The following is a 144,179-nucleotide window of genomic DNA, read 5'->3' as shown; positions in this document are numbered from 1 at the left end:
GGATGAACCATTTTCAAAGCACCTAGCACTCCCCGTGTGTAACTCCATTGTGTGTCCCCCACCTGCTGCCACTGCTGAGACATCCAGCCCTGGTTCCTTCTCCCATCTCCAGTGACATGAGGTCATTTACAACCTACATTTACAATTTATAGTGTTTACAGGTATTAAATTCCCATCCACTAAAAAAGGTAAAAATTAGAACATTCTGTACTGAAATTATGATTTTGAAAATAAATTATCTTGGACTCTGAAAATTACCTGAGGTATTTGTTTCCTAATATTTTTCCTGACAGTCCCAATTTAAAGCAGAGTCCCTTCTTCCTCAAACTGAGCTAATTTTAATCAGACTACTATTTCTCCATTTGCTATTCTCATAAGGCTTCACCAGTTTTGAGTGACTGCAGATGACTTGAGTAATGGAAAGTGTTTTAGAGGGTCACGCACAAAAATAACAAATGCTAATTCAGGCAGAAAACAATGGAGTTTTCACATTTACGCATACAGAGAAAATTTATATTTTACTAGAATGCAAAAAAAGGCATGAAACCCCCATTTAGGCTAATATTTTTTTGCCAATTATATTTTATTTTTTACCTATTATTTAAATTAATCATCTCATATTTCCCCAATATCAAAATTGAAATATAACTCATTCATTTCCCGGTAAAATATTACTCATAGAAACACATAAATATAAATCTGTTTTGGCTTTACTCAACTTTAGGGTTCCCAGATAAAATACAGAGTGCTTGGTTAAATTTGAGTTTCAGATAAACAACAAATTTTTGTTGGTATAATTATGTCCCAAATATTGCAGGGGACACACTTATACTAAGAAATAATTCATTTTTATTAGAAATTCAGATTCAACTAGGCATGTTGTACTTTTATTTGCTAAATCTGGCAACTTACTTAACTCCTTTGTCGTTGTTACTTCTACAAGTCACAGGAAACTCCACGAACAAACACTCTTTTTTTTGATATAATAATACAGATACAGAAAAACCAGTTATACATACAGACTATGCTTAAGGAAACATACTGATTGCATATACTGGGGTCTGAAACTGCGGGATTCTTTAGCCATTTGTAATTGGGTCATGAAAGATAGAATTCTTGAAAACAAAGGCATTGCTTAGGATGTAGTAATTGATAAAAGTTTAGCAGCTTCATTCTAATTTAAATTAGAGTGCCTGAGAAAACTAGCACATCATTTGGCAAGATCTAAGGCAATTACTTAAAAAGAGGAGCAGGTGTAATTGAGCATGCAGCCTTGTCATCTTGTCATTCCAAGAGCAGGTAGATTCGCCATTGAGGAAGTGTGGCTATGCCAAAATCATGTGTAGAAACCTTATTTTATGTGTGTGCTCTGTGGAGGAAGAAGATTGTCAGAGGGAGGGTCGGGGTTACAAACATAGGAATGTGGTCCCCTAGGCAAATGCATATGAAAAAGGACGCCAGCCAGTGGCGAAAAGTAACACTTTTCGTGATGAAACTGTCTAAAGTAAACGAATATCACGACCAAGAGTTAAAAGGCAGAAGAAACATTACCTGTTTAGAGAAATGATCAAGATTTTTAAAACTAGATGTAATATACTCGGCAATTTAATTGTAACTGCTTGTCAGGTGTTCCTGTTAAGTCTACAATTTCTACCTTTTGTTTTTCATGGCTTTTAATCTTAATTTTCTCTAACTACACACGATTCACAAAATTAAGCTGTTTGGTAGGACTGCAGTATTTATTTTGCCTGATTTCCTTTTTTGATCATTTCTTTACGCGAACAGCACATCTCTTCAGCACCACCTGAAAAGATTTACCTACACTTCACAATAAAAGACTTTCGGTTAACTTCTGAGGTTTAAAAAAACAATGAACTGTATTAGAATAGCGAAGTCTGAACCTCAAGCAAACTGAAGAGAAAGCTAGCACATCTGCCTCCTTCTAACAGAGTTAAAAACACTTTCCTTGAATTAATATATTCATTATATATTTCCAAGGAGAGTCAAATGACAGGTTCTACAAAGGTTGCCTTAACTGGAGTACTTTTAAAAGTTACTTCACAAGAATATAGCTAGCTCTACACATGCATGTCATATAAAACTGATGATTTCATTGGACGGCTTCTACCCAGAAATTCACACATTAGCGTCAGTTTGGGTCAACACTTTGCTTACCCCTGAATAACCTGAGTCCTTCAACAATTTATAGTTCCTTACATGGGATCTTTGTTGGGGCCTCTGCTATTCCTTTTTCCTTCAAATGTATTCTAATTCAAATCCCTTCTTCACTGAAATAGCATGAAACAAACCTCCAGGCAATAGAGTTTTTTTTTTTTTTCCTTTCAAAAACAACAGACATTTGCTAAATTTCAGAGAAGCACCTGTATTAATTGTATTTCCTGCTCATGTGTTGCTTTTGTTTACAATAAAAGAATTCATCTCAGGTTAGTTAACCTTGCTTTTTAGAGAGGGCACCTGCAGTTATCTTGGTGAGTATTGTAAATCAAAACATGTTGAACCTTTAAAGAGGGAAATAAAGAGGTGCTGACAAGAGGGGATGCCTGTCGGATTAAGCGACTTTCTCACCACTTGTATTATCAGGACAGAGAACAACTGAGTCACATTAAATTACAGGGGGGAGAAAGATTCCCAGAAATACCACAGATGAGATGACTGTCTTACCTAAGACGGCAGTCAATGGGAGGTTGACTGGCATCTTAGGTAAGCCCGGGAAGAGGAGGGGTCTGTGAGGAGGTATGAAAAGACAACTCCCTCCTTAGCCTCAGGCTTCGATAATTGACCAAGATTTTTTCAGCTTGTGATTTGATCCAGCCAAACCCTGTTAGAGGCACTTGCCCCCAACTGAGACCAAGGCTGAAATGAATAAGAATTAGGTGACTCACTGGTATGTACAATACATGCATTCACATCTATTAGGATAAATGACACGTCGCTCACTTTAAGCACAGGCAGCTGGAGATTGTCATACTCTGAAAATGACAACTGTTATTTATTTATTGAGAATATTTATACAGGTTCTTCCTGGGCACAGAGAATGCATTTTTCAGCAGCACCATGACACCAGCTGTCACGTGTCTCCAACGGAACACAGAAACCCATTAGCACAAGCAGAGACAAAGCACACGTATTCGGGGCAGCAATCTGCAGGAGCAGAGATTTAGAAGGTTGAAGGTGGCAGGTTTTTAAGTACGGCCTAAGTCATTATCTTAACAGGGTTTCAAGCTCCTCTAAGGAGAAAAGGATTGTTTTTCCACACAGCATGATTTCAGTAACTGCCAGAGGACCAGTTTTGAGGCATTGATTAATTTGGTCGAAGGTTTCCCATTATACAACTCAGGGGGCATGTTTGTCAGCTGGTGAAGAAGGGATGGAGAAAGTTTAGGACCAAAAGCAACTCTTCTTGTCTCTTTTCCACATATCACCATCCTTGAAGCTCTAGAGAAGGCTCTTCCCTGCTCTCTGCTGTAATTCTCCCCATATTTAAAAAAAAAAAAACAAAAAAAAAAAACAAAAAAAAAAAACAGGCACACTTTCTTAAAACGTCGTTTCTCCAAGTAGGGGCCCCCATTCAAACTGTCCATTCCTAGGCCACATCATAGATTTACTGAACCTGAATATCTGTGAGAGACCTTGGAATATGCATTTTAAGAAGTTTCCTCAATGTTTCTTTTGCATTTTCTTCCAAGGATACAGTAAGGTTACGTAAAAGAGCGCATTCTGAGCTTCCCAGATTCTAAGTGCTGGTTGATATTGCATTCACAGCAACCAGTATTGCTTGATGGCAACTCAAATCACTGCAGAATATCTAAACATATCTCACATTTCTTAGAGGGTACTATATTTTCTTAACTATACATATAAGTGTGAATGACTAAATATAATGTTTTCCAGAGAATACTTTACATATACATACCTCCTAGAAAAATTCAATTAAACGTAAAACATTTCTCTTACAGCCACCTGGAACTAATTTTTTGGTATGTTGGCCTATTCCCCAATCAGATGAAATTTGCAGAACTCAGTGTGCCATATGTGAGACTGACCTCCCTCCTCTTGCTATAGTAAATGCTGGAGAGTAATTCTTCTTAGAAATAGATTAAGACCTCTTGAAAATGGGGCTTTAACATGAATATCAAACTGCATATATAAATTTAAATTTCAGATTATTATTTTATTGGCAAAGACTAAAGAAATCCAATATCAAAGGGACATTTTCCTCTTTTTGCATTAAAAATATTTTACCATGACCAAAATAAAAGATGGTCATTAGGAAAAAGAATGACTGATATTAATAAGCATTTTTTTTTTTAAAGAGAAGTTTCAAATTTTACAATTCTACTTGCCCAGAGACAACTACTCTCAACACTTTGGTACTTATAACATCTATGTCTACTATGTAGATAAATAGTTGGGTTTTTTTTAAAATAAGCTAAACTATAATTTTTACCCTTCATATTGCTTTGTATTCATTTTGTTTCTTGAAAAATATATTATTAACAATTTCCAAATCAATAGATATACTATTAGGGAACATTTTAAGACGTTGCATGCATCTATTATGTGGATATGTAATAAGTCATGTAACCAACACTTGGCTTTTTAATATTTAAGTTATTTCTAATTTTGCTGTTCTAATTAGTGAGATAATGTCAGCCCCCCCAAAATGTGCTGAATATTCTGCCTCCTGTGAGAAGCAGATTTATGCAGTTGCAACAACCAAATGCCTGCCATTAGAAGCAGAGTGTAAATAAGCTTGTAGGTCCTGACACTAGGCTGAAAAGTAGACAGTGTCCAAGAGCCATTTCTTATTTTTCTGCCACCCACCTCCCACACCAAGAGCTCCTTCCCACTCTATTCCCCATCCCACATCCTTTGAGGATTCTAGGAATATGAAAACCCCCCACCATTAAAAAAAAATTAGCTTGAAGCTCCTGTTCCCAAATTTAAATTGAATGACTATGTCTTTGGCAATAGACTGTATGGAGCAAGGATGCGTAGGTGAGTCCTGTCTATCAGCTTATCTCTTAAAGGCCCAAAAGAAGATTGTTTTTATAACACTAATGAAGCTGAAGCTTCATGGTCTCTCGTTTGCATGGGCACCTTCCAATTATTAAGTGTTTTTTGTTAATTGGCCAAATTTTTCTAACATTGAGAAACAAATTTGGTAAGATGTTTTGAAATGCTTTAATAAAAGAAGTGAGAATTTCTTTTCAGTATTCTCCTGATTTGAATGGTGTTGAAGGGTACCATTTTTATCATCTATTAATGTATTACAAAAACTAAAAGAAAATTCAGAAAAAAAATAATGGAATATGAAAGTAAAAACACTAAAAATGAGTGATGAAATCAATAGAAATTACTGTGATACAGAGCAGCAACATAAACAAAAGAATTTTCAGATGAAAACAAAAGTAGTTCATTAAGAAAGATACATTTCACTGATGTCATCTATAAAAATGAATATATTTCAATTCAAAGTGTACTTAAGATTAGTTACTGCAAAATAAAACTTAAAATGCCCTGAAATATTATAGCTCATGTATAAAAAATTTAATAAACATTTCCCCAAATTTAACAGAATTCTAAAAATTTTTAGAATTTACATGAAGCTTCTATATCATGAAGCTGAAAGGAACTTTTCTTAAACTAGGTAATAATTTTTTTTTAATCAATGCTGCTAAATAAAGTCTGAATTATCTTTCTTTTCTCTCTATAAAAATAGTTAGGCCGAGCACAGAGGCTCATGCCTGTAATCCCAGCACTTTGGTAGGCCAAAGCGGAAGGATCACTTGAGTCCAGGCATTTGAGACCAGTGTGGGCAACATGGTAAAACCCCATCTCTACAAAAAATTTAAAAACTGTCCGGCATGGTGGTGTGCACCTGTAGTCCCAGCTAATTAGGAGGCTGAGGTGGGAGGATCACTTGAGCCCAGGAGGTCAAGGCTGTGGTAAGCCATGACTGCGTCACTGCACTCCAGACAGAGTCAGACCCTGTCTCGCAAAAACGCAAAACAAACAAACAAACCATTGTCATATGAAAAGGCAATCAAAGACTCTGTTGTCCTCAAAGTAAGAACAACAAAATTATAGGAGAGTCGGGAAGTTAATTTCTAAAAGTAACGTTATTCTTTTTTGTTTTGTTTTTAGATTTTTAGATTTTATTTTTTAGGACCAGATATTTATAGATTTTCAGCTTTAAAAAAAAGTTTCTTATTCCAAATATTCATTTCTGTGCCTAATTTTATATTCATAAGTGTTCTATTATTTTTGTTAAAGAAGACATTCCCCCCAACTTGTATGAGCTTCAGACTCATCATAACCTGAAGTCAACGCTGAGGTTGTCCAAACTCATAAAAGTCAGTTGCATCCATGTTCATTTACACCAAGAAGGTGCTTGTGGCCAACAAAGAGGGGTGTAGCCCTGTTACACACCTCTTTGATCAAAGAATAGAGCAAGCTATGCAGCCTTTGCAGGCATGGGGTGGAGGGGAGGGATTTGGGAAGGATTCATGCAGAAGCTGTTCATAGGATGCAGTGGACTTTGTAAATTCTTTGCAAACAGGTAAAGTACGTTTCCTAAGCGGTATGTCAGGTCTCTAAGTGGTGCTTAAACATATCACAAAGGTAGAGATGAAGGACCAGATTGTTAGGGAACAACTTGCTTGCAAAACCCAAAGAGCAGTGGTTGATCTGATAACTGGCGGATTCTTAATAGCTCAACACAAATAAACCACTTGTAAATGCCCCTGGGCTGGCCTGCCTTACAACCCTTTTCACATGGCAGTAATATATGGCCAGTAATTACCATAATGAGCCACCAGAAGGCATCTATTTGTTAGCCCTGGAAGAGCTTGCATCTGGCTTTTAGGTGTGAAGCAAGGAGAGGCAAATGACAAGAAGTATTTGAATATACATTTCCTCCGGGCAGCTACTTATTTGAACAGCTGCTTATGAGGCACACAGCACCATTAAGTCAGTCCAATTCAGGAGGCCGTGTGCATCTTGATTTCTATTTTTTTTCTTTGAAGTACAGGAGCAGCTTATTTTCTCCCCGGGTAATAATTTCTCCAAATTAAAAGTGGTTACCCGACTTAAAACCTGTGACAAGTCTATTGTGTTGACCTCTACAGCTGGGAGAGTGTGGAGGTTGCCAGGGAAATGGGCTCTAGAAACACATGGAACACACTCAGAAGTCACGTGCCAAATTGTTTGGTTTTAGATTAAGTTTCACTGGAAAAATGATCCAGAGCTTTCTTTCTCTCTCTTTTTTGTCTTTGTCAAAACAAAGACTGTATAACAAAGGCAACATTTTTTAGCCATCTGCTAAAAATACAAAAATATTTTCATCAAAGTAACAAATTGGTGGTTTGTTGTGTCAGCTTGTACATTTAATAATTCCAATGATGAGCATTCCGCAGATATCAGAGGCAAATTTGCCATCTGAGAAAAGAAAGAGATCTAGGTACATAAGAAATGAGCTATAAAATGACACTGAAGCTGGTATTGTAACAGGAGAATGGGGAGTGTTTTGGGCGAAAACTAATATGGAAATGGACAGGAGGCGAAAGGCTTTGAATCTTTGTAGTGCTATGGCTGGGAATCAAACTAAAGTGGTTTCTCCTTTACCACTGAGCATACTCTCACAGTCAGGGCCGGATTATTCAACACCTTAACATCTCTGCTTATGAAAAGGTATTAGAAATGCTGAATATTTCTTCAACTATTAGGAGTATATGTGAAATAATGCATCTAAAACACTCAGGAGCATAAAACAAAGGTCCCTGGTATTTCTCACTGACCCAAAGTTTACCTTAGATAAAGAGATTTATATGGAACTTTGAAAAGGTATATCAGAAGTTTGCCTTGACATTCGTGGATCACTGAGATTAAGAAGATTATCAGGTGGTTGTGTTTTCTGAAGTTTCCTGATCTCTCCTTTTACCTAGGGGTCAAACTGTAGGCATTTGGTAGCTTACCCTTGAGATATTAGCAAGACACAAAATGACAGGGTCTGCAATTAAAATGCAGGTCAGTATTATATACTCTTCCCATAGATTCATCAGCTTGTAATTTTTTTGGACTTCTGCACTTATTTTTTGGTTTAGTGAAGAACTTTACAATTATATATAAATGTCTCATATAGTATATATATGTACATACATACACATACACATGCACACACAAGTAGTCACATGGTTAAAGGATCTAAAACTGTATACAGTAAAATGTCTCCTCACTTTTGTACCCAATTCACCTAGTTATTTTCTGCCCATTCTTCATGCCCTAAATATTGTTATTGGTTTCTTGTGTGTTTTTCTTATATTTCTTTTTGTATATCCAAGTAAACAGACACATATATAGAGTTCTCGCTTATTTTAATGCAAAAGTCAATATACTCTGCATACTCTTCTGCATCTTACTTTGTCACAAAACATATCTTCAACTTAAATTTATCTCAGTACATGGTTTCCTCTGTCATTTTCATAGCTGCATAATTTCTTGTTGTTTGAATGAATTACAATTTATTTAATCCAAATTGCAACATTTTTAAGTCCTGGTCACTCTTAGAAACACCATACAAAATATGCTGAGCCAACTATAAATACTTTCATTTGAATTAAACTTTAAATTTGTATCTACCTGCAGCCTGAATTTTAAAACTGAAAAAAATATAAGGAACCAGTAGAGTCAGGGATTATTAGAAAGAAAAACCTAATTTATGAGTTTGAGCTGGATAGAATGCATAGCATTAGAACACAGAAGAGGGAAAAGTCAACTGAGAACTAAATATTGTATGGGATGTTTGTCAAGGCTACCTTATTTTTTTAAAAAATATTGTACAAACATTCAGACTTGGATTTTTTTTTTTCCCCAGATAGAGGAACAGCTGCCTTCCATGGCTTTGTCTCTAAGACCACAGAACTAATGTTTCTTTAAGGTCTTCCAACCTCTCTGATCCTACTTTTACATTTAATTAAGGTAATCCTTCAATCTACATCCTCTTGCAGACCCCATTCTCTTTTCTTTCTAAGTTGTTATCCATGTTCCACCTGAAGCAGGAGATCATATTGCAGTTTTGGGCCTAAGCTCATTAAAGAAGAATGCATCTGGCATTTCTCTGGGAGGAAAATGGGCTTTCAAGTTCTAATTGGAAAGATCTGAAGAGTGTAGAACTACCATGTCTTTTTGACCACAGGCCCCAGACCACTGAGTTTATATGCTCACTTTGTGGAAAACGTTGGGTCTGTATCTTGACTGAAGTTGTTGTTTGCCTATTAAATAAAATTAGATTAAAATTTTTTAAAAACTTCCATCCTGATGTGAGCAAAATTGTGTAGGTACGTGCAGTGCCTCCATAATCTCTCTTGTTGAGAAAATTGCATGAGGTTTGTGGATAAAAATAAAGTATTAGAAAAGTTCAAGCAAAGAGAGACACAACCAAGAGGGAAGCTGTGCCAGCAGAAAGAGAGAAAAACAGAAAAGAAATGAGAGAACTAGAGGGGCAGACGGAGGGAGGAAGGAAGGAAGAAGGAAAGGAAGGAAAAAGGAAAGGAAGGGACTCTCTTAGAGCTGGGATCACTTGCCTTTCTCTTTGTGGCCTGTCAAAATGGAAGGTTTAGGACTTTATCAGGTGTGGAGCGCTAAAGCATAGCACTTGGTTTTGCCTGAAGAAAAAAGCTAATGAAAAATTATTTTTTGCCTTTCTCTCTCTCTCTCTCTCTCTCTCTCTCTCTCTCTCTCTCTCTCTCTTTCTGCAAAGGTATTAGTGACTGATAGCCTTTTCTTGCAGAAACTGAAGGGACAGAGAACTAGCAAAAACCAAACCAAAACAACAAACAGCAAAACAAAACCCAGAGCCATAATAAATAGTTCCCTGCCAACATATTTATCTAAATGGGTCACTCCAACACTCCTCTATGTGTCCATCTGCCTGTCGGCTGCTTGCCTCATTCCCAAGGATACCTAACAAATATTTGCTGATGAGACTGATATCAGGTTGTATTATGTCCCCACTTGCTTCTACACACAACATGATAATATCTCATATTTATACGTATTGTAAGTACAAAGTTATCTTTCTGACAATGCTTCCTTTCTCAAGCCCTCTTTTAAAAATGACATGAATTTAGCTCTTACAAGACTTTAAAAGAGAACAAGAGGACTAGCAGATTCCCTTCCTGCCCTTCTGACCCACACCCATCCTGGGGTCAGCGCCCTGGCCTGTCTTTATATAGTCACTAGAAAATAGGTGCCAGATTCTCTTCTTTTGACTTAAACCCTGGCTCTGCATGTATTTATTTTCACCTGTTGGAGAATGCAGTTCCCCTAAAGTATTGAGCCAAACATACAGATCCATTCTGAAATAATCATAAAAGGATTTATTTCCCTAAGAACATGTTAGCTTATCTAAACATCTGCTACTCAAAAGTGATTACTTGGGAATTTCCAGGTCACACAGGAACACGTGAGTCTGTTGCTACTGGATTAATTTAGACAAAAACCAGCAACCAAACCTTTTGGGGTGGGACAGAGAGTGCTTTAAAAATTAGTCTGGAACTTTAAAAATGTGAATTTACATACTTTTAAATGCCATTTCTGATTTGGCTTTATTTTAATCAGTCTATATATTTGGTCTTTGTGCTGAAGTCTTAGGTAGCAAATATACAGAAGCCATGAAAGTCTCTGAAAAGGTTAACTCTTATGTAGCAACAGCAATGTTTTTAAGTGAGGGAGAGAAACAGAATTTTAGAGTGTTTTGGAGAGAAATGTTTGAGAATAGACTCCAGAATTTAGGAAATATATATGATATGGGCAGTAGATTCAAAGAAAGCTATAATTTTGCTGAAAGTGATTTAGCAGAAGGGGAGGAACCAAACTCTCCAGAATGAGTTAGCAAACATTTGGTTTGGTGGAAAGAAAAGAAAATATCACCCATCTACTATATGCCAAGCATTTGGCATTTATTATCCCATTTAATCCTCATCCATGATGACTCCTGTCAAACAGACGAGGAATCTACAACTCAGTGAGTGTGAGTAAGGTGTCCATGGTGATTGGCAGAGGCAGAATTTCAACTGGGTCTGTTTGCTCTGGAATTCACCATGCCATGTCACCTCGGTTTTCAACATTGAAGGTGAAACATGATTTAAAGTAACTGTAATGACATCCTGACAGGTGAGTGCTCTGGCTACTGATGCTCAGTTCTAGCCTGAACAACAGAGGAGCTAGGTAGGCAAGTATTACAGTGGGCACACTGCATTCTTCATGGATTTCTCCCTCAGCCCTGTCTCCAGGATAGAGTCTGCAATGTTGTTTTCTGGATGGAGCAAGTTTGGAGAGAGCAGTGGAAGAAATAGGAGGCAGAGAGGAAGTCAAGGATATGTCTAGATCCAACACTCCACACACACTAATTTTGTATACTATTTGCTTTTGAAATCTGAAATAGAAGAAGAGATGCTTGTACATATTGGGTAGACCAGGTATATTGGAGGAGGAAGGATGAAGGGGCTGCTCTGCTACTCATAACTAGAGATCACCAGTAGGTTGTCCATAGGCTTGACCTGTGGGTTCTTTTGTTTGGCCCACACACTTTTGTATTTGTTTATTTAAATAATTCCCAAGTTTTAAAAATCCATTCAACAATTATTTATTGGGCATGTGCCAGGTACTGACTGTTTCAGGAACTTGGAATTCGTTAAGGAACCAGACAAAGCTGCATTCATGGAACTTATATTCTAGCAGGGAGAGAAAAACAATAAATAACAGACATACTAAATGATTAAGACATAGTATCTGAGGAAGTGAGTGCTAAGAAACAAAGTCAACTGGGGTTACAGGGGTTTAGAAGGAGGATGGGGTGGGCTATGGGATGCCTTGTTGAGGAGGAAGAATTTGAACAAACTCTTGCAGGAGGTGAGGGTGTCAGTTGTATAAACATGAGCAGTGAGGATGTTCCAGGCTGAGGGAATGGCCAGTGCCCAGTTTCTAAGGTGGGAGTACGGGTGCTTGTTTGGGAAATAACGAGGAGACCGTGGAGCTGGAGTGGTGTAAGCAACTGAAAAGGTAGTAAAAAGTCAGGTGAGTTAATTGATGAGGGACTGGTTGGTGTAGGGCCTTATGAGCTTTTCTAAGGGCCAACTTTTACTGTTACTGAGATTGGGAACCCTGCAAGGTATATAGCAGATGACCTGATTTAACTTATATTTAAATATAATTACTCTGGTTTCTTTGTTGAAAATAGGCTGTAGGAGAGAGATAAGGATAGACTCAGGCAGACCAGTTAGAAATCTTTTGAAGTACTGCAAAATGGAAAATGATGCTGGTTAGGGAGGTATCTGTGAAGGTTATGAAAAATTGTGGGAGTGGGAGTGTTTCAAAAGGTAAACACAAAAAGGTCTATTACATTGGATGTGGAAAGAAGTGACAAATGACTGCGGAGTTTCTGGAATTTCTGGCCTGAGAATGATACTGCCATCGGGGAGATGTGGAAAGCTGTGGGTAGGGAAGTTTTCAGGAAAGATCAGAGTTCAGTTTCACCCATGTTACATTAGCAGTGTCTGTTGGACATCTCAGTGGAGATGTCAAAGAGGACAGTGGGTATGCAAGTCAGAGTTTAGGAAAGCTTCTTGGCTGAAGATGTAAATTTGGAAGCCATTGGTAAGAAGAGGTGTTTAATGATGTGAGCCTGAATAACATTTCAAAAGAATGAGTGGGGATAACAGAGGACCAGACTTGAATGTTAAGAAATTTGGAAAATAAGAAATGTGTTAGAATATCCAGATTTCTGTCCTCTCTTGAAAATGGGATGGTGTGGAAAATATGACCCCACATTTCTGCATGGCATCAGCAGCTGGGGCTGAATAATTGATTTATATTCTCCTCCCTGTACTCTACCCTCCCTAACCCGATCCGTTTAGACATGCTATGCACTCTCCCGCTCACCAATAGCTTCGCCAGACTGATTTTACTCATTCATATCACCTGCCTATACTCCAAAGGCATTCAAGTTTGCCAGTCCCGGTAGACGCCCATGCATACAGATATTACCAATATTTATGCCTCCCACTGATGGGTAGTAACCTCTGCCTTGAGCAAATCTAGTTTTTCCCCTAACTGTATTTGGGAAATTCAGCCAGCATTTTCATGAGATGATATTGGGTTCATTGTTAAACCTGAATCTGACTTTCTTTTTTTTTTTTTTTTCCTGAATCTGACTTTCTCACCTGGAGAAATAAGGGGACAGATGGTACTGAGAATGACAAAGAAATTTAAAAAATGAATTCGTGAGTATTTCAACATTTTCTTCCATTTAAGAAATTAGTGGAAACTTCCGCAGTCTTGCTCAGCTTTGAAATAGTAGCAAACATTTTACGAATGATCAAATAGAAGGTGACGTACAGCCAGAGAGAAGGCAAATAAATCGAGGGGAGAAGGATAGAGAAAAAATCAGGATAAAGTACTCCGCTAAATCTGGAAGGATTGAGGTCCCAGGCATCAATCATGATTACTGTGCCTTCATAGCAGCATAAAAATGTGTATTAATTGGAACATAAAAAATAGTAAGTTTAGTTTTTAACCTGACAGGTCACTTGGAAGGTAGCTCTATGCGTTGAGTGAATAGAACTTGCAAATGAGCCATAACTTTAAAGCAATGTACTGGGCTGCCTGGCTTTGAGCAAGGCATATTTTTCTCATTTGGGATTTCAAATATACCCTCCTGTACTGAGATTTTGTGCTCATTGGTCTTAAAGGCAATGATAAGGAACTTGTAAGTGGAAGAATGGTTGACCAGTCACCAAACATACTGAGTACCTAGTATGTGGTTCTTTAGGCTAGTTCAAAAGAAAAAAGGAATTGCAGTCAAAGTTTATGATCATTCTCAAGATTGACTCATGGAGTGGCAGTGAGCTATGGAGGAAGATGTGGCTGTCAGTCAGGACCTCCCTCTTGTTTAACACATGACCACCTGCTCATTGAGAGAGAATGGTCACCACATTTTTGGAATCTACCTCCCTACTCTCCACCCAACCTCCTCCCTGAGAAAATATCATCTTCTCAAGTGTATGCACATAAAAAGGTAGTTTTTTTCCTGGTGCCAAATCACCATTGCTTTCTCCATTTGTTGTTTTTATTTTGTTTGCTATTCCTGTCTTTCTTGGGAACTGATATCTTGAGCAATTGGTAAATGGTTCCTATAGCAACAGTCACCAAGTGAAATCTCTCCCAACAGTGCTCCTCCCTCCCTCCAACCCCACCTCAACATTTTTTATCTTTTCAGTAGTTTACATTAATGTGTTTAGGTAAAATCTCCCACAGAGAGATTTCAAAACTCATTCACTAAACTTACATTTCCCACATTTAATGAACATTGCAAGTTACCGGATAGTTTTCCTTAATATAGAGAGGCTTCAGGCCCAGCTACCATAAATTTTGTATTTGTGGCTGCATGTGAAATTGTAAGATAACACTTCATAACAGAATAAAAATATTAAAGAAAAGTTATTTTAAGTTTATTTTCTCATTTTAAATTTTGATTTCAAAATATTCATTAGAGGACAGATGGGGTGTAAAAATCAATACATGAGCAAAGAAGTAATGCAATGGAGACAGTCCAGCATGAATACATGCATGGGAAAGCCAGTGGAACCAGAATCTATTGACCATTCTGCACTTTCTGTCACCAGCAGTAGGAGCCACCAGCTGTGAAGACCTATTAATGATCATTAAAATATTACTTCTGTAACTATTATGACATATGATAGGGACATGAGACTTTTTGTATGGAATGAAGCTGGCTTCCACATGTCTCTGGTTTGTCTGGAACAGGGTCTCTAAAGCAGAGTTTAGGAAGACATTATGGTTGCTCCCTTTCATCAACATCAATAGGTTGATAACCTGTGATGTCCCTAGTGTCATTTCGTGTAATATTATGAATTTAACATTCATGAATTTAGCAGTCTTGCCTATTTATATTTGTAGCCACACCTTCATGTAAAGAGTTTTATATGTTTTGTAAGTATTCCAACTTATAAGATGCTCCAACTTATATTCCAAGCTGAGTTTAATACATTGGGGGCCATCTAGTGTATGGTGAAGATCATGAACTCTGGTGCCAGAATAGCTAGAATCAGCGCCAGGTGCGGTAGTCATGCCTGTAATCCCGGCACTTTTGGAGGCTGAGGTAGGCGAATCACTTGAGGTATGGAGTTCGAGACCAGCCTGGCCAACATGGTGAAACCCCATCTCCACTGAAAATACAAAAATTAGCCAGGCACAGTGGCGCATGTCTCTAATCCTAGCTACTCAGGAGACTGAGGCTGAAGAATCTCTGGAACCTGGGAGGCAGAGGTTGCAGCGAGCCAAGATTGTGCCACTGCACTCCAGCCTGGGTGACAGAGCAAGACTCTGTCTCAAACAAAACAAAACAAAACAAAAACAAAAACAAAAAACAAAAAAATCCAACCAACCAACCAAACAAACAGAAAAAACAGCTAGAATCAAATCCAAGATTCGCTACTGTGAGGCTTAAGCAATGTATTCAACCTCCCTATGTGAAATGGGGATAATAATTGCATTTTTCTTATGGAATTGTTATATGGATTAAATAAGTTAACATAAAAATTACATATAATTCATGAATTCATTCATTTTAACAACCCTTGTAAACTCTTGCTTTTCCATGTTACAATCCTAATTTAAAAGACAATTAACCCAGTGAGGAAGGTCATCAGTTCCTGCAGTCATCCTAGTTGTTCTTCAACCTTTGGCCCTATATTGGCATTTGTGAGGTACAGAGGTCAGAACTAAATCCAACGAAATATGGCGTCTTGATTTTTCCCCCAAAATAAATATTTCCTGGGAAAGCCAACAATGAAAAACAATAGGAAAATCATATAAAAGCATAGATTTTCAGATCATAGTCTAGTGACACAAAAGTAACTCTATTTTTGGCACTGGGTATTAGATAGCAATATTTGGGGAGCTGGCCAGGAGTTACCCTCTGACCTCACTCTGTCTGAGTTGAATTTTAAACAAAGGCTCTCCAGATATAGGCCAAGGTACATTTGGATTGGGACTGCTTCCAACTTTGGGGTATTCATCTGTTTTCAGGATCTGTTTTCAAGTCCTTTTACCAGTTGAATTGATTTGCATCTATTTTTATGCAGGATGGGATGGGGCATTTTTTTTTTTCTCTTGAAATACAGTTCCTACTGATACCTGGGGTTTCTTTGATTGCAATACAGTAGTCCCCCATTATCCGTGCTCTCACTTTTTGCAGTTTTAGTTACCCACGGTCAACCACCATCCAAAAATATTAAATAGAAAATTCCAGAAATAAACAATTCATAAGTTTTAAATTGCATGCTCTTCTGAGTAGTGTGAGGCAATCTCACACTATCCTGTTCCATCCTTCTTGGGATGTGAATAATCTCTTTGTCAAGGGTATCCACATTGTACATGCTACCCTTCCACTAGTCACTTAGTAGCCATCTTGGTGATCAGATCAACTGCTGCGCTATTGCAGTGCTTGTGTTCAAGTCACCCTTATTTTACTTAATAAAGGACCAACAGTGCAAAAGTAGCAATGTTGGCATATTGTTATACTTGTTCTATTTTATTATTAGTTATTGTTGTTAATCTCTTACTATGCCTAATTTACAAATTAAACTTTATTATAGGTATGTATGCATAAGAAAAAACATGGTATACATAGGGTTCAAAACTGTCTGCATTTGCAGGCATCCACTGGGGGTAATGGATAATGGAGGACTACTCTAAATAGAAGCCTACCCAAGCCAACTTTAAGTAAACTAGATTTATACAGAGAACAAGGGCAAAAAATATGGATAGTGAATACTGCTCAGATTCTATTTAGCTATAGCCAGAAGGGCACTGGGTCTGTCTTATTCAGAGCAGCTGAGCCTACCATAGCAAGAGGTGCAGAAGCTCTTCCCACAGAGAGGACACCCTAACTGTGTCACCTAAACTTAGGCTATGCCTACCTTTTTGGCAAGAAGATGGGCCCACATCCATACACAACAGGCTTGAATGGAGGACATAGAACGAGAGGAAACAAAATTGTGACACAACTATTAGAAAAAAATGTATTTAGGCCGGGCGCGGTGGCTCAAGCCTGTAATCCCAGCACTTTGGGAGGCCGAGACGGGCGGATCACGAGGTCAGGAGATCGAGACCATCCTGGCTAACACAGTGAAACCCCGTCTCTACTAAAAAATACAAAACACTAGCCGGGCGAGGTGGTGGGCGCCTGTAGTCCCAGCTGCTTGGGAGGCTGAGGCAGGAGAATGGCGTAAACCTGGGAGGCGGAGCTTGCAGTGAGCTGAGATCCGGCCACTGCACTCCAGCCTGGGTGACAGAGCGAGACTCCGTCTCAAAAAAAAAAAAAAAAAAAAAAAAAAAGAAAGAAAGAAAGAAATGTATTTATTTTTCAGAGATATTTTTCATCCAAGTCCAGAGTTGCATAATTAAAATAATATGGGACTTATATCTTTCACTGCATTGACATTGAAGCATAACTCTTGGGCATAAAGTAGGCTACATTCAACAACTCCTTCAGATTCTCTCCTGGTCCTGATCTGATTGTCAGGAACCATTATCTTGTAGGCACATTTGTACCGTTTTCCCGTAATGTGTTATTATATCATCTTACATCAGTCTGCATGGAGCTTATTTGCTATTTTTCTGCCTACTCACATGTCCATGTTATTTTCTTTTGCAGTTTATTCTTATTGCCTTGCTATGTCACCATACAGAAGAGCTTTGTGGAAAATTTTATTCTAGCAGGCATTTTCTTTGTATCACTTATAACAATGTTAAGTAAGATTTATCTGGCACTAATTTCTGGTGTTTACACATTTTCATACCTCAAAGTTTTCTCTCCCTCCATCTCTCTTTTCTTCTTTCCTTGCCTCTCTTTATCAGCAGGTATTTATTAAGTACCTATTATGTGTCAGAAACTGTTCTAGGTGCTGAGGATACTTTGGTGAAACAAACAGATAAAATTCTCAGCTCTCATGGAGCTTGCATCTTACAGCAATAACAAATAAACAAATAGATGTTTAATACGTCATGTTGCTATCATGATAGGCAGTTTTGTCTTCACTTAGTTTCATGATTTGAGTTAGTTCTTCAATGATAACATATTTTCTCTCAAACCCACAGGATTTATCTCAAATTGGAAGGCAGCCACTCTCCTGTGTTTTACATTTCATTTTAAGAGTTTAGAATATACTGAATCAGCAAAAAGGAAATAGACTGTTCACTCTTTTTGAGGAAGAAATGTTTAGGGTAAAATTATCTCATTTAACAAACATTTTGCAGAGTATCTATGAAACACATAAAAGAAGAAATTCTAGCGCTTACCCTTAAGGACTTTATAATTCAATTGAATAAAGTAGACAAACAACTAGATGATAATAGTAGTCGGCCACCCCCATCTCATATACATTGACTGTGGCATCCCCAGCTGCCCATAATTGGGCCCACTGAACTTCCAGCAGCTGGTCATGGAGACAGCCTCTTCCTTGAGTCACTTTTGCCCATTCCCTACGTAGACCCTGCATTGGGAGGGGACTTCCACACAGCTTTCCTTCCCAATGGGATTTTGATTTTGGACTTAGTTTCTGAGTCCCCTGATCTTAATCTCTAGGTAGTGTTCCAGTCTACTTCTGGGGCACCTTCCCTTTTTATCCATTCAGCAAACATTAATTGAGTGTCTGCCTGGATCAGACATCTTGTCAAGTGCTGGAGATATTAAAACGATAAAGAAATTGCCTCTTCCCTTGAGGGACTCAGAGGCTGATAAGGAGGTATATTTATAAAAGTATTGATGAGCCAGATATAAACACTCTGATGATGGTATGTATGGGGTGCTTTTGGAACTGAAGAAGAGAAAGCCCTTAGCATCATCTGGAAGAGAAGATAGCATAGGAAATAACTCACAAGAAGTGGATACCCGAGATGACTCTCAAAGGAGGAATAAGAAGTTACTTGGTAGGCAAGAAGGAAAGGACATGTTGAGCCCAGGGAAGTATATAAGCAGAGGAATGGAGATTTGTGAAAGAGCTCTTGTGAGTACCCCACCAGGGAGACTGGAGGTTCTAACTCTGAATTTGAGTGTGTTGGTTGGAACCTTACTTCCAAGCATCAGTGCTCTTCCCACCTGTTGGCACAAGGCACTACTTCCATTTTTTTTTATTTTTAAGAATGATCCTTTTGTATTTAAAAAGTCATTTTATTGAGATAACTTACATACCATAATTCACCTGTTCAATGGTTTCTAAAATATTTACAAGGTTGTGTAACCATTTCCATAATCTAATTTTAAAGCCTTTCCATAAACCCATAAAGAAGCCTTGTACCCATTAAGAGACCAGTCTCCATTTTCCTTCCCTCACATACAGCCTTAGGCAACCACTAGTCTACTTTCTGTCTCCAAATATTTGGATATATTAGATAAATAGAATCATACAATATGTAGTCTTTTCTGACTGGCTTTTTTACTTAGCATAATGTTTACAAGGTTCATCCATGTTGTAGCATGTACAATACTTCCTTCCTCTTTATGACAGAATAATATTCCATAGTATGTACATATCGCATTTGTTCATCCCTTCATCAATTGATGGACATTTAGTTGTTTTAGCTATTGTGAATAATGCTATTGTGAACATTTGTGTACACGTTTTTTGTTTTCATTTATCTTGGGTATATACCTAAAAGTGAAATTGCTGGTTCACACGGTAAACAGAAATTGCATAAATACCGAATTGTATTTAACTTTTGGGGTAACTGATGAAGTATTTGCCAAAGTGACTGCACCATTTTTCATTCCTATAAGCAATATATGAGGGTTCCTGCTTTTTCACATCCTTGTCAGCACTTATTATCTTTTTATTATAGCCATCCAAGTGGGTATAAAGAGGTGTCTCATTGTAGTTTCTGTTGACCTTTCCTTAAAGACTCATGATATTGAGCATCTGCCTGTGCCTATTGAGCATTAGTGTGCCATAGATTCTTCGTCCAGTGATGCAAACATTATCTGAGCTATGACATAGATGGTAGTGGTGTTCTGTGGGCCCAGCCTAGCATTAAGGGCAAACATATTTCATCAATGTTCCAGTGTAAGGTCAAAGCCCCTCCTGGTACCATGCACTGAGATATGAAAATACCTTTTTATCTTTATGGTAATTTACAAAGTAATGCATTACTTCACTTGGATGTTAAAATATATATGTGAGGTAGACATTATAATCATTTTATCGAGATTAAAGAGAAAACTGGCCGGGCACGGTGGCTCACGCCCGTAATCCCAACACTTTGGGAGGCCGAGGGGGGCGGATCACTAGGTCAGGAGATCGAGACCATCCTGGCTAACACGGTGTAACACCGTTTCTACTAAAAATACAAAAAAAAAAAAAAAAAAAAAAAAAAATTAGCTGGGCGTAGTGGCGGGCGCCTGTAGTCCCAGCTACCCAGGAGGCTGAGGCAGGAGAATGGCATGAACCCAGGAGGCGGAGCTTGCAGTGAGCTGAGATCGTGCCACTGCACTCCAGCCTGGGCGACTGAGTGAGACTCCGTCTAAAAAAAAAAGAAGAGAAAACTGAGGCCCAGAGAAGTTAGAGAATTTGCAGAGAGTCATACAGCTAGCAAATCTTAGGATAATAACCTGAATGTGAGTCTTCTTAATTTAACTACAATACCATGCATGCCATTATGATACAGCATTTGACCAAAAATGGTAAGGGGAATGTAAATATTCAATATTCTTGTAAGAGAAGCCTTCAATATTCTTGTGAGAGAAGCCTCAAAGCCTTATAAATAAATCAAGAGGGTAGCCTGTGAGGAAAGGGATAGAGACAAAAAGAAGCAAGATGTGTATGGAAATAATGAGGACAGATTTTAATTGGGAATGGTGAAAGATGAGATGTGCAAGTATGATTGACACCTGTTGTTTTGTTTCTCCTCCCATTCCAACCACATGGTTTAGATGGAAGAATCTGTGTTTTAATGTAATCTTACCCTCATTCCTGACTAAAGATGATTGGTCCAGATATGATCACCTGATCCAGGCTGGACCAGTTAGAGAGCTTTCCCAGTAATTGTGAAACTGAGAACGAAAAAAGCATGTCAGTCTCTCCCCATAGATGGAAAGCATAAGTTATAAATTCCAGTAGGTTTTGTTTGTTTGTTTGTTTGTTTGTTTGTTTGTTTTTTGAGACAGAGTTTTGCTCTTGTTGCCCAGGCTGGAGTGCAGTGGTGCGATCTCAGCTCACAGCAACCTCCCCCTCCTGGGTTCAAGCAATTCTTCTGCCTCAGCCTCCCAAGTACCTTGGATTACAGGCACGCACCACCACGCCCAGCTAATTCTATATTTCTAGTAGAGATGGGGTTTCTCCATGTTGGTGAGGTCAGTATCGAACTCCCGACCTCAGGTGATCCACCTGCCTTGGCCTCCCAAAGTGCTGGGATTACAGGCACAAGCCACCATACCCAGCCTCCAGCAGCTTTTGATAATCAGGTTTCCCATCCTGAGGGGGAGAATTATCTGCTATGAAGGTGAATAATGTAGACACCAAAGATATGCTAGGTAAGAGACAAGAGAGGTAGGCAAAGTCCTGCTGTGCTCAAATATCTGGCTTTAATTGTTCTTCAGATTCAGCTACTTGTGTCAGTGACAATGTATCTTAAATATGAAAGATAAAATGAATTTCTAAAATTAATCAATGCCATAGACCTTGCAAAAAAGTAAGACTCATTCTCTTCCAATATAGAATTGGAAGTTTCTACAGTCTTGGTCAATGGCTTAAGTGGTTCAGAAAGATTAGCAGAGTCTACAATCTTTTGCATAAAATACTGAGCCTGGGGGCAGTGGAGATTCAAAAATGTTCACAGCATTGCTGTTGGCCCTAGACTGCTTATCATTGAAGGAGTTCAGGACATGTCATCCTGAAATATGCTGCTTTGGTATATTGATTATTTTGAGCTGAAGGCACTTGAAAAGCAGCAAATGCTGGGAAAGACTTTCTCTAAACATCCCTTATTTGCCTAAAGGTAGGTCCGGGTACTCTAAAAGGAGATCAATTGTCTTAATTTCCCCGATCCCCAGGAGTTTCATCACCCAGGGAAGATTGACTCATCACAGGAGAGGAAATTAGAAGTCGACACAACGCCCAGACAAGCTTTGTTACAAACCATCATATCTCCCATGTATTCTTCTAAGGACTCTCATTTTTTCTGAAAATCATTTACTCTCTCCTGAATGACCTACACGCCTCCCTCCCTTTTCTCCATTAAGATGGTGTAGAAGCTCTCAAATCTCATCACTCTTTCGGAGATTCACGTGTTTTTTCCCATGATGCCCCTGCGCATGTAATGTTAAAAATGAATAAATTTGTGTACCTTTTCTCCTATTGATCTGCCTGTTGAGAGTTTATTGGATAAACCCAGCTATCAAACCTAGGAAGGTAGAGGGAAAGTCTGCCCTCTACTACATCACCTAGGAAGGAAGAGACAAAGTTATTAAAAAGGGCTGGCACTGTAATCCCAGCACTTTGGGAGGCCGAGACGGGCGGATCACGAGGTCAGGAGATCGAGACCATCCTGGCTAACACGGTGAAACCCCGTCTCTACTAAAAAATACAAAAAACTAGCCGGGCGAGGTGGCAGGCGCCTGTAGTCCCAGCTACTCGGGAGGCTGAGGCAAGAGAATGGCGTAAACCCGGGAGGCGGAGCTTGCAGTGAGCTGAGATCCGGCCACTGCACTCCAGTCTGGGCGACAGAGCGAGACTCCGTCTCAAAAAAAAAAAAAAAAAAAAAAAAAAGGGGGCTGGCAAATCCTTCACGACAGTCATACCATGCAATATGAGCAAAAGTTACATCAGTGATACATCAGTGATGAAGACCAGAAGTTTTGCTGCTAGTTAAGAGGAAGAAGAAGCAGTTGTGACTTGTGATGGGCAATAAAAGAAAGATCCATGGAGGAAGAAGGCGAATCGGAAAATGTGTAGGATTCAGATAGCCATAGAGGACGACAATGAAAAGTCATAGAGATGAGTTTGATGAGTACCATGTGTTTTTGAGAATTTCACTTGTTTATTTTCATAGGAACTTTTGGGTCAGCCTAACATACCAAGCAATCACAGAATCCCCTTTAAAGCAAATGGATCCCATTATACTCATGAACAACTCCTAACAGTCTGGAGTTTTCCATCCAGTGCTAGCTGGTCCAACTGTATTTTAATATAAATTTTTATCTTGTTTACATGATTGGGTTCCTAAGCTGATCAGATTTAGTATCTAAAAGTAATTCATGACTCTTAGGTTTGGCTAGGTTTTTTCCAAACATATTTTTATGCTGACAGGAAAGAGCCTCATTTTTTTCCTTACCCCCCATCAAATTAAAAAAAAAAGCATAGTATAATTTCTAGCATATCTCTAATTTGCTATGTATAACTGGTTTGCCAAAATAATGACCAGTACTAATAAGCATTATTGCAACATTTTATCACTGAATAGCACTTCACAGTTTGTAAAGCAGCTCCAAATACATTCTCATAGTAGCCTGTGATGTAGACAGGGCACACATAATGAGGCTCAGAGCAATTAATAGGCCTGCCCAGACATTGCACTGGATGACTGTTATCCTAATTCTGCTCCAGGGAAATGGTAAGTTCATCTATAAAAAATGTCTGGCACCTGATATTTGCATCCTGCCAACCTAGGCATAGAATGGACTGCTGTGCCTTTCTTCCCTGGGTTAAGACTCTAAACCTTTCATTAGCCCTTAGCTAACCTAGGCCTTGATCCCAGCCTTGCCACCAAACTAGGAAACAAGGGCATTTGCTGTGAATCTCAGAGTTGGGAGGAATGTTAGTTACCATCTAGTAAAAGGTTCCCAAACCAGCTGCACGTCAGAATAACCTTGTAATTAAAAAATTACCAACCTTAGACCCATCTCCAAACCTACAGAATCAGAATCTTGAGTTGAGAGGTGGTGAGAATATAGTTGTTTTTAATTTAAAAAGTTAAAACTTTTTTAAATGAAGAAAAGTACACAAGAAAGTATTTTTTAAAGCCATCTGTACCTGCAAACTAAAGCAAGCTAATGTTAAAATTTGATCATGGTCGTAGAGAGAAAAAGTTGCGTTGTCTAGACTCTAGAGGAGACCTCTTGGGGTTATTAAATTCTGATTCTATGGAGATATTTTATGACTCTGTATATTGTAGATAACTGATAGCTATGCAAAATAATTCTTGTCTATAGACATAAAAATTCTGTCTCTTTTATCCCAGAAAAAAGTTTGCACACATTTTAATATTCTTGATCTATAAATGTATCTGTTCATGGATTCTCTTTTGAGCTCAGTGTAACATCTGCCTAGTTTTCTTAATACATTAAAGAAAATTTTTAACACACATTTATTTTGTATGTATTTGAGAGTTAGGAATTCATTTTGTTTTGAAAATTCTCTTAGGTTTTTTTGAAATTTTATTTTTAATTGACGTATAATTGTGTAAACATTGTAAAATAATTAAATCAGGCTAATTGGCGTATCCATCACCTCAAATATTTATCATTTCTTTGTGGTAATACCATTTAAAATCCTTGCTTTTAGCTCTTTTAAAATATACAATACATTATTATTAACTATAGTAACCGTCTTCTGCAGTAAATCACCAGAACAGGAAGACCTGTCCAGCTGAAACTTTGTACCATTTAACCAATCTCTCTCCGTTCTCTGCCTTCTCCACTCCCACCCAGCCTCTGGCAACCACTGTTCTGTTATCTACTTCTTTGAGTTTGACATTTATAGATTTGACATATAAGTGATGTCATACAGTATTTGTCTCACTATGCCTGGCTTATTTCACTTAGCATAATGTCCTCTAGGTTTATCCATGTTGCCACAGATGACAGACTTTCCTGCTTTTTAAAGGATGAGTAATACTCCATTTTGTAGCTATATCACATTTTAAAAATCCATTTGTCCATCAGTGGGCACTTCAGTGGTTTCTATATCTTGGCTATTGTGAATAGAGCTGCAGTGAACATGGGAGTGCAGACATCTATTCAACATACGAATTTCAATTCCTTTGGATATATGTGCACAAGTGGGATTGCTTGGTTTTTTATTCATATCCATCTACTGTATTTTCAAAATTATCTTGCTGGGTAACATTCTTATCTGTATCTACTTGAGGATCTTAAATATTCTTATTTTAAAGTCATATCGAGGTTGTTCCATTGTTTACATTTTGCCATGTGTGAATTTATCTATTTATCTCCCTAGACTTTGTTTTCTTAGTTTCATTCTTAACATTAAATTTTCTAATGTGCTCTTAAATTTCAGTTTGTAGGTTCATCTGGAATAGAAAGTGTTTTTATTGTTTTGTGGTTTTGGTCTTTAGTCTCACTCTGCTCTAAGCAGTTTTCTAGATAAAGTTCCTCAACCCAGAAGTAGAACCAGGTCCTAAATTAGCTCCAGCTTCAAGATGAACTGTGAATGTAAAGATCCATTCACTCAGCCAGCAAGAAGCTCTTTCCAGACCTAACGTTCTGATTGACTTTTGCTGCTGCTTCTTGCTACAGCTTATATTTTATGCAAGCTATAGTCAAAAACAGTAGTATCAGTTTATTCAGTCTTCCTTTCTTGGACAGGGAAACACTCTTTAGCTCCTGGTGTAACGCAATGAGTCCAGTTCCGGTCTCTCACCACGGTGTGGAAAGCTTTGGATTCTCTACAATCTCATAGTTACACTACTGTCTTCATCTCCTTCTGCATGTGATACCCAGTGTATATACTTCAACCCAACTGATAGCTCTGGGTTTCTATTTCCATTTCTGGTCTACAGAAGTGTTCATATTGCCTTTTGCACAAATATATGGCATGTGCACATACATGTGCACACACACACATACACACACAGATAATTGCTTTATTTGAAGAGGAGGAAAGTTTATAGTATAAGGTCATAATTCTTATTGTTTTTTCTTGTGAGTCTCTATCAATAGTCAACAAACTACAGCCCAAGGACAAAATCTGACCTGTTGGCTGTTTTTGTAAGTAAAGCATTGTGGCAACACAGCCACATCCATTTTTGCATATTGCATATGACTACTTCCATGTGACAGAGGCAGAATTGACTTAGTATTAACTAAGAATTTGGACAAATCCTATTGCCTTTCTGAATCTCATAAAAATGAAAAGATTTCAACAGGTGATTTCACAAGGGATTTGATTGCATTTACCGGTTTCCGTCACTTTTCATCATCCTCTTCTGTGGACTGTTGGGTTATTTTTTGAGTCATCTCTTTTCTTTTTTTTTTTGTTTTGTTCTTTTTTTTTTTTTTTCTTTTTTTTTTGGAGACAGAGTCTCTCTCTATCCCCCAGGCTGGCTGGAGTGCAGTGGCACAATCTTGGCTTACCGCAACCTCCACCTCCCAAGTTCAAGCAATTCTCATGCCTCAGTCTCCTGAGTAATCCTGGGATTACAGGCGCCTACCACCACGCCCAGCTAATTTTTGTATTTTTAGTAGAGACAGGGTTTCGCCATGTTGGCCAGGCTGGTCTTGAACTCCTGATGTCAGGTGATCTGCCCGCCTCAGCCTCCCAAAGTGCTGGGATTACAGGCATGAGCCACCATGCCCAGCCCAAGTCATATGACATTTTTTAAGAGTCCATCATCAATTTTTTATTTAAATTTTTGTGTATTTGGGAGGTGCAAGTGCATATATCTTAAATGTGTATATTGCATAGTAGAGAAGCCTTGGCTTTTAATATACCCATAACCCACATAGTAAACATTGTACCCAAGAGGTAATTTTTCAATCCTCAACTCGCTCCCACCTTCCCACCTTTTGTAGTCTCCAGGTGTCTGTTACTCCATGCTGTATGCCTTCGTGTACACATTGTTTAGCTCCCACTTATAAGTGTTAAGTTTCTAAGTTATTTCACTTAGGATAATGGCCTCCAGCCCAAAAAGGTCTTCATTATTTTTTATGGCTGAGTAAGAAATATGAACATTTTCTTCGTATAATCCTCCACTGATGGACACTTAGGTTGATCTCATATCTCTACTATTGAAAATAGTACTGTGATTGACATACAAGTGCAGGTATCTTTTTGATATAATTTCTTTCCCATTGAGTACATACCTAGTAGTGGGACTGGGATCAAATGGTACTTCTATTTTCAGCTCTTTGAGAAACCTCCATACTATTTTCCATAGAGACTGTACTAACTTACATTGCTACCGAGAGTATATAAGCATTCTCTTTTCTTCACATCCTTGCCAACATTTTTTGGTTTTAGACTTTTTAATAATCGCCATTCTAACTGGTATGAGATGGTATCTCATTGTGGTTTTAATTTGCATCTCTTTGATGATTAGTGCTGCTGAACGTTTTTTCATGTTTCTTGGCCACTTGTATGTCTTCTTTTCAAAAATGTCTGTTTATTTCCTTTGCCCACTTTTCAATTTTTTTTTTCAGTGTTTGTTTTTTTGTTGAGTTGTCTGGGTTCCCTGAAGATTCTAGATATTAGCCCTTTGTCAGATTCATAGTTTGCAAAAATTTTTTCCCTGTTCTGTAGATTACCTGTTTGCTATGTTGATTGTTTCTTTTGCTGTGAAGAAGTTTTTTGGTTTAGTTAAGTCCTGTTTGCCTATTTTTGTTTTCGTTGCATTTGCTTTTGAGGACTTAGTCATAAATTCTTTGCCTAGGCAATGTCTAGAATAGTTTTTCCTAGGTTTTCTTTTAGGATTTTTATAGTTTTGGGTCTTATGTTTAGCTATGTAATCCATCTTGACTTAATTTTTGTATGTGGTCAGAGGTATGGGTCCATTTTCATTATTCTACATATGGCTATCCAACTTTCCCAGTACCATTTATTGAATAGCATGTCATATCACCACTACTTATTTTTACTGACTTGTCAAAGATCATTTTGTTGTAGTCATATGTCTTTATTACTGTTCCATTGATCTATGTGTCTATTTTTTTTTTTTTTTTTTTTTTGAGACAGAGTCTGGCTCTGTCGCCCAGGCTGGAGTGCAGTGGCCGGATCTCAGCTCACTGCAAGCTCCGCCTCCTGGGTTCACACCATTCTCCTGCCTCAGCCTCCCAAGTAGCTGGGACTACAGGCACCCGCCACCTCACCCGGCTAGTTTTTTGTATTTTTTAGTAGAGACGGGGTTTCACCGTGTTAGCCAAGATAGTCTCGATCTCCTGACCTTGTGATCCGCCTGTCTCGGCCTCCCAAAGTGCTGGGATTACAGGCGTGAGCCACCGCGCCCGGTCTATGTGTCTATTTTTACACCAGTATTAAGCTGCTTTGGTTACTAAGCCTCCAGCTTAGTTCTTTTTGTTCAGGATTGCTTCGGTTATTCAGGCTCTTTTTTGGTTTCATACAAATTTCAGGATTTTTTTCTAATTCTCTGAAAAATGTCATTGGTAATTTGATAGGAATTGCATAGGATCTGTAGAATGCTTGGGACAGTTAGATATTTTAATGATGGTGATTATTCCAATCCATGAGCATGGCGTGTTTTTTTCATTTGTTCATATCATCTACAACTTCTTTCATCAGTGTTTTATAATTCTTTTTATAGAGCTCTATCACCTCCCTGATTAAATCAATTCCTAGGTATTTCCTCCTTTTTTGTAGCTGTTATAAGTGGATTCACCTTTTAAATTTGGTTCTCAGCTAGATCATTGTTGTATAGAAACACTACTGATTTCTGTACATTAATTTTGGACAGAAACTACTGAATTTATTTATCAAATCTAATAATTTTCTGGTAGGTCTTTAGGGATTTCTAGATATAATAGCACCAAATCTATAAACAGGGATACTTTGACTTCCTTTTTTCCAGTTTGGATGCCTTTTATTTCCTTTTCTTGCCTGATTGCTCTGGTGAGGACTTCCAGTACTGTGCTGGATAAGCGTGGTAAAAGTGGGCATCCTTGTCCTGTTCCAGTTCTTAGAATGCTTTCAACATTTACCATTAAGTATGATGTTGGGTATGGGTTTGTCATATATGGCCTTTATTATGTTGAGGTATGTTTCTTCTATGTCTAGTTTGTTGAGTACTTTTATCATAAAGGAATGCCAGATTTTATCAAATACTTTTTCTCCATGTGGCTATCCAGATGCAGAATATATGATATATGAGATTATCATATATTTTTTGCCCTTAGTTCTGTTTATGTGATGTGTCCCATTAACTAATTTGTATGTGTTGAACCATCCTTGTATCCCTGGGATAAATTCCACCTGATCATGGTGTATTATGCTGTTGGATTCAAATTGCTAGTGTTACTTTGAGGATTTTTGTACCTGTGTTCATCAGGGATATTGGTTTCTTGTTTTATTTTTTCTTGTGTCCTTGTCTGGTTTTGGTATCAGGATGATACTGGCCTCATAGAATGAGTTACAAAGAGTTTCCCCCTCCTCATTTTTTAAAAATAGTTTCAGAAGGATCATTATTAGTTCTTCTTTGTATGTTTGATAGAATTCAGCTGTGAATCCATCTGATCTTGGGTTTTTTTGTTGTTGCTGGGAGATTTTTTTTTTTTTTATTACTGATTCAATCTCGCTATTTATTGTTGATCTGTTCAGAAGTTTCTATTTCTTCCTGCTTCAATCTCAGGAAGTTGCATGTTTCCCAGAATTTATCCATTTCTTTTACAGGTGACTTGATGCTTTTCTCTTAAAATTCTTTTCTTCACTTTGACATTAGATATTCTGAATATAACATGCTGTAGGGAAGTACTTTTTATACTTGCCTGGGGATTGCTGAGCCTCCTGTATCTAGCTGTCTAACTCTCTGACAGGGTTTGGGAAGTTTCATCAATTATTTTTTGAAATAGAGTTTATAAACTTTTTGATCTCTTTTCCCCTTCAGGAAAACCAGTAACTCATAAGTGCAGCAACTTTATGTAGTCCCAGTGTCTCAAAGACTTTGTTCATTCTTTTTTATTAGTTTTTCCTTATTTTTGTCTGAATGGATTATTTTGGAAGACCAGTCTTCAGCTTCTGACATTCTTTCCTCTGCTTGGTCCAGTCTGTTACTGAAGCTTTTACACTTATTTTGTATTTCCTCCAATGAATCTTTTATTTCTAGAATTTCTGCTCAGTTTTTTAAAAGATACCTATTTTAGCTTGGGTGAAACCTATCTCTACAAAAATTTAAAAAATTAGCCAGGTGTGGCTGGCATCCCACTTCACCCTACCCACCCAGGAGGCTGAAGTGGGAGGATTGCTTGAGTCTAGATGTTCAAGGCTGCAGTGAGCCATGATTATACCACTGCACTTTGGCCTGGGCAACACAGAAAGACCGTGTCTTAAAAAAACAAACTATCTATCTTCTTGTAAATTTTTCATTCATATACTGAATTGATTTTCTGATTTCTTTGTATTGGTTTTCAGATTTCTTTTTCATCTAATTGAGCTTCTTTGAAATTAATATTTTGAATTCTTTTTCTGGCATTTCAAGGAATTCTTGATTGGAAACTGTTTCCAGACAATTGTTGTGGTCCGTTAGTCGCATCATATTTCCCTGCTTTTTCATATTTCTTGTGTCTTTCCATTGATATCTGCACATCTAGTGTAGCAGTTGTTTTTTCTATTTTTTTGAAATTGTTTTTGTAGGAAAGAATTTTTTCCTAAGTATGTATGTATGTTGTTAAGATACTTTGGTTTTGGCTTTGGGTGCCGGCAGTAGTGCTGTCTTTGTATAACTTCTTCAGCGGTACACAGGATCAGTGATATCTGTGATTTCCTCAGTGACTTAAGGTATAGCTATTAGCTAAGGTTGTGGTGAAGTTTATCCGGGGAGTTGGATGGCACATGAGTCAGTCTTTGGGCTCTATTGTTGGCAGCAGTGGAGTGAGTGTGCCTGTTTTAGGCCCCAGAGCAGTTGACACTGGCACCATGTTACTGGATTCTAGAGGACTTATTCTTAGCCTCCAGGTAGCTTGCTTAGAAGCTAGTAGTGGGAGCAGTGGGCCAGCTATGTGGGTGGGTTCTCAGACCTCTGGGCAGCTAGTGTGGTGTGGGTGATGAAAGTAACAGTAGAAAAGAAACCACCGGGACCCAAGCAGTCTGTGTTGGTGTTGCTGGAAGCTGCAACAGGCTGAGAAGCCTAGTCCGTAATCCCACAGCCACCCGTAGCAGGGCAGTGGGTATCGTCCTAAATGTGCTCAGGAGAGATTGGTCTCCCATGTTCTTCCTGTAGATGGGTGGCAGGTGCAGCCATGTCAACTCAAACTTTGCCCAAGGGCAGGGGGCAGCCTAGCATTAAACTCTCAAAATGGCACCTTGGTCTTGCAACCAGTGAGGGCAATGAGGACCCTCCCAAGCAGGTAGTGTGGGCAAGAAGCTGTGGGGAGTGTGGTCCACTTGTGTCTCAGCCTTATGCCACCCATTCCAGAACAGTGGTATTATTCTAGATATGCATACGTGAGCCTACTTTCCCTGATCCTCCTTAGCAGCAGCTGCAGTCATGGCAGCCTGAACTTAGCCTGAGGGCAGGACACAACCCAGCATTAGACTCAAATGGTGCTTTGGGCCTGGGTCCAGGGTCCAGGGAGGGTGGCGACCTCCTAGGCAAGCAGTGTGGGCAAGATGCTAGGGGGAGTGCAAGTGTAGTCTACTCACATCTCAGTCTCAACAGCAGCCTGTGGCAGAGCAGTAGGGACCCTCCCAGGGGGTGCATGGGAGTACCCAGCTTCTCCGTCTGTCTCCTAGAATCAGTGCAGCAGCAGCAGCAGCCATGTCTGTAGATCCCTAGTATCTACACTCTCAGAATGGTGCCCAGCTGAGGCTGCTCTTGGCTTGGAGGCATGTGGGGTTCCCTTTCTGGAGCAATGTCTCTGAGCAATCGTTAGGCACCTCTGTGTGTCAGGCCTGAGGCCCTAGTGGGTTGAGGGATTCTCTTGCAGCCAAGATTGTAAAAACCCATTTCAGAGCCTTGAGGGTTTCCCCGCACCCGGGAGCCTCTCCTGGCTCTCAGCCCCCTGCCAGCAAGCTGTACCAAACCCTCTTCTTACTTACTTCTGGTGCTTCCCATGTCTTCCGTGAATTCTCTCCTCGATTATCTGTTTGAAGTGTGAGTATCTGCTTACTATTCTGGTTCCTCTCCATGGAGGGCACATGTACTCCTTGTATCTAGTCAGTCTCCTTGATCCCTCTCCCCTCCCATTATCTATTATGCTCACTCTATGTTATGTTTTTTTAATTTATATTTTTGCATATCTGTTTAGAGGCCTATTTATTTACCTGTTTATATTTGTATGTATCTATTTACATGTTGAGTGATTTTGACAGTTTGGGGCTTTGTGTTTTGGGGCAGTTGGATTTGGTGGTGTCACTCCACGTGTCATCATCTTCCAGGACACCCTCTGAGGTCTGCTCCAGATTTGACCCATCTTACATGAACACACTAAGTATGACCAGTATAAAATTTGTTTTCATTATGTTCCCACCAATGGGAATCTACTGTACATAATTATGTCTTGTTATAATTAAGAAAATATGGAATAGAAGTAGATTGATTGTCCTGGAAGAGCTGTCCAGGAAAACTTGAAAGTTGCTTTCTTTTTCTTTAATGATAATAAGCACCAGCAGCAGTTAAGTAATAAGGAAGTATAAGTAAGCAATATCAAATGCTCTTTAAAAATTAGTCTTTGCAGCATCTACATAATTGATGAGTTGAATTGTGAAGCTTTGGTAGCCTTCACAATTCCAAAATTGGAAGTTTCCATTTTGTTCTGGATGATTCAATACCTTTGTTCAATCTTTCCTCAATGTAAAAGATTGTCTTAAAAGAGATAAAAAAGGATTGTAGGGCAGCCTGGGGTTTGGGGAATGTAGAAGCAAAATGAAAGAGCAGCTGAGCTTTTTCCACTGGTGAGGACAGAAGTGTGTTCAGGCTGCTTGTGTGTTTCCAACTTCAGGGACTTTGTAATATCACTCTCTTTCCTTTTCAGTGCTTCTCCAGTTCGCCCTCCATCCAAGACACCGCTGCAGATGTTAATGAACGAGTGGACAACAAAAAAATGAAGTATAAGTATTCATCAGACATTACCAAATACATACATTATTGAAATAAAAAGCTTGAGAAACTGTATTAGGAAATGGATTTGGAGTCTAGGGACCTCTGATTAGGAGTACAATACATTTGGATTCTCTCTCTTTTAAAACAGATTCACCATGTATTCCTAAGTGTGACCCATCTTCCCTAGCCACTAAACATATTGCTGATGTCTTATTAAAGGGAACTCTGTAGCTTCTTCTTCCCTGTAGCTCAGGTAGACAGGCTCAGGTTTGAAGTTCTGCATAGAGCCAGTATAGCTGTTAGTGGCAAAATGACCCTCAGAGTAAACAAAGAAACATGACCAGTCACCCCCAGAGGGGATTACTTGTCTAAACCAAGTACTGGGAGAAGTAAGCCAGTAAGTGTGAAGTCAGCCTCACCAGGGAGCATGGGATGGAGCCTTTTCCATAACTTAGGCTAGACATTCTGCTATGTGTTATGCCTATTGATGTTTCCTTATCTTTATGAGAAAAGGAAACATGCCAGCCTTCTAGTAAAGGCCTTTGGATTAAATTCTCTGAAGGAAACTGGCCTCACCTAATAAACTCACCAGAACATAAAAGGACATGGAAAAAAATAATAAAACTAATGTGCTAATCAGTTCAATAAATGCTTGAAGCTGGCCTTAAATCAAATAAAAGACAGGAAAGGATGCCTTATTTCAGAGCTTTGAGACACAGAGTGATGAGAAAAATTTCTCTTGTATTTGAATCATTGAGGGGAAAATACTAGTCGACTCAGGAGAAGTCAAGAAACATCAGTGGCAGTTTCTAAATAGTAGTATTACTTTCCTTTCTATCTTCTGCTAAAGTTAATGGAAGCTCTCATATGGCAAGGGGCTTGGCACCTTTGCCTTCTTTCTTATTAGCTGCATGATCAATGTGAAGCCTGACTCCTGAGTATTGGCAATTCTCCCCTCTATTCCTCCAGTTCATTGCATCAGCCTTGGAAAAATTAGAAAGTAGGTGAAGGTTTTCTTTGTTAAACACCTATTAGCCTCAAATCCCCTTTGACCATCTGATCGGTGGAAAAGCCATGTAGATCAAGAAATCAATTAATACCGCTGTGCTAGTCATGTAATGCACCTGTCTAGAAACGTGGCATTTTCAAAGTAAGCAGGGAAAACTTACATAAATACAGACATTTCAAAAGGTGAAATTCCAGCCACAGTGAGCTCTGCATGGAATACGAATGCTTTGGGGTCAGTCCAGTCTTGACATCTGTGATGGTTAATTTTATTTCAATTCATCTGAGTCACAGGGTGCCAGGTATTTGTCTAAACATTATTTCCAGGTATGTCTATGAGGGTGTTTCTGGATAGAATTAGCATTTGAATTGCTGGATTCAGTAAAGCAGACTGACCTCCCCAATGTGAGTAGGCATCATCAATCCACTGAGGGCCTGAACGAACAAAAAGCAAAGGAAGGGAAACATTTTCTCTTCTTTGTCTACCTGCTTGAGTTGGATCATCAGTCTTCCCCTGCCTTGGGACTAGGATTTATACCATCAACTTCTCTGGTTTTCAAGCCTTCAGATTCATCCTGGAACTTTAACATTGACTTTCCTGCTTCTCAGGCTTTCTGATTCAGGCTAAACCACACCACCAGCTTTCATGGGTTTCCAACTGTAGAGAGCAGATTGTAGGACATCACCTTCATAATTGCATGATTGCATGAGCCAATTCCTTATAATAATGAATTGAATCATCTTCTTTTTCTTCTATCTATATATTTAAATTACATTAATTTATATATTAAATATTAAATATATAAATTAATTATAAATAAAATAAATAAAATAAAAATATATTTAAATATATAAATTTATTAAATATATAAATTTGTATAGATACATATAACATATATTTATATGTATATATTGTATATGTTACTTATAAATATATTTATATATAAGTATATACTTGTTTATATAAATATATTATTTTATACAAAATATGTACTTGTTTATAATATATATTTGTATATACTTCTTTATATAAATATATATGAATTCATGTTACTTTTGCTAGATATGATCATTTTATTGTCTATATATAGAAGACTATCCTGATTTTGTTGGTGATGCATACTCAATCATTGAAAGGTTGTACTTGTTCCTAGGGCTGCTGTAATAAATCACTACAAACTTGGTGGCTTAAAAATAACAGAAATTTATTATCTCAAACTTCTAGAAACTAGAATTTTGACTGAAATGATGTTGGCAGGACTGTGCTCCTTCTGATGGCTCTAGGGGAGAATCTATCTTTGCTTTTTCCAGCTTGTGTTAGCTCCTGGCATTCCTTGGCTCACAGCTGCCAAGGAACTTGTATGTCAAATGTCCCTCTGGCTTTCTCTTACAAGGATGCTTATCCCTGGATGTAGGTCTGACTGGGATAAGCCAGGATGATCTCCTCATCTAAAGATTCTTAAGTTAATTACTTTTGCAAAGACCCCTTTTCCAAATAAGGTAATATACCATATTTTAACATATAAGGTAATATTCATAGGTTCTGGAGATTAGGGCATGGCTATACGTTTTTGGAACCACCATTCTATCTACTAAAGCGGTGACATATAAGAAGATCTAAAATTTACTTTTATGTGACTCAGTAAAAATAAATATGGATGAAATAAATAAGACGAAAAGTTAATGGTTGCTAAATCTAGGTGGTAGACATATGGGAGTACATTGTATTAGTCTAAAATTTCTTGCTTAGGGTTTTCATAATAAGCCAAGTTTAAGTTCCCCATTTTGTCAAGAGAGTCTCATTTAGGGAGCTATTTTAGTGTAGTGGGTCAAGTGGGTCAGAGCATGGGCTCTGGGGACAGAATGCCTGAGTTTGCATCCCGCCAGGTTTGACTTTGAATAGCTGTGGGATCTGAGGTCAGTTACTTAGTTTTTTCTTCTACAAAATGGGGATAAAAATAGTAATACTAAATTCAGACAATTGTTATGAGAATGAAATGAAATAATGCTTGTTAAGTGCTTGGCACATTGAAAGGACCTGATAAATATTAGCCACATTAGTAATTATGCTGAGTCTTTCAGGATGTCCCCTTCCAACATTCCACTATTAGCTAGGAGAGACACTCTTAGAAAGGGGGCACAGGGGATTCCCAGTTTATGCATGTGTTTGGGACATGTGTTGGGACTCCCAACACATGCATAAAGGAAGGGATGTAAGGTGTAAGGCATTTACACAGGTCACATGGACACAGGACAAACCTGGGGCTGCAACTGGGGAGATAGGGAGATTCTAAAAGCAAGGAGAAATCCTTGTAGACTTTTAGCCAATCTTCTACTAGCTATTGCTAAGCCCATTTCTTAGCCATAATGCTGACAGAATTAATGCAAATTCTAAAAATACCTATTATATCTAGAAAGCTATTTCAATGCTAAATGACTGACTCAACCTAAATGAAAATATTATTTATCAGGACTCTATGCTTCTTGAAGAACAACTCCCCCTGCTCATGAAGAGGTTGCTGCTTTTGGAGTGTTAGAGGAGGCTCAGGTGTGATTTTGCCATTAGGGAATCCCATTGTTTCAACAGGGAGCTGAGCCAGCCTGCTCAGGTGAGTACTGTGGTTACTGCCTCCTTCTCCTCCCACACCTCAGGGTGTCAGCGCATCTACAAGCAATTCACACTTTATATATAGGGTGTTGTTTCATTTTTAGATTAAGTGCATGAAGGCTTTCACTTGCCTCACATCTCACTTAGCATCATATTTTCCCTCAACCTGTTGCAGTCACCAAACATGTGCAAGACCAGGAACAAAATAAATGAAAGAACTACAACAAAAACGTAAAAATAAAGTTAGCAAGAGCAAAAGGGATGAAATGACATCCCTGCAGGGACATGTGGCTTCCTGAAAAGTCCAGATGCTTTTTTGAAACAAATCTTTGGAATTACTCCCTAGGGTTGTCACTGATCCCCACTATGTGAATTAAAATCGTAAGCAAAATAACAAGTCTCAAAGTTTAGAATCTAAGCTACAAGGCTGAAACCCCTTGCGGAAGCAGTGCTACTAAAACTTTAATGTAACAAAGTCATCTGCATATATGATAAATCTGAGATCAGTTTTTCTCACAAGCTTCCAAGTTATAACAATGCTGCTGAACCACAGACCATACTTTGATTTGCAGGAGTGTAGAACAGCAGTTCTTAAATTTGGCTACCTTTTGGGTTTACATGTGGCGTGCCAAATAAGACTGACGCCACAGAGGTCCTTATTTGCCTTTAAGTGTGACCTGGTCATCATAATTTTTTTAACTTTTAATGGGTATATAATATGTGTATATATTTATGGAGTGCATGAGATGTTTTGATATAGGCAAAAAATGTGTAATAATCACATGATGTAAAATGGAGGACCCATCCCCTCAAGCATTTATCCTTTGTGTTACAGATAATCCAGTTATACACTTTCGGTTATTTTAAAATGTGTGATTAAATTATTTTTGCCTATAGTCACCTTGTTATGGTATCAAATACTAGGTCTTACTCATTCTTTTTTTTAATTGTTTTTGTACACATTAACCATTCCACCACCCCTTCCAACCCCCCATTAACCTTTTCAGCGTCTGGTAACCATCCTTCTACTCTATATGTCCATAAGTGCAATTGCTTTGATTTTTAGATCCCACAAATAGATGAGAATATGAAAAGTTTGTCTTTTTGTGCTTGTTTTATTTCACTTAACATAATGACCTCCAGTTCCATCTATGTTGTTGCAAATGACAGAATCTCATTCTTTTTATGGTTGAGTAGTATTACATTGTATGTGAGTACTACATTTTCTTTATTGATTCATCTGTTAATGAACACTTAATTTGCTTTTGCCATATATGGCTTTTATTATGTTGAGGTATATTCCTTCTGTATCCAGTTTTTTGAATATTTTTATTATGAAGGGATGTTGAAATGATCATATGGGTTTTTAAATCCTTTATTCTGTTGATATGATGTATCACATTGATTGATTTGCATATGTTGAACCATCCTTGAATACTAGGGATAAATTCCACTCAGTCATGATGAATGATCTTTCCAATGTTTTGTTGAATTTGATTTGCTAGTATTTTGTTGAGGGTTTTTGCATCAATATTCATCAGAGATATTGGCCTGTAGTTAGTTTTATTTATTTATTTATTTTTATGATACTTTAAGTTCTAGGGTACATGTGCACAACATGCAGGTTTGTTACATATGTATACTTGTGCCATGTTGGTGTGCTGCACCCACCATCTCGTCAGTACCCATCAACTCATCATTTACATCAGGTATAACTCCCAATGCCATCCCTCCCCACCCCATAATAGGCCCTGGTGTGTGATGTTCCCCTTCCAGAGTCCAAGTGATCTCATTGTTCAATTCCCACCTATGAATGAGAACATGTGGTGTTTGGTTTTCTTTTCTTGCGATAGTTTGCTGAGAATGATGGTTTCCAGCTGCATCCATGTCCCTACAAAGGACATGAACTCATCCTTTTTTATGGCTGCATAGTATTCCATGGTGTATATGTGCCACATTTTCTTAATCCAGTCTGTCACTGATGGACATTTGGGTTGATTCCAAGTCTTTGCTATTGTGAATAGTGCCGCAATAAACATACATGTGCATGTGTCTTTATAGCAGCATGATTTATAATCCTTTGGGTACATACCCAGTAATGAGATGGCTGGGTCATATGGTATTTCTACTTCTAGATCCTTGAGGAATCGCCATACTGTTTTCCACAATGTTTGAACCAGTTTACAATCCCACCAACAGTGCAAAAGTGTTCCTATTTCTCCACATCCTCTCCAGCCCCTGTTGTTTCCTGACTTTTTAATGATTGCCATTCTAACTGGTGTGAGATGCTGTCTCATTGTGGTTTTGATTTGCATTTCTCTGATGGCCAATGATGATGAGCATTTTTTCATGTGCCTGTTGGCTGTATGCATGTCTTCTTTTGAGAAATATCTGTTCATATCCTTTGCCCACTTTTTGATGAAGTTGTTTGTTTTTTTCTCATAAATTTGTTTGAGTTCTTTGTAGGTTCTGGATATTAGCCCTTTGTTAGTTTTCTTTTATTGATGTATCTCTCTGATTTTGGTATCAGAGCAATACTGACCTCATAGAATGAGTTTGGAAGTATTCCCTTCCCTTCTATTTTTCATAATAATTTGAGTAGAATTGGTATTAGTTCTTCTTTAAATGTTTGATAGAATTCAACAGTGAAGCCATTAGATCCTGGGCTTTTCTTTACTGAGAGACTTTTTATTATGCCTTTGAATTCATTACTTGTTATTGGTCTGTTCCAGTTTTGGATTTCTTCATGGTTCAATCTTCGTAAGTTTTATGCATCTAGGAATTTAACCATTTCTTCTAGGTTTTCAACTTTATTGTCCTCTTAAAATGTTATATCCTCTTGCTAAATTGACCCCTTTATCATTATACTGTGACCTTCTTTGTCTCTTCCTATAGTTTTTGTCTTGAAATCTATTTTGTCTGATATAACTATTCTTACTCTTTTTTTTGTTTCCATTTGCATGGAATATCTTTTTTCTTCCCTTTATTTTCAGTCTATGTGTGTCTTTATAGTTGTCTTTATTTGTGTTTCTTGTAGGTGACAGATCAATGAATCTTTTCATTGGGTACATTTAGTCTATTTACATTCGATGTAATTATTGATTAAAAAAAAGTACTTACTCCTGCCATTTTGTTATTTGTTTTCTAGTTGTTTTGTGGTCTTCTCTTCCTTTTTAATTTTCCTCCTGTCTTTCTTTCAGTGAAAGTTTTTTCCTCCGGTGATATAATTTAGTTTCTTGCTTTTTATTTTTTTGTAGCCATCGTATGTTACCATGTATGTTACCATGAGGCTTGCAAATAGTATTTTATAACCCATTATTTTAAACTGATGACAACTTAATACTGATTGCATAAACAAGCAAAGAGAAAACAAATAAAAGCTTTACACTTTAACTTTATCCTCCCACTTTTTAACTGTTTGTTGTTTCTATGTATATCTTATTATACTGCGCATGTCTTAAAAAGTTCTAGTTATTTTTTTCAATTGGTTCATCTTTTCATCTTTCTACTTAAGATATGAGTAGTTTACACACCATAATTACAGTGTTACAATATTCTTTGTTTTTCTTTGTGCTTACTATTACCAGTGAGTTTTGTAGCTTCAGATGATTTTATATTGCTCATTAATGTTCTTTTCTTTCTGACTGAAGTACTCCCTTTAGCATTTATGGTAGGATAGGTCTGGTGTTGATGAAATCGCTACACTTTTGTTTGTCTGGGGAAGTCTTTAGTTTTCCTTCATGTTTGGAGAATATTTTCACCAGATACGCTAATCTAGGTTAATTTTCTTTTTCTTTGAGCACTTAAATATGTCATGCCACTCTCTTCTGGCCTGTAAAGTTTGCATTGAAAAGTCTGCTGCCAGACATATGGGAGCTCCATTGTATGTTGTCTGTTTCTTTTCTCTTGCTGCTGTTAGGGTCCTTTCTTTATCCTTGATCTTTGGGAGTTTTATTATTAAATGCCTTGAGGCAGTCCTTTGGGTTAAATCTGCTTGGTGTTCTATAACCTTCTTATATTTGATATGGGTATCTTTCTCTAGGTTTGGGAAGTTCTCTGTTATTATCCCTTTGAATAAACTTTCTACCCCTATCTTTTTCTCTACCTTCTCTTTAAGACGAACAACTCTTAGATTTGCCCTTTTGCGGCTATTTTCTAGATCCCGTAGGTGTGCTTCATTGCTTTTTTATTCTTTTGTTGTTGTTGTTTCCTCTAACTTTGTATTTTCAAATACCCTGTCTTCAAGCTCACTGATTCTTCTACTTGATCAATTAAAAGACTCTTATGAATTTTTCAGTATGCCAATTGCGTTTTTCAGATCCAGAATTTCTTCTTTATTCTTTTTAGTTGTTTCAATCTCTATTAAATTTGTCTGATAGAATTCTGAATTCGTTCTTTGTGTTATCTTGATTTTTCTTTGAGTCTCCTCAAAACAGCTATTTTGAATTCTCTGTCTGAAAGGTCACATATCCGTTTCTCCAAGATTGGTCCCTGGTGCCTTATTTAGTTCATTTGGTGAGGTCATGCTTTCCTGGATAGTCATGACACCTGTAGATATTTGTCTGTGTTTGGGCATTGAAGTCAGGTATTCATTGTAGTCTTCTCAGTCTGGGCTTGTTTGTACCCATCCTCCTTGGGAAGGCTTTCCATATATTCAGAAGGACTAGGGAGTTGTGATCTAAGCTGTATGTGCTTCAGGGGCCACCCCATGCCCAATAATGCAGTGGTTCCTCCAGACTCATAGAGGTACTGCCTTGATGGTCTTGGATAAGATTTAGAAGAATTCTGTGGATTGCTAGATTGAGACTCTTGTTCTCTTTCCTTACTTTCTCCCAAACAGAGCCTCTCTTTCTGTTCTGAGCCACCTGGAGCTGGCAGTGGAGTGACCCAAGCACCCTTGTGGCCACCACCACTAGCACTGTGCTGGGTCAGACTTGAAGTCAGCACAGCATTGGGTGTTGCCCAAGGCTTACTATAACCACTCCTTGGCTGCAGCTTATGTTCGCTTAAGGCCCTAGGGCTCTACACTTAGCAGGTGGTAAAGCCAGCCAGGCCTGTGTTCTTCCTTTCAGGGTGGTGAGTTCCTCCACTCCCCATGCAGGTCCAGAAGTGCCATCTGGGAGTTAAGAACTAAAAAAAAAACCTTAGAATTCTACATGATATTCTAATGTGCTGCAGCTGAGCTGGCCCTCAAGCCACAAGGCACAGTCCTTCCCACTCTTCCCACTCCTTTCCAAACAGAGAGGAGCCTCACCCTGTGACCACCACTACCATAGGCTCATGAGGAGTACTGCCAGACTACCTCTGATGTTCCTTGAGGGTCTAACAGCTCTTCAGTTAGCTTGTGGTGAATGCTGCCTGGTTTGGGATTCAATTTTCAGGGGAATGGGCTCCCCTCTGGCTGAGGGCAGGTCCAGAAATGCCATCCAAGAGCCAATCCTGGAATTGGGGACCCTGAGAATCCTCTTGGTGCTCTATCCCCTGTAGCCAAGGTGGCACCTAAGGTGCAAGACAAAGTCGCGCTTACTTTTCCCTCCTCTTTTTTTCATGTGGAAGGCATCTTGCCACCTAACCACCAGAGCAGGGAATAGGCTGAGTCTCACCTGAAGGCAGCAAGTCTCAGGCTCACCCAGGGCCTTCACCGATACCTGGGTAGTGCTGCTGGTTATTCAGGGCCCAAGGACTCTTTAGTTAGGACATAACGAATCCTGCCAGGACTAGGTCCTTCCTTTCAAGGCAGTGGGCTCTCTTCTGGTCTCCAGTATGTATAGAAATGTTGTCCAGGAGCTAGAGCTTGGAAAGTGGACCTCATGATTCTGACTGATGTCCTATCCTGCTGTGGCTGAGCTTATCTAGGATGCAAAACAGTTTTCCCCATTATTCCATCTCCTCTCAAGTGGAGGGAAAGGGTCTCTTTTGGAGTCACAAGCTGTGCAGCCTGGGGTTAGGGGAAGGGTGATGCCAGGACTCCCTTAGCTTCCCCTGACTAATGTGTCATTAGTCACGTGCCCTGCTTAGCCCACTGTCACTGTCTTTGGGCCCATTTCAGCACTAGGGCTTGCCTAGGAGTTGTAGTCCTGGTGGCCTAGATTGCCACTGTAGCCCATGGTGGCAAGGCTTGTAGGAACTCAAGTTTAGACTGCTGGGGGTCAATGATTCCCCTCTGTTTAGGGCTGAATTAAATACTCCCTCCATGGGTGAGCACCCGCTAAGTTTCATCTAGTTTTTTTCTTTTATAATAGCACAGCACTGAGCTCAATGCCTCATAATTGCTGCACTCTCCCTCTGCCCAGTGCACAGAAAAGCTCTCTTCACCATGCCACTGCTGCCTCAGGATGAGGGAGGGGTGGTGTTGGTGATTCAAGACTGTTTTACCTACCTCTTCAGTGCCTCTTTCAGTGATATAAAGTTAAAACCAGAACGTAAGACCTAAAACCATAAAAACTCTAGAAGAAAACCTGGGCAATAACTTTCAGGGCATAGGCATGGGCAAAGACTCCATGACTAAAACACCAAAAGCAATGAAACAAAAGCCAAAATTGGCAAACGGGATCTAATTAAACTAAAGAGCTCCTGTACAGCAAAAGAAACTATCAACAGAATGAGCAGGCAACCTACAGAATGGGAGACAATTTTTGCAATGTATTCATCTGACAAAGGGCTAACATCCAGAATCTACAAAGAACTTAAACAAATATACAAGAAAAAACAAACAACTCAATCAAAAGTGGGCAAATGATATGAACAGACACTTCTCAAAAGAAGACATTTATACAGCCAACAAATGTATGAAAGAATGCTCATCATCACTGGTCATTAGAGAAATGCAAATCAAAACCACAAGGAAATACCATCTCACGCCAGTTAAAATGGTGATCATTAAAAAGTCAGGAAACATCAGATGCTGGAGAGGATGTGGATAAATAGGAACGCTTTTACACTGTTGGTGGGAGTGTAAATTAGTTCAACCATTGTGGATGACAGTGTGGCAATTCTTCAAGGATCTATAACCAGAAATACCATTTGACCCAGCAATCCCATTACTGAGTATATTCCCAAAGGATTGCAAATCATTCTACTATAAAGACACATGCACACATATGTTTATTGCAGCACTGTTCTCAATAGCAAAGACTTGGAACCAACACAAATACCCATCAGTGATAGCCTGGATAAAGAAAATGTGGAACATATACACCATGGAATACTATGCAGCCTTAACAAAGAATGAGTTCATGTCCTTTGCAGGGACATGGATGAAGCTGGAAACCATCATTCTCAGCAAACTAACACAAGAACAGACAACCAAACACTGCATGTTCTCACTCATAAGTGGGAGTTGAACAATGAGCACACATGGACACAGAGAGGGGAACATCACACATTGGGGCCTGTCAGGGGTTGGGGGGACTAGAGGAGGGATAGCATTAAGAGAAATACCTAATGTAGATGACAGTTTGATGGGTGCAGCAAACCACCATGGCACGTGTATACCTATGTAAAAAACCTGCACGTTCTGCACATGTATCCCAGAACTTAAAGTATAATAATAATTTTTTAAAAACAGGTACCGTGAGTGATCACCTGATTTTTTGTCGTTATGAAGGTGCTTTTTTTTTGCAGACAGTTGTTAGATTAGTGTGTTTGCAGGGGTTGGGGGACAATCAGTGGGGCCTTCTATTCTGCCATCTTGCTCTGCCCTTTACCAATCCTGTACCTTGAATTTTTAAATGCACCTTGATATTTCTAATTGCCCCTTAATTTCTAAGCAAAGTTTGACAATAGCTGGTGTAGAGATTTTTTATTTTCTTGAATTCTTGGAGGGCCAGACGCAAAGTGCTTGGTTCAACACTGAGTGACTCTACTGGCTGAATGTTGCTTTTCAATAATAAAATTGCCTCGTACCCACTCCTGGTAGTTCAGATTTAATTAGTTTAGGGAAGGATCTAAATATCAGAATATTTCAAACCTCAGCTAATTCTCATATGCATCCAGGTTAGGACTCATTATTTAAGATATTGCAACAAGGAATTGAAAAAAAACTTTAATTGTCATAGGAAAAATAGACATAGCTAACAGGGAGAAAATATGATGGTTCACAGTACATATATGTAGAGTAGCAACTGCTTGCTTTGGTATTTTGTAACAACAAATCTAATGCTTTGGTAGATGATGGTAGGCGGTGAAATAGCATTAAACATGGGGTTGGATTACCACATCCACATTTAAATCTCCTTTTAATCTACTTATTTGCAGAGTATAAAAATAGCACAATGTTTTTAACATATTGGATACACAGTCAACATTTAATGTCCTATCAGATAAAGGCAATATTATAACATTCCTGGATGATTTCCATACTGAAATAATAAAAATATGGCAACAATGAGAATGTATTATAATATAAAGCATTATATATTGTGCAATCAGAAACAACCATATGGCACTTTTAAACTAGGAGAGAAGGCTATGTCATTCTTAATATAGTAATCTATCTAAAACCAGCATTCAACAACATAATTAATAGGGAGACTCGAGGCATTTATATAAAAGTCATTATGAGGCAAGGATACTTATCATTATTGAATATTTTTATGGTACTTCTACTGAATGCAACCAGACTAGGGAGGAAAAGGAGTAAAGGGTTTAACTCTTGGGAAGGGAAAAAAATGATTGTTATTTGCAGATGATATAATAGACTACCTAGAAAAGTAAAGAAAATTAGTTGAAGATCTGCTAAAACCAATGAAAAAGTCCACTATGAAGATTACATAGAAAATAAATATGGACAAGTATTAGTTTTCCTGTATATCAGGAGGTGCAAACTCAAATGTCTTTAAAGGCCCGGTAGGTAACCTAAATGCATGACTTCTCCTTGTGTGGACAATAGGCTGTTCACAATAGCAAGAAAAATATAAACTAGCTGACTTAACAAGAAACACACAGAGTCTTTATGCTGAGCCTATGAAAATTGAACTATACAGTATAAATAGTATGTTTTTATATAAATAAATAAATATATAAATAAAGAAATATATAGTATGTTTTTGGATCACTTGGAGAACAAACAGGCGATACTAGTTAGGAATGTTTAGAATAATGAGTGTAAGAAGGGAGAACTTTGGCTATCCCTATCAAATATTAAAACGTATGTGATAACTATGGCAATTGAGATGGAGTCTTCTATTTCTGTTTTATTTGTTTACTTGTTCGATGAAAGAATAGGTAGATCATTAGAACAGAAAAGAAAAAACAAAAGCATAGGCAAGTGTAAATAAAGTTCTAGCCTATGTCACATTCATTCATTTATTTAAAAATAATGCTCTAAGTACCATTCTAGTCACTGAGGATACAACAGTGAATACGGTAGACAAGAGTCTGTTTCTCTTTGTATTCTGATCGGAGAGGCAGACAATGCTCTTTTTCTCTCTGTCATATACATACATATATATTATACACAAGATACGTACACTATCTATATAATAAATAAAAATAAAGATAATTCAGGTAGGGTGGCATAATTTTGACTTGAGGAGGTGACATTAAATCTGATAAGTGAATGGCTAGAAGAAGTGAGCCATGCAAATGCAGGGGAAAGAATCTTTCAAAGAAAGTATCAGGCTTGGTGTAGTCGAGAAACAGAAAGAAGGCCAATATGGGTGGAGCACAGTAGGAAAGGGGGCAAGCATATGTGAGGTTGACAGAAGTTAGATCTTGCAGGACCTTGTACCCAAGATAAAGAAGTTGGACTTTATTTTTTAAGTATAATAAAGAAATATTGGAAGGTTTTAAAGCAGAAGAGTGACAGTCTGACTTGTCATTCATAAAGATCACTCTGGTTTCTATTTGTAGAATGAACTATAAACAGCCAGTATGGAAATGGCCAACCCAGACAGGAGCCTATCAGAGTAGTCTGGGAAAGATGAAAGTGACCAGGATAAAGTAGGGATAGTGAAGTTGGAAAGAAGTGAATTAATTTGGGATATGTTTTGGAGGAAAAGTCAAAAAGATTGAATTGGGACACTGAAGAAAAGAAAGGAATCAAGGGTAATTCCTGTTATGGTCTAAAAGAACTGAGTGCATGATACTAAGAAGACTGGAGAAAGACCAGGATGGGGGTGGGTGTGGGGAATCAAAAGTTTCAAATATAGTAAGTTTTAGATGTCTATCAGAGGTTTTGAGGAAGTAACAAGCAGGCAGTAACCTACAGAAATCTGGTGTCCTGATAAGTTAGGCTCAAGATATCCAGGTTGGGCAATAATCGATGATTATATTTAAAGCCAAGGCACAAATGAGCATGTTAGGGAAGCAAAAGAGTCCTAAAAAGATGCCCAGACACTGGCATTTGGAGGATACACAGAAGAGGAGCAAGGCAGCAAGGGAAACAGGAAAAAGATAGCTGAGGAGGCTGGAGAAAAACCAGACAGGCATTGAAGCAGACAGAAGGATGTAGTTCAGGGAAGGGGTAGTCAACTGTGCTAAATCCTGTGGAGACTTCAAGCAATATACAAACAAAATAGAGAGCATTGCCTAGCTTGAAAAGAGCAATCTTGGTGAAGCTGGTGGGTATGCGATACCTTTTAGAATGAGAGGCAAGGAGGTGGAGATAACTACTTTTGACAACCTTTTTAGTATCACTGAAGTGACATTTCAACCAATATTGCTATACAAAAACAATTACTTCAATTTGTTAAAATCAGTTCAAATCAGCAGGGAGAATGATCACTTTATAAATGACCTTGGTATAATTTATTATTTGTTGGAAAAATTAAATCATTTGATTAAAATTTTAGGAAAAAATAAAGTAATACTTCAAAAAGAGAGCAAGTCTGTCTCTAACTGGTGGTATAATGGGTGTTTTCATTTTGTAGTTATGCATTTTTCTAATTTTTCCATAATATACTCTTGTTTTATTAAAAGAATCGATGTCTTTTTTAAGAAAACCAAACAATTTTAGCAAGCCTCTGGGTTCAGAACCAAATTAAATCAATTCAGTGCAACAGACTGTTGGCATTGCATCAGGTTCCTACCATCTAGAAAGGTGTGCAATATAAGAATGTCAAGGAGTATATATAACACAAGGTGAAGCAAGGTGAGTGTTGCAATCAGAGCACAAGGCACCTATGAGAAGTCAAAAGAAGGGCTTATAACTCCTGGTTCCTGGTCAGAGTTTCAGAGTAAAACTCTGAAAAAAAAAAAAAAGAAAAGAACTTGACAAAGGGAAAGTCATGGTGACTGGGTCATCATGAGCAACGTTACTAGAGTGGTAAGGCAGAATCTGTACCTTGTTAAGTCACTCTGTGGGAGAAATCCACAGGACATGGTGAGCAACCCACGGTTACCACCAAGAACTCTTCAGTGAAGTTAGAAATGGAGAAAAACCCAAGAAACTCCCTTTCCTTTTCCCTCAGGAAGGCCTACTCATCAATTAGATAAAGAATAGCTAAGTAACATGTATAACCAGGATCTCTAAAGTGTGTGTGTCTGCATGTGTGTGTCTCAATCACCACAGGAAATTATAATCAGCTGTTCACAGCCCTGAATTCTTTCTGGGTCTTGTGTCCAGTGCTCAAGTAACTTGTCTGAGTCCAATTAGGGAAGGGTTAGCTCTGATTAAGTTTAAAGAAATGTGGTTAGTGAAAGAAGCCACAAAATGAAGACTTCAGAACTGGGATTGGGTGGAGACAACACTCCTCTCTGTTTTACATGGTGTCTGTTATTGCTGTGGGTTTTGGAGATTCACTGGATTGGTCTGTTACTCATGGTAAAGTCCACTTGGTATAGCATGTTGCAAAGATGAGAAGGATCTGAATTTCTGCATCTGACTCAGTGGAAGATGGAGATACCGCCTTAAAATTGAGGCAAGTATTCTCTGAGTGGAAGGAGGAACAAAAGGAAAAAGAACGTATGATTCAGAATTCTACTTGTGTCTGACTCAGAAACAGAGAGTTTAAGGCTATTGTTAGCCACTGTCCCTGGTTCCCCACATAGTCCCTAGGCTAGTGGTGCTGAGGAAGTGATCTGTTGTAGAGAGGGTATGTATGACTGTGTTGCTTCTATCAGGAAGCCATGAAGTCGCCAGGGTATACTTAGACCCAGAAAAAGATTTTTAAATGTCAGTGGCATTACTCACACGTCTCTTCTGACTCTCAGTGTGTTCTTCACCCTCACACAGAGATTGACACGTTTCCCATATCCCTGGTCAAAAATAGAATGCGCTTCTCGTTTCAGCTCTGAAGCACTCAAATGGTGTGTTCCAAGCTTTTGCAGTCTTCTTCAATTCATAACCTGAAGCCAATACAAGCAAGGTGTCTGGGTGCTTTTAATATGTGTATGTACTTACAACTTTCATTATATAAATTGTTTTCTCTTGAGATGCTTCTCATTGCTGGAAAGTCATGCTTTTCTGTTTATATTTCTCTTTAAACTTCATTTTTATGCCAACAGATGATGTGCTTGATTCTATTTTCCATTTAATGTTAGGATATTGGACTCTTGGCAAAGTATAATGAGGGGCCCACTTCACTCTCAGTTTAAATGCTAAGATAATGTGCTTCTGCATAAGATGAAAGAGACACCTATCCAATGGCTGCCCTTTAGTCCGATTGTTCTGCTGCCTGTGAATCAGTTGGGTATGGACAGATGGCCTCTGTTTGAACCAAGCACTCCCCTTCACTAGCTGTCATCTTCTTCCCTCTTATCACCCTGGCTAATTCTTATTCTGATTCCTGATATGCACCTTGGGCTGCCTCTGTTTGTTGAACTTACTCAGAATTTTTTCACTGACTCAACAGCCTTCCTCTTCTCTGTCCACCCTCACCTTCCCTGAGCTTCCAAGGAGAATGGCGAGCTCATTTGTGTACTTCTAGAGCAACCCTGTCACAGAGCTAATGGCTACCAATGAACAACAAGTTAGCAGATGCTGCCTGCACTTGATGGCTGGATTTGGTCAAGCCATTGTTTGCTAATTTTAAATAATCTTACATGGTATTGTTTTTAGACTCAGTTATTGATGAGTCTTTCTTCGCGTCGTTCTTCCATTCTACCAGTTTCAAGATGATTTGTGATGAAGACTTTTCTCAGCTCCTTTCAGAGAAGACCAAAGTTAAGAATTCAAACTTAATTGGTACTTTCCTTCATAGCTTCCACACTTGCTCTGCTCTGTCATTTTCATATGGTGCCACAAATTCCCTCCCGCCTTCTGGGGCACAAAACAATCTCTTATTGTTGGAGAAACTCAAAGGATACTCTATGAATGTCTATTTGGGATTTCTAATTCTTACTTTACATTTGATCTACCATATTTTGGGCAATCTTTGCTTTTTAAACAATATGTATTTTTTAAATTACAAAATAAATGCATTTACAATAAACTCAGAAAATACAGAAAAGGTCGAGTGAAGGGACATAGAATCACTTATAATCTCCCCATTTATTATTAACTTTGACATATCTTTCTAATATATTTTCTATATAGTAATTTAATTAAAATATGATTTTATACACTATATCTCCTTTTCACTCAGCAATCCATTATTAATATTTCCCCATAGTAATAAATATTCTTTATAATATTAAGAATTACATAACCTTCTCTCCTAGTGTAAGCACTTTCTTTTTAATTCAGGAGTGGATTCTGAATGTTATCACATCTCTTTTTCATTACTATTGAGATATATGCTCTGGTTTCTTCCAGTAATCTATTGTCATAAAAAACAATATCACTAGTGGTAATAGTGTCTTATCACTAGTGGTAGGAGTGTCACTCTATAGCCAGACTTCCTGGATTCAAGCCTTCCTCTGCCCTTACAAATTGTGTGACTTTGAACAACTTATTTAATCTCCTAACACTTTAACTTTCTCATCTGTAAACGAGGCACAATAATGGGACCCATATAATTTATTCTTGTGAGAATTGAATGAATATATGAGCAGATCTTAGGATACCACCTGACACAAAACCAAAACAATGTGTTTGTAATTGCTTCTCAATCCGGAAAGTAACTTCACTTTGTCACGTGCTCTTAATATACTACTGAGTTTTCTCATCTTTATTTAGAACTGGGAATGATCTCCAGTTTTTTCATTATTCAACTTTGTTCACATTTGGCATCAAAATATACGGTCTTTTAAAAATGAAGTTAAATTTTTCATTTTATTCCCTATGCTTTTGAACAATAAAAAAGAACAAGAGAAGAACAAAGTCAGAGGACAAACACTAGCCAGCTTCAAGACTTCCTGTAAAGATATAGTAATCAAGACAATGTGGTATTGGCAAAAGAAGAGACAAAGAGATCAATGAAACAGAATAGACTACCCAGAAATATGCCTGAATAAATATAGTCACCTGATATTTGACAAAGAAGCAAATGCAAATACAGTGCAGAAAAGATCATCTTTTTAGCACATGATGCTGAAACAACAGGACATCCAAATGCAGTGAACCTAGACACAAACCTTACACCCTTCACAAAACTTGACTTCAATGGATCACAGGCCTAAATGTAAAATGTAAAAGTATAAGTCCCCTAGAAACAACACAGGAGTAACTCTAGATGACTTTGGGTTTGGTAACGACTTTTTAGATACAGCACCAAAGGCATGATCCATGAAAGAAATAACTGATAAGCTGAACTTCATTAAAATAACAAAAAAAAAATTCTGCTCTGCAAAACACTGTCAAGAGGATGCAAAGGCAAGCCACAGACTGGGAGAAAATATTTGCAAAAGACATGTTTGATAAAAGACTGTTATCCTACAAGGCACCTATTCAACAATAAGAAAACAAACAACCTGATTTGAAAATGGGCAAAAGACCTCAACAGACATCTCACCAAAGAAGATATACAGTAGGAAATAAGCATATGAAAAGATATTCCATACATATATCATCAAAGAAATGCAAATTAAAACAGCAGTACAACACTGCTACACACTTATTATAATGGCCAAAATCCAGAACACTGACAATATTAAATGCTGGTGAGGATGTGGAACAACAGGAATTATCATTCACTGCTGTAATGAATACAAATGCAAAATGGAACAGCCACTTTGGAAGGCAGCTTGGTGGATTCTTACAAAACTAAACATACTCTTACCATGGGATCCAGAAATTATATGCCTTGGTATTTACTCAGAGGAAATGAAAACTTATGTCCACACAAAAGCTTGCACACACATGTTTATTGCAGGCCTATTCATAATTTTGCAAATATTTGGAAACAGCTAAGACATCCTTCCGTAGATGAATGAAAAATAAACTCTGGCACATAAAGACAATTGACTATTTTCCAGTGGCAAAAAGAAATGAGCTACCAAGCCATGAAAAGACAAGGAGAAAACTTAGGTGCATATTACCAGGTGAAGGAAGCTAATCTTAAAAGGCCACATACTGTATGATTCCAACTATAAGACATTCTGGAAAGGCCAAAGCTATGGAGACAGTGAAAACATTAGTGGTTGGCAGTGGGTCTGGGGAGGCGGAGATGAATAGGTGGAGAACAGAGGATTTTTAGGGCAGTGAAAATACTCTGTAAGATACTATAATGGCGGACACATGTCATTATACATCTATCCAAACTCGCGGAATGTAGGGCACCAAGAGTGAACCCAAATGGAAACTATGAGCTTTGGGTGATGATGTGTTACTGGAAGTTCATTAGCTGTAACAAATGTACCGCTCTGTGGGGTATGCTACAAATGAGGGAGGCTATGCATGTGTCAGGGGAGGAGGAAGACAAACCCCTACCATGGGGTTTCTCTGTGTGTTCATTTCAATTTTGCTGCTAACCTAAAACTGCTCTAAAAAACACGTTTTTGCTTTTTTTTTTTTTTACAAAAAACTTAGATTCTATCTCACACTTGAAGGTTTGAGAAGACTCACTGAGAACTTCTAAGATCACCATTTCTTAGCAGTAAACTTTTTAAAATATTACTTTTTTTCTATAGTTATCAAGTGTTCTACTTCTTAAGAAGTTATTTTTGATAACATACCTCCTAAAAATGTTTCAATTTTTTCAAGATTTTTAGGTAGTATTTTTTCTTTCCTTAACAATAAATCCACTTTATATCAGACACTATATATCCTTTCCTATTCATAGTTTTAGCTGTATTTATTCTCCTTTTCTTTGAGAAGACTAGCTAGAGATTTATTTATTAGTTTTTTTCTTCAAACCATTTTCAGGCTTATTTTAATCCTACCATATTTCTGTTTTCTGATATAATTATTTTTGCTTTAATATTTGTGTATGCTTTTCTTAGAGTTGCTTTGTTTTACTTAACTTCCTGAGTTTAGTGCTTATTTAAATTATTTTAATTCTCTGTTCTTTAGTAATGAAAGCATGGAAATCTAGGAGTTTTCCCTGAGCACAAGAGTATACCCTTCTTTACATCTGTGTTCTCCAGTTTTTATAGAAGATACATTTTGTTTTAAATTCAACATGTACATATGCAAAAACATTGTATAGTTTTCTTCTTGTCTAGTTAAAATGCAGATTGTCTCTTTAAACAAACAAACAATCAAAGAATTTAGCATGCCTCCTACCCCACTTCTAGCCATACCTGTTTTGGTAACATAATTTGGAGATTTAGGCAGACTATTGTCTTTAATGTTTAAGTTTTACATTACACATTTCCTATTTTCAGTAGTCCCCATCAAGCCTATTATAAGAAAACTTCCCTATTCTTGTGCTTTTAATTTTTTAATGTTTATTAAGGTTTGAACAGATTTTTGAAGATTTTTTTTCCAAACAAAATTAATAGGTGGTATATTTTCTAAGCTCCTGAATACTCAGAAAAGTGCTATTTCCTTCACATGAGAAAGAAAGCCTTGATGGGAATAATAATCTAAGTTACAATAGCTTAACCTCAAAATGCTGAATTTGCACTGTCTAATATGGGTGGTATTAACCACATAGAGCTATTTAAATTTAAATTACTAAAATTAAGTAAAATGAAAATTCAGTCCACTGGTCACATTTCAAGGGTTCCATAGCTCAACATGAGTAGTGGCTACCATATTGTACAGCACACATCTAGAACGTTTTCATCACTGCAGAAAGTTTTATTGAACAGCAGCTCCTAGTCTACACATTGATCCATTGACTTGTAGAGTGCAGAGAAGAAGGTTGAAGACACCTGTTTTAAATTCCTTTATAGAATTACCAGATTTTCTACCTAGAGTTTATAGAATTTTAAATTTTCAGGTTGTAATTATGTAGATTTTAGTTTAGAATATCAGTCTGCATATGGGAAATATTCTGAGCTCAGGAAAACTTACTTCAATTATGTCTTTAAAAATTGCTTTATTTTTCTCCTGGTATGGTAGCTTCTATCTTGGTTCGAGTTTCTGTTTTCTGTTTCCCTCTTTTTTTTTTCTCATAGTTTCACCTTTGTCTCTTTTTTAAAATTCTTCAGGAAAAGTTATCAAATTAGTCCTTTGCATCTTTGAGTTTATTTCTTAAGTACCAAACTATGATTTTTTTTCTGTAATAATAGTAGAGTATTAATCCTACTAAATAATTATTTCTCATCACATTCATCTACTTGTATATCTTGTCCTGCTGTCACTTTTTTCTTTCTCTCTTTTCTCCTTATTACTTTTAACTGTTTTGTAGAAGCCATATTTTGTTTTTATTTTTATTGGAAATTCTAAACAACTTTTTGAATTTTTTCTTCAGGATTCTACAATTGGTCATTTTCAGTTATAAGCAGTCTCCATTCTTCCAAGTCCTCAGCATGACTACTTCTTGTCCCTTATTTTACATTATGTTTCTATGGGCTCTAACTTGGATTTTAAATTTAAATAAACAATTAAAAAAATAAATTTTGTTATCTTTTTTCATTTTTTAAAATTTAACTTTTATTTTAAGTTGAGAGGTACAAGTGCAGGTTTGTTATATAGGTAAACTTGTGTCATAGGAGTTTATTGTACAGATTATTTCATCACCCATGGATTAAGCCTAGTACGCATTAGTTATTTTTCCTGATACTCTCTCCTCCCACCACCTACCCTCCAATAGGCCCCAGTGTGTGTTGTTCCCACATATGTGTCCATGTGTTCTCATCATTTCACTCCAGTTTAATAGTGAGAACATGCAGTATTTGGTTTTCTGTTGCTGCTTTAGTTTGCTAAAGATGATGGCCTCCAGCTCCATCCATGTTCCTGCAAAGGGCATGATCTCATTCTTTTGTATGGCTGCAAGGTATTCCATGGTGTATACGTACCATATTTTCTTTATTTTTACTTTTTAAATTTTTTATTATACTTTAAGTTCTGGAGTATATGTGCAGAACGTGTAGTTTTGATACATAGTTATACACGTGCCATGGCGGTTTGCTACACACATTAACCTGTCACCTACATTAGGTATTTCTCCTAATGCTGTAAAGACACATGCACACGTATGTTTATTGCGGCACTATTCACAACAGCAAAGACTTGGAACCAACCCAAATGTCCATTAATGATAGACTGGCTAAAGAAAATGTGACACATATACACCATGGAATACTATGCAGCCATAAAAAAGGATGAGTTCATATCCTTTTCTGGGACATGAATGAAGCTGGAAACCATCATTCTCAGCAAACTAATACAAGAACAGAAAACTAAACACTGCATGTTCTCACTCATAAGTGGGAGTTGAACAATGAAAACACATGGACACAGGGAGGGGAACATCACTGTGTCCTGTCAAGGGGTGGGGGGCTAGGGGAGGAATAGCATTAAATTTAGTAATTGTTAAGTAAGATAAGAATAATAAAGAGGTTGTATTTGAAAATAAAGGATTTTGTTTTGCCCAATTCCTTCTCCTTATTAACTGCAAATATTTAAATCTCTATCTAGAAGCCTGAGTGGAGCCTGCCCCAAGCCCATTCCCAGCTTTTCACAATCTATGTCCTCACCATCACTTTGTAACCACTTTACCTCCAAGGATGTAACTTGCCATTAGGTGTAACCCTTTACTGGCTTGTTCTGGCTTGTTCTCTGGGGCTTTCTTTTACTGGCTTGTTCTCCGGAGTTTGCTCCTGTAAATGACATGAAAGGATGAAAGGCAGTTTAGACAAGCTCAGAAAGCCTCCAAAAGGAGCAACTGTGTGGTGGAGGTGAGAGATTCCATAATCTTTGGTTGGAGCAATTTCTGGTTCTCTGGGTTATGAGCTGTTTCATGAAGCAAAGTTTGGGAATGCCAACAATCAGAAGTTCGGATTATCCTGACCAAGTTCTATCAGCCTTGTAGATTCCAAAGAGTGCTCCCAGAGTCTGGCAATATATCTTCTGTAAGGTTTGGTTTCCTGTCTTGCTATTTTTATATATTTTTCTATCTTCATAAGCATTAAAGGGGGAAGGCGGAAGAGGCTACCTCATGACAGCCAATTGCAAGAGGTCAGGTCTCCTCCTGCTCAGGATAACTGTAAAATGTGCTGGGAATATAACATCCTGAAATAAAAAGGGACTGTTCAGAACAGCCCGGGCTCTGTTCCTATCTATTCTAGAACAGGATTTTCTGCAAAGCTTTAGCCCAGCACACCCAGTTTTCCACGAGGTATAAAACCCAGGGCAGAATGCTTTCAGGGTCCCTCAGTTGCAGTGTGCCGTGGGGCACGCACAGACAAGACTCTGTTCATCCTGGACAGCTTTCCTGAAAGTTGGGCACCAGTCCACCTTAATGCTAGGTTTCCATTATCCATGCTTCTCATCTGTGTGTAATAGATAAGAAGCTCAATTGACTTGTTTGAGTATTCTGTCTCAACAGACTCATTCAAGTAGAGTGACAGGTGCATGGTGAACCTGCTTCACACCAGTCAGATTCAATTTTTAATTAGATTCCAAGAGTTTTTATATACTATTTATCTTATATTGATGTTTTTATTATAAAATGAGCACATTTATAACATAGAAAATACATTTTAAGAAATGTAATAACTACTATTAAGCCTTTGTGGTACATATTCTTTCTGTTTTTCTTAATGCCATCTTTATACTTTTTATCATACAGATGTTTGACTATACGAGAATTGTCCCTGTGTTTAAAAATAGACAACAGGATTTAGACATTCATTCATTCAATGATCAATAAATTAATATTTAAGCATTTGTTAGTTCGTAAACTGCCAGACTGTGTTAGGTGGCAGAGATTGAGAATGGGAAGATTTTTGCCCTCAGGGAGTTCAAGGTCTGGCAGGGAAGAGGGATGGGTCAATGAGTAAACACTGTATAATGGAATATGGTTGCTACTGTAGAGGTAGGTTTAGGGAACATTAGGAACAGGAAAGCGGGTACAAACTCCAGACAAACTAGGTCAGGAAAGTATTTCCAAGGATGAAAAACTTGGACTTGGTCTTTAACAATGACTAAGTGCTCCTCAGGTAGACAAGTTGGGTGTTGGGGGTAGGATGGGAAGGAATTATGTTCCAATAAAAGAGGACAGATTATATAAAGCATGAAAGAGAGACTGGAGCATGCTCAAAGAACTGCAAATAGTTTTCCACAACTGGCACACAGGGAGTGGGCATACTGTTGAGAGCTTTAGTTTATATACCATACACAGAAGTTTTATTTTCAATCTTGAAGCCACATGGAGCCCTGATGAGCTTAAGAGAGGGAGTACCTTCTCAGCTGTAACTTTACATGACCCGCGCTGGATGGATGGCTGGATTAGAAGCAGGTGAGGAGGAGTGACTAATAGGAGAACTAGGGGTGATGCTTTAGTAGTTCACATGTGAGTTAATGAAGGCCTGGACTCTGGGAATGGAGGGGGGGCATCTTCTCAGTCTTGCAGAATGCCACCTTTTATGGGTAGAGATGATGCTCTCTCTACCTTCCACAAGAAGAAAATATATTCCATGAATATTTAGTCATGTGTAGTTTCTTTCATACATTATAATGTTTCACTGATTCATCATGTCTTTCCCATTCTCCATTGTCCCAGATATATATCCCTTCCTATTCCTTTGAGAGTACCTCTTTCCTAAGATGTACTTATCTATGGTCTATGCCAGGGGTCAGCAAACTACAGCCTGCATGACAAATCCAGCCTGCAGCCTTTCTTTCTTTTTTTTTTTTTTTCCGGAAATAAGGTTTCATTAGAACACAACCCAGTCCATTCACTTACCTAATATGTCTATGGCTGCTTTTTGTTACAATGGTAGAGTTAAGTGTTTCAAAAGAGATAATATATGGCCCACAAAGCCTGAAATATTTACTATCTGGTCATTTACAGAACAACTTTGCTGACCTCTTAACTACTTAGTTTATCCATATCTTGCTTATTCCTTAAAGTCCAGCTCAAAGTTCCTCTTATGTTCTGGGACCACAATGATCTTTCTCTTTCCTCTGAACTGGTAGTTATTACTGTTCAGGTCACATATTATTTTAGTTATCCTATATGTTGTCTTGAGTTTTTTCTCTTCCAAAAGCTTAGATTTTTAAATATACAAATTACACATGTAAGATTTTTTGGAAACAGGGACCAGAGATGCTGGCTGTCTATAATACACAAGGCATAGTTCTCTGGATTCCTCAGTGAAATTGTTTGCCCACTCCCACTACCACCGCCGACTGCCATCCTCTCCCCAGGTGATACGTGCAACACAAGTTTAAGATACTCGCACACAATGTTGGTATATACTTGAGAGATAGCTATGTGAGATTAAAGACACAATTGGATCCCCATGTAAGAGTCACAGAGTTTCTTTCTTTCTTCGTTAATAGCTTCTGAGAGGGTGAGTTAGCAGATATCTATAAAGGGCTAATGCTCACTAGTATCATTACTCTTCAAAACCCAATTGCCTAGGTCAATCCTCCAGCCTTCACTGGCTTTGAAGGAATGTTTGCCCCTTTCAAACTACAGTTAGATATTAAATATATCCACATAGTAAGCATTGAGAAAAGCTGGAGAAGTGTGTAAATACTCTAAGCATATGTGTTTCATGGTGCAAATATTGAGAAGTTTACAAAGCAGTAATATGTTTCTGTCTCTGGTGTGCTCTGCAGCCACCTCCCTAACTCTGTTTCCATGCTCTCTCAGTCAAGTTTACTTATAAACTAAATGGTATTCTACTAGGGAGGTGAGGTATAGCACTGCACACTGTCTTTACGTGAGAGGTGGTATTGCAAATGGTAAAGGACCCAGGGTCTGGAGTCAAATCAAATAGGTGCTAACTCAGAGGGCAGTTGTGAGAATTCTATGAGATCATGCATGTCATATAGTGCTGTGAACATATAAGCAATCAACAAATCTTAGCTATAATTATTATTCTTATCATATTATGAGACAAGAACTTTTCTCTTAGAAAATATATCCAGCAAATAGTTATGTATGGTTTCTTTGAGATATGGCTATAATGGGCTACTTGAAAGGATGCTACCAATCCGGTATCCTAAATTTCTCATCAGTGAGAACATGACCATTTTCTTTTGGATGGTGCCCTAGAAGATAGCAAATAAGAGCTCTTACTCTGAAACCAGTTGAATACAAAAGCCTCTTGCAGGGACTCTTATCACTATTTTCTCTTAAATAATAAAAACATTAAAGACAAGGAAAAATAACCTTCCAGTACTGATATCACATCCCATGAACACATTGTAATTGTATTTCTTTTCTTTTGCATAAAACAACAAGTCTTATGTTAATATAGCCAAAGACAACCTGAAATGTGCAATCTGTGCAGAAACAGAATTGCAAATGTTTGATCAGGAGAGCAGGAAGCACACGTTCTGCTACTCCACTCCCAAAATAGAAAACCTATTTAGCACTTTGTAAAACACGCTAAATGAAGTTTGCTCTCTCCTGCAGATAGAGATTTTACTTCATTTTGTGCCAGTGAAATTTTTGAAAATTGCATGAGGAGAGAGCAATTTTTGGCACTTTGGCTAGGAGTACAAAATGTTAGCAAATGGTGCTGAAAGGATCTTAAGTGTAATGTTGGAATAATATTCACACAACACTGGCTGCATCTTCGTTTTTAACCTATTTACATATTCACAGGGAAAAATGCTTAGCAGTTATTTGTCTAAAGGGGCCTATTTAAGGGGAAAATGGCATTCACAATTTTTGAATACATTACTCAAGAAGGTTGCTGTGAATAACAATTCATAAAGAAAAATATCATTTCAACTGTCATAGGAGGAGTAGCAGGATATAGGTGGAGAAATTTTGGACATCAACGTTAGTTCTGGACATAGAAAGAAAAGGAGGAAAAGAAGGGAGTGAGAAATATAATACATACCAGAAATTTCCACAGTGTAAGTGGACACAGAGAGAGCCACGAAAGAAACCTGAAAAAACTGACAGAATTTCCAGAGTTCTAACATGGCTCTTTTAATTTTTGACCACTTGCCGTGTACAGAAATGAAAGTATCCGTCTTATAAAAGGAATATCCTTTCATTCAAAATGTATTTAACAGCTATCTTCTATATCTGTGGCACAGCCATAGAAACTGTGGCATATAGAAATCGCTGTATGTTTTTTGCCCACAAGGAACTTGCAGTCAAGTTAGAGAGAGAATACTGTAGTCAAGAGACACCGAATAGATATTTAGGAGTTATAGAGCCGAAGCACCAACCTCTGGGTATAAGTTGGCTTCTACAGAAGGAATTTTGTATGGATACTTGTGAAAATAAGTGAAAGAAGAAGGGCTAAGCAGAAGCCAAACTGTAATTTTTTGCAAGTCAGTTGTTTTTGCAGACCATTGCATGTCAAACTGCAGTGCAGGCCTGACAAAGCCTCGGCCACTCACCTAGGGGTTGTGGGGGGCGCGGTGCTGAAGCATATATCAGCTGTCTGAGCTTTCTCACATCGGGCCAAAACGGCTGAGTCTTTTTTCCCCTGCCTGGATCAGTCATTGGATGTGAACCACTCTGAGAAGGTGTGATCTCCAATAAGGTGGCTTTCTGCAACAGAGGTGGAGCCTCCCAGAGCTGAAGACTGGGGACTCTGTTGAAGGTCCCCCTCGCTATTGGGTCCAGCACATCACTGAAGATGCTCTGGGTGGCACAGCTTTGTGTCTACCCTAATTCATTTGTAAAGCTTTTCGAGAACTGCAAATTAAAGCATCCATTAATGAAGGTGAATGGAAATTCAGCAGATAGATCTAGCAATGAACTTTTATTAAACCAATGTGTACAGATGGTTTAAAACAGAGATCATTCATAAACCAATGTGTTTTACTACTGTGTTTTATCAGTATATCCTGTGTGTTTTCTATAGCCCACTAGTTCCATAAAATATTGATAATTTTTCTCCAAAAAAAGATTCTGTGGTCAAAAAATTTGGGGAGGGTAGAAAATTAAGGTACTTTTTCTGAGGTACAACAAAATATCTAGCAAATTAAGATAATTTTTCTGAGGTACAACAAAATATCTAGCCGGGCCCATCCTTTGAACTTTAAGACAGCCAATCTTGACCAACACTGAAGACAGCCAACTTGGTGGTATAGAAGGGCCCGTATCCTTTTCAACTACAGCCAAAGCCATCAATAAGCTGCTATTTTCAACAATGTATAAGGTGATGGAGCACATATGTGCATGTAGAAAGTAACAAGACTTCTGCAGATCACTTTTGTGCCAGTATCCCATTGTCATCTGGTCCCAGTGTTTATTTGTCAAGAAGAGTCTGATTTAACCGAAGTTGAACCAAGCCCTGGTCCCATGTTCTTCCACATTGTGTCCTTTCATTCCCACAAACACCCTGTGTAATAAATATTATTATTTCCCATTTTTAGATGAGGAAACCAAGAGTGAGAGAGGTTTAGAGATCTCCATAACAAAAATGTTGCATTTTTGGTTAACAGCCGATTAGACTTGAACATAGGTCTGTGACTTTAAATCCATTATTCTTCCCACTCTCCATCTGATCCATCATCTTAACACCATCCATCCATATATCCCATGTGTTTTATGTAGCCCACTAGTTCCATGAAATATTAGTAATGTTTCCCAAAAAAGGGTTCTGTGGTCAAACAAATTTGGAAATCACTAAGCTAAACAAAGTTAAACAGAGTTTCTTTTAAACACAGGAAGTCTCAGAACATGTTCATGCTAATATGCCTTAAGAACCTATAAATAGCTCAAAGGCAGAGGTTTCCATAACTGACTTGACCACAAAAATATTTTTTTCCTATGGGCATCTTGAAAAACTAAGGATCAACAGAACAAACTATGGGAAATTCTGCGGCACAAGACTTGAAACAATCCTCCTCCTTCAGCTAAACGTCAGAAAAGTCCTCTTTGTCTTGCGAGTTGATGAGAAGACAGGATTTCATCTCTGAAAGGGAACAGGTTCCAGCCTCCTGGGCATGTTCTCTAGGCAGTAGATAGGCACATCACCCAATGGGTCCTTCATCTGACTTGACGGTACCAAGCCACTGCAGGAGACACAGCCATTTAGGGAGACAGCTCAGGGCTTTTTCTCACAGCTTTAGCATGAAAGGAGAGAAAGATAAAAAATTCTGAAGAAACACAGATTTGTAAATAACACTAACATCACTGTAGGTCCCTAAAAGGCATTACTTAGAATTTAAATGAAAACCTCCAAGTTCCAGATTTAAACACACACACACACAAACACACACACGCACACACACACACGCACACACACACATGCACACACACACTCAGAGCTCCAAAACTCTCCCCATGTAAAAGTGGCCTGATAGCAACAATCCTTTATAAAATACATAAATTTCCTTCTTTTTTTATATCTTTAACAGTGACCTTTTCATGTGTATCAGGTTAATTTCATCTGTGCAATTTGATAGCAATTGCTTCCTAGAGCTAGTCTGGTTTTCAGTTTGTCAATGGTGTTTTCAGGTGTGGAGATCTGTGATTTACATTTCCATCTGACTGTTGTCTTTGGACATCTGTGCCTCTGGGTTACTAGGACTAAGAGGAAAGCAGTTACTCATGGAGAAAAATGAAGGGTGGGTAGGATGAATAACAGCAAAGTCAGTAGTCTAAGACACCACAGACTCCATGTTCTCTAGAAGAACAGCTTTGAACTGCAGGTGGGTGGCAAGTCAAGGATTGGTTCTTATTAGTATTGCCATAAATTCCCTAAACCTTGTAGGAAGTGTCACCTCTTGTGGCCAATGGTAATAAATTAGGGTTCAAGAGAGCTTAAAATTCCATGCTGGAAAAGGTGTTAGGCTCTTCCTTCAAGATTCCAATTAAAAACACTCTTTTTAAACATGATTTTCCTTATCTTATTAAAATTATAGAAGATATTTTTCAAAGATAAACTATTAACACTTAAAATAAATTGGAGACAATATGTGAGGAAGTTTTTCTGGAATATCCACACTATCAAATGCAATTCACGTTAGGTAGACTCGAGAAAAAAAAAAAAATCCAAAGGCAGAGTCAAGAACCAGGTCAGAGTCAAAGGCAGCATCTCTATTCATGGGTAAATGGTATGTGTGATCATCAGGACTAAAGGAGAAGCTTCAACCCACAGGGCTGATAAAGAGCAAGATGGCAAAACAGTTTGTTTGTTTGTTTTGAGACAGTCTTGCTCTGTCGCCCAGGCTGGAGTGCAGTGGCGTGATCTCAGCTTACTGCAACTTCCGCCTCCTGGGTTCAAGCAATTCTCCTGCCTCCACCTCCCATGTAGCTGGGATTACAGGTGTGCATCACCATGCCCAGCTAATTTTTATATTTTTTCATAGAGACGGAGATTCACCATGTTGGCCAGGCTGGTCTTGAACTCCTGACCTCAAGTGATCCTCCCACCTTGGCCTCCCAAAGTGCTGGGATTACAGGCATGAGCCACCACGCCTGGCTCCAAAAGGGTTTTAAGATGCAAAAACATGGGTCAAAAATTACACTAGCCTCAAGTCTGGAAATTACTTTATTCAGAGGCTTTAGAGAAGAGCAGATGACCCTCAGTTTGAATATTTAACATGTTGCCACTTGTCATTTTAATTCATACCTCTTCCCATCTCTTCGAACTTTTATTTTCCATTGCTTTGGATAGCATGTAAAATTGAGGTAATAATGTTGTCTGAAAAGATAAAAATGTCTCTTCGTCTGCAGGATTCATTTAAATGCAATTGAATCATGAAGAATTTTTCTTTTCTTTTTTTTTTTAATTATACTTTAAGTTCTAGGGTACATGTGCACAACGTGCAGGTTTGTTACATATGTATACTTGTGCCATGTTAGTGTGCTGCACCCATCAACTCGTCAGCACCCATCAACTCGTCATTTACATCATGTGTAACTCCCAAGGCCATCCCTCCCCCCTCCCCACTCCCCATAATAGGCCCCGGTGTGTGATGTTCCCCTTCCTGAGTCCAAGTGATCTCAATGTTCAATTCCCACCTGTGAGTGAGAACATGTGGTGTTTGGTTTTCTGTTCTTGTGATAGTTTGCTGAGAATGATGGTTTCCAGCTGCATCCATGTCCCTACAAAGGACACAAACTCATCCTTTTTTATGGCTGCATAGTATTCCATGGTGTAAATGTGCCACATTTTCTTAATCCAGTCTGTCACTGATGGACATTTGGGTTGATTCCAAGTCTTTGCTATTGTGAATAGTGCCGCAATAAACATATGTGTGCATGTGTCTTTATAGCAGCATGATTTATAATCCTTTGGGTATATACCCAGTAATGGGATGGCTGGGTCATATGGTATTTCTACTTCTAGATCCTTGAGGAATCGCCATACTGTTTTCCACAATGTTTGAACCAGTTTACAATCCCACCAACAGTGTAAAAGTGTTCCTATTTCTCCACATCCTCTCCAGCACCTGTTGTTTCCTGACTTTTTAATGATTGCCATTCTAACTGGTGTGAGATGGTATCTCGTTGTGATTTTTATTTGCATAATCATGAAGAATTTAATAAAATTAATGCACACTCAAGTCAAGTGAACTTTTTATATTGAAATAATATTTATTGCTTTATTTTATTGCTTTATTTGTGTTTACTGGCCATTTGTATTTCTTCTGTTGTATATTGCCTGTTCCTGTCTGTTGCCCATTTGTCAAATGAGAATGTGTTTTTCCCATTTATTTTTATTAGCTAATTCTACATTAAAGATGTAAATTATTTGAATTCTATATATATTGTATTTATTTTGGTAAACTAGTTTGGACATATTTAGGATATGATAAAGTATCTTCTCTTCTTTCTAAAAAATTGAGGGAAATCATAGAAAAATAATCACCAACACAAAAAGAATAGAGAAAATTTATTTATCTAGTATCAAGATATATGCTACATAAATGATCCAATCCATTATTTGGATTATTTTAATTTTATGGTCACCAAATACTAATTTTTTAAACTTTGAAGGCATAATAGATTTTATGTATAATACTATTTAAAACACCAAAGAAATCTACGCTACCTTAGAAAACCTTTCCTTTTCATCTCAGTTACGTTTCCCAAAGAATGAAATACAGTTTTTCCCAATTTGTACTCAAATTATTTGAATGTGAAGTGAAAAGCTAATTGTGTGAATTAAACTTAAAACACACACTCATACAGATAATCACTCAAGCATGCATTGAAGAGTCTGTGAACAGAATAAAAACGATCCCCCTTTTCTTTCTGTTTCCACTCTTCATAGTTTTGACAGAACCATTAATGTTGATACACTAGCACAATCTGTTGGATTTTCTAGTAGCTACAGCACCATGGTTTTGGAGATTTCTCAATTCTGATAACAATAATGATGGACATGGTTAATGCGCCAAGCACTAAGCTACATGCTTTTTATGCATGACCTAATGCAACAGTTCTATGCTGGCAGGTACTATGATCTCCATTTTACACATGTGCAAAATGTAGGCACCAGAGATTTAAATAGTCATTTGACCAAAGTCACACAATAGTAAATGGTAAAGCCATGATTCCCACCCAGGCCTCACTGGCTCCAGGAGCCATGTGCAGACAACTGTGGTACACTGCCTGTCAAAACACAGAACAAAACAAACAAAGGCAGATATGAGATTCAGCTTTTTTAAAAATGGAGGTAGATTCCTAATAGAAAAAAATGGAGGAAATCTGACTCTTTTCTAGATCTGACTCATTTAACAAATTGCTCACCTACTTACTGGGATCTACAGAGATAATTGCCTAGCTCTTGAGTTCAGACTCTAACAGGGAAACAGACACATAAACAAATAAACATTATTTATTTTTCCAGGCAGAAGTCAATTAAGGTGATTTCAGCTAAGGGTGGTAAGAGAGGTGGGACAGAAGTAATTGTTGTAGCCAAGACCCAGCAATGGGAACGGCAATGGCATCAGGAGGGCAAATGGACTTATTTTAGAGAAGAGTCATGATAGTTGGTAGCAACCTGTACAGATTAAGTCCATTAAGTCCAATAATCCCACGTACTATGCTAAGCATTCATTTTCTCATTTATTCCTCCCAATAACTTGTGAAATTTACATTATTATTACCTTTGCATTACAGATGAGGAAACTGAGATGAGTTACCTTATCTTCCCGAAGTCAGCTTGCTAGCAAGCATTGGAACAAGGCAGGAATGCAGGCCATCCTCCACCTAACCATTAAACAACACAGTCCCCTCTTTTTCTTCTGAATGAGGATAAAATGAAAGTGTGGCAAACAGCAGAGAAATGTTTGTCTGTTGGGGGCCAGGGAATTATACTTAAGAGTGTCTATTTCTTTATGCAATTGGAAGCTAGGATATCTGCCCCAAATGAGGGAATATGATTGAGGGGGAAACTTACAGAGAGTTGTAAACATTCACATCCAGCTAGGAGCTGACCAGAGAAGAGTATAGTTAAATGGTTTGCAGAGCAATGATGAGAGCACAGTTAAGCAAGGAAGCCCTATATTTGTAATGGAGCCCACATTCACAGTTATTCAATGTTGTGCAAACAATGACATTTGGGCAAGAAGTACTCATACTAGAGTTCACTAGGGAACATTCATGGAGACAGAAGACATAGGTCTCCACCTTTCACTTAATTCTACAGCATAAGAGACCTGTCCAGGCCAGGTTTCAGATTCAAGTAGAAAGAGCTGAACTTTTGGCTGTGGAGTTGTGAAGCTACTCCAATAGAAAGTGTTGTCCCTCTGCTAGTATAATCAAGGACCAGGATATAAACGTCATATACAGATGGTCTCCAACTTACGATGGTTCAGCTTAGGGTTTTCCAGCTTTATGATGGTGTGAAAGCTGTATGCATTCATAGAAACCATACTTTGCATTTTGAATTTTGGTATTTTCTAGAGCTAGCAAGTACTCTCTTACAATGCTGGGCAGCAGCAGTGAGCCACAGCGCCCATCAGCCATGCCATCATGAGGGTGAGCAAATGCTACTCTACCGGTGAGTTGCCAGATAATTTTTGTCCATCTGTAGGCTAACGTAACTGTTCTGTGCACATTTAAGATAGGGTAGGCTAAGCTTTGGTGTTCGGTAGGTAAGGTATATTAAATGCATTTTTTATTTTAGGTATTTTCAGCTTATTATATATTTGTAGGGACATAAGTCAATTGTAAATGAGATCTGTAGTGTGATGGAACCTCGATGCAAGGCTTTCCCGCCAACTCAAGGCTCTTGACTGGGAGTCAGCAACTTCTTCCCTGGTGTGATCTGGATTTGAGGTCCACAATTCGCAGTTACAGGTATATGATGTTGCAAGCTCTCTGCAGTATTCACCACAGTAGTGTTCATGACTGTGAAGCACCGTCCCCTCCCCTGGCAGGATAGGGAGAGGCCAGGCTCCAGGCCAGTAGTTGACCAGAAATTATTGATTGCTTTAAACACTTAGAGCCTAGTCTGTTTCTATGAAGATTTGCAGGAAGCCAACTTCTTTTCAGGGAGGGCAGCCAGCAGGGGGTTAGTTTTGTACAAGTTAACCCTTACCTCTTAATGAAGTTTCTGCCTCAGTGAGAGCAGAAGTACCAGAGATTAAGGGTACCAGCGACTAAAATGTTTAAAACGTTTCATCTCAGCGTCTGGGCCAGGTAGTGAAGGAAGCAGAAGTTAGAGGAGTCTTGACAGAGAAAATAGAAAGGCATCAAGTACCATAGACTTCCATTGCCATTGTTGTGTGGTTGTGCAAACTTTGCAGCTTATTTCCACTTACATTAATCAGCTGTTGGAACCATCAGTTATTTCATTTTTTTGAACAGCTCTGCTAAGTTATGTTTGACATAAAATCAATTGCAAATACTTTTCTTTTCTTTTCTTTTTTTTTTTTTTTAATGTATTTTTAGTAGACAGGTATTCACCATGTTGGCCAGGTCTCGATCTCTTAACCTTGTGATCTGCCTGCCTCAGCCTCCCAAAGTGCTGGCATTACAGGCGTGAGCCACTGCACCCTGCGTTAGTTGCAAATACTTAAATTGTACAGTCTAAAAAGTTTAAACATCTATCTACACCTGTGAACTAACACCACTGTCATAGTAATGAACAAACCCATCGCTCCCAAAAGTGTCCCCATGTCCCTTTCATTACAGCAGGTGTTGAGGGTCCTGATTTGATTTTTCCCACCCTGTTTGTTTTATGACTAGTTGCCTGTGGCTTTGAACAAGTTACTTCTTTTCCATTTTGTCATTTCCATAATGAATATAAAGCTAACTTATAAACTAGAATATTTTGATAATTAGTGATTGTAAAATAAAGGACTAGAGATACAACTTTTATAATAATAGTGAAAAGTGAAAACGGTACTGGCTATGTAGGAAGAAGCCATTAATCTTGATGACAGAAACTTTGGGTCAGATTCCCACAAGATTCTTCACAGCATCTAATAGAATCATGCAGTAAGGAATGGGAAGCATGTCTTTTTGCTCCCATCTCGAGCCTCCACGCATCCATAGGCTCATTCCAGTCTCACCTCAGAAACAGGTTCTTGCCCTGGGCAGGAGGAATGTAAAGACTCCCTCTAACCAAATTCTGAGCTCAGAATTAAATTCCATTTTTTTTCCTGTTGGTGACAGCATCTGCTGCACACACAAGATGTTGCCTGATCTCTCTGGTGTCCGTTTCTGGCTTTTGGTTGGCCAAACCCACAAGTCTCCAAATTCTTAGTTGGAGTCCTCATGCCTACTGCCTGAGCATTCTCTCCTCACTGCTTAGTTTTCTCCTTGAGCTTACTTCCTTGCCTAAACATCACTGCCTCAGCTGGCTTTCCTCTTGCAGCCTCTGATATTTAGAAGAAATTAACTCCTACCCCACCCCAGCCTCCTTGGCAGCCCACCTGGTTTGTCACTGACGGTCGAGAGCCAAGCATGACAATTTAATCCTTATATCCAGTCCTCCCCTGATCTAATTAATTTTGCACTTAAGCAACTTCCATGGTAAGTTATACTTTTTTTCTTTAGTCCCCAGAGTCAGTTTAGGACCTAGTAAAAAATATATATATCAGGCTTCTTCCATCTAAATTCAAAATCAGTGTTTGGAAAACTGTCTTGGTACAGCAAAATTATCTATATTTATTTATTTAGTGATAAAAGATGAAGTGATAAAAATAATCTCTGAATCCCAAAATGTCTGCATATGAGAATGAAGAATGCTACAGGCTAGCAGTTTTAGCATATACACTCTCCAACTATTGGGGCTGATATAGCCCAGTTGAAGAGTGCATGTTAAAAAACATAATGTTAAATACACACACACACACACACACACACACACACACACACACAATGTATATAAAATAAGTTGGGCTTACTTATAAGTTGGGTCAATTTATACATCTACCTGTGGCTGTGACTGTTAAAATATGCAATCTATAGTATAAAATTGGGATTATGTACCCTAAGAAATATTGTCCTTAGCCCTTTAAAATATGCAGCATCTATTATTCATTTCCACAGAGACGAAACAATTTAAATGGCAGTAAGGAAATTTAAGTTAGACACTTTGAAACAGTGAGAACAAAGAAGCCAAGGAATAGGCAAAGGAATCTCCTACCTCATCAATGACAGTTTTTTGTTAGACGATTTTTGAGATGTTATCTGTAGACTTGAGACTAACTCAGGATTATAGAGATGATTCTAAATTAAGGGTGGCTTACACTTGTAGGAGGTGTATTTCAAGTGGCAGCTTCTGTTGTAGACACAGATGCATGTTTAAGGACAAAGTGCTTTCAGGATCAATGAACTTCACAAAATTAAACCTCAGACAGCTTTCCATTTGTGACCCTAAACTTCAGCATCTTTATCCAGTCTTGATATCTCTCTTTCAGATTTGGGTTCAGGCCATTTCCATCATAAGTAAAAGAGGGATTAAAATCAAGGGAAAAGAGAACCACCTCCTCTGACTCCAAAGGTGTTCTCAGCAGAGTGGCCAGTTTCACCTCTCACCGGTGAAAGCCAACAGAAGGAATTGCAAATTCCTTAGGGCCACCTCTAGTGGGTTTTCTCAGTTGGAAAACCTCAAAGGTAAGAGTTTAATTAGGAATTTAACATTGGCTTCGAAAAAGAAGTCACAATATCTAGGTATTTCATGCAGGGAAGTTGAGTCACTCACAAAAGAATTTCCTGCTACAAATTCTTTAGTGGCACGGAGTGTGTCTTGCTAATTGGGGTGATGACCACGACAACGCCAGTGGCCAGCCCTTTGCCCAGGGTGGCTGCCTCCATTAGGAATGCCCATATGCCCTTTTTGTGTACTCTGAAAGGCGCCTGGTGGGGAGGCCCCAGGAGCCACTGGCAACCTTTGTGCAGAGGGCAGGTCTGGGCAGGCCAGGAACCAGCAGGACTGAGAAGCCACCTGCTGACAGGGCCTTTCTTCCTCATGAATAAGTCCGGGGGATTCCATTAGAGAAAGTGCTGTTTTAAGCATGCCGCGGCCACCTTTAATGATTTCCAGGGAAGGAAATGAGTCTCCCAAATCAATTATGACACTCAATTAGGTTATTTAGGCCGATGAATCCCAAGCGAAATTAGAGGATGGGATGCATGATTCAGTGGCCTGCAACTCTCCCGGCTGCAGGGCCCAGAGGCTGCCAGGGTAGTGTTTTGCTAATATTCCTCTTGTACCTTTGAAGTGTAGTGCTTAGTGCCAGCCCAGTCCTGAGCACAGTGTGAGTGCTCAGTGAAAACTAAATCTCAATGCCTCTTTTTTTTCTGGGTTTGATCTATGCACTCACTTGGAAGATCAGAAATGCTTGGAAAATGCATTTTATATCATGAAAAAAGGCTGAACTTCTCTGGTATATGGTCATTTAATTTCTTTACTGATCTGAATTTTTGAAGTCATACGGGTGTTTTTCAATATTAAAAATGACCTATTAATTTGTTTTTCTATAAGCTTCTCTGAGAAAGAGTGCAAGTAGAAGGGAACAAATGTTAAATTCGTGCATAGAAGCCATGTAATTCCTAGAAGACAGTATCCGTAACCTGTCTCAGTGTCAGAAGGTGCCCCTATAATGGGTAGAGTGTCTGTGCACAACTATTGTTGAAGAGACCAGCCTGTAATCAAGAGGTCTTTCCCTAATGCACAATGTGAAGACTTCTGCAATCTTTGGGGCTACCTCCCTATGCCTCTGATCTTAACACAGCGCTGAGTGTCCCACAGCCACCACGGGTTTTATCATTTCAGAGGTGGTGCAAATTGCTGTGCAACTGTGCCCACCAAAAAGGAATCCAGTTAGTGGTGCAACAGGAAAATAAAACTCAACACTGATCCCTGCTCCCTAAGCCATGCTTTCTGCCCACTGAACCACATGTTCCCATCCCTGAAGGGGGTACCTTTTTGCTAACGCACAAAGGTACTATATGATCTAGCAGAGGCCCTGCAGTTGTGGTTAGTTGCATTATTGTGGATGTCTCAGAAAACTTGGCAGATGTCTATACCTGCAGAAGTGTACTGTAGCAAACCTCAGAAGTATGGGAAAGTCAGCATGCAAAATCAAGGTTCAGAATTTTCCAGAATTGAGAAAACATGAACTCACAAACACAAGAAGCCCATTAAAATAAAAAGCAAAACAGAAAAGAAATCCACACCTGGATAGGTTTTAGTGAAACTGTAGAACACCAAAGACAAAGGGAAAATTTTAAAAGCAACAGGAAAGAAAATGATCCACAAATCACAGGTAGACCCTTTATGGCAATAAGGAAAGCTAGAAAACAGTGAAATAATATTGTCAAACTGCTGACAGAAAATCACTGCCAACTTATACTCTCAGCACAACTGTCTTTCAAGAACAAAGGCAATATAAAGACATTTTTGGCAAACAAAAGTTGAGATCACAACCAGAAGATCTTTACTAAATGCACTTCCAGAGGAAATGGAGAAACTTATTTCAGAAGGACAATCTGAGAGACACAAGAAGAAAAGTGAACAAATAAATGTTTAAACTGGGGGTAAATCTAAACAACATTATTTGTATAAAATAGTGATAGTCTCAAACCTGATGTCTTAGAAAAAGACAAAATACTCAAGATGGAAGAAAGAGTGATTAGAATTAAAGCATGTTAAGGGTCTGTGTATTTTCACAGCTATTGGTATTGCTTACTAATTTTGTTAAGCCTACTTGTAAAATTTCAAGGGTGATCACTAAAACAGAAATAAAATGAATAACTTACAAACTAATAGAGGGAAAAATAGAATAAACAAATAAACAAAATATCCCATCAAGTCCCCCAAAAGGCAAGACGATACATAGAAGAATCAGAGAAAATGTGAATCAAATAAAAAAAGAAAGATGGGGAGAAAAAAAAGCCCAAATATGTCGGTAATCATAGTAAGTGGGATTATATTAAACTTGCCAGTTAAAAAATAAGAGTTTCAGACTGGATGAAAAGTAAAACCTACTGTTGATTATAAGCAGTTCCGCTAAAACACATCTAAGGACATGAGATAGTTGAGAATAAAAGGACAGAAAAAAACTAACCATGCAAATACTAATAAAAATAGAGCTGAGATGGCTATAATAACAGCAGATGAGATAGACTTTGAGACAAAATCCATTCTTGTGGCTCGAGTGTGTCCCAACATAATGACAAAGATTTCAACTCCCCAGGAAGATCCAACAATTCTAAAATTGCATATAACTAATAAAATAGCTTCAAATGATATAAATCAAAAGTTGATAGAACTACAGAGATAAATGGACAAATCTTTTCTCATAGTGAGAGATTTCAACACATTTCTCTCAATTCTTGATAGGACAAAGAGACTTTTTAAAAATTAGTACAAAATAGTAGCATTTTATTGTCTAATAATTTCATTTTAAAAATAAAAATGTATATAAGTACCACTCTGAACATAATAACTTAATCCAATCCCAGTAAAAAGCAAAAACCCCTTATGCCTTATTTAAACTGAGAAAACACATTGTTATTGTATATATAATTTCCAATGTGCATTTAGAAATTTTAAAATTGTCTAGAGATTTCTATATTACTATCTCAGTTTCATCCAATGATCTAGTGAAACCCACACACTTTAAATACAGTGCCACAGAAGACCTGAACAACAAAATTCACAAGCTCAATTTAATGAACATCTAAGAAAATCTACATTCAATACCTGAAGAATACACATTATTTAATAGAATTCATGGAATATTTATGAAAATTGACCAAACGGAGCAATTCTCAAGAAATTTCGAACAAATGGAATCTGACCACAACAGAATTAAGTTTAAAACCAATATATAAATATTAGTTAATGTATGTATCAGAAATAGAAAAATGTAATTACAAAAAAAATCTTATTTGAAATAGAACAAGTCAAAGGAAGCTAGGAATAAATAACACTAGCCATAAAAATTTACATGGTTCTTAACTATTTCTCAGACCTCTTTCAAAATATTTCATATGTATTAATTTACTATTTACTATTGACAATAGCCCTTTAAAGTGAGTATATTTATCTCCATTTTAAAGATGAAGAAATTGAGGCACAGAGAGGTTACATAAGTTTACACATCCAGTAAATAGCAGGATTCACACCTAGGTAGTCTGCTGCCAGATTCTGTACTCCTCATCACTATTCTCTGCTACTTCTCAAAAGACATGCAAGATCTCTGGGAAATCCATAAAGGTTTATTAAAAGACATTTGCACCTAATAGATGGCTATATCATATTTAGGATTGGAAAGATTCCAAATCATTCAGATATCAATGTTTTCCCAAGTTGTTCTTAAATTCAGTGCAATTTCAATCAAAATAAATTCAGTGCAACTTCAATCAAAATATTAACAAATTGCTCCCAGGAATTCAACAAATTTAAATTGTATATAAGACAACAAATATTCAATAAAAATAAGATAATACTTGAGAGAAAGAGTAAGGTAAGACTTGCCCTACCAGATGTAAGGACTTGTTGTACACTGTATTGACTTGGGTAGTGCGGTACTGACCAGAAATAAATTAGATGAAAGGAATAAAATAGAGAAGAGAGAAAGTCAAGCATATAATTGACCTATATATGGCAAAAGTGGCATTGTATATCTTGGGAATAGAACTGACTATTCAATGGTGATTATCAAAAAGTCAGGGGGCTGGGCGCAGTGCAGCATGCCTGTAATCCCAGCACTTTGGGAGGCCAAGGCAGGTGGATCACCTGAGGTTGGGAGTTCAAGACTACCCTGACCAACATGGAGAAACCCCATCTCTACTAAAAATACAAAAATTAGCTGGGCATGGTGGGGCATGCCTGTAATCCCAGCTACTTGGGAGGCTGAGGCAGGAGAATGGCTTGAACCCAGGAGGCGGAGGTCACGGTGAGCCAAGATCATGCCATTGAACTCTAGCCTAGGCAATAAGAGCAAAACTCCGTCTCAAAAAAAAAAAAAAAAAGCAAACAACAGATGCTGGAGAGGATGTGGAGAAATAGGAACGCTTTTACACTGTTGCTGGGAGCGTAAATTAGTTCAACCATTGTGGAAGACACTGTGGCAATTCCTCAAGGATCTAGAATCAGAAATGCCATTTGACCCAGCAATCCCATTACTGGGTATATACCCAAAGGATTATAAATCATTTTACTATAAACACACATACATACACATGTTCATTGCAGCACAATGTGCAATAGCAAAGACTTGGAACCAACCCAATGACCATCAGTGACAGACTAGATAAAGTAAATGTGGCACATATACACCACGGAATACTATGTAGCCATGAAAAATGAGTTCATGTCCTTTGTAGGGACATGGATGAAGCTGGAAGCCATCATTATTAGCAAACTAACACAGGAACAGAAAACCAAACACCGCATGCTCTCACTTATAAGTGGGAGCTGAAAAATGAGAACACATGGACCCAGGGAGGGGAACATCACACACTGAGGCCCGTCAGGGGGTGGAAGGCAAGGGGAGGCAGAACATTAGGAGAAATACCTAATGCATGCAGGGCTTAAAACCTAGATGACGGGTTGATGGGTGCAGCAAACCACCGTGGCACATGTATACCTATGTAACAAATCTGCACGTTCTGCACATCATGTATCGCAGAACTTAAAGTAAAATAAAAATAATTTTTTAAAAAAACTGACTATTCAATAAATGGTGTTTGGACAACTGGTGAAATTTGGCATATGGACAAAGACTGAACCCTACTTCATATCATACACAAAAACTACAATATGATTCAAGGCTTAACTGTGCAAAAGCAAAAGACTAAAAAAATTAGAAGGCAATATAGGAGAATATTTTGTTGAACACATGTTCCTGAATAAGATGTAGAAAGTCTAAACCATAAAAGAAAAAGCTGATTTTCCAGCTACATTAAAATAAAACATTTCTGTTCGACCACAAAAATTTGAACACATATTGAGTATTAGATGACATTAAGGAATCATTAAATTTATTAGATAAAATAATGGTATTGTGTGATTTTGTTTTGTTTTTAAGAAAGACTCTATTAGAGATACATAGTGAAGTATGTCCTAGTGCAATAATATGATGCAGAACTTGCTTTAAGATATTCCAGCAGAAAAAACAAAAAAAAAGTGGAGGGAAATACATGACATGAGATTGGAAAACATGTTGATAACTATTGAAACTGGGCAATGAGTATGTGGAAGTTATTTTACAACTCTCTTTACTTTTGTATATGTTTTAAAATTTCCATAAGAAGAATAAAGAGAGAAAGAGGAGGTAAGAGAGGAGGAAGAGCAGAATTACATTTATCAAAAAACACTGTGCTAGTCTGGGTTCCCCAGGAGGCAGATGCCAAAATGGAATTAGAGGTGCAAGAGATTTGCTGGGGAAAGCACATGTGAAGAATAAAGGCAAGAAGGAGTAGCAGTGTCCGGGAGAGTCTGAGACTATGATGCAGGCCTGACACCTAGGAAAAGAGAGGGGCGAGAAGAAGAATTGGATAGGAAGAGCTGTCCAGGCGCAGTGGCTCACACCTGTAATCCCAGCACTTTGGGAGGCCGAGGCAGGCGGATCACGAGGTCAAGAGTTCGAGACCAGCCTGGCCAACATGGCAAAATGCTGTCTCTACTAAAAATACAAAAATTAGCTGGGTGTGGTGGCACGTGCCTGTAATCCCAGCTACTCGGGAGGCTGAAGCAGGAGAATCTCTTGAACCCGGGACGCGGAGGTTGCAGTGAGCCGAGATCGCGCCATTGCACTCCAGCCTGGCAACACAGCGAGATTCCGTCTTGAAGAAAAACAAAAAAAAAAAAAAAAAAAAAAAAAAAGGAAGAGCCTCAGCCTGCAGTGCCACACTGAGAAAGCCCTGGGCAGGCTTCAGTACCTCCACCATGCTCAGGTTTGACCAGTAGTATGTGACCCAAAGGTGTGGCTAATGAAAGATGTCAACTAATTACTTTCCTTACAGTAGGTTCCCTCTGAACGGTGCACTCCCATGGTTACCACACACACCAGAAAGGAAGTGAAAAGACAACCACAGACTTCAAGAAGTAACACAGAAGACTTGAACACTATAAACACTATAAAGAATTTTAAGAAAAAAATATAAAAGTCAAACAAATATAGAATTAAAAACAGGCAAAAGACAAAGCAGGCATTTCACAGAAAATAAAATATATAGTCCAAAAGTATATAAAAAGTCTCATCAGTAACAAGGAAGATAAAAATTAAAACCAGTTCATACCCACAAGATTGGCAAAAACCTTAGAGTTAAACATACCAAGTGTTTGTGAAGTTATGGAATAAAAGAAACACTCCATTGAATGCTTGTGGGAGCACTAATTGCCTTTGGAAATCAGTGTGTCATTAGCTCATAAAGCTGAAAACAAGAATTCACAACCCAGTAATTCCACTCTTAGTTATATATCTGTTTGCTTTCTGTTGCTGCCATAACAAATTACCACAAACCTGGTGGCTTGAAACAACACATATTTATTATCTTACAATTCTGTAGGCCAGAGGTCTGTATGGGTCTCCTTGGAACAACAGGAAGGTGTTAGCAGACTGCATTCCTTCCTGGAGGCTCTAGGAGAGAATCTGTTCCCTGTTCTTTCGCATTGTTGGCACAATTCCGTTCTTTGACGTTGTAGGACTGAGTTCCCTGTTTGTTCACTGTAACACGAGGGCTGTTCTTGATTTCAGAGGCCTCCAGGTTCTTCTGCTTTTGGCTCCCCTCCTCCATCTTCATAGACAGCAAGGACAGGTTGAGAAGTTCTTGAGTTGCATCTCTCTGACCAATTTTTTTGCCTCCATCTTCTGCTTTTAAGTACTTGGGTGATTAGTTTGGGCCCACCTGGGTAATCCAGGATAACCTTCTTTTCTTAAGGTCCTTAACTTTAATCACATCTGCACATTCATTTTTGGCCATGTGAAACAATATGTTCACAGACTCAGAGGGTTAGGACTTGAATGTCTTTAGCAGGATATTATTTGGCCAACCACATCATTGTAAAGACACTTACACACACACCAGGACACATGGTTTGGAATGTTCATAGCCACATAGTGCATAGACAATAGAAACTGGAAACAAACCAAGTGTTCATTAATGGTAGGATGGTTGAATAAATTCTGGTATGTTTACAAAGTGAAAAACCATACAACAGTGAATTAATGAATAAACCACAGATACAAAAAAATAAAATGCTGACACCCACAAAGTTAAGTGGTGGACACACAGCAGTCTCTGAAGCAATCATTCTGCATCCTCTACTTGTTTCCAAGCTGCTCCGGATTCAACCCACTTCCCCTTTAGTTCTTCCAGATTCACAATCCCACACACGTTCAGTGGGCTCAGCACTGGCATCTGGGATCTCAGTTCTGAATTCTCAGGGCTACCATAGGCACTGGCTTCTCATCTTCACACTGACTTTCCCCACAATCCTCTACCCCAGAAAGGCAGCTCTATCCTAGCCTCTCACTCCCAGCCAGCCCCTGACCCAGCTCTCTGGTTGGACATCCCTCTGACTTGCCAAATCCCAGAGGTAGTATCAGACACCACTCAGTCACAGACCCCTCTGCAACACAGGACTTCACCAAGGGGGAAAATGCCTACATGTCGGTGGGATTTCAGGGGAGGGAAGAGATAGAAGATGATCTATTTTGAAGGTATATTCCCCGCCTAAAAATATGGCCTTGGTTTCTCATTCTTGTTCACTGTTGAAATCAACAGCTAACTTGACAACTTAAAAAACAAAGGAAATGTAGCAACTCTAAACTTCTAAGAGAGTAAATATGAAAAGTTAGTTCTCTATTTATAAATAGAAAAATACTCTTTTTATGGTTAAGACTTGGCGACAGTTATTTTTACTCAGGAATTTCACCAATTCTTTGCTGAACTGAGGAAGAAAATTACCTTCCACCTAAACAAGAGAAAAATACTATTCAGCACTTATGTGTTGGTCTCCAGTCTTGACTGTACATTAAATGACAAAGGGAGCTTTAAACAAATACTAGGCCGGGCGCGGTGGCTCAAGCCTGTAATCCTAGCACTTTGGGAGGCCGAGACGGGAGGATCACGAGGTCAGGAGATCGAGACCATCCTGGCTAACACGGTGAAACCCCGTCTCTACTAAAAATACAAAAAACTAGCCGGGCGAGGTGGCGGACGCCTGTAGTCCCAGCTACTCCGGAGGCTGAGGCAGGAGAATGGCGCAAACCCGGGAGGCGGAGCTTTCAGTGAGCTGAGATCGGGCCACTGCACTCCAGCCCGGGCTACAGAGCAAGACTCCGTCTCAAAAAAAAAAAAAAATAAATAAATAAAATAAATAAAAATAAACAAATACTGAGGTCTGGGTCCCATGCCTAGGAATTCTGAATAAATTGACCTGGAATGTGCCTGGCAGCAAGGGTTTTTAAAGTCTCCAAGTGATTCCAATGTACAACTAAGGTTGAGCTGACCACCTGTCCCTAGGATAAACATGTCAACACAGGTCCTCACTGACTCTTCACAACAATCCTGTGAGACATCAGCCCTGCAGATGAGAAAGCTAGGGCTCAGAGAGGTTAAGTAACTTACCTATGACCACACAGCTAGGCAGGGTATGAAACAGCATTTTCAACCAAGTTCACATGACTTCAAAGTTCATGCACTTAACCACTAGCAAGTGAGAAAAAGCTGTCATTGTGAGGAAGGGTAAAATTAAATGTGGATAAGGACCTGCTTAGCAACTTTAATTTCCCACTCTAGAGCCATTACATTCTTACTTACAGACACAGCCAAGGCTGAATCTCTAGGACTCTTGGTCTTGAAAGAAATCTTACAAGTTTTCCCAGTGTATGTATCATCCTTGTACCCTAGATCTGGAAACTGGGTTCTTGTCTTATGCCTATAAACCGAGGCTCTGCAGTCTCCCCTAGTCCAGGAAGGATGGGCATAAAGCATGGACAACAGAACTAGAGTCCTAGTTTCAAATCCTGTCTGCGTTTGATACATCACTGTGACTTTGGGTAAGTCAGCTAACCTCTCTGAGTCTCAATTTCCACATCTATAAAATGCGGACATTAAAACCTACATTGTTGGATTGTAGTAAGGAGTAAATGAGATCTATATAAAGAGATGGTATAACATTCAGCTCATAGCAGGTACTCAATAAAGTGTAGCTATAATATGATATTATAATAAATATAATGATTATTACTTGGTACCCTTTTTCAATGGAGTAAGATTGTTGCTTTACCTTTCCAAGAATTGCTTGAATGCTGCCATTGAACCCTATTTTTTTTTTTTTTTTTTTTTGCCTCAACCATAAAGATGTACAGCTCAATCTCTGTGACACCTAAGGCTTGCCCTCTAGGACTTCAACCTGGTACCCACAGTCAGACCCTACTTCTACCACTCTCTCTTACCATGCTCCTCCTGCCTGTGTCCTAGAGATACAGAAGATGTTCTTGATGCAAGGCCTATGTTTGTTCAGATCCCTGCAGAGCACCCACCTCAGGGCTGTTCCAGATCACCCATGTGGCCCCAAAAAATATGCTCCCCTAGCTTCCAAGTCTCCAGTCCTCTCTTCTTTGGGCCAACTTGCTATATCCATGGCAATCCATGATATTACTTCTGCCAAGTAAAAGCATGATGTTAACCCATTGATTTATGTATCAAAAATTCAACACCATTGGTTTTAAAGTTTGGGCTGACAGATGAGACAAACCTTCCCAGTTTCCTCAGAGGGATTCCAGCCTAACCCAAAGCCACAAATGTGGTTGGGACGGAACTCTCATTTATTCCAATCGTTGCATAAACATAGATAAAGAGGCATAATTCTCTTGAGAGATTTTCAAGGTCCTCCTTAAAGTGTGTTTCCCTCACTATTGTGGTTCTAAACTATAGCCACAGGCTCAAGACCAAATTACAGCCTTTGGCGGCCGGTTTCAGTCTGGTGGTTACGGCAATGAATTTGGAGTCAAGAATCCTGGAGTCTCAGCCAACTATTCCCTGGGTAACCACAAGCAAGTTAGTTGCCCTTGTCTCAGTTTTTCTATCAGTCAAATGGGGTAATTTTTCCTTCCTTCCATTTACTTCAAAGGCATAGGTTATGACAATTAATTACCTATTGGCCACAGTAAACTTGAAACTTTCTGTGCAGTAACAAAGCTATTGTCAGCTTTTTACTTCAAAGCATAATCCTTGAATCTTGGGATTATTTTAGCTTTTGGATATATGAATGTCACAGCTGGAGGTTCATTCAGGGGTGTTTTTTCTCTAGGGTTACTGAGCCACATACTCAATTGCCTTAGTGCTGGCAGACGGAAGCAGAAGAATCTTCCAAAACATTAAACCAAAAAGCCTGGATTCAGCTGAAGAGAACCACACTGCTAAATCACATGGGTGGTGGCTTTCTTTAGTCCCAACTTCCTGAGCTTCCCCATAATATACACACCTAATACCACTTGAAAAATACTGTAAAGAATATAGTTTGGTAACTGCAGGTAAATATGGCCTGGTTAAATTTTCCCATCTCCTCTTCCTGTTTGTGTAACACCAATATCGTTCTTTATCTGCCATGTCTCTATCACTTTTAGTTTTAAAGGGATCCTTTTTCACAATCGTATTTTAACACTGAAAATTTCTATTAGTTCCTTGTATACAACCAGTGACAGACCTATGGAGGTGGAAACCCACCCACGAATACCACTTTTAGAGCAACTTTGAGAAAGAAACAACTTGAAAGTTGAATTTCTATAGTGGATAAAAGTGATAGCCATTGAGAAAAGAAATGAAATTGTGGAGTTAGCAGACATTTTATTTTAATTTTTGTGCATACATAGTAGGTGTATATCATATTATTTTTAAGTGCTTAAATTACTATTTATATTGCTGGGTTTTCCTCTTTAGTATTGTTTTGTATGGCTGTCACTTCTGAGTAAGAGTGTAAATTTTGACAATTTAGTAGAATATTACTGTTGCCACATAATGTAGATTATGAACACATTCATTTCTTTTTTTTAGAATGGTTAGCTGACAATTGAAATAGAACAAATACACCTCATCACAATTATTCTTCTCTGCTATAAAATAAATAAAAATTACAGTACTGGGGATTTTAGCCAATTACAGTCCTCAACTTTAAATAGTGTGCTTCATTATTAATGCTTAAATAGATATGTTCTAAAAAAGACTCAATGAAATTAAGTATTGCATATATACTAGATATAAGAGATTAATTCACTTTGATTCATGTAGTGTAGTGTAAAGATTATTTATCAATCAGCTACAGATTCAGCTTCCCAGGTGTGTCTTGGTTCTTCCACTAACCCTCTTTGTGACTTTGGGTAAGTTCCTTCACAGGTCAGGGCTCCAGTTTCCTGATTGTAACAGGTTCATTTGTGTCCCCTTCCCCTCTACCAAAGAAAGACGTGTTGAAATCTTAACCCCTAGTACCTCAGAATGTGACCTTAGCTGGAAAGGGGTTCTTGCAGATATAATGAATAAGATGGTCCTGCTGGAGTAGATGGGTCCATCATCCAATAAGACTAGTGTCCCTATAAGAAGATGGCCCCCTGAAGACAGAGGCACACAGGGAGAATGCCATGGGACAACAAAGGCAGAGACTGAAGTTGTACAGCTGCAAACCAGGGAACATGCAAACCACCAGAAATTAGGAAGAGACAAGGAAGGATTCTTTCTCACAGGTTTCAGAGGGAGCATGGCCCTGCTGATACCTTAATTTCAGACTTCTAGGATTTCAGACTTCTAGCCTCCAGAAGCGTGCAACAATAAATTTCTGTTGCTTTGAGTCACCCAGTCTGTGGTACTTTGTTATGGCAGCCCTAGGAAACTAAAATGCTGATCTTTAAATTGAGAATGCTGAACTCTGAAAGCCTCATCCAGAAATATATTTTTATTTTTCTAAGTCAGGAGTCATTTTTTCTGTAAGATTTTCCTGTAAAGGAACAGATATAGGCTTTGCAGGTTATGCAGTCTCTATCATAAATACTCAATTCTGCTGATTAAAAGTTGCCATAGATAATATGTAAATCAATGAGTGTGGTTATGTTCCATTTAACTTTATCTATAGACACTGAAATTTGAATTTCATATAATTTTCCTGAATCAGAAAATGCTATCGAAAAAATTTCTCCACTACTTAAAAATATACATGTGATTATTAGCTCTTAGGCTACACTAAAACAGGCGGGGGGTGTCGGGGCTAGCGGGGGGGGGGGGGGAGCGCCTGGATTTTGTCTGCAGATGCAACTTGTTGAACCTTATTCCAGGCTGATAACATAAATTTGATCCACTTGGTCAAAACCATGGCAGAAAAGCAATATGCACTCTTTTACTTAGGATACATAAGATAAGTGGCCTGACTTGTGAATGAGAATTGTATTCATGGAGTGATATCTCTCTATAATAAAAATATTTTTAATGAACCCACCTGAGAATCACATTTCAAAATGCATGATAGTGTAGGAGTTTTTCAAAACTCTATTTTATTACTTTATCTCTTTTCTTTAGTATTCAAAGATATTTTAATAGTAGCACAAATAATAATGAAAACAATCACTATTTGTTGACAAAGGGTTTCATTTGGCACTGTGCTAAATGCTGTACCCAATTATCTCATTAATGCTACAATAATCCTGCAAGTTACATAGTCCTTTCCCACCTTTACAGATGAGGTAAGTAACATGCCTGAGGCAACATGACTAGTACATAACGGAGCCAGGAGTAAATCAGGTGATTCTGACTTCAAGGTATTTCATTGAAACCACTTTAAATACTGTTGTTAATTTCTTGTTATGGTTGATTCTAAATTTCCAATGTTAAGAATCAATTAATTGGCTGGGCACGGTGGCTCACGCCTGTCATCCCAGCACTTTGGAAGGCCGAGGCAGGCAGATCACGAGGTCAGGAGATCGAGACCATACTGTCTAACACGGTGAAACCCGGTCTCTACTTAAAAAAATACAAAAAACTTAACCAGGCGTGGTGGCATGTGCCTATAGTCCCAGCTACTCGGGAGGCTGAGGCGGGAGAATCGCTTGAACCCGGGAGGGGGAACTTGCAGTGAGCCGAGATCACTCCACTGCACTCCAGCCTAGGCAACAGAGCAAGACTCTCAAAAAAAAAAAAAAAAAAGGAATCAATTTTAAAATCTACAATTTTATTACTAATAATAACAAAATCTATAATTTATATTAACAACAAATAATGGAAGAAAAACGTACTTCATTCTAACTCATTAAATTAGATCAAATACATTTGATTTCTTTATCTCAAATACTGGAATTACATGAGTAAATGGCCCAGCCTTAATCTTAAGGCTTACTTAGCTTTGGGAAAAACATAAATTATGATGTAAAACTAGATACTCTTTTATAATATACTCTTTTTTAACCACCCAGTGAAAGAGAAGGTAGAAAAAAATTCAAACTGACCTATTGATAGCATATGTGATTACGTTCTTCGTTCAGGTGTATTGACAGATGGCAGAAAATAGAAGAAAGGATATAGATGCCAGGGAGATGGAGGGTGGTGTAATCAAATACAAAACCATCTGGATCCTGTCCCTGTGTGACCTAGTGTTTGTGTTTAAGTTAAACTTTTTGTATCCTCATCTGACAGATCACAGACCAAATTTCTAAACTGAAGCATTCTTTTGGCAAACACAGAGGAGCAAAGTATTGTTTGAGGAAATTATATACTTCATTCATATAAAGGTTAAGTCACTGAAATTATTAAAATGGTAGAACAGGGTTTGAGAGCTTAACCTGCAAGGATGCCATCATGCCTGATTTACAAAGAGCACGCAATGTGCCTGATATAAAAATGTCTGCAGAGTACAAACCCAGCAATCTGCTTTGTGTTACTTTCTAATAAATGTCAATGGGGAAACTGTGTTTATAGCTTGAAATACAGGGAGGGAGGGAAATCCAGTAGCTTGCCTCATGGAGATATATCCTCTTTGTTGATTCCAGGAAAATGTCAAATCAGTACAACTGCTCCAAGGCTCTTGGTCTTTGCTTCTGCACTGATTAAGCTGCATACACTACATTTTGGGAATAATAAACTGCATTCCTAATATGCTGACTCAGTGAGAACAGCAAGCCCCACAGATTTCAATGAACACAATGTCCACAGCTATTTTGCAGCTAGACAAATTAAGACACCTTGAAAAAACAACCTGTTTCAAAACAAATTAGAATCAGAAATCAGCAACAAGACAAGTCTATCCCTTTTCTGGGACAGCTGCATTATGGGGTTTAATTTTGGTAACATTGTTTCAGTGATAGTTTAGTAGAAACAATTCTCACTTCCAAAGCTATGGAACTCTCACTACATCTTATTGAAAACCAGCTTTTACCCATTTAATTTGGTTTGACTGACATTTATGAAGAACTTTACTAGATTTACAGGTGAAAATGCTGAGTAAAGACAACCCCCACCCATGAGGACTTTAGAATCTAATGAGAGGGAAAAACCCACAAAAGAAACTTCAGGGTAGATAATTTTACTTGAATGAGCCTACAGAACAAGATAAAGATATTGAGCATGATGGAAAATGGAAAGAGAGGCACAGAGCTCAACCTGGGAGTTCAAAAAAGGCTTCTAAAAGGGGATAATGCAAAAAAAATGAATTCTTAAAGGTAATGAACATTTAACCAATTGAAGAAGGGAGGAAAAAGCATCCTACCCTGGAGAAACTAAATAAGCAAAGTTGAGAGGTATGAGACGTTGCGGAACATGCCTGGAGAGGATGCTCCTCGAAGACCAAAATTACTAATGTGAAAACTCCAATGCATAGCTGTTCCTACATGGAAAAACTAGGTATCTGGACAATATTATTAAAGGCTTTAGGTTCACAGTGTAAACAGTAACTGGGGAAACCTGTTGCTATTACATAATGCCCAATCAGGATAGAAAATCTGATTCTAGAAATACCTCTTATAAAAATAGGTTTAATTTTAGAAAACCAACTACAGTACTCCCTGGCTGATGACATGGCCTATGCCTGCTCTTAGGTCAGTGCCCTCATTGGGTGAAAGTCTGTGGTAACTCTGAGTAAGACAAACAGAAGCTCAATGGCCTCTCAGGTATAATCCCCTGAAAATTATTTACTGAACATCCTGCACGCACAGTGATTTTTCCCAGGACTTCTGTGTAGCACTTTGCACTTCTATCCCTTTTCTTTTACAAGGAAAGAACAGTGGTGTGCAGGAAACCAAAAGTTGTGCCTGTTCTGCCCCAAGGTCACTGTTGGCCACCAAACTGTAGAAGGTTGCAGGCAGCTACCCAAAAGTTTTTTGGAAATAGCCTCCATTATTACAATAAATGCAGGCCCACCTAAGTATTAGCCTTGAGGGAAGACGTTGTAGGTAGGAAAAGGCAGTCATCCAACACCTCCAGCTTCATACCTGCTGAATTTTTCCTCACTCTAGTTTTTCATGCTTTGATTTTGAGTACCATCATTTCCTGGATGGCGTCTCTATGACTTGGGCACTGGAGAAGGGGTACCTTTGGTTCTCCAACTGCAACAGGCTGAAGTGTCCAGAAACACTTAGTATGAAAGAACAACAAAAACACCACTGGAAGAACACTCTCCAGTTAAGCTAACAAAATAGTGGCTTCTCACCATCCCAAATCTGATTATTAGGATAAACACTAACACTAAAAGGAAATATAACCTCATTAGCACACTATATGCATACCTTTTCCCTGTCCTCTGTCCTGCCCCTGCAAGATGCAGTAACACTTCCTTTTCTACAGGATCAGGCACCTGGTCACCAGGGTCCTTCCTGGCCAACACCAAGAAAACATTTTTCAGCTGTATGAGAGTAGTATAGTGGCCAAAAACCACCTGAGTCAGATTGCCTGGGTATCACTTATCAGAGGTGTGACCTTAAGTAAATCACTTAGTCTGTTTTTCTCTGTTTTATCATCTGTAAAATGGGGAAAATGATACTACTTAGAATTAAGTGAAAAAATGCATATGTTATATTTATCACCCATAGTATATAAAATTATTATTAATAGCTATCTGTCTTTTAGGAGGCAGATAGTTAATAAACTAATAAAACATGGAAGTCATTTCTTCTAATTTTTATTTTTATTTTTTATTTTTATTCTTTGTTTTTTGAGACAGAGTCTCGCTCTGTCACCCAGGCTGGGGTGCAGTGGCACAATCTCGGCTCACTGAAACCTCCGCCTCCCGGGTTCAAGCAATTCTCCTGCCTCAGCCTCCCGAGTAGCTGGGATTACAGGCATGCACCACCATGTCTGGCTAATTTTTATATTTTTAGTAGAAACAGGGTTTCACCATGTTGGCCAGGCTGGTCTCAAACTCATGACCTCAGGTAATCCACCTGCTTTGGCCTCCCAATGTGCTGGGATTACAGGCATGAGCCACTGTGCCTGACCTCCTTTTTATATGAAAGACATGACTTTCCGCTGAACTCTGGTGACTGAAACAATAAATAGGGTCACCCTTCAAGTAAGCCCCTGTTATATAGCTACAGGAAGTGTCATAATCTCTTACTACCCAACAATACTGCAGTATGCTAACCATAATCCTGCCTCACCTAGGCTGGACCTTCGCCCAGGCTACTCCTTCACCCAGGCTGCTCTCTCTGCCTGAAATGCTGTCACACCACCCCATTCCCTCCTCACTGACTCCCTGCACATATCCACATGACTAGTGCTCAACAATAGCTCTCCACTCCTGTGCATCCCAGCTCTTTGCAGTTAGGTGGGTTCATGAACACATACAGGTTGATGATCTGTTAACAGCAAAGGAAAGCACTGCACATCCTTCCTTTTGATGGAGAATATAGCAGCCATACGGGGTTTCATAGACCTTTATCATCAAGAGTACAGTTGCCCTGGAAAACAGACTTTATCCAAGCAAGAGACAAACTTTTAAGTATCAAGCCACTGTGATCTGTGGGCTGCTTGACCACAGCATAAGCCTGGCCCATCCTGAAAAATGTATACCTCTCATGCCCCAGTCCCATCCCCACTCTATCTCCCCTCTCCCTGACTCCGGCCAGCCAAATTTTTAGATCATGACTTATATGTTCCTCAGAGAAGCCTAATGGTCATTCTTTCTAGGTAGGTCCCACTCTTGCTATTCTCTATTACAGAGTCTAGTTCTTTCTTTAAAATTATTTTCCTCATAACTTGTAATTACATATTTACACATTTGTCCACATCTCTCTTCCTTGTCTCCACCACTAGACTGTTAAGATCCACCAGAGATCTACAATTATGATCACCTAGGCTTTACTTGCCAAGAAAATAGGTAAATCAACCAGGGCTTAGAATAGTACTAGGGCTTATAGGACAGTATTTATACCTATATTTTAATGAATGAACATTGGTCCATCAAAAGAAGTATACAGGCTGGGTGTGGTGGCTCACGCCTGTTATCCCAGTGCTTTAAGACGCCTAGGCAAGAGGGGGATCACTTGAGCCTAGGAGTTAGAGACCAGACTGGGCAACATAAGGAGACATTTTTTCTTTTTTTTTTTTTTTTTCTTTTTTTTTTTTTGAGACGGAGTCTCGCTCTGTCGCCCAGACTGGAGTGCAGTGGCCAGATCTCAGCTCACTGCAAGCTCCGCCTCCCGGGTTTACGCTATTCTCCTGCCTCAGCCTCCCGAGTAGCTGGGACTACAGGCGCCAGCCACCTCGCCCAGCTAGTTTTTTGTATTTTTTTAGTAGAGACGGGGTTTCACCGTGTTAGCCAGGATGGTCTCGATCTCCTGACCTCGTGATCCGCCCGTCTCGGCCTCCCAAAGTGCTGGGATTACAGGCTTGAGCCACTGCGCCCGGCCAAGGAGACATTTTTTCTTAAAAAAAAAAAAAAAGAGAGAAAAAAAAATTCACTGAGTGTGGTGGTGCATGCCTGTGATCCCAGATACTTGGGAAACTGATGTGGGAGGATGGTTTGGGCTTATGAGGTCAAGACAGCCATGGGAGGATGGTTTGGGCTTATGAGGTCAAGACAGCCGTGAGCCATGATTGAGCTACTGTACTCCAGCCTGGGCAACAGAGCAAGACCCTGTCTCAAAATTTAAAAAAAAAAAAAAGTATACACACAATGCATACAATGGCAGGAAATGTATGGTTTCATAATAGGAATGAGGAATCAAGGGAAGGACAAATTCCACTGAACCCTGTGCTGGGCCAGAAATTTTGTGCACAGAGGATATTCAATGGGCATTAAAAAATCACATCTAAGAGAAAAACAGCAGACTCTTGAGCAAGAGCCAACAGATGGAATCCCTGTTATGATCTCTTCCATCCTGGAAAGCTGTGCACAAGCACCAGGGTCCTCCATGGAGGAAGAAGGAGCAGGAGTGGGTGACATGGAAGGGTTTGGATATTTTAGCAGCCTGGGGACACAGTACCTCAGTCCACCCCACAGGCAGCATCGTTGATTGTGAGGACCACTTCTCTGTTATTCATGGACATGGCCATCATCCTGAACCCCACTCCACCCCCGCAAAATAAATAAAAGGCAAAAAAGGAAAAAGTGGAAAATATAGGTGCATTTCTATCTTGGAAAGATTATAAAATTTGAGGACTTTTCTCCTTTCTCTGGAGAAAACTGTCTTCTGCACACAGTATGGGGCAAACTACAGAGAATCAAGAGGAATAATGAATTCATAGAATTGCATCTTGAGTATTTCACTATGAACTGTCACTTGATACTCTCTTTCCTTTTCAGGCCATCAGTTTCTGCCATCACTTCTATGTATAGAGAAAAGGACCTGCACTAAAACACTGGGTCAGGAAACTGGTCACTTAAATGCCTTTAGTTCTAACACTTGATGTCTCTATCTTTGGAGCAGTTTTGTATGGCAGCTACAGCTAGGTAATATGTTTAGGTGACGTTAACAGCTAAGTATATAACAGACATTTACCATTTTATAGTTATCCAGCACCCAATTCTCTCCACACATACATAGCTTCCTAAAAACACCCCATTCTCTCCTTGGGGATAACTCAAATGGTGTGTGGTCTTAGTGGGAGGACACTAAGTGCCAGCTCTCACTGTCATTTCCTACTTCAGAAGCTGGGGAGCCTGCTCCTTCCTCCACCAGCTCCCTGTTATAGCCAGGGGGCCAGGCAGTCAAATATCACTCTTGGGACTGTAAATCCTAAGTGAGTGATGGAAGAGGACGTGGACAGACACCAAATCCTTTGCAGCAGCACCTGGTGTCCAGCTACTGAGTTAAAGCCTCAATCAACTTTAAGGTCCTGATGCCAGAGATGTCCTAGCTTCTGTTACTTTCTCAGGTTCCTCTTGATCTGTGAACTCCCATATCCTGCCAGTAAATTCTCATTTGGCATAACGTATTTAGGGTTGGATTCTGTTGCAGGCAACCAAGAACTCACACCAGGGCTGTTACATACAGCTATGTAGGCTGTACTCTGTACAAGAGAATCCAGCGAAAGAAACCAGAGGCTGAAATCTAGCCTGAGCTCCATTTGCCAAATTCAGGAGGCTAAATTCTCCTGCAGGAAGGGGTGAAATTTTCCAGTTTACATAGAGGCATTGTTTAGGCTGACAGTGGCCCTGCCCTTGACCCATACATCCCCATTTTCTAGGTATGAAATAAAGACCTAGAGATTAAGTCATTGACAGTTTTATGATTATAGTAATGCAATAACATTGCACTGGGCTCTTCTGCTGCCTTTCTCTCAACCTATATATAGGCTAAATGATTGAACAACCTCTTTATTCCTGCAGGGAAAATGTGAAAGAAGAAGGAATGTTCCTGCAACAATTCATCCTCCTATGATAAGGCTGAGCAGTCTGCTACCTATTATTTGCCCACAATTATTAAAACAGTTGAAATTTAAATGTAAAATATATGTATAAATGTAAAATATGTGTATGATACTCAGTGCTAGCTACAGTTTTTAATAGTTAACCCTTTACATTCATTAACAATGGCAGAAAAACAAGTAAAGGACTCAAGAACTTTCCATTAATTACCTACAAGTTACATTTCTGACAATTTTATTGAGAGATATCATGGAACGGTAAAGATGACAAATTTTGCTGTGCAATGCTCTATTCCAACCTCTTCAATTTTCCCATGATTGTTTTACATTTCCCATACATTTTTCTCTCATGTTACATCACAAATTTATACAGAGGATCTATGGGCTAGTATATACCATGCCTAGCATGTGAACAGCATTTATTGTTAAGAAGGAAATTAGAGAGTCACCACTCCTTCCATTAGGAATCTAACAGTTCTGCTTCCTTTCCTTTACAGAGTTTCCTTTTACCATATTAAATCCTCCAGTCTTCCTTTCATGTTACTTTAAGACACTGATCAAAATCTTTTGTTCCTACTTCCATTCCCCATAAAAGAAAATTAGATTTGTTTTCAGGCTTTAATCCTGCTAAGATAAAGCAAATCAGCCCTGTTTTCATTACTGTCCAGTCAGTTCCATCAATCACCAAAGGGAATCACTAAAAGCAATCAGCGAACAAGGTCAACAGCACTCAGCAGAGGGCCAGCGCAATGGTACTTTAGCAGATCAAAATGAAGACTGGGAAAAGGATGACAGTGCTTCACAGCCATAAGAGGCCCAGGACAGCTTCTCAGGAGTCGTCTCTAAATGGAGAGAAGATAATCGAGAGAAGGGAATTATCTTTATTGTGTAACAGGTCTCCCGACATGAAGCTTGTTAAGGTAACAAAGAGCTAAAAGGTTCAGTTGGTGGTTAGCATCATCTTTTCTTGGTACAGTGACTCAGGTTTTGGACTTTGAGACAAAGGCCTTAATTTCATAGATCTTGTTCTTCTCTAGCAGTTTGTGTTGTCACATCTGATAAATAATTACAGAATCTCTCACAAAGAGCTATAGATATCATTTAGGGTTAACTGGTTGCAAGCAACACAAGATAACTTTGATTAACTTCAGCAGAAAGGGGATTGATTGAAAGGAAGTGAGAGAGGTATTAGAATCCATGATGAGACTGAAGAGCCATGCCTGGAGATAGGCTCAAAGGTGGGGAGAAGGTCTCAGAGCAGGAACTATTCAGTGGTCTGGGCTGAATGAATTGACAGTTTGCCTCATCATTATTACCTCTGCTTAAGAAAGAAAGTCCTCAGTTGGCCTCACCAAGACAGCAGAAAAATGAAGGAGAGTGGGGAAGGGGAGTAGGGAAAGGAGGTGATGATATTAATTACCCATAAAAAATCTAGATGTTATTAGCAACATAAAGGACAATGTGTTCCCAGTAGCCAAGATAAAACCAATGTCCACTATAGTATTAAACAAGAAGTTTTCACCCTAAAGTCCAGTAGCAATCTACTTAACTTGCATTAACAAACATCACATAAAGCACACGTACGTTTTTCATATGTGAACTAACAGACTAGTTTCAGTGAATACAACGCCTGATGCTTGGTAGCTGCTCAATAAATACTTGTTGAATGAATAAATTTCTTTTGCAATGTTATTTGTTCTCATACTTTCTTTATGCCATTTATATTTCCTAATATCTAGCAAATATTCCATATTCAAAATTAGTGAAATAGAACCTCTAAAAGAGAAAGCTCAGTGCAGTGAGAAGAGTACCCAATTTGATTCATTTCTTGATTCTGCTCAGTGTGACCTTGGGGACGGGTCACAATGGCTTTGAGGTTATTTCTTCATCTGTAAAATGAAGTGGTAGAAGTAGATGCCTTTTAAGCATCCATCCAATTCTGTAAGTCTAACATCATGGTCACAAATATATAGATGACAGAGACTCAGAAAACTTGGGAAAAATGTTTATAATTTTCACAGTATGAAGTGGTTGTACCCTGAATCTGGACAGAAAGTAAAACCTAACTTACTTGGTAGTATTTAGGAGAAATTGCCAATATTGTAGAACATCTAGATCACTGTTATCAAACTTTAAAAGAAAGGCAGCAGAATCAAGTTTTCAAATGAAATCATATGTTGAATTCCAATGTCTAAAACAAATAAAAGTCAAACTACTCTGACTGAAACAAAAGAGGGGTGCCTAGAGCCTCATAATCACACCCTTTCCCACAGTTTCCTGGGAACACCATTTGACATCACTTATTTAATTCCTGATTGACTATCCCTAAATTTTTCTGTACCTTGAAATAGTTTTAAAATGAGATATCGAATTTAATTTGGATGAGAAAAATTAAGAAAAAAGCTTTCCACGGAAAAATAAAAGCACATATGCTCTCTTTCACAGTCAGTTGACTTAAAGACAATTTTATTAGTCTACAACAATAAATTTTAATTTGTAAAGCAAAATAAAATCGAGCAGCATTGTTTGATAAAACAGTCTTGGTCTAGACCCTACATTATGAACTAGCATTATATAGACTTGTATCAAATGGTGAAAACTTAGCTTCCAAAACAAGACTTATTTAACAAGTTAAATTATAAAATATGATGAAACTTCTTCAATATATAAATCAATAGCTTTATTTTTTTCAACTGTCTTACTTAAGAGGAATGATGTATATGTCTCTGGAACCAAAATAATTTTGCACATGCCTTTTTTAATCACCAAAGAAGTAACTGCTGAAAGATATAAAAGACATAAACACAAATTGTCATCTCTGTGGCTCATTGTAGTGGCCTTCTTAGCTTTAGCAAAAAGAAGCAATTGCTCTTCTCATAAAATCACTGTCCCGTCCATTCCACTACTTTGAAATATCATCATCGAAATCATTAAGACACATCCTATTAACTTGGACCATGGATTTCTATACATAAAATACCAACCATAGTCTTTGTTTTTGAGTACGAGCTTTGAAGAATTAAAACATCTTTGTTAAATCTTTATTTAGGAACCCTAACATAGACAAAAGCACATCATTTATACCTTAAATAAGGGATTAATCTTGGTGATCGATTTGTTGAATAGTTATTGAGCTTTAATGATGCCATATTTTTAGTCATATTTTGATTAAGGTATAAATGATAAATGATTTTTAGTCAAAGCAAAAAGCAATGAAGATTTTTCTGAAAGACATTTCACCATAGGCAGCAACAAAAAAAGTATATTTCTTAGTCGTGATTCGATTGACCTCTTTTGGCAGGATATAAGGTTTAAATTGTCTAGGCACAACCAATTAGATATGAAATGACTTATTACATGGATTTGTGACTCACAATCAAAAAGGAAGGCAAAGCCCATCTCTCACTGTTATAAAAGGTCTCTACTGTTTACTAATCTATGCTGATTCTGCCAATCATCATTCTGATCTCTTGATTCAATGGTTTCAAGATTCACTTTATAGCAAATATTTAAGACACACCAAGTGATGTTGCAGATGCGATTGGTGCCCTGCCCTTATTTCTTCATCATTTACCATCAGAGCTCCACTTTCAGCTGCCAGAGACTGTAATTCTGTCTGAATACTTTCTATGGTAGCCAGAGCCTACTCTGCCTACACATGGGTCATACCAGAAGATACTGGGGTATTTTCCCAAGTAACTCTCAACCAATGACTGACGAGTTGATAAATACTCTGGCTTGCCTCCCCTAGGACAGGATAACTCTAAGATATGTTGTATATAGCCTCCTAGAGTTCCCAAGTGGAACTGAAGTTGAATTGCTTATGGTGTAACTTGCTAGATATATACTCTTTTTTAGCTTCTCTCTCTTTCCTGACTCACTTCCCCATTCCCCTAGCACTTCTGTAATAAAATACTCACATTTGAATCCTTATTTCTATTCTAAGTTGCTTCTGAGACCAACCCACAGTAAGACAAGGGGATATAAACATGAATACAATGGGAGTTCTACTTTTAAGGAATACTGTCTATAACAGAAAACCATTAATAAACACAACCAACAACAAAAACAGTAACTAAGAGGAGAAATACACAATGTTACATTGTAAACAGGGGCGTGCTGGCCCAGGTGAAGATGATAATCTAGAGTTTCAAATGTTTTGTGCACCACTGGAATGTTAGCTAATGGTTCTTCCTGTAATTCTAAATATTATCCTCATCGGTGAAAAGTGACAAGACTTTCTCTAATAGTCACCTAGTCTAAGAAAGTCATCTTACAAAGAGGGTAGGAGTATAACTTTTCTTCAATTTCATGACAGCTAAAGAGGAATCAGAATACCATTATAACGAATTCTACCTGACCAGTGAATTAAAGCTATAGCTAATATAAAACAGAATTTATCCTTGTATCCACCTTTTTGACAACCCATCAACCCTCTAGGCAAATATGTGGAGAGCAAAATGAAATCAATATTCTGGCTACTGTTTGTCATTAGTTTCTGACACACAAGGAGTTGGCCATTGCAATGCAAGAGCAGTGAACAAAAAAATCAGGCAGTATTGGAGAGCAATTTTTAGGAGGTCGTGTTGTAGAACAATCAAGTAGATACCTTAGCTTAAATGATCAGGGAAGGCCTGACTTAAGCCAATGAGGAGGGCAAGCATCCCAGGGAACTACTGGTGCAAAAGCACCTGGCCTTTGCATGTTCAAGCGACTGCATGTAGTTTAATCACTTTCTGCTTGGGTGATTTATCTTTGATTTACTCTTCAGAAGTGATCAAAATATGGCAATACTGAAAATCAAATGGTGTGTGTCAATAAAATTGGCAGAAGCCAGCCTACATTGGGCTTTACAAGTAGTTTAGATTTTGTGATGCTTTAAGTACTGACAGCATTTAAGGAAAACGGTGACATGATCTAAATTTTAACAATGTGGTGTTTTTTTAGATTAGAGGGCAGAAAGAGAAGAAGCAGGGAGACCAGCTAGGTAATAATTGCAGTAAATCCTAATAAGCAATAGTGGTAGTACTAACACTAGTAGTGGGAGTACTCAATTTAAGCTATTTCTGGATACAAGTAACAAAACACCCAACCTAAGATGTCTTAAATGAGGACGTTTGGTTTTAGGTCTTACGTTTAAGTCTTTAATCCATCTTGAGTTAATTTTTGTGTAAGGTGTAAGGGATCCCAGTTTCAGCTTTCTGTGTATGGCTAGCCAGTTTTCACAACACTGTTTATTAAATAGGGAATCATTTCCCCATTGCTTGTTTTTGTCAGGCTTGTCAAAGATCAAATGGTTGTAGATATGTGGTGTTATTTCTGAGGCCTCTGTTCTGTTCCATTGGTTTATATATCTGTTTTGGTACCAGTACCATGCTGTTTTGGTTACTGTAGCCTTGTAGTATAGTTTGAAGTCAGGTAGTGTGATGCCTCCAGCTTTGTTCTGTTTGCTTAGGATTGTCTTGGCTATGCAGGCTCTTTTTTGGTTCCATATGAAATTTAAAATAGTTTTTTCCAATTCTATGAAGAAAGTCAAAGGTAGTTTGATGAAAACAGCATTGAATCTACAAATTACTTCGGGCAGTTTGGCCATCTTCACAATATTGATTCTTCCAATCTATGAGGATGGAATATTTCTCCATTTGTGTCCTCTCTTATTTCCTTGAGCAGTGGTTTGTAGTTCTCCTTGAAGAGGTCCTTCACATCCCTAGGTATTGTAAATTGCAGTCCTAGGTATTTTATTCTTTGTAGCAATTGTGAATGGGAGTTCACTCATGATTTGGCTCTCTTTTTGTCTGTTCTTGGTGTATAGGAATGCTTGTGATTTTTGCACATTATGTATCCTGATACTTTGCTTAAATTGCTCATTAGCTTAAGGAGATTTTGGATTGAGATGATGGGGTTTTCTCAATATACAACCATGTCATCTGCAAACAGAGAAAATTTGACTTCCTCTCTTCCTATTTGAATGCCCTTTATTTCTTTCTCTTGCCTGATTGCTCTGGCCAGAACTTCCAATACTATGTTGAATAGGAGTGGTTACAGAGGACATCCTTGTTTTGTACCGGTTTTCCAGTTTTTGCCAATTCAGTATGATATTGGTTGTGAGTATGTCATAAATAGCTCTTACTATTTTGAGACCTAAAACCATAAAAACCCTAGAAGAAAACCTAGGCAATAACATTCAGGACATAGGCATGAGCAAAGGCTTCATGACTAAAACACCAAAGCAATGGCAACAAAAGCCAGAATTGACAAATGGGATCTAATTAAACTAAAGAGCTTCTGCACAGCAAAAGAAACTATCATCAGCGTGAACAGGCAACCTACAGAATGGGAGAAAATTTTTGCAGTCCATCCATTTGACAAAAGAGAGATTGTATCTTTTGGATAGATAAATATCCAGATTCTACAAAGAACTTAAACAAATTTACAAGAAAAAAACAGCCCCATCAAAAAGTGGACAAAGGATATGAACAAACACTTCTCAAAAGAAGACATTTATGTGGCCAACAAACATGAAAAACTGCTCATCATCACTGGTCATTAGAGAAATGCAAATCAAACCACAATGAGATACCACCTCACGCCAGTTACAATGGCAATCATTAAAAAGTCAGGAAACAACAGATGCTGGAGAGGATGTGGAGAAATAGGAAGGCTTTTACACTGTTGGTGGGAGTGTAAATTAGTTCAACCATTGTGGAAGACAGTGTGGTGATTCCTCAAGGATACAGAACTAGAAATACCATTTGAACCAGTGATCCCATTACTGGGTATATACCCAAAGGATTATAAATCATTCTACTATAAAGACACATGCACACGTATGTTTATTGCGGCACTGTTCACAATAGCAAAGACTTGGAACCAACCCAAATGGCCATCAATAATAGACCGGATAAAGAAAATGTGGCACATATACACCATGGAATATTATGCAGCCATAAAAAAGATCAGTTCATGTCCTCTGCAGGGACATGGATGAAGCTTGAAACCATCATTCTCAGCAAACTAACACAAGAACAGAAAAGCAAACACCGCATGTTTTCACTCATAAGTGGGAACTGAACAACGAGAATGCAGGGACACAGGGAGGGGAATCACACACTGGAGCCTGTCAGGGGGTGGGGGACTAGCGGAGGGATAGTATTAGGAGAAATACCTAATGTAAGTGACAGGGTGATGGGTGCAGCAAACCACCATGGCATATGTATACCTATGTAACCAACCTGCACATTCTGCACATGTACCTCAGAACTTCAAGTATAATTTAAAAAAAAATAATAATGACGTGTGTAGGCTGGATTCACAGGAAGCCTAGTCCTAGAGCAAGCTCAATGACATCATTAAAGAATCCTCTTCCAGACTTTCTAATCTTCACCCTCAAATTGGAATAGCTATTATATGACTGTCACTAGCAATTGAGACAAGCTGCTCCCTTATTTATATTTGGAGGGAAAGGCTGGCCTTATGTGCTACTTTATGATGCAGGATTTTTGTCAGATGCTCCTAGCCCTCCTTTTGATTCATTGCCCCAAATTTATATAAAGCTGTCCATCCTTGTATCCAATCACTTGCACGGGGCACAGGATTACTAAGATTGGCTTAAGATGAAGCAGACCTCACCCTGAGCTGGGAATGGTTTTGGCTTGCCTTGAGTCACATGGCCCATGTGAAAGGACGGATATCTAAGGGTTGGTGGGGCAGGGGAGATGAGTATTCAACAGGAAAGGGGAAGGGAAGAATGGAAAAGGCAAGCAGTGTACTAACTACATGAAATATACATTTGAGGTAGAGTTAATAGGGCTCACCAATGGATTGGGTATTGGGAGAACAGAAGATTCAGTAAGTTTCTGTATTTTGGCTTAAACAATTGGGTTGGATGTGGGTGTATTTACTGAGGTGGGGAAGACTGGAGGAAAGATCAGGTTTGAAAAGGATAATGAAGGCTTCCAAACAAGTTAATTTTAAGATACTCAGACATGGAGAGGTAATCAAGTTGTTAGCTGAATATATGAGATTAGAGTTTCAGGGACAGGCCAAACAGAAGAGATTTGAAATCATACATGTGGAATTTGTTTAAAAGCAGCTGACACTTGTGAGATTACTCAAGAGAACATATGGATATAGCAAGAAGTAAACTCAGGAGACTTAAAGGCAGAGTGCAATAGGAGCCATTAAGGTAGTTGGAAAATCCAGTCCCCAGCATCATGTGTATGGGTGGAAAGAGGGTGGTGTTAATTGTCAGCTCTCTGCCAAGTGGGTGGGATGTGTTACCTCTCTCAAAATGGGAAGTGTGGAACAGGAAGGATATGTTTAAAAATATACAGTGCAGACGACAACATGGTGTAGAAAGTATTAATAATATAACATTCAATCTTTCAAAAGGGAGTTGGCTCATTATGATAGTCCTCTAAATTAAACTTTTAGTGGGAATCGGATGGACATGGCATCCCCTACAGCAATTCTATGCCAAGGCCTAATGAAAAATACTGACCATTATTACATCTACAATTTGATTTCAAACACAACTGAATTTTGGAAAATAATTATGAAAAACTACAGGGGAGAAAAGGGAGTCATCGCTAACAGAAACATTTATGTCTGTATCAACAAAATCTTCTACCATGAAGCAAATTTGCAGTAAACTTCATTTGTTCTGTGTATCTACTCAACTAAAATTTAAAGAGCATTTATGTGAGACTATATTAAGTGCTGTTGAAAGAGAAACGCTAAGTTGTGTAGAAGAGACCCTTCCATTGAAGATTTTGTTTTGTTTTGTTTTGTTTGGAACCACTTCCTAAGTGACTATGGGCAAATTATTCAGAATCTTGGTGCTTTTCTTCATATATGAAATGTACATGATAACGTTACCTATCTCAGGGTTGTTGTGAAGACTAACACATATAAATAGCTGAGAACAATGTCTGGTACATATAAGCATCAGTTATTAAGGGGATGTAAGGCAACTTCCATATAAGTGGTAGCATGGCTCAGTAATTAATAAATAAATAAATAAATTTGATTACTTGATTATCACATGCTAATCTTCAGCTCAACCCTGCAGGGATTCTTTCCACTTTACAGAACAGGAAAACCGTTAACAGGCTGTTCTGAAACTTAACACACAACTAATAAGTGGTCTAATTATGAGTCAAACCTTAACATCAGAACTCATGCACTTTCCAAAATATCATGCAAGAAACCCAAGAGTCCAGAAACCTAGATTCTAGCTCTGTATATGCCTCCTATTACCCATTGCAATCCTGGGCCCTTTTACTTCCTTACTGTGAGACTGTTTTCTGTTTGACAAAATGTTTACAATAAATAGGCCTCTCCTCCCTGCTTCACAGGGTGGGTCACTGTGAAGGTCAAATGAGAGAAATCTATAAATCGTAAAATTTCAAGTAATAAGTTTTTTCATCTGCCTGACTAATCTCCTTTCCTACTTCGGATGTATTTTATCATCCTGATGCCAAATACCAATTTTCAGGTACCCAATCCTTAACAACAACTACCAAATTTTGATATTTAATTAAGGAAAAAACACTGGATAACTACAAATAACCCATTAAAGCCTCTGCTCAACTCCTCTGAGGTTTCAAAATTATACCTCAACAATTTAAAATCATCACATCAAGTGGACATCATTCAGGCCATCAGTTAGTAGTGTCAGTAATCTGACAATGTTAGGGTGACCATATCCTGTAACCACAGACCAAAATACTGAGAAAATGCACATCAAAATACTTCTTAGCATGTTACAACATTAACATGGCTGCTTGTCCTTCATTATATTTATAAAAATACCACTCATCCATTCAAAACTTTTATACTTTCCAAAGTTATTTGGTGTTCCTTATTCCATTTGATCATCTAGCAGTTCTGTTAGGCAGGCAAGGTAGGTTTATGCTTGTCTTATGTTCAAAATCATTTTGAAGTATAACTTGTATTTCAGGCCACCAACCCCTATTTTGGTGTCTGCACTGCAATGTTACATACATTTTACATTTGAAATTACTCAACATTACAAATTGATTATAGTTCTTAGTAATAACATTTACATTTGAAAATATTCCTAAAAAATATCCCGTACATTTAAGTCATCACAAAGAATCCTTTACAAATCAAATTAAATCTCTCATTCACAAAAGTAGATGTGGCAACAGCTATCACTCTGTGAAAACTCAGTTGTACTAAATAAGCCTGCTATGTAGTACCTCAAAATATGCACTTGTTGATAAAGTATCTTCAGCCCACTTCCTCAATTTTAATAGAAGATACCATTCTTAGAACTGTGATTAAACTACTTTGGACTTTAAGTACCAATAACACACTAACAACCATTAATAATAATATTAATGGCTCAGGAACTAAGTAAATTACAGCAATTTAAAATGATTAATATTTTTAAAACACAGGTTTTGAAAGGTCACCTTATAAATGTCAGCAAATGTTGCCTAAGCTATCAAAATACTAAAGCGATTAAGGTTCAACATGATGTAAAAGAAATTCCTTACAAAACAGAAGTAACAATTAATTGATGTGGTTTAAGAAAAGTACTGAATTGGGAATCAGGTTAAATCTACTCCAGATCATTTAACTTGAGCCTCACTCAGTTAACATTAAAAAAAAAAAAGTTTCATAATATGCAATTTTACCATCTATATATAATAAGGTTTTGGAAAATCATGAGAATAAAATTGATTAGAGGCAAAAGATTAAGACTTCTGAACCAAACCAAGATTATATCAAAACATTTATTTTTTGTGTTACAAAAACACAAATAAATCCAAGCAGATAATGAAATAAACACATTTTTTTTTAGTGTCCCATCCTGGGTTTTCTATGTCCTAGAATTTATTAAGCAGGTCAAGTTCAGGCTACTTCAACACTTCTTCTGGATGCTATGAAGTCTCCATCTTATAACCATGTTTCTCTAGTTCAGCTCTACGATAAAACAGAAAGAACATCACCAGGCATTCTTTAATAACATTCTTTCAGAAATAATACAGTAAATAAATAAATAAATGAGCTTGAGACATCAGTTTACAATATCACTGAATAGTTTTATTTTTGTCTCTGAAGAAAAAACTACATAAGAAAATTGGATATGAGTCAATATAATACTTAAAATTTTGCTTTTCCCATTAGTTAACTTATATTTTATCTTCCTTAATTGTCTTATAACTCTATTTGTAGAAGAAATGTGAAGGAGTTACTGCTATCCTTCAAATACTTTCCAAATGCCATATGAATGTTCTGTTCCTAATATTTAAACATAAGTTTTGAGACTCATTAACCTCAGGCAAAGTACACATCACTATCAAACCAGATTTTATAATGATCATTACAGGTATTATTGTATTACTGTTGTATATGCAGAAAGAATAAACAGATTGCTTTCCATATTGACATATATCTATTGCTCTAACCAAAATATATACATATATATTAGTAATCAAATTTAAAAGTGTGTGAAAATTTTCTGCATTAACCATATATGTAAAATAAATACAAAAAATAAGTCATGGAATATTAAACAAGACTTCACTTTCCTGATTTTAAGTATGAATGAAAATCCCAAAAGTTTATACTAGCATGAATATACAAACATAAAGATACTTTTTTTATAATTTCAAATAATTTGTCCAATCTAAAGATAAATCATATATTGAGAATGTCATCTGCAATTGTTGATCTGCCTTAAATAAAATATTTGTACAAAATGTTTAGCTATGTCATCAACTTCAAACTATTTAAACTACCATTCAAAATATCACCACAATTTATTTGCCACAATTCAGATAAAAGTTTATGACAAAATTATTAGATGGCTAAGCCATGATAAAACACTGAGTAAATTTAAAGTACGATTAATATGCTTTACATCATTACATCCAGTAAGACAGACATTTCTTCTCAAGTAAATTTGGCTTAGACATCACCACACTATTCCAATGCAAACACATGACGGGAATAATGTATAGTATTTAGTATTCATTTCTCAAAACTCTTTTGCTTTCCTAAAATTTTTAGTTATTTAGAATACAAACAGTGAGCTAATTTCCATAAATTATATCAAGGCCACAGATTGTTCAAATGAATCATCCTTGTCTTCTGCTAGGGTATAGTATGGGCTGGTGGTATACACACTGGATTAAGAGTCAAGAGCTCAGTGCAAGTCTCTGACTCTGGCCCTTCCTTTGCTAACAAATTGCTTCCTTTGGGCCCTTCCCCTACCCCTCAGGAAACTGGAGATTATAGTATCAAGGCCACAGATTGTTCAAATGAATCATCCTTGTCTTCTGCTAGGGTACAGTATGGGCTGGTGGTATACACACTGGATTAGGAGTCAAGAGCTCAGTGCAAGTCTCTGACTCTGGCCCTTCCTTTGCTAACAAATTGCTTCCTTTGGGCCCTTCCCCCACCCCTCAGGAAACTGGAGATTATAGTATCTGCCCTTCATTTATAACAACTTATCTCCATTGTTTTGAGAGCTAAACGAGAGAAAGTTATACAAATGTAATGTAGTATACATTAAAATAAGAATCAAGGCTGAAAGGAAAAGCTAAAAGATTCTATTTCTGATGATCACAGAAAATTCAAATGTTTCATACAAAAACTCTTGTTGCCAATCTTTAGGGAATGTGGTAACTGTCTTTGAATTTTATCTCATGCTAAAATTTTACACTTTACTCTGTAGAATATTCACTTTAACAGCAGGCAAGAAAAACAAACAAATGAACAAAAAAAACCCAAAGTTCAACCTACAATTTAAGTAACAAGTATACCAAATCTGTCCTTCAGGTTTGTGTCTATTGGCCTTCCTAATGGGAGGTGGCTGGTCACCAAGTGCCTGTATAAATTGTTTACGAACACAAACGAGATGATAAAATGCTTCTCTATCAGCTAAATTCTTAGAGAAGATGAAAGATTCTTTGCTAGAATTTAAAAAACCAAAAGAAAAAAATTGAGGCCACCAAGTACAAAACAAAAACACTAATAATCATGAGGCTGCTGAATGGAAAAATCAACAAAGACAAAAACAGAAAACCCCAACACAACTGTAATATCATACAACACACACAGTGAACATACACCATCTGAAACAAAAACAGCAGCAGTCTTTGTGCAACAAAATAAGAAAAAAGACTAAAGGCCACTAGTAGGTTTGAAAAGTCCTCTTACTATCCAAGAAACTACTCAGCTTTATGACAATGGCTATATCAGATTTGGCAAATAAGGAACTATACTGGCTTTTTTTTTTTTTTTGAGACAGAGTCTCGCTCTGTCGCCCAGGCTGGAGTGCAGTGGCGTGATCTCGGCTCATTGCAAGCTCCGCCTCCGGGGTTCACACCATTCTCCTGCCTCAGCCTCCCGAGTAGCTGGGAGGGACTACAGGCGCCCGCCACCACGCCCAGCTAATTTTTTTGTATTTTTAGTAGAGATGGGGTTTCACCCTGTTGGCCAGGATGGTCTCAATCTCCTGACCTCGTGATCCACCCGCCTTGGCCTCCCAAAGTGCTGGGATTACAGGCGTGAGCCACCACGCCTGGCCTATACTGGCTTCTTAGAGTTTTTATGTAAGACATGAAATAGGGTTGAGAAAATCATACTACTACCTATTTCTCCTAATATATAAAGAAACAAACGATATCAGAAGCCGCAAAAACAGAATGACTTCAAGTTACCTGGAAGTACAAACTGGCCTTATTCTTTCTACTTCTATCTGTTAAAGGTAATTACACGGAAAGAGAAAGCAGAATGCGGAAAGTGGGTGGCCTGCTACATGGATAGTTTTTATTTAACACACAACATAGTCTAAGCACTTAACACATATTAAATCACTTAAATCTTATAATAACCCTAGCAGTAAAGCACTAATTATCATCTGAATTTTATGTGTGAGAAAAGTAGGTCACAGAAAGGCTAAGTGACTTGCCCAAGGTTCATATGGCTAAAGAGGAGGCAGATCTTGGGTTGGAACCCTGGCAGTCTGATTCACACTCGAGTCTGAGATGCCGCTCCACTGTTAAATAGGATTAGGACGAAATAACATCAGAAAACAGTAAACCCCATTCTTTACCATGGCTTATGATACTGTGTTAAGGGTTTCCATGTACTTTACAGAAAAGATTAGGAAGAATAACTTTGTGTGAGTTTTTTAATCAAGATAAGTTTTTTAAAGCAAGGATTGTCGGAGGCTGTGTTATTCAATATGGTAGTCATACATGGCTATTTTAATTAAATAAAACAAAAAATTCAGTCCCTTAGCTGCACTAGCCATATTTCATGTGCTCAATAGCCAAATGTAACTGGATTGCTTGTATACAGCAGCTTCTCAAACATTTCCATCACTACAGTAAGTTCTATTTGACACCACTGGCAATGTAGCAGCAATCTTAGTGAGGAAAACACTCATGACTCAAAGGGGGAATTAAAAGAAAAATCTTATTCACTAATGGAGGCATCAAGATTTATAACCTCAGGCAAAAAACAACCACCAAAAACAACAAAAATAGATTGATATACCTACAGAAATCCACAAACCTAAAGGCAGAAACACAACAGAGTACATAACAGCACTGTGGGGGTGTACTATAAAAACAGTAAGCCACAAAAATATAATGTTCTATTTCTAAACCAAGAAAAAGGCAACATGTAATGATGTGAAATCTAATTATCAATACATTTACTACCGAAAGTTTCTTGGTAAAAATTATAGTATTCAATAATGTATCAATTAGTTTTAAGAGGAAAGTACTAATGAAAGACACAAAAGAAACAAAAGTTCAAAGGAATTTGACTATTTTGAATGTCAAAGGAAGAAAACTTATTTAGCCTCAATTTAAAAATGTCAAAAACATACCAGGGAAAAAACTCTGACATGTGATTAAGAACACAGAGTAGGGATCAACAGCCATTTGGGAGACCTGAAAATAGTCTAATAGCATAACGATGCTAAGGAGGAACAAAAGGGAATGCATATTTTTCAAAAGCTAGTAGGGTGTTCTCTAACATGGCTCATTTTTTGTTTTTGTTTTTGTTTTGTTTTTTGTTTTTTGAGACGGAGTCTCGCTCTGTCGCCCAGGCTGGAGTGCAGTGGCGCGATCTCGGCTCACTGCAAGCTCCGCCTCCCGGTTCCCGCCATTCTCCTGCCTCAGCCTCCGGAGTAGCTGGGACTACAGGCGCTGCCACCACGCCCGGCTAGTTTTTTGTATTTTTAGTAGAGACGGGGTTTCACCGTGTTAGCCAGGATGGTCTCGATCTCCTGACCTTGTGATCCGCCCGCCTCGGCCTCCCAAAGTGCTGGATTACAGGCGTGAGCCACCGCGCCTGGCTATGGCTCATTTTTTGAAGGAAATAAAACAAAGACAAATGTAAAAAGAAAGTGCATGAGCTTGTACACATAGAATTAATCTGATCCTCGAAATAAACTGAAATCTGTAAAAAGAAGAGAAGGGGCTTTTAAGAGCCATATATTGATCATGAAGAATGAAAAAGAGCAGGTCCAATGCTTGGAACAGATGATGTAACATTAACAGATTTTTTTTAAAAAGCAGGATTATTGTTCAACGGCTATCATTTTATCTTGTCCATAAAACTATAAAAGGAAAAACAACATTATTAAGACAAAATTGAAAACTTATTAAGACGGGTAAGATAACTGCATTAAAGCAGTTTAAAATCTCAAGGCTCTGGATAATTACATCTCAGGGTACTGGAAGAACCAAAAGATGTCAAAAATCAGTCAGCAATATTTGAGAAATGGAAATAAAAAATTGTAGAAGTATCAGTATAACAGTGAAAGGTAAATTGTGCTATTTCTAAAAAGGAGAATAAAGTAAACGGGTAAAATTATTATCAGTCTCCAGCAAAATTCTTAATGTCTTTAAAATATAGAGCCAATAAAAACAATGCAGTGTAGGAGCTGGTGCTAGTGCATCACTATTAGAAATCAAAGTTTAAAAATGTATTATAAACTTTTCTGTTTGTACAAGCTTATTAGACTAGTAAATTAGAAGACTGGAATACATACATCTTCTATATCTTTACTTGAGCAAAGTATATGACAGTCTATTTATTCTTGCAGCCAAGACAGATAAATACAGGCTGAATCAAAATAAAATTAGGAGGGAAAAAAGTCTCTTCAACAAATGGTGCTGGAAGGACTAGACATCTATATGCAGAAAAATGAGCTGAAGCCCTATTTCATAACATATACAAAAATTAACCCAAAGCAAAGACTGACATGTAAGAGCAAAAACTATAAAACTCTTAGAAGAAAACAGAGATAAATCTTCACTACCTTGAATTTGCCAATGAATTATTAAACATGACACCGAAAGCACAAATAACAAAAGAAAAAATAGATTAAAATATGGCTATAATTTAAAACAAAAAAAGAAAAATAAGTTTTGGCAAGCATGTGGAGAGACTGAAACCTTCACACCCTGCTAGTACGAATGCTAGTAAGGACATAAATTGTTCAACTGCTGTAGAAAACAGTTTGACAGTTCCTCAAAAAGTTAAATACAGAACTAACAAATGATCCAACAATTCCACTTCTGTTTATATATATATAATTTTTTTTCAAAAGAATTGAAAACAGGTACTCAAATATATGTACATGTATGTTCATAGCAGCATATTGACAATAGGTAAAAGGTGGAAACAGTCTGAATGTCCATCAACTGATGAATGTATAAAACGTGGCAAATCCATATAGTATTATAAATTGGAATACAATATACAATATGGAACATGTACATGGAATATTATTCAGTCATAAAAAGGAATGAAGTACTGACGCATGGTACAACGCGAATGAACCTTGAAAACATTACACTAAGTGAAAAAAGATACCCACGCAAGGTCACAATATTATATGATTTCATTTATATGAAGCATCCAGAATAGGCCAATCCTTAGAGATAGAAAGCAGATCAGCAGCAGCCAGGGATTAAGGGAAGAAAGAGCGTGGAATGACTGCTTAGTAAGTACTGTTTCCTTTTGGGATGCTGAAAATACTGGAACTAAATAGAGATGTTGGTTGCACAATATTGAGGATGTACTAGAAGCCAATGAACTGTACACTTTTAAATGCTTAATTTTATGTTATATGAATTTTACCTCAATAAATAAACGAAGTCAGGTAGATTTATATATGAATATGACAGTACATTCTCACAACCCCAATCTCCATTCCAGTTTGAGAATCACCAGTCTATTAGGTCCCAGCACTTTATGATTCTAATTTCTGCTGAGTTATTTGATATTGGTAGGAAATTAACATTGACAGAATTAAATTCCCAAGGATAAGAAATGGCAAATATGCTTCTATTTTACTACCTTTATAAAAGACCAGAAAGAATAAAATTTGTAGGCAATTACTCAAAGTGTTCATGTTTAGAATCACAGGAGATGAAGACAATATGTCTTACTTTACACAGTTCAAAAACCTATTTCAAAGATTAAGTAGCTTTTAAGAGGTTAATTATCTACGTAAATCACATATTCCATGCTTATAATTAATACTGAACTACAATAAAAATCTGGCTTAAAACTTACCGTAACTGATTAGAAAAGTCATCCTCTACATTGTCATCATCCCAATTATCCTCCCAGACATGTGCATCTTCATCTTCATCTAAGCCAGCCCAGTCTAAAAATAGAAACAGATGCTGTCTAAATATTTCTCATACATTATTTCCACAATTACAAAAACTTTGAAAAGCTTGCTACTGAACACTCACAATTCAAAAACAGCTAAAACCGTATCTATGAAAAACGGTATCTTCCTTAAATCTGAGTTTATGCTGTCTAGTTCTCTCAATTCTTGAGTTTGCAGATAATCTGAAACAGAAGTTAATACAAAAAATCCCACCAGCCATGAAAACTTGTAATTTCAGGAGGAGATTTACTTTACTGATTTTTCTTTGTACTCATTTTTGGAAGGTCTACTTCACAATCTTTCAAAACACAACACAAAACAACCCTAAAGCAAGTTGAGTGGCAGGAAGATACCAGTGTGAAATTTAAAACTGCAAAACACAAGGATAACTTATATACAAATATTTAAAAGTAGACCAAACTGTAAGCCACCACTAGTATCTGCCTAATAAGAAAACGTAAATATGCATAAAGAAGAATATTGTAGTTTTTAGTTTTCTAGATTTTCTTCCTCTCTTTGGTAGTGGTAGAGGGGAGGTTGAGACTGAGATTTCAGCTTTTGTTTAGAATGGTGAGAAAGTACATATGTATTACCACTATTCTCTAACCTCAAATCTCAAGCTCTAAATATGCTATGTGGGTTGAGCCTGGAAATAGAAATTATCTATTTTATAGTTATTTTAAGGAGTCTTTATAAAGATATCTAATGGAGTTTTATGTTACAAAAAATAATTTAAATAAAGACTAGATACTACGTTCTTAAGGGGGTGACATAACTCAAAATCACAACAGAACTGTTTCAAGGTTCTAAGACAACAAGCAGATTTTTCTACTCAGCTTGAACCACTTCCAACTAACCAGTTTCCTAAACTGTTTAAAGTAGGTCACTTCCATCTGCACTGGTCCCTAAAAAGGAAATAATCATGTGTCAAAAGATTCAAGCCAGAAATATAAAATAATATTTGACACTTTTCTGCTAACCTTGTAAGTCTTTGAAAAATACTGTAGAGTCTTATCTTTTAAAGCAACTATCTTTTAAGAAACAAATTTTTTCATCTAATTATGATTTGATTCAAAATGTTAATTTCAATAGCTATTAAGTGATGTCTTCAAGTTGACTTTACTTCTTTTAACTAATTAGAGAGGGGAAAAAATATTTAAGAATGGTAAAATTTTTTTTTTTTTTTGGAGACAAGAGTCTCGCACTGTCGCCCAGGCTGGAGTGCAGTGACCCGATCTTGGCTCACTGCAAGCTCCACCTCCTGGGTTCATGCCATTCTCCTGCCTCAGCCTCCCGAGTAGCTGGGACTACAGGCGTCCGCCACCACAACTGGCTAACTTTTTTGTATTTTTAGTAGAGATGGGGTTTCACCATGTTAGCCAGGATGGTCTCGTTCTCCTGACCTCATGATCTGCCCGCCTCAGCCTCCCAAAGTACTGGGATTACAGGCGTGAGCCACCGCGCCCGGCCAATTTTTTTAGTTTATAAAGTTAAACTCTAATGATCATTTACAACAAAGATAAAGCATCTCTCCTTCCTCTAATAACCATCTCATGCTATTTTAATGGCAGGGAAAGGAAAGGAAAAAGTAGAGATAAAGTCCCAGGAAAAAGGAACGGGCTCATGAGGAGGGGGAAAAAGAATACTGTGAGCAACATTTTAGGTAGAACATATAAAAAAGATTCATAACAATAGCTCTATATTTCTTTGGTATTACTATACAGTACTTCATAGTTATGACACTACTGAGTGAACAAAGATGAAAGAGCTGGCCAAATTCTTCGTTAATTATCTGATAAATCTAGATAAACTCTGTAGCCTTAATACCGTTATCCTAAGCAGTAAGAAGCACTGATGTCTATGTAATAGCATATCATCCTTCCAATTATCATAGATGAGGAATCTGAGAAATAGCCTCTTTCCTATTACAACTTATTAAGCAGTTAAAATTAATACGAGCACTATTAAGAAAAACAGTGCTAACACTGACAAACCAGAATCTATAATCTATTTTAGATAGATATTTTAAAGAGTTTATTAACTTGGATTATGTACTTAACTATATTACATAAAAAACTTATGTGATAGTAGGTGTAATGCCCCAAAATAGTATTTCCAACACTTACAAATTCTCTATACTATACATACATGTTACAATATATGTAAGTTACAATACATACAAACTCTACTCAATGTATAACATGAAAAAGCTGCAACTATTGTAATCTCTGGGTTTAGCTGACATTTTCTTGGATCTCTGAATTATGCTTTAATTTTCAACTCTAACACTACACTGACAATCAAGCAATTGTAATCACTCAGTTTTAAAGGGTTAACTCCAGAAATAATTTTTAAAAGGACAAAATATAACCAAACAATGATATACCCATGATACCTGATATGATACCTCATGTCTAATGCCATCCTTCAATATGCGGATGGCCTTATAAAGCATACACTTTACCTTAAACACTAAATGCATTGCCAGAATTGTGATTAATTATGTAAATAACCACAGCTGTATTTACTTCAATGTGTATGCCTCCAGATGTGTATTGGTTAAAAAAAAAAAAACCTACATTTTAAAAAGTCAGAATTGGAAATAACCAGTAACAGATGCCTAATATGTAAGTTTCTAGCAATTCTTATTTTAGACGTTGTCCCAAATTGGGCTTTCTTCACTTTGGCTAGTTGAGAATTACATCTGTGACTAGCTTTAAATTTAAAAAATCTGAGCTATCCAAGATCTCACACACACTTCACCTAAGTATCACCTTGACATTTAAGTACAAAAAGAATTTTCTCTCAACTTAGAAAATTCTTTTAATACTTACTTTCCCCTACTCTGCAACATACATTTCAAAATTTCTGAAAGGCATGAAATACAGCATTTTTGAGAAAAGTAAAAAGGAAATTCCACTCATACTAAATAGGGTTGCAAATGTTCTATTCTACACCAATTTCAAGAGCATCAAATTCTTATTCCATAACAATAAAGGTATTCTGAATACAAACAACCTAATCTCCAAACAAGTTTCTTCAAATACAAAACATGCAAGTATATACAGAACATTACATGAAAAGAAAAATACTCAATTGAATGTTCACCATCATAGGTGTGTGTAAAAGAAGAGCAATACTTACAAACAGCATCATTATACTCATGAGTATGATAATGAAGCCGCACCATATCTAGTGATTCTGAGATAAATTTACAAGTGCTCCTGCTGAGGGAGTATGAAACAAATTAGTTTTTTTCTAAATTTCACTTCTGTAGGTTATCATAATGCAAACACGCGTATACCCCGCAGATCTAATGTCTAGTCAGTGACTGAGAAATCAATACCTAGCACTGCACCACTTTACTACTATATTTTCTCTAACAAGGACCAAAAATGTTAGTGAAGAAACAAACAAAAAACAATTCATAAACAATGTTTTTATCACCAGGCTGTTGGTGAGCTTTCAGTTATTTGTGGCAAAGAGTCTGAAACAAAGGATCAAAATAACTTCACAATCATTCATAACTACTCTTACATTTTTTAAAAAGGAAATCCAAACCCAATTATTTTCATCAAGAATTTAAAAAGATGTAAGTCTGACAGAATGGTTCCACTTCATTGGTTCTCTTTGCTGATTTGTGATTTTTTTTTATACTTTAAGTTCTGGAATATATGTGCAGAACGTGCAGGTTTGTTACATAGGTATACATGTGCCACAGTGGTTTGCTGCACCCATCAACCCATCATCTAGGTTTTAAGTCCCACATGGATTAGGTACTTCTCCTAATGCCATTCCTCCCCTTGCCTCCCACCCCCTGACAGGCCCAAGTGTGTGATGTTCCCCTCCCTGTGTCCATGTGTTCTCATTGTTCAACTTCCACTTATGAGTGAGAACATGTGGTGCTTGGTTTTCTGTTCCTGTGTTAGTGTGCTGAGAATGACAGTTTCCATCTTCATCCATGTCCCTGCAAAGGACATGAACTCATCCTTTTTTATGGCTACATAGTATTCCACAGTGTATACATGCAACATTTTCTTTAACCAGTCTATCATTGATGGCCATTTGGGTTGGTTCCAAGTCTGCTATTGTGAATAGTGCTTCAATAAACACACGTGTATGGGTCTTTATAGTATAATGATTTATAATCCTTTGGGTATAACCCAGTAATGGGATTGCTGGGTCAAATGGTTATTTCTAGTTCTAGACCATTAAGGAATCACCACACTGTCTTCCACAATGGTTGAACTAATTTAGAAAAGCTTTTTTTTTTTACAAAAGAGTAAAAGCGTTCCTATTTCTCCACATCCTCTCCAGCATAAATTTTTAAAAATTTATTTGTTTTTTCTTTGGCTTCTTGAACCTAGTAGATTTGTGGTTTTATTTTTAATTCCATAAAATTCACAAAAGCCATTACTCTCATCTTTTCCAAGCCCTCATGCCCTAGATTCACCTCATCTCGGTACCCTCATTCTGATCTACCCTTGACATTACTGAGTCAAGGGTATCCAATCTCAACTCTACCATGTATATTCTTAGACATGCATGGGCAAAATCACAACCCCAGATTTCTTCTTATTCTCAACACCCCGTATCAAACTAGTTGCTAATGCTTCATCACTTCTACCTCCCTTACTATTGTGGCATCATTCCCTTCACTTCATTTCTAAGAATAATTTATTTCGCCCTTAGTCCTCACCTGAGTTATTTCAACAATTTGCTAATTAACCTCCCTGACTCTAGTCTTTCTACCTTTTCAAATTAATTCTGCTGGGTTAATGTTTCAGCATATTGTCTAAAGGAAACTTACACGTATCACTGTCATAAGCAAAACAAACAAATGAAACATTTTAAAAACCACTTCTCATCTACTTAAGGATTTTAAGTCCAAACTGGTCAGAGGCTTAAAGCTTTCCATGCTTAGGCTGCAAACTACCTGCATTTGCAACTACTATTTCACAAGCAAATACAATATACATACACATTTATTTTTTACTTCAAAGCACCTACACCTTTTCCCTTCTTTTGAAAACCCCTGGTCAGCTGCAGTGGCTCAGGCCTGTAATCCCAGCACTTTGGGAGGCCGAGGCGGGCAGATCACCTGAGGTCAAAAGTTCAAGATCAGCCTGGGCAACACGGTGAAACCCATCTCTACTAAAAATACAAAATTAGCCACGCGTGATGACACATGCCTGTAATCCCAGCTACTCAGGCTGAGGCAGGAGAATCGCTTGAACCTGGGAGGCGGAGGATGTGGTGAGCTGAGATCGCGCCATTGCACTCCACCCTGGGCAACAAGAGTAAATCTCCATCCCCTACCCAAAACAAAAACAAAAACAAAACAAAACCCTTTCCTATTTGAAAGCCCCATTCAAAGGCTGCTACCTCACACTGTACGTAACTGGAAGTAATCTGTTTCTTTTGAACTGCTATTGCACTTTACTATCAGTTGAAGGAAACCAAATTACATCTTACCCAGAAGCCCAACAGGTAAGAGAAACAAAGGCAATGTTGCTCTGGTTTAATTGGGGGTCGGGAGAAAAGGGCTTGGAGTCCCACCCCAGGATAAGCCCCTCCAAAATACTAAAGCACTCTAGCTTGGTGTTAAAACCACTGATCCTTCTCTCTCTTGACAACTACTACTTACTAAGTTCAAAGACAAATATCTATAGAAGTCAAATTTGCCTCAGGACAGCCTCTAATTAACTGTGACCTTGGGTAAATTAAATTTTGCTGATCCCTAGGTATAAAACTTATACCTCAAAGAGCTATGAAGACTCAATGACACTGTGTATGTAAAGCACTCAGTACTGATAAATGGCAGCTAATATCATTCTCTCCGTACTTTTCACTACCAGATTTATAGGAAACACTCAACAAATATATGTCAAATGAATAAATCCTTTATTACATGGTAATCATAGAAAGGCAACTTGTGGGATGAGGGAGGTGAGTGGAGAAATATGTCCTAGAATATAAACAAAACAATTTCTACCAAACATTACATGTACAACAGAGTACACAACCAGACAAAGGATTAAGGATATTTGGTAAATTTTAAATACTTACGAAGAAGAGTACAGTTGTCCCTCGGTATACTCGGGGTACTTGTTCCAGGACAGCCCAAGTATACCCAAATCTATGCATACTCAGGTAACATGGTCAGCCAAGTGGTAGTCAGCCCTCTGTACACGTGAGTTTCATTTCCCGTAAATATCGTATTTCCTTTTCCCATTTAGTTGAAAAAAATCTGTGTATAAACGGACCCTCACACTTCAAACCATGTTGTTAAAGGGTCAACTGTACACAGTTTTTGAAACTTTTATTTTCTTCTCAATGTTTTCACAGTTCATCACATCTTTCAATGAGTAATGTTTAACAACCAAGTACTAACATTAAACACTACTTAAACCACAATTGCTTACTGCTTGCGCATTCCATAGAACCAATGAAATAGCTAACCAAATAGTTTTTCAAAGAGTTTTTCAGTGTTTAATGTCCTGCTTCACACCTCTCACTATCCCTTCCCAAGCACCAGCATCTTGATTTGGGGGTTTTTCATTCCAATCTGTGTGTACCCCTAAATAATATATGTTACTATTTTATGTTATTGTTTAAGTACTTGTGGAAAAACATTTAATGGCAATTTTTTTTAATTTACAAGTTTCTAGTACTGCAAAATAAGTCAATTATCAAATAACTCACAAATTTAACAATCTTAAATTTGAATATATTCAAAATTACTAAATACATGTCAGACATAGCTCAAATTCTAAATAAATATTAAACATCATCCAAAATCCGAACTCCTAAGTACATTAGAGGGGAGAGAAGACAGGAGACTAATGTTTACTGAATACCAACTTTGTGCCAGACTCTGTTTACATATGCATCATTGTTCTGGACTAAATCTTTGTACCCCTGCCCCTCTATCCCCCCCTCAAAAAATTATTATGTTGAAGCCCTCATCCTCAATATGACGGTATTCGGGAGGTAATCAGGATTGAATGAGGTCTTGAGGGTGGGGATCCCATGATGGGATTAATGCCTTAAGAGATACCAGAGAGCATGCACTCTTTCACTCCGCCACAAGAGAACACAGCACAAAGGCAGCCTTGTGCAAGGCAAGAAGAGTGGCCTCACCAAGAACTGTATCGACCTACACTTTAATCTTGGACTCCACAGCCTCCAGAATGGGTGAGAAAATAAATCTCTGATGTTTAAGCCACCCAGTCTATGATATTTTGTTATGGCAGCCCAGGCCAACCATTACAATAATGTAATCCTTTCATGACTCTAATAAATATTGTTAGCCATATATTACAGAAAAATGAAAGTGAGTATTAAGATGGTAACAGCTCAGAGAAAAACATAACGGTTAATCTTACTTAAAAAAATCAATCCAAATCAAAATGATACAATTTTACTTTTCATTCATGAGGTCAGTAATGACTAAAATGTTTACTATCTAGTGTAGCAAGCTTATGAGGGAAAAGGTGAACTGTAGATGGAAACAAATTGGCATAACCCTTCTCAAAGGCGACTTGAGAGTATCTGTAAAAATTTAAGACATGCCAGGTCTAAGATGAAGTGTCTAAGCCCAAGCAGAGCAAGGAGGGAATTTGTGGAGAGGGGCAGCATGATGTGGTTGGTGTGTCAGAGCCTGGCCAGAACGAAGAAGTCACCCACACTAGAGGAGGGGAGGGTGGCCGGGCATAAAATGTGGAGCCCGAATGGGGCGAGAAGGGCATCTGCTGGGAGCACCAAAGATTGGTTAGGAAGGGAGATGACCAAATAGACAATACATTGAAGATAATGGAAGCCAGGTTTCTCACTATTGAAGGGAATAACAGATGTAGAAAGGGAAAAAACTAGAATGAATCCAGTGGTGTTGAACTGCAACTGGAGACATCTGTGTGAACCCATGGTTTTATACATACACACACACACACTCCTGTACATCCCTAGCTCCTCCCACTTAGAGGGTCTGGGAGCAGGAATATCCCAAAAGCAATAAACACAAGCAGAGTGAAGACCCTGCCTTCTAAATACCATTCTCCACTAAAAAGAAATCACACTGGAGAAATGGCTGACTTCAGGTATAAAATTAGTTTGGAATATACCTTGTGCCAGAATGCTACGAATTGCACAAAGAATAATGGAGACATGGCAAAAGGACACAGAAGACAGCCTGAAGGGGTTCCGCATGTTCAAATATGGGACAACCTGAGAATCTAAATAATAGTTACAAATTATAACCTACTGAGTCACAATCCACTAGTCCACACTGCTATATATTTTTTTAAAAATGAACAAGTTACAAGTTTCATGATCACTGGAATACTGTATTACATACATTCAAAGTCCCTCCCCCAAAACTGCCTATTAGAAGGAAAAATTAGTAACCTAACAATGGAAAGTCCTAACAAGCACCACCTTAATAGAGTGATCGAAGTGAACATCCCCAGTAATGGAACAAACGAGAATAATGTTCCACCTAAAAAGATGTCATAAGAACAGAGCACCAGGACTATAATGTAGAACTTCTATTATAAGGAAATAGGCACAGTTGAGGAACATTCTACAAAATATCTGGCCAATAGTTTTCTAAAGTGTCAAAATCATGAAAGTTAAAGACAAACTGAGGAAATGCTTTAGACTAAGGAAGACTAAAGAGACATGACAAGATAATGTAATCCATGACTCTATAGTAAGACATTATGGAGACAATGGGAGAAAGCTGAAATGGATCTGTGGATCAGATCATACAGGTTGAGTATCCCTTATTCAAAATGCTTGAGACCACAAGTGTTTCAAATTTTATATTTTTTTGCATTTTGAAATATTTGCATTATATATTTACAACTGGGCATCCCAAATCCTCCAAACTGAAATTTCATTTTGGTACTCACAAAGTTTGAGATTCTGGAGGAGATTCTGGAGGATTTCAGATTTGGGATGCTCAAACCTATAGTAATGCATCAGTGTGTTAATTTCCTGATTTTGATGGTTGTCTTGTGACTATGTCTTTGTAAGAAATACACATTAAAATACTCAGGAGTGATGGCCATCAGGTTGGCAACTTATTCTCAAATGGTTTAGAGAAAAATGTTTGTACTGTACTTTCAACTATTCTGTAAGTTTGAGATTATTTCAAAATAAAAATTATATTATAAAAAGAAATAAAAACGAGTCTGCCAATTCAATTTGGCAATTTCCTCTCTAGAAGTTTATCTTATAGATTAGCACACACACAAAAAGATGTAAACATATTCATTATCTGTAACAGAAAAAAAAAAACCACCACCCAAGCAACAAAAACCCTAAAGCTGTAAGGTTATTCACTGCAGCATATTCCTTTTTTTTTTTTTAAAGGCCAGGTGTGGTGGTTCACCTGTAATCCCAGCACCTGGGAAGACTGTGGTGGGAAGATTGCTGAGGCCATGAGTTCAGTACCAGCCTGGGCACACAGTGAGACCACATCTCTAAAAAACAATTTGAAAAAAAAAAAATTAGGTGAGGTGGCACATGCCTGTACTCCCAGCTACTAGGGAGGCTGAGACAGAGAATCACTCAATCCCAGGAGTTCAAGGCTGCAATACTCTGTGACAGCACCACTGCACTCCAGCCTGGGTGACAGAGCACCAGAGCAAGACCATGTCTCTTTAAAAAAAAAAAATTACATACACACACACACACACACACACATATATATATATATAAAAGAACCAAAAAAAACCCTAATATCTGTCAAGAAGGGACTAGACTATCTAAGATGCACACAATGAGGGCATAAGATAGATTTTTATATTGGTGCAAAAATGTACTAGAGATACATTAAATAATAAAAATCAAGTAGGAGGAAATAGTATATATAGTATGTCTTCTGTGTGTGTATTTAAAAGATATATATACACAAGTACAATTTATAAATACATTCTGGAAGGATACTAAAGAAAAGAACATTTAACGTTGGCTATCACTGAGGCATAAATAACTTTTTTGGAGAATGGTAGAGGGAAACTGTGTTTTTACTTTTTAATTTATACACTCATAAGTTTAAATTTTTACCATAAGCATTTACTTATACAATTATCCTATATAATATACTATAAAAATATTTTAAAGAGGAAGTTAAGTAACTAGCATGAGGTGACAAGCTGAAAGTTTATGAACGGTAGATTTGAATCTAGGCCTAATCCTAGATTCATCATGCTTATTCTATCCTGGGGTTCAAAAACTTTCTTCTTGCACACAATTATCAAAAATGGACATTCAACAGGTACTCTGCGAATCATTATACAGATTACATATTTTTTCTTAAAAATTTTTTAGTAACATGAGTTCTCCATTTCTTGCTACCACCATGTAACTATTTTAAATGTTTGATGGTCATGTCTACTATATTACATTTAATAATGCAAAAACAGCAACAGCCCTTTTTGGCACTAGGTAAATTAACTAGCATGGTGTGTGACACTATCAATACTGGTCACATCTATCTTCTACATTTAAGATTCTACAGAATCCTCCTATTCAATGTTTAGTCCTGTTGGTATATGATGTTCACATAAATATTTCTCAATAGCATTTTTCACAGGGCAGTTCTTCCTCATGCAGGCACGAAAATAAAATCCTTGACCTCTACCCACTAAATGCTGGCAGTTTTCCTATACTCTTACCTGTCAAGTCAATGTGACATCCAAAAACACTCCCTTGGTTAAGAACCACTGTAAGATGTCATACTTTTTAAGGCACAGGTGATAGTGCCTCATTTTTTCCAGAATGCTGGCAGCATTAGGGGATTGCTAGTCTGTTGTCTGCCTCAACAGACAGATTCCCATCATAACACTGTATTATCCAGAAATTTCTCAAGGGGCCAGAGGGCAGAGAGGTGGGTAGTATTCTGCTCCTGATTTCTTCAGACTATATAGCAATTTCACCTAATACAGAAAAAGTACAGAATACTTAGTATAATCTCACTCTTGTAAATGCTATTGCTGCTGCAGGCAAACTCAATTTCATTCTAAATATTCTAAAACAGCTTCTCTCTCCAAAAAAAAAAAAAAAAAAAAACACTTTCAATTCTGGCACAGGAAGAGAATAAAAGAATCTAAAGGAGCACTTGTTCTTTTCCCTCTTTTACTCGAATCCACATCTAATTGTCAGAGAAACTAATAAAAATATTTTAAAAAATTCTTTCAATAATTTGATACAAAAAAGTAGTCAAAGTTTTAAATAAATTATAGACTACTTCAGTTTTTGACTCTATTACCACCAACCTAACCACATGCTTTGAAAAATGAAATCTTCTCTAGGCTTTTAAGTCGCCCTCTGGTCCTAAAATTCCAACCATTTCAAAGCTCCCAAAATCATATCAAAATCAATCACACCCAGGACCTTGAATGTCTTCCTAATAAAGGCGGTTCTAAATCAGTTTAAGTAGTCAAGAAGTTGGAGGCTGTATATTACAAAGATCTTAAACATGATTTTTTTTAACAGCTCCTGCTTAATTACCAGTAGATTACACACCCACCAATTAGAAAAATTGTGAGGAACTGCCAATGTAGCACCAATTCACAGGCTACAGAATGGGGGAAAAAAATAAAAGCAGCATTTGTACCTTCAGAGACTCCTTCCAGGTGTTGCACTTTACACTGAAGGGCTATTGAGAAGAAACTATGCTGGACATGGTGGCTCATGCCTGTAATCCCAGCACTTTGGGAGGCAGAGGCGGGCAGATCACCTAAGGTCGGGAGTTCGAGACCGGCCTGACCAACATGGAGAAACCCCATCTCTACTAAAAATACAAAATTAGCCGGGCGTGGTGGCACATGCCTGTAATCCCAGCTACTTGGGAGGCTGAGGCAGGAGAATCACTTGAACCGGGGAGGGGAGGTTGCAGGGAGCCAAGATCACACCACTGCATTCTAGCCTGGGCAACGAGAGTGAAACTCCATCTCGAACAACCAAAAAAAAAAAAGAGAGAGAGAGAGAGAGAAGAAACAATAAAATATCCCTTTCCTTAAAATGATTAAATGGACATCCCACCAAACAAATTCTTACACAAGATGGATGTAGCAACACCACTTCCAAAAGGAAGACCCACTCCCAAAAGAAAATCTATTAGTCGAACCATGAGTAATGACTTTCATGTGGCAACCTCTCGGAGCACTGATACTCAACAAAGCCTTTGAAAGTACGATCTGTTATATACACTGCAGAGATGTTCACAGGCTGCCTTAACAACAGCAATTTTAATTTGTATCTGTTAGTGAATTTGTCAATGGCATACTTACAAGAAAAATACTTTTCCAAAGTACAGAAAGAACCTGAAAGTAAATCAGGGCATTAATAATTGAAGTGAAAACTCAAATACCAAAATATTGAAAATAGGTCACTGTTCAAAGTAATACTTTTCAAACTTTAATGTGCAAACATATCTCTTAGGAATCTTGGTAAAGCCCACACTTATTAAGTAGGTCTAGGTTTGAGGAACGATGAGATGCTGCAGTTTTAACAGGCTCCCAGGCAATGCCAAGTCTGCTGTTTCATGGATCACATTTTGAATAGCAACAGACTCTAAATCTTGACTAGACCAAAACATGTCAGAAATGCAGATTCTCAGAAAAGGAATAATTATTTGGTGATATTTTCCCAAGTTTGTTCTTCTTTAGGTTTTGTTATTCATCAGAACAATTTTCATGAGTAAATATTGAGTGGTTTCACCTTGTGGGCTGATTTTCTCACTAACTTAAGAAAAACCTCTCCAAATCATAAACCAGAGAAGAGAAACTTGAACAAAATAGACATTAAAAATGTTTCTCATTCTAAAATGGAAAGTTTCCTGAATGAATTAATTCTACACATTTATATCTGAAGACAACAAACATTCTGTAAGGAGACCCATAAATGGTCAATAACTTAATGTTAATAAACCAGTCTGTTGTGAGTCTTTTGTCCTTAGAATATTTTCTTTGCTTTTCCTTTTACCTTTTTGTTTTGTTTTACTATGTAACTACTGGCACTTCGAAAAATTGCTGCTCACAGCATAAACTTAGAACAAGCACAAACTACACTAGCAAAAGCTGATGAAAGTTGCTGAAAAAAATCAAGTGTACCATCAGGTACATAGTTATCTCTAGATCGTTTTTAAGCAGTCAATTATCAACTAACTACTCATTTTAAATGCGGGTTCATTCATCATTCATTCAACAAGCATTTACTGACCACCTACTATGTATTAGGCACTCTGCTAAATACTGCGGATAAAGTTTGGATCAGAGAGACAGACCTTTCAGATTCTGGCTTGGACATAATGGCAAGTTTTGTTTATTTGTTTTTCTTTTTGTCTCTGAGCCTCCATATTCTCAGGGTGATAGTGATAACTAGATTATATAATGTAAATAAAGTGCCTAACATTCCACCCTGTATATGATAATGAACAATGTTATTTGAAGTATGAAGTTTGAGTAAGAAGATCCTACCTTCAATAGGCCAGCTTTCTATGACACAGCTCTATGTTGGCAGATTATGACGCAACTTGAAAGTGAGCTAAAGAAAACATGACTGAACAGATAAATCCATTACCAAAACAAAAAACTAAGAATGCCTACAATACATAATGAATTCCAGAACTGAAAAGAAATGTGCTTTGGGTTAGTTTACGAGTTTCTGTAGCATGTACACTAATGTTCTCTTCCACTAAACAAAGTAACAGTACATTATAAATAGAACAAATGTTCCAGCTATGTGGTTTTACGTACAATAGGATCATGATAGGGTATACAACTTGGGACAATTTTAGTGAAGTAGTAATTGCTTGATGCAGCAGGATGTGTACCCCATTAACCACAATTCTCTTTCTACCACCTTCAGAAAGTAATCTCCTTTTCTTATAAGGTAAATATTTACAAGTCCTACTCATCAACCATTAGTCAATAAAGCAGCCTATTTTGAAAACCCAACTGGTAACAGCAATCTCACAAACAGAAGCAGTACAGCTAAAGTTAAGAACTTTGGTGTCAATCAGAACAGGTGTCCCAATTCCACTTCTATTGTTTCTAACTAGTTATGAGACATCAGGAACGTTTCACTCTGAGCTTCAGTTTATCTAAAGAATGGTCTAGGGCATACAGGAAGTAGGCCCTAGTGGAATTTATGAAAGTGGAATATGCTATTACAAGTAAAGCACTTAGACAAGTTCCTGAAAACAGCAGCCACTCAAGAAATGTTAGCAATTTGCTATTACCTACAACAAAAAAACTAAAGGTCTTTAGTTTTGAAACTAAAAAAAAAAAAAAAAGTGTATTTTTAATTGAAAAAATATATTTTTAAAAATATATATTTTATTTTTGTAGGGACAGGGTCTCGCTATGTTGCCCAGGCTGGTCTTGAACTCCTGACCTCATGTGATCCTCCTACCTCGGCCTCCCAAACTGCTGGGATTACAGGCCTGAGCCACCATACCCGTCAAGTTGTAGGGTCTTATAAAGCATTAAGTTAGGTCACAGTTAAGTGACAAAAATGGTGAGGAACAGGAGTAAGGCAATAATGTGTATTAAGCACCCAATATCTTACCCTTCTGTCTTACTTAATCAGGCTTCATTTGTAACATCCTAAAAGTTAAGCAGCATTGGCGTAACTACAGACAATTCAATTCTGGAAAGGTTTAAAGGCAAAGAAAGACTGTTAAAACAAAAAGAAAAGAAAAGAAAAGAAATTCTAGAAAAGAAAAGAAAAGAAAAATAAAAGGAAGTTATGTAGACTTGAACTAAAGTTTAAGTGGTGAGTAACCCAGAGGAACAGTAAAGGGACCAACCATCCCAGACGCGGGGCTATGGGTCCAGACTCACGGTGGCTCCTCCCAGTACGGAAGCTGAGGCCATTGGGCCTCGCCAATGAGTCCCAGCGCGACACCCCAAACCCGACGCTGGGGCGCCACTGAGGGATGAGCGTTAGCGCCTCGAGTGCCGGCCCTGGGAGTCCAAACTTCCCGCCGGTGCCCCCAGCTGGGCCCGACCGACCAAACCACCTCCACACGGAGGCCTGAGTCACCGTTCGCGCGGCACAGAAACCGGGGCACAGCGGTTACCTTCGGCCGGGAACTCTTCAAACTCGTCGTCTTCCTCTAAGAGACCTAAGTCTACGGGTTGCTTTTTCTCTGACATCTCGACCCTCCGCGCCCAACACCTCCCAGATCAGCAGGAAAGTTGGAACCCTCACTCTTCCTCAAGGAAACGCCACCGTCACTGCCGCCTCCGAGGCTGACGCTACCATAGAGACTCGGAGAAGGAACTACGGGAGCAGCGCGAGGAATGCTGGGATACTGGAGGTCGGCCCAGCGCTCCCTGCGGGTTTAGCGCGTTTTCCGAGTTTTTTATATATATATTTATTAAATATATATATATATATTTTTGTCTCTACCACGTTAATCGGACTCTCTGAATTGCCAAAGTTGGGATCCGTGTAGTTTTCCTGACTATAAAAGACTCATAATGTGTAAAACAAACAAAAAAGCCTTTACTTAGTTTGCAAGCGAGGAAGGAACTCTAGAGAGACTACAGTCTGACTACAAGCATTCATCAGCCCTTCACATACATTATTACCTCCAGTCCTTAAGCCAGTTCACTAAGGATGGTATTAAATGTCTCCACATCACAGAAAATTCACGTTCAGAAAGAAGCAACGGAAATTACTCAGGTAGTGCTAGACAACCAAAATGCAGATTTTTTTTTGCCTGGCTCCAATCTCCAGACTTTTCCATTAGGCAGTGTTAATCAAGTCTTAGAATTACTTTGTGGTAAATAGCTTTTTAAATAGAATTTGTGTGGTGTGTATGTGTGTGTAGTAACTCTAGTTTACAGGTTATTATACAATAATACTATTTAAATATGGATTTGTGTAACATTTTATGGTGCTAAAAATATATCATTTAAAATTGAATAGCATTTGAATATCATTCTGAATACAGTAGTGAACTTCATGGAACTCTATATATAATATATGGATGTATATGGATGAATATTATAGAATATACATAATACACAAATTGGGTATTATTGTAAATTTTGATACATGTTCCAGATTATATCTATAAATCCCATTCCTTTATTTAACAATGTTAGGTCATACCGCTTACCAGGAGCTGTGTATCAAACATGTATAGACAAAGTCCCTTTCTTCAAGAAGCTCATATTCTACTCAGAGACATGTAAACGGATAAATCACAATGAAATGCAGTAATCCACTTCAATCTCCATCTTAATATTATGTGAGAAATGAACAGAGTGTTTGGGAATGCAGAAAATGGAGTAATTAAATGTAGAACAAACTTGGCTGAGAACTACAATTAGATGTAATTTTTTTTAAACGTATCTCTTATACTATTTGATTTATATAGATTACTGAAAATAGTGATATCTCACTACCAAAACAATTATGTCAGGTAATGCATATCTTAATTAGTGTGATTTAGTCATTATACAATGTATTTGTATTTTAAAACATGTGCTCCGTAAATATATGCAATTTTTATTTGTCAATTAAAATAATTTTTAAAGAATGTAAAAAAAAAAGATTTTGCCAAGAAGTCAGAAAACCCAAATTCTAGTTCCCAGACCTGTTATTTAGTTCATTTGATATATGATGAAGTTTGTATCAATCCTTAGCAAAAGAAAAAAATCAACAGCAATATGGTGATTTTTTCCCCCTAAAACTATATTCAATTTAAAGAGAGATTGTTTTTTTCTCTCTTACCTCAAGTTCCACCACCCCTGCCCTTTCTTCCATTGTACTGGTTCTTCCATTGTACTGGTTCATGAAATCCAGAATGCTGAAACTTAAATAACTTCTTATTTCTGATGAGATGGGAATGTTCAGGGTGGTACAGCCATAGACATTAACTTCTTATTTTAAATGTCATGGCACATGGCACAATGAGCAACTTCGCATTTCAATGGTCATGGCACATGGAATAATTTTAGAAAATGATATTAAGAATACATATTTGCAGACCAGTTTGTATTATAAATCCAGGCTCAATTCCTTCTAAAGGGGAGTTTAGACAAATTACTTAATTTATCTGTAATACATGTTGGTTTTTTGCAGTTACAGTTAAGATTAAAGGAGATTATGTATATAATGTGCATAATTCAATGCCTGGCACATAATAAGTGATCAATACATGTTAGCTATTATTAAGTAAGGATATATTTTAAAATATCTCAGATTCTCCTTGTTACCCCTAAAAGTCTCTAAGTGTGTGTTTTGTTTCCTTGATATCTTTTTAATACTTTATGAGGAAGTCAGTCCCTCTAATAATGTATATTTAGTGTTTACTTTGTATCAGGCACTGGGCTAAACCCATTTTGTGTATTTACTTATTTAATCCTCCTCACAACAGCCCTATTGATATGGTTTGCCTCTGTCCTCACCCAAATCTCATCTTGAATTGTAGCTCCCATAATTCCCACGTTGTGGGAGGGAGTCACTGGGAGGTAATTGAGTCTTGGGGGCCGGTCTTTCCCATGCTGTTCTCCTGATAGTGAGTAAGTCTCACAAGATCTGATGGTTTTATAAAGGAGAGTTTCCCTATACAAGCTCTCTTGTCTGCCACCATGTACAACATGACTTTGCCCCTCATTCACCTTCAGTCATGATTGTGAGGCCTCCCTGGCCATGTGGAACTGTGAGTCAATTAAACCTCTTTCCTTTATAAATTACCCAGTCTCAGGTATGTCTTTATTAGCAGCATGAGAACAAACTAATGTAGTCAGTTGGTACAGGGTAGTAGGGCGCTGCCATAAAGATACCTGAAAATGTGGAAGCGACTTTGGTACTGGGTAACAGGCAGAGGTTGGAACAGTTTGAAGGGCTCAGAAGAAGATAGAAAAATGTGGGAAAGTTTGGAACTTCCTAGAGACTTGGAGGGCTCAGAAGACAGGAAGACGTGACAGTTCGGAACTTCCTAGAGACTTGCTGAATGGCTTTGACCAAAATGCTTATAGTGAAATGAACAATAAAGTCCATGTGGAGGTGGTCTCAGATGGAGATGAAGAACTTGCTGGAAACTGGAGTAAAGGTCACTGTTGCTATGCAGAGAGACTGGTCGTATTTTGCCCCTGCCTTAGAGAACTGTGGCACTTTGAACTTGGGAGAGATGATTTAGGATTATCTGGCAGAAGAAATTTCTAAGCAAAGCATTCAAGAGGTGACAGAGCATAAAAGTATGGAAAATTTGCCACCTGATGATGCAGTAGAAAAGAAAAAAACATTTTCTGGGGAGATATTCAAGCTGGCTGCAGAAATTTGCATAAGTAAAAAGTAGCAAAATGTTAATCACCAAGACATGGGCAAATCTCTCCAGGACATGTCAGAGACCTTCATGGCAGCCACACTCATCACAGACCCAGAGGCCTAGGAGGGAAAAATGGTTTCATGGGCTGGGTCCCCCTGCTGTATGCAGCCTCAGAACTTGGTGCCCTGCGTCACCAAGGTACAGCTCAGGCCATGGCTTCAGAGGGCACAAGCCCCGAGCCTTGGCAGCTTCCACGTGGTGTTGGGCCTGCAGAAGCACAGAAGTCAAGAATTGAGGTTTGGGAATCTCCACCTAGATTTCAGAGCATGTATGAAAATGCCTGGATGTCTAGGCCAAAGTTTGCTACAGGAGTGTAGCCCTCATGGAGAACATCTGCTGGGGTGGTGAAGAAGGGAAATGTGGGGTTGGAACCCCCACACAGAGTTCCCACTGTGGCACTGCCTAGTGGAGCTGTGAGAAGAGAGCCACCTTCCTCCAGACCCCAGAATGGTAGATCAACTGACAGCTTGCACCATATGCCTGGAAAAGCCACAGACACTCAACACCACCCTTTGAAAGCAGCCATGAGAGAGGCTGTACCCTGCAAAACTACAGAGGCAGAGCTGCCCAAGACCACTGGAACTCACCTCTTGCATCAGCGTGAACTGGATGTGAGACAAGAACTCAAAGGAGATCATTTTGGAGCTTTAAGATTTGACTGCCTCGCAGGATTTTGGACTTGCATGGGGCCTGTAGCTGCTTCATTTTGGCCAATTTCTCCCATTTAGAATGAGTGTATTTACCCAATGCCTGTACCTCCATTGTAGCTAGGAAGTAACTAACTTGCTTTTGATTTTACAGGCTCATAGGCAGAAGGGACTTGCCTTTTCTCAGATAAGACTTTAGACTGTGGACTTTTGAGTTAATGCTGAAATGAGTTAAGACTTTGGGGGACTGTTGGGAGGCATGATTTGTTTTGAAATGGGAGGACATGAGATTTGGGAATGGCCAGAGGCAGAATGATATGGTTTGACTGTGTCCCTACCCAAATCTCATCTTGAATTGTAGCTGCCGTAATTCCCACATGTTGCAGGAGGGACCCAGTGGGAGGTAATTAAATCATGAGTGCAGATCTTTCCTGTGCTGTTCTTGTGATAGTGACTACATCTCACAAGATCTGATAGTTTTATAAAGGGGAGTTCCCCTGCACCTGCTCTCTTGCCTGCTGCCATTTAAGACGTTACTTTCCTCCTTATTTGCCTTCAGCCATTATTGTGAGGCCTCCCCAGCCAGGTGGAACTGTGAGTCAATTAAACCTCTTTCCTTTATAAATTACTCAGTGTCAGGTATGTCTTTATTAGCAGCATGAGAACAGACTAGTACGCCTACTGAGTACAATTTAAATCCACTTTATACTTGAGGAACTGAGACTCAGAGAGGTTGATAATGTGGCCAAGGTCATAGCACTAAGAAGTGATGGAGCTATTATATTCTAAGGACTTTCTTAAATGATTGAAAACAAACCATCCCAATGTGCAGAGAGGCAGACAGTTAACACCAGAACCCCCAGAATCATTTTTTTTTCTGACACATGAATGTAGACGGAAGTGCAGCCAGCTCTAAACCCCATTGTGATATATGTCTGGGTTTATTATTATCATTTGGTAAGAAGACTTAACATAAGATCTACCCTCTTCCATTTTTAAGTGCACAATACAGTATTGTTAATTATAGGCACTGTATTGTACAACAGATCTCCAAAACTTATTCATTTTGTATAACTGTAGCTTTATAACCATTAAACAGAAAATCCCCAATTCCCCATCCCCTAGTCCCTGGCAACTACCATTCCATTCTCTGTTTCTATTACTTGGACTATTTTGGATCCTGCATTTAAGTGAGATCATACATAATTTGCCTCTCTGTGACTGGCTTATTTCACTTAGCATAATGTCCTCCAGATTCATTCATGTTGTTGCATATAGCAGGATTTCCTTTTTTGAGGCTGAATAATATTCCATTTTGTGTATATACCACATTTTCTTAATCCATTCATTAGTTGATGGGCATTCAGATTGTTTCTATATATTGGCTATTGCAAATAATACTACAATAATACTACATATTCATGGAAGTACAGATATCTCTTTGAGAGCCTGATTTCAATTCCTTTGGATATATACCCAGAAGTGGAATAATTTGATCATATGGTTGCTCTGTTTTTAATTTTCTAAGGAAGCTCCATACTGTTTTCCATAGAGGCTGCACCATTTTTAGACTTCCATCAACATCACACAAGGGTTCCAGTTTCTCCACAACCTCACCAACACTTACCTTATTTTTTTATAATAGCCATGCTAACAGGTATGACATAATATCTCATTGTTGTTTTGATTTACATTTTCCTGATGAATAGTGATGTAGAGAATCTTTTCATATACCTTTTGGTCATTTGTATGTCTTCTTTGGACAAATGTTTATTCCAACCGTTTGCCTTATTTAATTGGGATATTTGGGTTTTTGTTTTGCTTTGTTTTGTTTGCTGTTGTGTTATAGAAGTTCCTTATGTGTGTTTGGTATTAACCGCTTATCAGATAAATAATTCACAAATATTTTTCCCATTCCATCGGTTGGCCTTTCATTCTGTTTCCTTGGCTGTCCAGAAGCTTTTGAGTTTGATGTAGTCCCGCTTGTCTATTTTTGCTTTTGGGATATTCAAAAAATCATTTTTAGACCAATATCAGGAAGCTTTCCCCGTTTTCTTTTAGGAGTTTTACAGTGTCTGGTCTTATATTTAAGCCTTTAATTCACTTTGAGTTGATTTTTGTGTGTGATATGTTTAATGGCTTGGTTTATCGGGGGGGGGGGGCGCTTAGCTCTTCTTGGAAGGTGTACGTATACCTGGGAACAACTCACACTCACATCTTTATTAGTATTATCAATACTCTGTACCCAGTGATTGATTCTGGACTTTCGGAAGAATTATAATCCCAAACAGAAGGAGCTTTTTTGGCTCTTTTGTCATAACAAAATGCTTGGACAAATGAAAATGTGAAAAATTATAATTGTAAAATAACTCTCTAAAATATTTAGATCTCATTGTAGGACAATTAGTAATGAATAAAGATACGGTAATTTAAAATCTAAATGCTAATAATGAGAAGTACTTAATCTACCACAACATAAGAGCCTAGCCCAAAAAGACCCCATCTTGGACCAAACTACCTGTTCAAAAGTCGGTATTTGCATGCCCAAGACTTGTTTGAAAAGGCGATTATGGTCTCACAGGTAAATCATAAGAATTTTTAAAATTTTGTAAATGCTGTATTTATATGACAGACAAGAACCACTCTGAAGGAATCATTATGGTTTGGGAAATGATATGCAATTTCAAAATCATCTAAATCATTTCAATTGCCTGTATTTACATTTATATAATGGGTATTTATAATGGTGATTATTTTAGAACTTACCTTGTTTTCCAGGATCTCACATTGGTTTCTATGGGAACGAGAATGGCTCTGAAGAGGAGCATTTTAAGAACTCTTTTCACATTCAGTAACTGCTAACTGAACTGTAAATTCTGTTTGTCTGTTAACGGTTTTTAACACTTATATTTTAACACAGAAATAAAAGTTGGGCATTCTAGCTTCATAAATCATTTTAAATAATAAAAACTATTTTTATGAAACATCTGGCACATTTGAAACATTTGAAAAAACAAAATAACTAGCTTTAGGAGCTAATAATCTGTTCACTTTATTAAATTCATTAATGATTAATCCACATTAGCCATGTGCTTGCTCTTAGAAAATTGTCTAAAGAAAAACTTCATCTGATATATTGTTTTAATACACTTTCTCTGCTATTTATACGTGTGTGTGTGTGTGTGTGTATATATATTTTCCTAGTTGTATAAAAATCCTTTAAAGTAGTATAAAATGTTCTACATTTAAAGTTTCTTCTCTGCTAATACCTCACTCATCCTGTGCTATTATATACCCTGGTACCATGTTGTACTTTGACCATGAGTTGGGACTTTATTCATGTTCTTACACCAGTTGGAACTTATTTTTACTATTTTTTGAAACAAGCTCATAAGTCTTTGAATTTCAATTTTTCTTTTTCTGGAACAAATGTTTAGATCATAAAAAGCTCAATGTGTAACTTATGGAGTACATTTGTTCAGTTTACTGTATTTAATATTCCTTCACCTTTCATGTTTTCCAATTAACTTTATCTTTTTTAATTCCCTGGAAAAATAAAATGTCAATATATTGTTATTTAGTTTCTTCTCAACATAATTAAAACCCACTAAAAATAAGAGAAGCCTATTCCAGAAAAGAGTGCTAAAACTCAAAATTTTTCTTGTACCCAAACTATAAAAGATGCTAGTTGAAAGCACATGGCATCCCATAACCAGCTTATGTAATAGCTACTCCAGTTATTTCTAATATATGATCTGTGTCTTAAATCCAAAGAGTAAAAGTAGATGGCAGACTGCCAGGTGGGGTAGAATTAGCACTGGGTGATTTTGCCTTCCCTTTGATTGGAATGTGTTTGCTTGCTCTCAGCCTATCCCTAACGGTAGGCTGTCAGAGACTAGTGACAGTTTGAGAAGTGGAGCTGCTAGCATCACTGTGACTAAGAGATCATTCTGTAACTCAGGGGTCTGGTGTAAGCTCCATGGAATTATTTTTTTCTTCTTTCTTAAAAATATTTTTCATTCAGTATTGATTTTATGATATGAATTAAGGATTGCCACACTTTGAAAAAAGGTAATGATAAATAAATGAGAAATATGTAATCAAATGTTTTGAGAGGAATGATTAATTGATTTGCTCTTCTATTTTTTTAAAGTTGATTTTGAATTGAAGTACAAAAACTAAAAAGTAAAATCAAGTCTAATGTTAATCATTGGAAGAGAAAGAGTTATCTTGAAAAGTATCTGAATCGGAAGGTGAGGAATATGATTGTCTAGCACAGAGCTACTCAAAGTGGGGTCCCTGGACCAGTGCCTATAAAAGACAACTACAGAAAGTGAGCATAAACACTTAGAAACTCTTAGAGCAGTTTGACACTGCCACTTCATCCAACCCTGTGATTTAGTATTTTATAAAAATCAGCCCATGGCATTTTTGAATTTTAAACATTTGCCCTTTAATACAAATGGAGATGGATTGATTTAACATAAATTACTGTAAGCAGAAAAGAGTGTCATTTGAACTTCATATATTGAGAATTATTTATCCTGTGTGATTCTGTCTGAAAGCTGGGAAGTGAGGTGTTTTTCTCTCTGAAAGATCTCTTTCTAGCCCTAGGATAACATATTTATTTTCATAAGATTACAGCAAAGGAGGCTGAAGCTGATGTTGTTCTCTCCTTTTGCAGATATAAAAACAAAAGTACAAAGGGCTTAAGTGAGGTGTCTGATGTTACACAATTAACATCGGAATTTAAAATCAAGTTAAGTAAACAGCATTGTACGGAACTTATTTAATATTCTGATGAGTAAAATAAAAACACCCTAGGTTGATTATGGCATCAAATTGGATATATTTATAATTATATATGGCAGATAGCAGTGCTTTGTCTTAAGGTTTCTGAAGGAAAAGCATTATGATAGTCGTTCAATGGGTGAACAGTGAAACTACATACTGCAAACCAAGGTGATGAGTTGGAAGAAATTCAATAACCAAAACCAAAATTAAACAAAGAGAATGAAGAAAGATTAAGGTAGGAACACATAGTCTGGTTAAAGAACTAATAGAGCAGAAAAGTAAGTCCACACCTCTCTGAAAGGTATAAAATTCCAAAAGAAAAAAGGTTGGCCTTGAACTGTAAATAGGAGAAATAAAATGAAAATAAGAAAGGGAAAGTTTAGACAAAACATTGGGAATTCTTGTTAATTGTCAGCAGTATTAAGTTAGTTGAGTGGGTGCCCAAAAGAATCTCTAAGGACATTTAAAACTTCATTGAACAAAGCCATGGACAGTGTATTGTGGTGAGCAAAAATACTTAATGGCAGGGGGATGGTCTGGACCTACCATGAGGTGTTTTTCAGCTCTAATTTCTAGTATTCCATAGCTCCGTGAAGAATAGTTGCTAAATTGCTTGATCAACCCAGACAAATAAAACTCAATAAAAGAATAAAGTCCCAGACAAAACAATAAAGTCAGCCAAAATTGAAACACACCCCTCAGAATAACAAAAAAACCCTAAATCTTGCATCATACCCCAAAGACAACAAATTCAGTTTCTGGCAGCCTGCCCAGAAGAATAAATTCCAGAGACGAGATCCTTCACTGAGTAAGCCCAACCAACAGGTTGGGAGAGTTCAACTTCTCAGACACGCAAAACCTCCCAGCAGATATTAATATCAGAGCAGACTAAAACTGAAAGGGAAAAGTGATATATTAAAGAGCTTGGTCTATGAGTGAACTAATTCCTGTATTAATTCTTGGAGGAGTTATTATGGAGTGCCTACGATCTACCAGCTACTATTCTAGGGTAGGGTACCTCAGTGAATCAAACAGTGAAGAGGTCTGCCCTTGTGGAGTTTATGTTCTAGTATGAGGAACAGTAAATAACACGATATGCCATATCTTCAATAGGTGGTAAGTGCTAAGAGGAGTAGATAGTAGGCTAAAGAATATGGAGGGTAGGGGTGGGAGTATGGCACAATGGGGGCAGATGGCTGCATTCAATAATGCTATCAGGGTAGAACTCCTGGAGAAGGAGAGACATTTGAGCAAGACAAAGGCAGTGAGAGTAGTTAGCCAAGTGGGTACTGGGGAAAGAACATCCCAGGCAGTGAGAACTTACAGAGCACAGCAGGAATGGTGGAGCAAACCTGGTGTGTTTGAGGAATATGAAAGAATATTCTTCTCCACACCCACTCCCCTCCAACGGGATGAAGTCGGAGAGACCTTGTAGGCCTTTACTAAGGCCTTGTCTTTTATTCTGAGCAAACTACTCACATCTTGCTGTGAGAATCTTAGGACCTCAGTGAAGAAATTAATGCACTTGAGGTGCCAGCCTCCTTGGGAAACCATTCACCCATACATCAGTGGTGTTTCTTTGTGCTCCTTCAGATTGTTCAGGTGGTGAGTTATAAGAATGTCAGCATCTTCCAGCAGCATGAGCCTTTAACATAAAAATATGTCCTGTAGGTACTGCTACTGAGAATGCAGGGAAAATCATAAATCTTCTAACTCTGGATGTTTGCTTTCATTTTTTTCTTAGACCAGCAATAAAATATTTTAAAAAATTATACTTATGATCTTTGTATGATGTTTGCACATATATGAAATATGTACTCTGTCACAGAAAATAAACCCCTAAATATCAGCAATTGTATTATGGGTTCATATTCTATGAAACCTGATCTTTACTAAGGGCTTGATAAATATTTAAAATTAATTAGGAGCTTAAAGATAGAATACAAAAATGGATCTGCTTGTGAGAAGGAATAACAATATTAAAGGAATTTTTTGATGTTTTTGGATATTTGGAAATATTCAAAAATTAAAGGCTAAGTTAGAAAAACACTGTTAATGTTTATTCATGATTTGAAAAAAAAAGTGTGTTAAATACCTGCTATGTGCCAGGCACATTTTCTAGACCCTGTGGATACAACAGTGAGCAACACAGAAGAGCCTGAAATCTAATACAATCCTCTATGAAGATTCTCTTCAGGCAGTTTACCACTTCTATTATAACAATATGTAGCTGAGGAGGTGGGTCAATGGGAGACTCGTCTGCAAGCCAGCATCACCTGTTAGGATGGGACATGGCTAGGATAATGGGACATGATGCTTCATGACCTTTCCCCATCGGGTGATCTACTCTTTGGAAATCCTTAGGCAGAGACTACATCTCTGAATGTTCAGGAACTTTAGAATGGGAAGAGAGTATTTGGGTTGGCTCTAAGTCTTTGCTATTGTGAATAGTGCTGCAGTAAACATACGTCTGCATGTGTCTGTAGAGTAGAATGATTTATAATCCTTTGGGTATGTACCCAGTAATGCGATTGCTGGGTCAAATGGTATTTGTAGTTCTAGATCCTTGAGGAATCCGACACACTGTCTTCCACAATAGTTGAACTAATTTACACTCCCACCAACAGTGTAAAAGCGTTTGTATTTCTCCACATCCTCTCCAGCATCTATTGTTTCCTGACTTTTAAATGATCGCCATTCTAACTGGTGTGAGACAATATCTCACTGTGGTTTTGATTTGCATTTCGCTAATGACCAGTGATGATGAACTGGATAAAGAAAATGTGGCATATATACACCATGGAATACTATGCAGCTATAAAAAAGAATGGGTTCGTGTTCTTTGCAGGGACATGGATGAAGCTGGAAACCATCATTCTCAGCACACTAACACAGGAACAGAAAACAGGTGATGTTGATGCTGCTGACTCGAGTACCACCTTTTGAGAACTGTTGGCCTAATCAATGCACTACACTGCCCCTCTCCAATCTTAATAAAGCCCTCAGCCTTTCTGAATCATAACTGTAGTTCTTATATTTACTTCATATGCTATAAAATTCACCATTTTAAGGTGTACAACTCAGTGTTTTTTTACTATCTTCACAGTTCTGCAACTACCATCATTAATTCCAGAACATTTCCATAACTCCAAAAAGAAACTCAATACCCATTAGCAATCACTCCTGATTCCTGTCTCCCCCAACCCAGGAAATAACTAATCTATTTTCTTTCTTTATGGATTTGCCTATTTTGGACATTTGATATAGATGGAGTCATATAACATGTGGCTTTTTGTGTCTGACTTCTTTTCCTAGCATCATGCGTTCAAGGTTCATCCATACTGTAGTGTATGTCAATACTTCATTTTCTGACTGAATAATACACACTTGCATGGGCATATCTTATCAGTTGATGCACATTTTGGGTAGTGTACATTTTTTGGCTATTATGAATTTGTATGAACAAATATATGTTATATGTATGATAGGGTCCAGTAGGAGTGGAAATGCTGGCTTTTATGGTAACTATGTTTAACTTTTTGAGGAACTGCCAAACCGTTATCAAAGTGCTGCTCCATTGTATATCCCCATCAGAAATGTATGAGAGTTCCAGTTTTTCCACAAGCTTAGCAATATTTGCCATTGCTCATCTTTGTATCATAGCTATCCTAGTGGGTGTGAAGTAGTATTTTACTGTGGTTTTGATTTGCATTTTTCTGATTTCTAATTGTGCATCATTTTATGTGCTTATTGAACATTTGTATATCTTGTTTGAAAAGATGTCTATTGAAAGTCTTTGCTCTTTTTTTTTTTTCAAGAGACAAGATCTCACTCAGTCACCCAGGCTGGAGTGCAGTGGCACAATCACGGCTCACTGCAGTCTTGATATGGGCTCAAGCCATCCTCCAGCCTCAGCTGAGTGGCTGGGACTACAAGGATGTGCCATCATATGCTAATTTTTAAAATTTTTTGTAGAGACTGGATCTTGCTATATTTCCCAGAATGGTCTCAAGCTCTTGGCCTCAAGGGATCCTCCCACTTTGGCCTCCCAAAGTGCTGGGATTACAGGTGTGAACTACCACATCTAGCTTCATTTTTAAATTGGGTTATCTTTTTATTGTTGAGTTATAAGAGTTCTTTATATATTCTGCATACAAGTTCTTTACCAGATGTATGATTTACAAATCATTTCTCATATTCTGTGGGTTGCCTTTTTGCTGTCTTGATGGTGTCCATTGAGGCAAAATGTTTTTAATGTTTACGAAGTCCAATTTATCTAATTTTTCTTTTATGACTTGTGCTCTTGGGTCATATCTAGAAACCACTGACTAATCCAAGGTCATGAAGATTTACTCCTATGCTTTCTTCTGTGAAATCGTAATTCTTACATCTAAGTCTGTGATCTGTTTTGAATTAATTTTTCTGTATGGTGTGAGATATGAATCCAACTCCATTCTTTTTCATGTGGCTATCCACTTATCTCAGCACTATTTGTTGATCACAGGCTCCTTTTACAATTTAAGAATGTTTTATAGTCTGCATTAATTATAGTATTTTTATTAATATTAATTATAATTTTTTTTCCTCTCCAGGTGCTTGCCTGCTATGCTGTCAAAGCTTTGTGAGCACTGTAATTAGAACAAAATGAATGTCCTCGGAATTAAAACCCCCCAAGCCAGTAATGATTGACCACAAAGTAGGCTTGTTCAATTGCACCCCATCATTCAGTGTTATATAATACCAAGTACCAAGAGTCTTACCGTTATTATGTCATCCTGTATTAATTCTTTCATTCACACATATAGGATGAGAAGCAAAGGAATGTTTATCCTATATAATGTTCCTTTATGGTTTTTGTTATACTATTTTACTGTTGTTTATGCCTATAGCACCGTTCAACTGATGTTATAAATACAAATTTGAAATATGGTGAGTTATTTCCATATACTGTTATAGTAATTGAATATAGAGAGCAGACCAAAATCAGATGAATGCTAGAAAATAAACAAAAATGGGGGAAAAGAGGTAAGTTCTACTTAATTGGGACTGATAGCAATTAGTACATTATATACACAGGTGCTTCCTTTTCGTAGGAAGTCAGATAAATGGAATGTAAAACACAATGCAGATGCTGTCCAAATATTGTGAGAGGGTTGCAATGGGAAGTGAAAATGTAGAATCTGAAAGGTATCAGTGCATATGGCATCCAGAAAAATGAGAATGATAAAGTAAGTTTTCTTTGGTATTTCCCAAAACTAGTAGTGCCTAGAGTTGTGACAGGAATATTTAGGTTCCTGGTTAGGTATAACTCTGCAGTGCCATAATTTTATAAAAGGAAATTTCAGCAAGCTGTCTTAACCTAAAAATATTCTCTTTCCTTTATTTCCTGGCTCCAATGTCATTTAACCCACTGCTGTCCTTAGCTCATTTCTGAAGTAGATATCTAGAGAAAAAAAAATTAACTCTCTCTGTGTAAATACTTTGCATTGTAAATTAATAAACCTTTCCGGTGACTTTATGGAACATAGGTTTAAATTCAGTTAGATGAGCTTCTGGATCTAAGGACTGAGTGAGGAAGGAAATCCTGGACTAGGGTTGAGTCCAAGCAACATTGCTGAGTAAAGTGATAATGACATTAGAAACCAAGCCACAGGGCCTTGTAAATGTGTTTCAGACTCACATTTATATTCAATGAAATTCTGGTTATTCTCATGGTCAAATGATAGAATGAAAATGTGAAATCAGATCCTCCTTTTTCAGTATACTGATTGAAGAACTCCTTGATACTCAGATAATTCTGGATAGGGATATAATTATTCCAACAATATGTTTATGGTGACTGACTTCTGTATTGTGAAAATGCCCACCAAATTTGGTAACACATACCTGAAAGTTCCTGAAACACAAATATTATTCACAATTAAGAACTCAATATTTCATCTATTTATTTATTCTGAACTTCACTCTTATGAAAAAGTCAAAGGGTGTCATCCCTTGTTAGGCTAGGGACTAAGGAGTTTTATTTTACATAATTTAGTAGGCTTTTACAATTCTCCCCATGCTGCTTATATCCTTTTCTGGTGTCAGCATTCTTATACTACTTAGTCTAAACTTCTAAAGCAGAAATGGTGTGCATGTCAATATAGTTAGCAAGAAATTAGGGAGTATATTTTCCACTCAAAGCAAGTCTTGGAGATGAGGAGAGAAAGAAATCTCTAGAGATATATGGAATAGGGGCAGTCTTGGAGAGAAAAGAAATGCAGATTATGGAATTTGTCTTACAACTTTCAAGTCACATAGTATTAGAAATTAGGCCACAGAGCCCAGTGATACTATGTTTCGTAAAATTCTTATCAGTAGTTACCACGAGTCCTAAGTCTTCATCACCATGAGTTCCTGGGGCCTACACGAAGGAAGAACAAAAGCCCTTATAAATTACCTTGGGCCAGAGACTGGACCCAGCAGGTTCCATAGAAGAATAGCCTGCCTGTCTCTTGTTGCTCTCATTGGGTGAGGTTCTCTTGAATTAAGCACCAATAGCAGAAACCAAAAGAAAAACAACATCACAGACATGATGACCATACACCCAGCCTGCCTAGTTTCTGGCATAGACCCCACCAGCTCTCCTTTCAGAACCTGCAGTCACCCTCACTGTCTTGTGCCTCCTTCTGATTATATGTGGGGTAGCTTCTGCACATACACCTCTGACTGATTAAACTCTACCTCACATCACCTGAAGAGAGCAAGCAATGCTGTGTTAATGCCAAGGGCTCAGGGATGGTGAGCAGAGGCAAAGCATGCACAAATAGGAAAGCCACCACCTAGGTTCTTAAAAAAGCAGGCATTTTTAGGATATTAGAAAAGCAAGCTGTAGTCAGCTTAATTCTGAATTCTGGGGCTAATTCCAAACAAACGGAAACTCCCGATGTCCTGGGCAAAGCAAGTCTGTACGTGTGGTGGCCTTTACGTTTTCTTCCTAGGTAATCACTTCTCTCACCTTAGAATAGTATGGCCAGGTTGCCAAGCACATTTTCCCTTGCATGGAGGGGGCTGATTCATGAAACAGTAACTTGCACAGGTGGGTCACAGTGTGTCCTGGATTACGTGAACTAGCCAAGAGCCAGGGTGTGGGCTGTCTATGCAACTCTCCCCCAACTTGTGTCAGCATGTCCTGGCATTTAAGTAAAGTATAAGTGTGTGCTCATTTGTGTGAAGAAAAATCCAACAAAGGAATACAATCATTATAGGCCTCTGTATTGACAGGAAAGTCAAATCTGCTCAGCATTTGAAATGACTTAAAATTGATTATTTTAAAAAGCTCTGTTATTAGAATGTTAGCCCAAAAGTAATCCTTTTTATGTACTATTTATCTGTTTCATTTCATTAAACTTTATAAGTCTCCCACAAGGTAGGGTTTTATCTGTTTTACAGATGTAATCCGACTTTAAAAATACAATAATTAATCAATAACAACACTAAAGATAAACAGCCCCAAGTTTCTTAATCTTTATTTATGAGGGCAAGATGGAACAAGGCTAATTTGCTACACTTTTCCCTGATAAACACATTTTGTGTGATTTTTTCTTTCTTTTTTTTTTTTTTTTTTCTTTCTGAGACAAAGTCTCACTCTGTCACCCAGGCTGGAGTGCAGTGACATAATTCTGGCTCACTGCAACCTCCGCCTTCCGGGTTCAAGCAATTCTTGTGCCTCAGCCTCTTGAGTAGCTAGGATTATAGGCGCCTGTCACCATGCCCAGCTAATTATTGTATTTTTAGTACAGACGGGGTTTCACCCTGTTGACCGGGCTGGTGTCAAACTCTTAACCTCAGGTGATCCACCTGCCTCGGCCTCCTAATCTGCTGGGATTACATACATGAGCCACCACGCCTGGCCTCATGTGAATTTTTAAAAATGCTGTCTTGCTCTGTCCTTCAGATCTTTGAAGAAACGTGAGAACACAGAAAGGAGAATACATATTTTAGAATTTTTTTGAAGTAATGTCCTATCTATGTACTCTTTTGTTTTATTCTTAAACTTTCTTACTTAGAGCAGTTTTAGAAATTTACAAAAATTATGAAGATAGTATGGAGACTTCCATATACTACATACCTAGTCTTCCACAATTAATGAAGCAGTATTATGATATACACTATTATTAAAGTTAATACTTTATTCAAGTTTTCTTAATTTTTACCTAACATTTTTACCTTTTTCTGTTCCAGCTTCCCATCCAGCATAGCACATCCCATTTAGTCATTATGTCTCCTTAGGCTTCCCTTGACTATGGCAATTTCTCAGATTCTCTTGGTTTTTGATGACTTGGATGGTTTTGAGGAATACTTGGATTTTGCAGAATGTCTCTCTATTGATATTTTTCTGATGTTTTTCTCATAATTATACTGGGTTTATGTGTTTGGGGAGTAGGACCACTGAGGTAAAGTGCCATTTTCATCACATTATATTAAGGGTACTGTCAACATGACTTATTACTTTTGATGTTGACCTTGATCATCTGACTGCAGTAGTTTGTCAGTTACATGCTCTTTTGAAATTTTATGTAATTAGATAGAATGATCTCTTCATTAAAACATTTATTAAGTTTAATTTTAAATATCATTTAGCCAAGCAGTAGCAGCATTAGAACTAGCTATCAATTGCACAGGTTACAATACATAGGAGATGACATTGCATATTTAGACTGTAGCAGGAGAAGGAATTGCACACCAGGAAAACTGGTTTCGTGAGTCTTAAAGTTCATCATCTGTACAAGTCCTATGGAGAAGGTTAATACTATAAGCTCTTCCTTAGCATATTTTACTTTGTAAAACATGTTGCAACATCACTCTAGTTTTTTTTTTTTCAACATCCCTATGAAGAAGCAAAGCAGAGCTGCCTTCCTTTACTTTCAGTGGCAGGCTGTGTAGTTAGAGATACTTGTGTTTGGTTTTGAGCTTAGCCCCACTTTCTACCTGAATCACCCTTGGAAAAAATTTCTGGGAGCACCTAGTCTATAAAATAGGCATAATAATACAAACCTTATAGGAAAAGAATACATACACTGTTTCAACCAAACATCTCAGATACATACGAGACATTCAATAAATCTTTGTTCCATCTCTCTCCCTTCTTTCTCATCCTCACTTCCTCTTTTCCAAATCTCTAAACTTATAAATAAACACTTCAGGATCTGGGCATTATAAGGATGCATATTAGTATTAAAACTGACCATCAATTTTAATTAATCATGTAAATTTCAGCAAATGTAAAATAGCTTCAGACTAATGCTATGGAAATCTTATGGGAGTGGACTAACATAGTTGCTACCCAGATGTCAATAGAATCCCAGCACCATAGTCCTGAGAACCATGATTTCCAGTAGTACTTTTAGTCGTAATTCTAGATCTCTCATGTTCTACTTGCAGTTTCTCACTTCCTTAAGAATAGTAAAGAAATGAAATGATAAGGCTTCAATCACAGTATTTGAATATTCATTGTTAACATTGTCACGTTGTTGGGATTACCCTAATGTGGTATCTTGGTGATCCACAATAATATGAACTTATATGTAGAGAGGTTGCATCATGTGTATATATAACTGATAAAAAGGCAACTGAAAATAAGGCAACTTTACATACTCAGGACAAAAATAAATATACCAAGAGAAATGGATGGAGAAAGAGGAGTTGCATCTGTCATTCTCTTCACTGAGTGTAAGCCTTAGAGTAAGCATGAGATGGAACCATGAACACATTCTTCCCTTAGGGTGACTCATTTCTTTTACACCTCTCATAATTCTGGAGTCTTGGCACACCTAGTGTGATTCTAGTTTTTAAAGGTATGTATTTTTCACATAACAAGGTCCCTAGATGTAAGGCAACTCCATCTGACTACTGAAGAAATTGAAATAGGATTCAAAGATGAAGGGAAAGTCTGTGTTGGAACTGTTGATCTCCAGTGTGGGGTCCCTGAAGGTATTAATATTTTAATGGCCAATTTTGACTACAGTAGTCCCCTCTTATCCATGGGAATATGTCCCAGTAGATGCCTGAAACCACAGATAGTACTGAACTCTAGATTACTGTGACTTCTCCTGTGTATACATGTCTATGATAAAGTTCAATTTATAAATTAGGCAGAGTAAGAGATTAACAACAATAATAATAAGATAGAACAATTTTAACAACAGACTGTAACAAAAGTAAACTAAGCACAAGCACTCTGATACCACCACAGTCAATCTCATCACCAAGATTGTTACTAAGCGACTGACATGTGGGTAGTGTAGACAGCGTGGATAAATCCAGGTGGGACGGAGCCGGAGAGATAGAGATTTCATCAAACTGCTCAAAACAATGTGCAATTTAAAGCATAAGAATTGTTTATTTCTGGGATATTACATTTAATATGTTTGGAATGAGATTGACTGCAGGTAATCGAAGCCATGAAAAGCAAAAACTGCGAATAAGAGGTCACTACTGTAATTGTACTTTTTACCTTAGAAACTAGTCCCTATATAACGCCATTATTTCTTAAACTAATTTATATTTGAATACAAAATTATTCATAATATGATTTTTTGGGGGAGGTGTTGTTACATAAGAAAATATCTAGCTGAATTGAGGCAGACCCGGTAGCCCATCTGGTTACAAGTACCCAGGCAGCAAAAACTGATTTGCTCTGGTTGGACCTGCTCCATTCCCTCCCCACTTGTCATGGGGCACACAGCTTCGTGTATTAGACTTGTGCACCCTTAGATCTGGTGCTAAGCGCTTTACTGACAAAGCTAAGGGGGAAGTAGCAGCACCATTCTGATTCTGAGCCTCCACCTCAGACCCAAAATGAGCTCCAAGAGAGCTCTCGGGTCCTCTTTCTCTCTCTCTCTCTTTTTCTTTTTTTTGAGACTAAGTCTCACTCCATCGCCCAGACTGGAGTGCAGTGGCACAATCTCGGCTCACTGCAACCTCCGCAGCCGGGACTACAGGCGTTTGCCACCATGTCCGGCTAATTTTTTTATTTTTAGTAGAGACGGGGTTTCGCCACCTTGGTCAGGCTGGTCTTGAACTCCTGACATCAGGTGATCCACCCACCTTGGCCTCCCAAAGTGCTGGGATTACAGGCGTGAGCTACAGCGCCTGGCCCCCTACCTTTCTTTTCCTCCTGCATTAATGTGAGGAAGGTTGATGTGAACAGATCTTCACTCTACCTGGAGTCTGAGAACGATAGATAATTCTCTGGAAGTTATATGGGATGGGTAGAGAAGAATTATTCTCTTCTGCCCTGCGTGAATAAATGGTTGTGTTCTCCCTCTTCTTGACCCCACGAAAGGCTGAACCCAGCAATGGCGATGTAGAAAAAGCTCAGAGCTCAGACAAGCTACCTTGTCTTAATTCATATCTTCTTGTCCCAGGCTAGTACATAAATGGGATACCCAGTTAGATGTTTGTGATAAGACCAGAAGAGGTAAAGGCCACGTGTACAACAGCATACGAAGGGGTAATATGAAGTAAATTGAGCGGGGAGGCATGGGCTACTTCCCATTCATAAGAGCCAGGAATTCCATGGCTTTTTTACATCCATGAGCATGCTTGTTCTCATGCCCATGTTCTTTTTTTTAAATGAAAAATTTGTTTCTCAACATAAGCTCCATCCATTTGAAAGGGCCTTGTTTCTGCTCATTTCTTTTATCAAACAATAAATTTTGTGACCAATTTGATGGGAAATCATCAGGCATCCACCCTAGAATCCTGACTTGGCTCCCTCAACTTCCCCTTAACCTCCAATCTTAAAAAAATCCCCCAAAAGGCCATCAATTTCAAGACACCATTGTAAATGTTGACACTGGTCATTCAGTTCAATCCTAAATACTGAGAGTCCTGGAAATGGATCTATGTGAATACAGTATTTTTTACATTATTAACTAAGGATAAAAAGGCTCCATTTAAAGATTTTTTAGAAATTAGAAAACAAAAAGAAGCCAAAATGAACCAAATCAAGGCTTTTAGGTGGATGCCCAACAATTTTCCATCAAAATGCCCACAAAATTGCTTGTCCAATGAGAGGAATTAGCAGGAACATCATGCCCATATTCTTTACAGTACAAAAGAAAATACAAAACAGATATTCTCCTAGGGTTTTGTGGTGTAGTAAAGATACTCAAGCCCAAAAAGTAACCATCTTACTGTCTCCAGTCAGGTGAGTGACATTTCAAGAGCTCAGGATTAGGAGTCAGAAAATCCAGGTGCATATTCTGCATCTGTCACTTTCTGCTGTGTGGTGCTGAGCATGTTTCTAACTTCTTTTTGCCTTGGTGTAGCCATCTATAAAATGACTATAATGCGGCAGATTAAATGAAAGCATCTAGCATATCGGTGATTTTAGTTAAATCTGATTTTTTTTTTTTTTTTTTGAGACAGGGTC

At 37.9% G+C, this 144,179-nt stretch overlaps 1 protein-coding gene across 3 annotated transcripts; it reads right to left on the bottom strand.

The window, feature by feature from the left end:
- Positions 1-33,103: 33,103 nt before the first annotated feature.
- SEM1 (SEM1 26S proteasome subunit) lies at positions 33,104-123,215 on the bottom strand. Of its 3 annotated transcripts, XM_065542303.1 has the most exons (5): positions 123,057-123,215; positions 107,860-107,953; positions 48,851-48,913; positions 47,746-47,748; positions 33,104-34,085 (listed from the first exon to the last, which is right to left on the bottom strand). In XM_065542303.1, the coding sequence occupies exons 1-3, from the start codon at positions 123,130-123,132 to the stop codon at positions 48,883-48,885; spliced, it is 201 nt and encodes a 66-aa protein (XP_065398375.1). In that variant the 5' UTR covers positions 123,133-123,215; the 3' UTR covers positions 33,104-34,085; positions 47,746-47,748; positions 48,851-48,882. The 3 variants fall into 3 exon arrangements, with proteins under 3 accessions (XP_065398375.1, XP_073891567.1, XP_005550213.1); XM_074035466.1 differs by lacking the exon at positions 107,860-107,953; XM_005550156.3 differs by lacking the exons at positions 33,104-34,085; positions 47,746-47,748; positions 48,851-48,913 and adding an exon at positions 101,032-101,235.
- Between the last annotated feature and the right edge of the window lie 20,964 nt (positions 123,216-144,179).

The sequence above is a fragment of the Macaca fascicularis genome, chromosome 3, assembly GCF_037993035.2.
Source record: "Macaca fascicularis isolate 582-1 chromosome 3, T2T-MFA8v1.1".
Classification (NCBI taxonomy): domain Eukaryota; kingdom Metazoa; phylum Chordata; class Mammalia; order Primates; family Cercopithecidae; genus Macaca; species Macaca fascicularis.
The sequence above is the reverse complement of the archived record's forward strand: the minus strand, read 5'-3'. Positions and strand labels throughout refer to the sequence as shown.

Bases quoted from the DNA above. Each gene is read 5' to 3' on its own strand.
- SEM1 (XM_005550156.3), bottom strand. From the start codon at position 123,132: ATGTCAGAGAAAAAGCAACCCGTAGACTTAGGTCTCTTAGAGGAAGAC. The intron at 107,954-123,056 runs GTAACCGCTGTG...TTCTATTTTTAG, and splicing joins TGAAGAGTTCCCGGCCGAAG to ACTGGGCTGGCTTAGATGAA. The intron at 101,236-107,859 runs GTAAGTTTTAAG...GTTTTATCGTAG, and splicing joins GACTTTTCTAATCAGTTACG to AGCTGAACTAGAGAAACATG.